At 41.6% G+C, this 112,160-nt stretch overlaps 1 protein-coding gene across 1 annotated transcript; it reads left to right on the top strand.

Moving 5' to 3' along the window:
- The first annotated feature begins 19,432 nt into the window (after positions 1 to 19,432).
- GLDC (glycine decarboxylase) lies at positions 19,433 to 106,515 on the top strand. The gene is made up of 25 exons (XM_043891213.1): positions 19,433 to 19,917; positions 20,450 to 20,528; positions 40,089 to 40,224; positions 44,170 to 44,334; positions 48,123 to 48,200; positions 49,396 to 49,543; positions 49,875 to 50,071; positions 51,780 to 51,876; positions 54,872 to 54,977; positions 56,037 to 56,176; positions 57,224 to 57,304; positions 59,611 to 59,708; positions 60,475 to 60,559; positions 60,733 to 60,774; positions 61,738 to 61,880; positions 81,346 to 81,421; positions 86,374 to 86,499; positions 87,925 to 88,074; positions 90,115 to 90,227; positions 91,512 to 91,653; positions 94,050 to 94,161; positions 100,351 to 100,446; positions 103,702 to 103,874; positions 105,256 to 105,336; positions 105,841 to 106,515. Exons 1-25 carry the CDS (start codon positions 19,663 to 19,665, stop codon positions 105,982 to 105,984), a joined length of 3,063 nt encoding a protein of 1,020 aa, XP_043747148.1. The 5' UTR covers positions 19,433 to 19,662; the 3' UTR covers positions 105,985 to 106,515.
- The last annotated feature ends 5,645 nt before the right edge of the window (positions 106,516 to 112,160 follow it).

The raw sequence follows: 112,160 nt of genomic DNA on the forward strand, positions 1-112,160 counted from the left end.
TAAAAGGAACCAACATCCAGACTGGGTAATCATTTCCTTCCTTTGCTTTAAACCATTAACACTTAAACATGCATTCATACAAACTCTAATTCAGAACAGCCCAGCTTTCAGTTTTCCTTCAATTTTATGTAAAATAGAATCATAGTACATACTTTTTGTGTCCAGCTGCTTCCACTAAACATGTTTGTGAGATTCATCCATGTTGTTCCATACAGCCTTATTTGTTCATGCTCATTGTCATGTCAAACACTGGGCTTTTAGCTCACTGAACTTCTACCTTCCCCTAACCTGTCTTGTTAGCTCTTGAAAGCCTTAAAGCACATTCCAAAAATATTTTTCTCCAGTTTTTTTTTGTCCTCAGCAGGTTTTGTCCTAAATATGTAGTCCTACTGAAGGTTCTGAGTTGAGGAGTGGCATAATCTGACATATTTCAATACATCTGCTAATTGTATTAAACACTACCAAACAGGGGACATCCCTGGTGGTCTAGTGGTTAAGACTCTGCTCTTCTACTGCAGGGGGTGCAGTTTCAATCCCTGGTTGAGGAAGTAAGATCCCACATGCCGTGTGTTATGGCCAAAAAAATAAATAAATAAAACAGTGCCAAACAGGACTTTAATAAAGCACTTAAAAATGTTTAATATAAATATCAGGGCTTCCCAGGTGGCTCAGTGGTAAAGAACCCACCTGCAAATGCAGGAAACTCAGGTTCAATCCCTGAGTCAGGAATTTCCCCTGGAGAAGGATATGGCAACCCACTCCAGTATTCTTGCTTGGGAAGTTCCATGGACAGAGAAGCCTGGTGGGCTACAGTCCATGGGGTCATAAAAGAGCCAGACACAACTTAGTGACTAAACAACAAATATAAGTATGCTATTAGTGTATTTCCTAAATACCAGTAATACATATGTATTATTTTCTTATAATTTATATTTCTCTTGAGTTCTATGAGCTACTCTAGCAAACTAATTGAACTTGAGGAGGGGGTCATGGGAACCTTCACCGTATAGCTGGTCAGTCAGAAACACAGGAGATAGATAACCTGGCCTTGCAATTGGCATCTGAAGTGGAGGCAGTCTTGTGGGGCTGAGCCCTTAACTTGTGGGATATGATGCTATCTTCAGGTAGATACTACCAGAATTAAATTGTAGGACATTCAGTTGGTATCCCTGAGGATTGGAGAATTGCTTGATGGTATTGGAAAACACTGTAGGAGTCAATGGTCATAGCTGAACTGGTCACAGAACTTTGGCAATGATTGACCTGGTTCTGGCCCCAAGTCCCTCTCACTTCATCCCCTGCTGTAGGCCTTGACCTAGCCCAGATTCTGGAGTAATTCACTACTCTGGTCTTTAAACTGGGAAAATACTTAAGCAGGTTAGTTTTCTGCTCAGCCTAGGGTGGATATGGGTGGTGATTTACCTGGACCTTATTCTCTGGTTTTAGTAGCTGGGATTTTAACTGGAGTTTTAGTAACAGGCACTCTGTATCATTCGATGACCATGGCACCCAAACTACCTTAAGTTCTGAGTCGATTTTTTTGTTCCCCTAGTGCCTCTATGGCCTCGCTGATTCCTTGCATTATTGGAGTTTATCCTCAAATCTAAGTGATTGGGCCTTTCTTTGGAGTTACTGCTCGCTAGAACTTCTGCCTGCTAATAGCCGCTAAAAAAAAAAAAGTTAATTGAGGTCAAGCTCTGGCTGCTGGTGGTGAAAGATCCTCTCCCCACCCCACAGTGGCTATTGCTAAATGGCTGAACCTCTCAGATTCCAATCTCCTGAAGGCTCCACACTCCCATTCTTATGTCACCCCCTGAACTGTGAACTGACCCCTGACCCTTCCCATCCCACAGGTTCTCCAAGTCCCCTGCTCGGGAAGCACCAGCACCGCTGCCAGTCAGTCCCAGGCTCCAGTACCCATCCCACTTTTTTTTTTCTGAGGACTGTATTTGTATGGGCTCTAACTTCTTCAGACCTATGGATGAGCTGTTAATCTCCCAGTATAGTATCTTTATATCCATTGCACTTGCTTTTCAAAATGGATAGAGGAGATTCTATGTACTATCTCTGGTCATTTTCTCTGGAGATACTGAGATTTGAGGGGAAAAAAGAAAATGACCCATGATTTATTTGCTCTTTTCACAAGCTAAGCTGACCACCAAGTGGACTTTGGAATTGACTCTGTGATACCTGTTGGTGTAAAACTCTGAACAGAGAGTGCTAGATTGCACCACTGAGGTCAGCAGTGGCCAGGGAAACCCATGTGGATGTGTCATCCGGTGCCAGAAGGGTCAAAGTCAGCCTGCTTTTAAAACTTTCTCTGTCACTGTTCCCTCAAGCCACCGTGGGATTTTCCTCCCCTTTATCATCAAACATCTCAAGCAGATGATTGGAATCTGTGGCATACCTTCCCACGTACCTCCCAACTTCAGCCCTGCATAGACAGACTCTTGAGATGGGGTAACTGCCTCTCAGTGGTCACAGGGGTCTCCTCTGTGCCAGCTCCAGTGGATCTTTCCCTGGTTCCCTTTCCCCTGACCTCCCTGGAGCATCTGAGCTCACAGTACCCCCGATGGGTCTAATGTTTTTTCCTCTCTGGTCTCCAAGACTAGGCCAACCTGTGTCTCCTCCCCCTCTCTCAAGACATTTCCTTGCTTCCTTCAGAGTCTTTGCTTTCTTTCCTCAAATATGACCCTCAAGATTTGTTCTGATCAGTTTGGTCAAACTTCTCTCCAGAGAGCTTACTTGGACATGATATTTTAATATATCCCCCCACACCTGAAGTAGGTGGTTCTTAGGTCCAGATCCCTAAATGAGACCTCTGATCCTACATTATCACTGACCTTCTGTGTCCTTTTCTTGAGCACGCCCCCCACCCCTCAAACTCAAAGGCAAAGTCAGCTTCCTAGCGCCTGAACTCGCTTTTCCCCTGAACAGCCCTTTTCCCATTACGTCTGCCAACATCCTCCCATTTTCTAGACCCAAAACTTGGGAGCAACCTTTTATTCTTTTTCTCTTGTCCCTTACCTGCAAATTGTAAGGGTCTTCCTTATATCTTACCGATATCAAATACTATTTTTGTTTTAGAAAAAGGTTTAAATATTTTCAGAAGTGTGGTTTTCCACCATAATCCCCCTACACTAATATTAGGTTTAATTATATGTACTTATTACAGGGTCAATGTCTTCTTTTTAAATGATTGGATTATTAGCATTAAAATATAACCTTATGTACTCTTTATTTTGACTCTAAGGATGTCTCAAATCTCTTTGCTTCTTTTCTACAAACACAGAGGCTGGAAAAGCAGTACTTTCCCAGTATTCAGAAGTGCCATGAGACTGAGTCTGACCAATAAGGTTTAAGAGGAAGTCTGCTGACTCATCTATTAGGTAAAGCTTTAAATATATGATGACTCAATTTCTTAATCCAATTTTCATATTTTCTTTTTTTAAAAATTGAGGTATAATGACATACATTATATTAATTTTAATTGTACAACATAATGACTTGGTATATGTATATACTGTGAAGCAATCACCAAAATAAATTTAATTAAGATCTATCACCACACATAATTATACTTTTTTTTCTTATGATGAGAACTTTTAAGATCTACTTTCTTAGAAATTTTTAAATATACAATACTGTTAACTATCATCACCATGCTTTACATTATATCCCCAAGACTTACTTGTCTTATAACTGGAAGTTTGTGTCTTTTGACCACCTTTACCCATTTCTCCCACTTCCCTACCCCCACTTCTGGCAACCACCAATCTGTTCTCTGTATCTATGAGTCCAGTTTTTTGAAGATTCCCCTTATTAGTGAGATTATATGGCATTTGTCTTTCTCTGACTTATTTAACTTAACATAATGTCCTCAAGCAGGGGAGGTGGGAAGGAGAAGTAGCTGCTACAAGGGTATGGATTCTCCTCCTGAAGTGATAACCATGTTTTGGATCTACATGGTGGTAGCCTTTGTAAACATTGTGAGTGTACTAAATGCCACTGAATTGTTCACTTTAAAATGGTTAATTTTATGTTATGTGAACTTTATCTCAATCCAAAAAAAAAAGAAAAAGAGTCCCTGGACTTTCCTGGTGACGCAGTGGATAAGAATCTGCCTACCAATGCAGGGGACACAGGTTTGATCCCTGGTCCAGGAAGATTCCACATGCTGCAGAGCAGCTAAGCTCATATGCCACAACTACTGAGCCAGAGTTCTAGTTCCCTCGAGTCACAACTACCCAAGACCCCATGCTGCAACTACTCAAGCCCACGCACCTAGAACCTGTTCTGCAAAGCTACAAAGACCCAGCACAGCCAAACAAATAAGTAAATTTTTTTAAACCTGAGTCCCACTAGAAGAAACATCATCCTGCCCTACTTGTTCTCCCCAGGAAGAGGAGGAATGGGGAATGGTGCAGCAGTGGCATGTAACTACATGTGTCACAAACTGATGAAAACCAGGAATTCTCCACCTTTCTGTTGTTCCTCTCTCATGTTTTACTTAGGGGTCCAGAAGATACCCTGGAGAAGGAAATGGCAACCCACTCCAGTATTCTTGCCTAGGAAATCCCAGGGACAGAGGAGCCTGGCAGGCTATAGTCCATGAGGTCATAGAGGGTCAGTCACCACTGACCGTGAAATGGACTGGCCTCACATCAGACCCTAGAGGAAAGGAAAGCAGTTCGTTGTAACTTAGGGAAAGCCTGTCATAGAAAGATTTCCATTATTATGAAGGCAGACATAAAATACATGTGAATAAAGTTAGTTATTTGATACAAACATAAAAGTTCATTGTTATATAGCTGCTTTTAATCATTAAAAATAAAGTTCCCACTGTTCTGGCTTGTGTAGTAATGATAAAGAGGAATTTCAGCAGTTTGTCCAGAAAAATCACTTCTGGACACTTGCAGGACCACAGCTGAGGGCTGAGTGGATTTTCTGTTAAAAGGAATTCACACTGAGTTGTTAATGAGGCTTGGCATGGCAGTAATTGCTTTTAGAGGAGAAACTCCTTTACGCAGATGTATCTCTAATTGGTGTATGGTGGGAAGGGTTATTTTTGGACAGGGGCCACCAGTATCCCTCTGTCCTCTGTTCCTCCACCCCACCTTTGGTCAGCCAAGAAAGAAAATTCAGGTGCTAACCTTGCATCTAACTCCATTGTCTTTTCTGCTTCTCTTAGACAACAAAGCATCATGTGGTGGGGGCGGGGGCTGGGGTGGGGGCGGCACACAAAGCAAGCATCTCCTGGGATACAGTGAGCGAGGCCTGCTTGGCTCTCTTACTGGGAATCTATCAGTAGAATATATATGTCTTAATCCTATCTTAAGTAAAAGAGCCTGTGATTTCACAGCACAGCATTAAACCCAATACCACAATGTCAGCATTCACAGTGCCGTTATCTAGACCTTGTTTAGATAAGAAGAAATATGCCACAGGTTTCCTGTCACTTATGACCTAATCTGTCTCCCTGGTGGCTCAGAGGCTAAAGCGTCTGCCTGCAATGCGGGAGACCCAGGTTCGATCCCTGGGTCAGGAAGATCCCCTGGAGAAGTAAATGGCAACCCACTCCAGGATTCTTGCCTGGAGAATCCCATGGACGGAGGAACCTGGTAGGCTACAGTCCACAGGGTCCCAAAGAGTCGGACACGAGACTGAGAGACTTCACTTTCATTTTTCTGTTCATGACCTAACCTAATCCTGAATAATAAGATCCCTCTATATTGCAAAAGGTGGGGATTTTTGGGGGTAGTTAATCCTTAAAGTAATGCAACTAGTCCCTGCCAGTTTCCTTTGAAACAAGATATTAGTTGCTAAACCTGGATATCATTTAGTTCTGGTTGAAGAGCAAATCCAACACATGATCCAAACATATGATATTTGTAGTTTAAGCATCCTTAGGGCTTGAAGGATGTTTACTGAATGTTACTCATGTAGCAGGCTCTAGGTTAGGCATGTTTAAGATGCTGCTCTGCATTTATTCTGCTTTGTGATTTCTGTGGATTTGAGAGAAAAGTATAATCCAGTGGATGAAAGGAGGAAAAGAAACATTTTAAAGCACTTCCCCAGATGCTTCTCTGTAAACTCTTCAAGCCCAAGCAGTGCACTCTTGTTGCATGCACTCTGAGATATCTTGGTGCATGCAACTTGTGGCAGTGCACTCTATTTCTACATGGATGCTCTCAGATGACCATGACGGTCCAGGTTCCCAAATTATGTCATTAGAACTGGATATTTCCTTTTATTTGTTCATTTCTGTGTGATTAAGCCACTTTGGAGGAGGTTGCTATATACATTGAATCTAATCCTATCGGATGTGCAGCTCCAACTCTCAGAGTCCTGGGCTGATTCACTTCATAAACTAACATGATAATGGAAACTAATGAATGTGGCTGGGGGTGGTTTACTGTTCTTCTTTGTAAGGCCCGTCTCCCATACCCACACCTGTGGCCTGGAGTGGGGTCAACCCATCCAAATACCTGGCCTGATAATGGGGGAAAACGCTTTCCCAAAGAAAACCATCATATTCTTACCAGAAGCAGAAGAGTGGTTCAGGTAGGAACTTCAGCTATTCACTGCAGTGATTAAAGGATCTTTTCTATTTACAAGACTTGATGGTGTTGTTTAGTTGCTTGGTTGTGTCAGATTCTTTGCAACCCCATGGACTGCAGCACCCCAGGCTTCCCTGTCCTTCACCATCTCCTGGAGCTTGCTCAAACTCATGTCCATTGAGCCAGTGATGCCATCCAACCATCTCATCCTCTGTTGTCCCCTTTTCCTCCTGCCTTCAGTCTTTCCCAGCATCACGGTCTTTTCTAATGAGTCAGGTGGCCAAAGTATTGGAGCTTCAGCATCAGTCCTTCCAGTGATTATTCGGGATCAATTTCTTTTTGGATCAACTGGTTTGATTTCGTTTGACAAGAATTGATATGCTAGTTTAATGACAAAGCCACCTCCTCCAATAGAGAGGACCTAGGAGTTAGGACCAGAAGACTTGTATTCTAGCCCTGTTTCTACTGAAACAAATTATCTAACAGTCCACTCTTTGCCCTCAGTAACTTCTGTGAACCAAAGGACTTAAATAAATCATTTGTTTATAAATCAACATTTAAAGTTCGCTGCCATTTTAAATGAGCTTCCCTGGTCTTGCTCCCGACCCTCACTATGCTCCAGGCATATCGGTCTTTTAGCTGCTTCTTTATGGCTGTTCTTTCAATTTTTGAGCCTCTGTCCATGCCATTCTCTCTCTGCCTGGAAAATGCCTTTCCCTCTACTTGTCATCTGATTTGATATTCAGATTTCAGTTCAGATTTCAGATTCAGTGATATTCATATCACTTCCTCAGCAAAGCTTTCCTTGCATTGTCTATCTAAATTAGGTTGCCCTTGTCATATCTCTCAGAACACTTTTTTTTCTCTTTAGATTGATTACCAGAATTTGTAGTCTATATAATATAACATGCACATACAAGGAGCCAGGCAGCATTCTAAGCACTAGCAATACAGCCGTGAAAAGGCAATTATTCCTGACCTCACTAGAGCCATAGGAACTTTACTGAAGTAGTGGATTCCTGAATTTCCATGAGGTTTATCTCCCACTTTCTGTTGTGTGTCTTCTGAGGCATCAAGCAAACTTGCTACCTGCTCCTCAAGTACCTTGAAGGACCTCCTGGGTCCTTCAAGTACCTTGTCCTGTGGAAGAGCAAGACAACCAAAGTCCTAGCAGATTAGAACATGATACAAAGTTGAGGAGCTGACATAGCCCTGTAGGAAGACAGGTAGATGTACTGCTTCTGCCGAAAGGTGAAGTAATGTGCTTCTGGTGGTCTTTACTAATTGGTATAGAGAAAAAATAGTCTGCCCAGATTAACAGCAGTTTGCCAGTTGCAAGGAGCTATGTTACTCTGCTCTAGTAATCAGTAAGAGCAGATCTAATTGTAATCCCTGCTTGAATAAATTTTCATAATCCATTATCAATCTCTAAAATTATGTTTTCTGCACAGATCAAGCAGAAGAGTTGAAAGAGAAATGTATCAGACTCATGCTTCTGGAAAAAAAAATGGATTTAGATGTCCTTTACCTATTTCTCCTTCTAATTATAACTAAAATCCTTGGCTGAAATACATAAAGCAGCTATCATAAGACTCTGAAAGTTGGGGAAAAGAAGGTGGCCTGACCACGCTCTTTGGGGCTTGAAAAATGGCCCAGCAGTGAGTTTCACGAGGTTTTATTTTGCCTCCTGTGTATCCAGGCCTCAGTGCAAGAGAATCCTACTCTCACTGGCCAAAGGGATGGGAGAAGCGGGACAAAATCCATCCTACTCCAGGTGAGCACCATGAAAAAAGACACACCCATCCCCATTGTCACTATTTCTGGCCAAGACTGTGGGTTGGAGCTCCTACAACACCCGCACTAACACCATCAGAGGCAGTTGTCCCCTAAGCTGGCTCTGCGCAGACCGTGAGGGTGTGCGTTGTTGACTGTTGCCGCACTGCACTAAGTAAAGAGCTGCAAGAGGGGCAGCATGCGGCTCCGGCACAACTAGTGACTGGGTGAGAAGGAGGAAGGAGAACTGGAAAGCAGGAGTCTTTAAATCTGTGTATGAAGTCCCGGGCAGAACTTTGAGCAAACCATCTATGAAGCTGACCATAATCAACACAGCACACTGAACTATGTGTGGACTACTGCCCAGGTTTCAGATTGGCTTCTGGGTTGCACCCAAGTGGGACAGACCAGAATAGCACTGCAAAGGCTTTGAAAATGAATTGAAATTTGAAACACAGCCCACAAAACTCAGCCAGGACATGCATTTGGAACCTAAACAGTTTGGCTGTCTTTTTTTTTTTTTTTTGGCTGTCTTCTAAAATGGAAGATCTAAATAGGAGCCAGAGTCTCATAATATTCAAAACGTACTGGATACAATGCAGAATGCCTTGTCATATCAAGAACAAGGAATATCCTCAACCTGAATGAGAGATATAAAGAACAGAGCCTCAGGGACAGGTGAGACTATAACAAAAGATCCAACATTCACATCACTGAAGTCCCAAAAGGGGAAGATAAAAAGAGGGAAGGGCTGCAGAAAGAAAATAGTGTCAGAAAATTTCCTAAATTTGGCAAAAAATAAGTGCTGCACACAATATGCCAGCAAATTTGGAAAACTCAGCAGTGGCCACACGACTGGAAAAGGTCAGTTTTCATTCCAATCCCAAAGAAAAGCAATGCCAAAGAATGCTCGAACTACCGCACGATTGCACTCATCTCACACGCTAGTAAAGTAATGCTCAAAATTCTCCAAGCCAGGCTTTAGCAATACATGAACCATGAACTTCCAGATGTTCAAGCTGGTTTTAGAAAAGGCGAGGAACCAGAGATTAAATTGCCAACATCCACTGGATCATCGAAAAAGCAAGGGAGTTCCAGAAAGACATCTATTTCTGCTTTATTGATTATGCCAAAGCCTTTGACTGTGTGGAGCACAATAAACTGTGGAAAATTCTGAAAGAGAAGGGAATACCAGACCACCTGACCTGCTTCTTGAGAAACCTGTATGCAGGTCAGGGAGCAACAGTTAGAACTGGACATGGAACAACACACTGGTTCCAAATAGGAAAAGGAGTACATCAAGGCTGTATATTGTCATCCTGCTTATCTAATTTATATGCAGAGTACATCATGAGAAACACTGGGCTGGAGGAAGCACAAGCTGGAATCAAGATTGCCGGGAGAAATATCAATGACCTCATATATGCAGATGACACCACCCTTATGGCAGAAAGTGAAGAGGAACTAAAAAGCCTCTTGATGAAAGTGAAAGAGGAGAGTAAAAAAGTTGGCTTAAAGCTCAACATTCAGAAAACTAAGATCATGGCATCTGGTCCCATCACTTCATGGGAAATAGATGGGGAAACAGTGGAAACAGTGTCAGACTTTATTTTGGGGGGCTCCAAAATCACTGCAGATGGTGACTGCAGCCATGAAATTAAAAGGCACTTACTCCTTGGAAGGAAAGTTATGACCAACCTAGACAGCGTATTAAAAAGCAGAGACATTACTTTGCCAACAAAGGTCCGTCTAGTCAAGGCTATGGTTTTTCCAGTGGTCATGTATGGATGTGCGAGTTGGACTGTGAAGAAAGCTGAGCGCCGAAAAATTGATGCTTTTGAACTGTGGTGTTGGAGAAGACTCTTGAGAGTCCCTTGGACTGCAAGGAGATCCAACCAGTCCATCCTAAAGGAGATCAGTCGTGGGTGTTCATTGGAAGGACTGATGCTGGAGCTGAAACTCCAATACCTTGGCCATCTCACGCGAAGAGTTGACTCATTGGAAAAGACCCTGATGCTGGGAGGGATTGGGGGCAGGAGGAGAAGAGAACGACAGAGGATGAGATGGCTGGATGGCATCACTGATTCGATGGGCATGAGTTTGAGTAAACTCCGGGAGTTGGTGATGGACAGGAAGGCACGGCGTGCTGCGGTTCATGGGGTCACAAAGAGTCGGACACCACTGAGCGACTGAACTGACTGACTGAAATGACTGACTGACCTACATATTTAAGAGCCTCTTGATGAAGGTGAAAGGGGAGAGTGAAAAAGCTTGAAACTCAACATTTAAAAAACTGAAATATTAGTGTTTTTATGGGCCTATGTCTCAGGCTTGAACTTCCAAGTGTTTCTCCAGTGATAAAACTTCCTCACTTACGCCCATGCCCCATACTTCTTTCCCGGGTTGTAGCGTTCAAGTCTATTTCCTTGAAGCAGTAAACCCTTTTAACTTTTTTTTTTTTGCTCTCATTTTGTAAGGCCAGAAGGCTGGAGGAGGCTGGAGTGGAAGGAATTCCCTTCCCCAGCTGGGATAAAAGCTCTGGTAAAGTCCTTTACTTTGGAGAGTAGGTATTTGTCATAAAGGTGGATCTGGGTATATTTCACACTGATTACTCTTTCTCTTGCCCTACCAGTTCTATGAGGAGATATTTCTTGGATTTCCACCCTACGTATGGTGGTGGGACTCCTGGAAGTAAAACCTATGAAAGTGTGAGAGACCCACTAAGACTGTAGTCCCCAAGAGTTTTAAATTAGTCCCTTTTGAGTCAGTCCACACTTAGCATCCAACAATTCATGATAATTGCCATTACATGTCCCTACCAGTTTAGGGTTCCAGTGGCTTCTGCTCCAGGTGATCAGATCTTGGCATTTCTCTGTATAAGTGTATGAGTTTCTGTATGAGTTTCTCTGTATGAGTCTGCTCATCAGATTTCACGGTTGGCATTTTTGCCCTGAAGCATCAGTTTTCAGATGTGTCCAAAAGTTAATTGATTTTTAGTTTGTTTACCTTTTTCTTGTTGTAAGAACAGGAGGGATGACTTCCATGTTGTTTACACAGTGGAACTGAAACCAGAAATCCCAAATCTCCATTTATAATCTAACTTTTATAACATCTCGCTGTGATGTGTGAACTAGAGTGATTTGGTTTGGATCTGTAAGGTTTGTTGTTGTTGTTTAGTCACTAAGTCATGTCTGACTTTTTGCAACCCCAGGCAAAAAGCAGCCCACCAGGCCCCTCTGTCCATGGGATTTCCCAGGCAAGAATACTGGAGTAGGTTGCCATTTCCTTCTCCACTGCAAGGTTTAGCATTATCTTAGAACAAAGTTCTTGTAATCCACCCAAAGTCTGGGTATTTTCCATTCTTTGACTTATCAGTCAGGGTTCTCTAGAGAAACAGAATCAACTTCATATTACACATTGTTGTTCTTCAGTCGCCCAGTTGTGTCCAATTCTTCACGACCCCATTGACTGCAGCATGCCAGGCCTTCCTGTCTCTCACCGTCTCCTGGAGTTTGCCCAAGTTCATGCCCATCTATCTATCTATCTATCTATCTATCTATCTATCTTCCTATCTATATATATATATATAGAGAGAGAATGAGAATATATATATAACCAGGAATTGGTTCATGATATTACAGAGGCTGGTGAGTCCAAAATCTGCACTAGCAGATTTTCAGGCTGCCAACTTAGGGAAGAGCCAATGCTCAAGTCCAAAGGCTATCAGGATAGAGCCAATGTTGCAGTTCAAGTCCAGAGGCTGTCTTCTGCATAATTCCCCCTTGCTCAGAGGAGATACGTCTTACATTCTATTCAGGGTTTCAACTGATTAGTTTAGGCCCACTCACTTTATGGCAGGCAATCTGCTTTATGCAGTCAATTGATTTAAATCATTTACTTATCCAAAAGGATTCTCATGGAAACATCTAGAATAATGTTTGACCACATATCTGAGCACTGTGGCCCAGGCAAAATTCGTATATAAGATTAACCATTACACTTGGAAAATGGCCACAGGTATCTTTGGGGGAGTTTAGGAGGAAGATTTACAGTATATACTTATAGCAGGGTCAGAAGATCTTTTCTCAAGGATTCTTTCTTAAGATCCTCATCATCTAAGGTGCTCTGGGTCTACAAAACCAACTAAAGTAAGAGAACTAGTTGAGAGTCTAGGTTGCTTTATTTGGGTGACATATCAAATTTTGGTTCACCAGATTAAGATTTTCATAGACTGCTCATTAATTAGTGAACACCAAAGATCCCTGTGGACCAAGTCTGATTAGCTCTCTAACTCTGCTGCACATCACAGTAACCTTGCTCACTGTTCTGTCTTCTAGTGTTGCCACTGGCCTCTACCATTTTGGAACTCCATCACTATCATTGAAGTCAGGGGGCCCATTTCAAAAGTGTCATCTTCCACGATCATCTCAGATATGTGGACACAGGAAGTACAGAACTTTTCAAGAATAAGGCTGCTCCTCTTGAACCAATGGATTTCTTTAGGTAAAGTTTTTGTCCCCTATGCCTTACTGAGGAATACACTGAAAGGGTTGAAGAGTACGTTGCATGTGATGAATCCAGCACTCTTATCTCACCAAGTATTTGTTTTTGTTTAAATTTTTATTGGAGTGTAATTGCTTTACAATGTTGTGTTATTTTATGCTGTACAGTGTAGTGAATCAGATATACATATACATATATCCCCTCTTTTTTGGATTTCCTTCCCATTTATGTCTCCACAGAGCACTGAGTTCCCTGTGCTATATGGCAGGTATTCATTAGTTGTCTGTTGGGAAGCCTGTTTTACACACAGTAGTGTATATATGTCAGTCCCAATCTTCCAATTCATCATCCCACCCTCCCTTTCCCCTCTCCATGTTAGGTCCATACGTTTGTTCTCGACATCTTTGTCTCTGCTTTGTAAATAGGTTCATCTGTACCATTTTTCCAGATTATACACGTATGCATTAATATATGAGATTTTTTTCTTTCTGACTTACTTCACTCTATATGACAGTCTCTAGGTACATCCATGTCTCTGCAAATGGCACAGTTTTGTTCCTTTTAATGACTGAGTAATTTTCCATTGTATACATGTACCAATCTTCTTTATCCATGCCTCTGTTGATGGACATTTAGGGTGCTTCCAAGTCTGGGCTATTATAGTAAATATTGCTGCAATAATCATTGGGGTGTTTGTATATTGGAATTATGGTTTTCTCCAGGTGTATGCCCAGGTGTGGGATTGCTCGGTCATATGGTAGTTCTAGTTTTAGTTTTTTAAGGAACCTACATTCTGTTCTCCATAGTGGCTGTATCAATTTACAGTCCAATCAACAGTGCAAGAGGGTTCCCAATTCTCCACACCCGCTCTAGCATTTATTGTTTGCAGAATTTTTTTTTTAATGATGGCTATTCTGACCTGTGTGGGGTGATACTTCATTGTAGTTTTGATTTGCATTTCTCTAAGAGATGGGAATATCAGACCACTTTACCTGTCTCCTGAGAAACTAGTGTGCAGGCCAAGAAGCAACAGTTAGAACCGGACATGGGACAATGGACTGGTTCCAAATTGGGAAAGGAGTATGTCAAGGTTGTATACTATCATCCTGTTTATTTAATTTATATGCAGAGTATACCATGTGAAATGCCAGGCTGGATGAATTACAATCTGGAAACAAGATTGCCAGGAGAAATACCAATAACTTCAGATGTGCAGATGACACCACCCTTATGGCTGAAAGCAAAGAAGAACTAAAGAGCCTCTTGATGAAGGTGAAAGAGGAGAGTGAAAAAGCTGGCTTAAAACTCAACATTCAAAAAACTAAGATCGTGGCACTCAGTACCATCACTTCATGGCAAATAGATGGGGAAACAGTGGAAACAGTGACAGATTTTATTTTCTTGGGCTCCAAAATCACTGCAGATGGTGACTGCAGCCATGAAATTAAAACACACCTGCTGTTTGGAAGAAAAGCTATGCCAAACCTAGATAGCATATTAAAAAGCAGAAATATTGCTTTGCCAACAAAGGTCCATCTAGTCAAAGCTATGGCTTATCCAGTAGTCATGTATGGATGTGAGAGTTGGACTCTAAAGAAAGTTGAGTGCTGAAGATGCTTTTGAACTGTGGTGTTGGAGAAGACTCTTGAGAGTCCCTTGGACTGCAAGGAGATCAGACTAGTCAATCCTAAAGGAAATCAACCCTGAGTATTCATTGGAAGGACTGATGCTGAAGCTGAAGTTCCAATACTTTGGCCACCTGATTGTGAAGAATTGAATCATTGGAAAAGACCCTGATGCTGGGAAAGATTGAGGGCAAGGGGAGAAGGGGATGACAGAGGATGAGATGGTTGGATGGCATCACCAACTCAATGGAGTTTGAGCAAACTCTGGGAGATAGTGAAGAACAGGAAGGTTGTTAGCATGCTGCAGTCCACAGGGTCACAGAGTCAGACATGACTTAGTGACTGAACAATAGTAATTAGTGATATTGAGCATCTTCTCAGGTGCCTCTTAGCCATCTGTATGTCTTCTTTGGAGAAATGGTCTTCCCTGGTGCCTCAGAGATTAAAGCATCTGCCTGCAATGCAGGAGACCTGGGTTCGATCCCTGAGTCGGGAAGATCCCCTGGAGAAGGAAATGGCAACCCACTCCAGTATTCTTGCCTGGAGAATCCCACGGAGGGAGGAGCCTGGTAGGCTACAGTCCATGGGGTCGCAAAGAGTCAGACACGACTGAGCGACTTCACTCACTTGGAGAAATGTGTAGTTAGGTCTTCTGCCCATTTTTTGATTGTGGTTTTTTTTTTTTTTTTTTTTTTGAGCTGCATGAGTTGTTTGTATATTTTGTAGATTAATCCCTTGTCTGCTGCTTCATTTGCAAATATTTTCTCACATTCTGAGGGTTGTCTTTTCATCTTGTTTATGGTTTCCTTTGCTGTGCAAAAGTTCTTACGTTTAATTAGGTCCCATTTGTTTATCTTTGTTTTTATTTTCATTACTATAGGAGGTGAGTCAAAAAAGATCTTGCTACAATTTATGTCAAAGAATATTCTGCCTATAGTTTCCTTTTAGAGTTTTATAGTGACCAGCCTCACATTTAGATTTTTAATTTGTTTGGGTTTATTTATTTTTGGGGGGGGGTATTTTTGTGTATGTGTTAGGGAGTATTCTAATTTCATTCTTTTACATGTAGTTATCCAGTTTTTCTTTTTTGTCCATGAAGCTTGTGGGATCTTAATTCCCCAACCAGGGAATGAACCTAGGTCCTTAGCAGTGAAAGCGTAGTATACTAACTATAGGACTGCCAGAGAATTCCCTCTTCTGATGTCTTTGGATCCTTTCTTTTCTATTAAGCCAAGAAAGTTCTAGTATCTTAATCTAATTGAATAAAGGCCATAATTGAGTTCCTTGGTGGCTCAATGGTAAAGAAAACCTGCCTACTAATGCAGAAGACTCGGGCTCGATCCTTGGGTCAGAAAGATCCCTTGGGGAAGAAAATGGCAACCTAGTCCAATATTCTTGCCTGGGAAATCCCATGGACAGAGGAACATTGAGTGCTACCATCTGCGGGGTTGCAAAAGAGTTGGACATGACTTATCAACTAGACAACAACAATAATAATTTGAGCCCGGTTTCAGTCAATGAACTGAGCAGACCCTTAGAGCCATTGCTAACCGACTGAATTAATACACTAAATCCAGAATCTCTAGTGCCGCAAACACATGAATGATTTCAATTTTATATTCCTTCTTCCTTGGTCTAGAACTCACCCCTACAGAGAAATCTTCCAACACTAATGTACTTTAGCAATGTCTTACAACTGTTTCCCTGTGTAAGTGTCTCCTCTGGTGTCAGACGTCTTACTCACCTTCCTAGAGTATGTTGCAATCTGACTCTCCCTGTGGATCTAGAGGTAAAGAAGCATTGGCATACCTCTGTAAGGTTGATTTTTTAGTGAAGCCATTACAGAATCTTCAAGCAAGGGGTGGCAAGGGAGGCAAGGAATCACCAGCATCTCAAAGAGGGGAGAAGGGAGTGTTTCAGGTGGCAAAGGGGACTCAGTGGGATTTGAGGGTTTAAGATAATAAAATTCAACCCAAATTACCAGGATGTCCCCATTCCAAGTCTTGGGGTTTTAGATTAATCCCACGCTTTCACAGATGAGCCCTAATAAAACTGTGGATTCAATTTTTATGATAATTTGGTGATCAGGAGGATGAAACAGTGAGTCTGATTTGTGGTGGCTCAGAGGGTAAAGCGTCTGCCTGCAACGCGGGAGACCCCGGTTCGATCCCTGGGTTGGGAAGATCCCCTGGAGAAGGAAATGGCAACCCACTCCAGTACTCTTGCCTGGAGAATCCCATGGCTGGAGGAGCCTGGTAGGCTACAGTCCACGGGGTCGCAAAGAATCAGACACAACTGAGCGACTTCACTTACTTTCTCCCTGAAGCCACAGAAATTATAGAGCTTGAAATTCTCTAGTTCCCTGAGAAGTCATTTCATTTTTTAAATTAAAAATAATTTTTGAAAGTCTTCATTGAATTTGTTACAATATTGCTTCTGTTTGGTTTTTTTGGGGGGGGGGGTATGATCCTAGCTCCCTATCTGGGGATTGAACCTGCACCCTGTGCGTTGGAAAGCGAAGTCTTAACCACTGGAACCGCCAGGGAAGTCCCTGAGCGGTCATTTTGCTGGATAGACTCTCCACGGCATTCAGAAGCAATCAGCCCTCTCTATCGTCCTTGTTTGGAGAAGGAAATGGCAACCCACTCCAGTGTTCTTGCCTGGAGAATCCCAGGGACAGGGGAGCCTGGTGGGCTGCCGTCTATGGGGTCACACAGGGTCGGACACGACTGAAGTGACTTAGCAGCAGTAGCAGCAGCAGCATAATCCTTGTTATATCATTCCCACCAGAAGGGTCTAACCTAGCAACTATTTGGTCTAGCAAAGACTTGTCTTCAATAGGAAATTTATTCCCCACTGATATATATTTTTTAAATTTATTTATTTTATTTTTGGCTATGCTGGGTCTTCGTTGCTGTGCAGGCTTTTCTCTAGTTTCAGCAGGCAGGGCCTACTCTCTAGCTGTGGCGTGCAGGCTTCTCATTGCGGTGGCTTCTCCTTGCAGTGGCTTCTCTAGTTGCAGAGCATGGGCTCTAGGGCACTCAAGCCCTAGAGCTTCAGCAGTTTTGGCTCAGGGGCTCTAGAGTGCTGACTCAATAGTTGTGGCACAAGGGCTTAGCTGCTTTGCGGCATGTGGGATCTTCCTGGATCAGGGATCAAACCCATGTCTCCTGCATTGGCAGGCGGATTCTTTTTTCACTGAACCACCAGGGAAGCCCCCCACTGATAATTTAAATAACTTTCAATTTCTGCCTAAGACTATCATGATCTCATCATCCACTAGTGATAACATTATCATTGACTTCAAACATAATTGGGCCAGATAGCTAATCCCTCTAAGCTTTAAGATTACTATTTTAAAGCTACTTTTGGGCTCAGTTACAGTCTTTGTTAAAGTTTATTTAGGAAAACAAACAAAACACTCAAAATATTTCAAGCAATACCTGGATTAAAGTACCAGGAATAGGTGCATGTAGAATCACTGGAAGGACTGGAAAAGCAAGAGACAGGGTAGATAGAACACCATTATCTTTAGTTTAGTTTAGCCACTGAAGTTCTAGTCCAGGACAGCGAGAAATTCCTGCTGCTTCCTAGGTTGGAAAATCACAGGATGTTTATCACAGCTGCCTTTCTGCACAAACGTGGATGGCTGGTAAGGAATCACTTCATGTCTGCTGCCATCCATATATATATCTGCTGCTGTCAGAAAAACAGGAAAATGGTTTTTACTTTTATTCCATTTTCCAATTCTCACACAAGTATATCTTGTTGACAGAAGACTAACAACATCTAGAAGCCTGGAGCTAAGCTGGGAATTATAGTTCTCTTGCTTCCAGCCCCTATGATCCATAGAGAATAGTCAGGAATGGGGAATAAAGGCACACTGCTTCTGTCTTATCCCATGGCAACTAGCACCAAGGATATCTCCCAACTTTTATTAAGGCTGTAATTTCAATTCCAAACTAGTGAAAATCTTCAAAGATATTCAGCCAGGCCTTCCTAGTTCACCACTCACCCCCTATCCCGCCTGCCACACACACACACATTTTGCCTACAGTTGTCTGTTTTCTACTTTCCTGCCTCTCTGCCTACTCTCTGTGCCTGTGAGTTACAGAACCCAGGGTGTGCAGAATAAGACTGAAGACAAAGCTTAGAGGAGAAAGAGGACAGGTTCTGTTTTTCCCTAATCTTAGTACACCTAATGTTCTGTTGTTTACTCTTCCTCATATTAGGAGAGTTGGAATTCTGAAAGCTCATTCTGGTAAAAATCTCAAGAGTTAGCTAGAGAGATTGGATTTCCAAAATATCCAGGTATAAATAATTTTTCAACTAAGGTGACAGTGCAAAATGTATACGTTTGTATCTTTTGCATTTTTTATATCACACACACAAACACACACACACACACACACACACACCCTCCCGCGGCGGGAGGGAGCAGGGCGGGAAAGGGGATAAGAGAAGAGTTCAAGGCTAGTGTTATGGTTGTAGTTTCAATGTATGATCTCTTTTTAAATACGATCCAGCTCTGTTAGATGCGGAAACCGAAGCTCAGAGGTTGGATAACTTGTTCAAGATCCCACAACTATATAAAAACTCTCATCTGCGCATATTGGTTTCCAGGAGGTATGACAGGGAGTTACCCTGAAGTTAATAGAGACTAACCAGCTGTGAGTTTGGCCTCCCTGTCGGAATCACCTTCCATTTCAGCTGAATCCCCCAGGCACTTCGCCTGTTGCCTCTGGCACCGAGCGCAGGGAGGGTCCCGGTCCCTGCATCCACTAGAGATGGAGCGGGAGTAATTGAGGATGGAAGGCTCTGCGCGAAGAGCAGGAGGAGCCCGCGGAGGGCCTGAGGAGGGGGTAGGGAAAGGGGGCGGGGCAGGGCAGACCCTGCCCCGCCCTTCCGTTCACTCCCATTGGCCGTGCGTTCACTGGGCCTATCCCACTGCCCACCCCCAGAACGACGCTTAAAGTGTGCGAAGCAGGTGCTTCGAGAGGAGTAACAAGTTTGCGCGCGTGTCCGGGATCGGCGCGGCACCCATTCATTGCCTCTGAACATCCATCTGTCCCTTCGGTCATCCTTCGGGAAGGGGCTCCAGCCACCTGGGGGCAGCCGCCACCCAGGGGACTACGACCAGAAAAGGAGCAGAAAGCCCGGCTGAGCCTCGCGGGCCCAGGCTGGGGACGGTGACGACCACCATGCAGACGTGCGCCAAGGCCTGGGGGCTGCGTCTGGGTTGCGGAGTCGGGGGCGGCCGCCGCCTGGCTGGAGGAGCGGGTCCCCGGTGGGCGCCGCGGGGCCGTGACAGAAGTAGCGGCGGCGGGGATAGCGGCGGGGCCGGGGCCTCGCGCCTCCTCGAGCGCCTCCTCCCCAGACACGACGACTTCGCTAGGAGACATATCGGCCCCGGGGACAAAGACCAGAAGGAGATGCTACAGGCCCTGGGGCTGACGGTAAGGACCCCAACCCGGCTCTCCCGGGCCTCACCCCCGCCCCGCCTTCTGCCCGTACGGCCTCCCGGCCCCCACCAGGAGCCCTGCTTCGCTTCGCTTGGGACCTGCATCCTGGTCCGGGGCTCTGGTGTGGAAGCCAGCGCGCGTGCTCGGTCCGCGTGCCCAAGACTTCTCCCACCAGCTTACTTTCTCCTTCACCAGCTCTTCGCGCCTCAAAATCGTGTATTTTACAACCTAGTTCGGCCCTGCTGATGAGCTCTAACTTTGCAAGAGAAGGACCTCCCGATTTATCCAATTATCTCCGATTGCCCACCGAAATCCAAGCCAGAGTGGTCGAATTACTACCCTAATTCCCCCCCTCCCTCCGAGTGATTTTTGGTTTGTTAAAGTTGTCCTTTTTAAAAAGAAACTAAATTAGACCATTTAAGTGAAGTCCCCACAGCCTTTGTATATGCAAAATACAGAGGTGACTTTTAACTCAGAAGCACTTTCCTCTGCCTTCAGAGTTCACGAGCTTGCATTTTAATTTTAGAGCGTTGATGAACTGATCGAGAAGACCATCCCTGCCAGCATCCGCCTGAAAAGACCCTTGAAAATGGATGACCCTGTCTGTAAGTAACCGGGAGACTCCTTTGCTCTGGCCTGTTTGTCTTCTGTGGTCTCTGAAAGTCCATCTGTGGGTCAGGATTGCTCAGGAGGGAGAATGTTTATTAAGATAAAACAGCGCTGGGTACTGCACCGGGCGGGAGAGGGTGCAATATCTTCGGCTCCCTGGAATAGTTCTCTGTCTCAGCGCCCCACAAGGAGCCAGCAAACTTCCTGGGGAGGAGGGTGGGGGAGGCAGTGCTCAAGCAAGTGCAGAGGATTCCCAACTCTCCAGGCACCTGTCCAGGTATGATTCTCCCATCCTTTGGCTTGGGAGATGTCCTCAATTCTCTGCAGATCGGCATACTCAGAAGGGAAAAAAGAACTGCCTACAGTCTTGCAAATAGGGGAGTGACAACAATGGGAGACCCAGACATCTGGCCTCCTACCCTGAGGTTATTTATATCACAGTAGTTTCCAATTGTTCCATCTCAGATCCAAATTTTATTATTTATACCCACTGAATGGCACCAGAACTTTTAAAGTCTGAATGATTTTTAAGAAATCTTAATTTACCCATAGACTCTCTTAGAATTTTAATTTATATTTTAAAATATTTTAATGGTCTCAGGATTATTTGACATTCACGACTGAGCAAGAATTCACACAACAAACGCAAAATTCAAGTGGAGAGGCAGAGCTGAATTGTTTTTTTTAAATAAACAGGAAAGTATTCTCCTGGTTTTGAATCATAAAAACGCTATGTCTTCTGAGGTCAAGGGAAGAGAAGATAATTGGTTTGCTTTAGGTCTGAGGACAGAAAAGCTATGTGGAAGGTAGGCTTTATTTTGTTTTCAAGTATACAACTTGAGATATGAAGCAGGTCCAGCCCCCAGCTGACTGATGCTATAATTCACGCTGTGCTGAGGGCTGCTTCCTTTATTGGTTTCAAATCTGAACCATTTCCCTTGATGGAAGGAACCTTGTTCATAGAAGAAAATATGAACTTTTTGTCTGCTTGAACTGTTTGAGACCTGGGGATAACCATCCTTATCTATTTCAATTTTAGAAGCCTTATCTATTTCAATTTTAGGAAATCAGAATCCTGATTCATTGGATGTTTAGCATAGTTATATGTTTTTGAAGCAAGTCATCAGTGAATATTTGAACAAGTAAATTTCTTCCTGAGTCTTTCAAAGTCACAAAATGTTTAGGTCAGCCCTTTTACTATATACTCTAAAATGTTTTTTAAGAGCATCAGAGTCTAGGAACCATGTCCAAGATATCTAGCCTCGTGTAGTGTCGCTGCTTGTTTCCAGCTGAATAATTTGAACCTTGGGAGATTGCATTTCTCCCCCTTCCTTTGGAAGCAGACTTCTGATAAGTAATTTATAATTTATGTGTAAACTTTAAACCCAGCTTCTGTGAAGTTTGGGGCTGCTTCCATCTGGTTAGACCGAGGTGACTCAGAAAATGTTGCACTGGCAGGAGTCTCCCTTGCCCTGAAGTGGATCGGCTCCCCAGCAAAGCTTGCTTCTTAGAAGTGAGCTGGGAGTGGGGATAGGGAGGATGGGGTGCAGAATGCATCAAAAAGGTATTAGTGTTTCACTTTGCAATGGTTATTGAATGTGTTCCACATGGGGAGAGCAAATTGGTACAGGTAACCTCTAGTAGAAGCGTTTTCCTTTACTAGTGGAGCTGCATGATCCAAACTTGGTTTCACACGAAAGCTGAGTGCCCGTGTTCTACCATAATCAAAGGAATTCTAGACCAAATATTTGTTCACTGAGTAGAGAGAAAACTAAGAGCTAGTATGTGTCTTAAATCCCTCATTGCTGAGTAAAAGAAGATTGTGAGAGCTGTAAGCAGTATGGAGATACTTGGGTTCTTATTCATAACTTTATCATCTCAAACCAATATGTAGTACTTAGCATGTCCTGGGCTCTTTTTAAAATGTTTTTCATATATTAATTTAATCCTTATTACAACCCTATGAGGTAACTATCATCAACTCTGACTTAAAATGAACAAACCAGTCCTTCCCCAGTGGTCCAATGGTTAAGACTCTGTGCTTCCAATGCAGGGATCCCTGGTCAGGGAACTAGGATCCCACGTGTGTGTGGCGTGGCCCAAAATAAATACAAAAAGCATGGCATACAGAGGGTAAAAATCATGCCCAAGGTCACTACTGGTAAGCAGTGGAGGCAGAATTCAACCCATACAGTGCGGGCCCTGTTCACACTCCAGTCCTCTTCATTGTCCCCTAAAGTAGAAAATCCTTGTCCTGACGCTTCCTCAGTATCCAGTTTACAGGTGTGCACAAGCCCAACACACTGGGATCACTCCACCAGCTGCCCTAGTGGAAATGCTGCAGTGGGCTGAGAGCCCAGGTCTGAGAACACTCAGGCCCACTGCCGGGGCGAGGGAAGGAGTGACAGAGGTGCAGGGTCAGAGCTGGGTGAAGGATGAGTAGTAAGTAATGCTCTGTTGGACGGCGCCGGGGAGACTGCTGTAGCCAGAGGGAATAGATTGTACAGGACAGAGTGGGCTGACAGAGTCAGGGAAGCATGGATTGTTTGGCTGTCACGCAGGAGGCTCCCTCTCCCCTTGGACAGGTAAGGAAGTGCCTTGAAAGAATGCCTTGATCTCAGTCAGCTTCACAGTAAGCCACACTTTAGAGAAACAAACAAAGTTACTTGTTCATCCCATTCAAGTGAACCCCCACCCTCCACTGGCATACACAAAGGAAAAAAACTAGGATTTATGTCAATGGAAACATTTGTTTCTCTGGATGGTGCCGTTATGAATGATTTTAGATTTCTTTTTATTCCTCTGTTTTTTTCTAGATTTTCTACAATAACTGTGTATTTCTTTTGTAATTAATATAAAACTTAAATACTTTATGAATCACACCACTCACTTTCAGCTATGATATATTTCTCTGTGTAGTATTTTCAGTGAAGTCATCTCCAGTGAATCAGACTGAAGTAGCCCATAACTTCACAGAAGCAGCCAGGCTTCAAGTTTACAGAAAATTGCACATTGTTTATTTTGAGCATGCTTATTAGGAAGAGAGAGGAGACACTAAACCCTTAAATGTTCAAGTTATTTGACCTGAACTGGGCAGCTGAGCTGTCAGAATGAGACTTTTGATGGACTTGTGACAACCTAATGCTCCAAGCAATATTGTTTATAGAGTGATTTTAACAAATGGTTCGTGGAGGGCAGTGGGTGGAGGGTGCAGGGTTGTGCAATGCAGCTGCAGGTGCAGGTGACCCACTCTCTGAACTGACCCCAAGGACACTGACAGGGCATCTGTTCTCCTGACTGTGGACATCAGTTGTCTTTCAGCTGGGTTAAGTCTGTTGTCAGGTGCAGATAAGTCTGTGACAGATCCCTCCTTTGGCCATCTCTGGCTTCTTGGGATCCCAGCATGTATGAATTATTATTTCATCTTTAGGATAATTCCGATGGATTCTTCTTATACAACTGTGGAAATAAACAAAGACCAGCCAAATGAGAAAAGCAAAGGCTGTTTATTCTGAACTTGCTATAGGAGTCAGCCTTTTGTTGTACAGGGGAGTAGGAAGGCCTTCAGGGGCATCCTGTTGGCCTAAGCAAGATGTAGGTAGGCCAACAAAAGCAAATCTTCCAACTAAGGCAGGGTTTTCCTTGTGATTGCTTAAGGCTGTTTGTTCAGGTTTGTCTGGTTGGTTCTAGATTGGAAGCAGGGACCAAGATTAGCGAAGCTGTCAGTTATTAATCAAGTCCTGGCTCTTTTGGGCCAATTGCTATAGAAGTTATTGTTTATTTTCTGCCATTGTCACTGGAGATAGCAAAAGACAGCTTTCTGCAAGTCTAGTCTGTAGCGAGCTGGCTCAGGGGTGGTTTATTGTGGATTAGGGGGTTGGTTTCCTGAGCAGGTTGCTGCAAATGGTAGGTGAAAATTTTATAGTTATATATGGTCTGGCCAATGTCTGTTTGTATGTTTAGACTCTCATAGTAGTCTGTTGTCCTTATATTTTTGTCATTAATTCTTATGGGGCAGACCCCTGCTGACCTGACTGAAAGCTTGTGCAGTCAACCTATTGTCTAAATTGTAGTGTTTATGACTATTTACTACTGGATATCCATTGCAAGGTTAAATGTATGAATAAACATAATCACTATCCTCAGTGGGCTTACATTTTAATGTGACTTGAGTTCAAAAGTTAAAATGTCCAATATGTCATAAAACTATGAATAAAATGCTGTAAATGTACAGAAATGATGTGAAATTGAATAGAAAAACTGGTATTTCTGAAAGCACTATAAAAAGTTGAAATATATCCTCTATAGTTATCTCCTGTATCTATAGAAACAAAGACAATATCTTTACATTGACTATGTACGTTTTTTGTGTGTTTGTGTAAATATATTATTATAAGAAGGAGAAAACTCAAAAAGGCAGCACCTTCAGTGAGAAAAATAAGATGGCAAAATTCAATGTGCTAGGCATTCCATCTTTGATGGCATCTTAACAGAATAGTTTCACTGATGATTTAGGGGATTCTTGGATGTTTTTCAGCACCATGAAGCAGTATTTCAATTCTCAGGGGACATCCTACAATTTAAATCACTTCTGACACTATCTACCTGCATATAGCATCAGACTTCACATATTAACCCTCCAAGACTGCCCCCACTTGAGATGTCAATCACAAGTCAGGATTGTCACCTGCGCTCTGACCTGTTGTGCTCAGTCACTCAGTTATGTCCACCTCTTTGCAACCCCATCAACTGTAGCTCACCAGGCTCCTCTGTTCATGGAATTTTCCAGGAAAGAATATTGGAGCAGGTTGCCATTTCCTCCTCCAGGGGATCTTCCTGACCCAGGGATCGAGTGAGTCTCTTGTGTCTCCTGCATTGACAGGCAGATTCTTTACCACTTCAGCACTGACTGATGAGCTATAAGTTGGATCCCTTCCTCTGGTTTGATTAATTTGCTAGAGTGGCTCACGAAATACACAGAAATGTTTCCTTATGGTTACCAGTTTATTAAAAGGATGTTATAAGGGATACAGGTGAACACCTAAATGAAGAGATACATAGGATAGGCAAAAGAAGGGGGTGGCAGAGGATGAGATGGTTAGATAACATCACCAATTCAATGAACATGAATTTGAGCAAACTCCAGGAGATAGTGAAGGACAGGGAAGCCTGGCATGCTGCAGTCGTGGGGTTGGACATGACTTAGAGACTAAACAACTACAACAACATAGGGTGGGATCTGAAAGGGTCCCAAGCACAGGAGCTTTTGTCCCCATGGGACTGGGGTACATCCCAGCACAGGAATGTAGTAGCCATTCTAGAAGCTCATCAAATCTGTTTTTATATAGCTTACTCTTCAGCTCCTCTGCCCTTCCTACTTCTAGAGGTCAATGGGTGGCCCTGAGAGTTCCAGCTTTCTAATCACTTGGTCCTTCTGCTGACCAGCCCCATCCAAGGCTATTTAGGGACCCCACCATCATCTATGACACCATCCTTATAGCAGAAAGTGAAGAACTAAAGAGCCTCTTCATGAAAGTAAAAGAGGAGAGTGAAAAGTTGGCTTAAAACTCAACATTCAGAAAACTAAGATCTTGGCATCCAGTCCTATCACTTCATGGCAAATAGATGGGGAAACAGTGGAAACAGTGAGAGACTTTACTTTTTGGACACCAAAGTCACTACAGATGGTGACTGCAGTCATGAAATCAAAAGACGCTTACTCCTTGGGAGGAAAGCTGTGACCAACCTAGATAGTGTATTAAAAAGCAGAGATATTTCTTTGCCAACCAAGGTCCATCTAGTCAAAGCTTTGGTTTTTCCAGGAGTCATGTATGGATGTGAGAGTTGGACCATAAAGGAAGCTGAGCGCTGAAGAATTGATGCTTTTGAACTGTGGTGCTGGAGAAGACTCTTGAGAGTCCCTTGGACTGCAAGGAGATCCAACCAGTCCATCCTAAACGAAATCAGTTCTGGGTGTTCATTGGAAAGACTGATACTGAAGCTGAAACTCCAATATTTTGGCCACCTGATGTGAAGAACTGACTCATTTGAAAAGACTGATGCTGGGAAAGATCGAAGGTGGGAGGAGAAAGGGATGACAGAGGATGTGATGGTTGGATGGCATCATCAACTTGATGGACATGAGTTTGAACAAGCTCTGGGTGTTGGTGATGGGCAGGGAAGCCTGGCATGCTACAGTCCATGGGGTCGCAAAGAGTCTGACACAACTGAGTCACTGAACTGAACTGAACCTCATCTATTTGCAGATACCTAGGTGTGCTCAGAAGTGCTTGTTATGAATAACACAAGATACTCCTATCACTCAGGATATACACAAACACAAAGACTAGTGATACTTTTTATTATATCAGATAATGTCAGACAAATATGCATGTGGTAGTGTATCCCAATAGAAGTGGAAAAGTGAAAATAGTTAAGAGATGAATTCTAAAATAAATTATAAACAGTTTTTTCCCCTTTCTTTTGAAATTAGAACACCAAGTGAGAAATGTCACTCTTTGTAAAGTATCATTTTAAGCATTAACATGTTTTGGACTATCAACCTAAGTAAAGAGGTAAACTGAATAAAGAACCTACATAAAGAGGTAAGCCAGCTCAAATTACCAGAAATTTGAGTTTATTTGGGAGTAGTAGAGGAATTACAATTTGGGAGACACATGCTATAGAAGCTGCAAAGTTAGTTGAAAGTCTAGGGCAGGCTCTGTTTGTGGGTAGGGAGCACAAAGAGAGGGCCATCCAGCTGGAACCCAGACAGTAAGTTTGTTGACTTGAGTATGGAGAGATTTTTGGTGGATCTTCATTGGTCTCAGATGAGTCCCAGCCTTCTAGAAATCAGGTATTTACAGGAAATCAGTCTCTCAGTTCTCAAGTTCCATTCTTCCGAGGGAGCAGGTGTGAGATTCTCCATTTTCATATCCTTAGATTCCATTTTGGATTGGAATCCTTTCACAGGACTTTCTTATTTTTTGACATACAAAGATACAAACATGCTGACGTAAGGGGATGAGGTGCCAAATAGGTCGTGTGATTGAGACAAAGGACTTAAAATATAAAACAACTTTTCCCCCTTCATCTTGGTAAAGGATCATGGGATTCATCCAGCATTATCAAAGATTTTATATACATGAAATTCTTTAACAATATTTTAAAGTATTGGCTCTTCTTTGGAAAAGTTGCTCTATTCCTTATCTCTTGCTTTATAAGAAATTACTATAAAACTCTGGCTTAAAACAACAACGAACATTTATTATCCTCATAGTTTCTGAGGTTGGGGATCCAGAAGCAACTGAACTAGGGGGATCTGGCGCTGAGTCACTCATGAGGTTATGAGATCTCACTCCCACGCTGGTGGATGTTCAACCAGAGCTAGAGGAACCAGTTCCAGGATGGTTCGTTCACATGGCTGGCAAGTTGGTGCTGGCTGTTAGGGGGAGGCCCTGGTGCCTCCTCACACAGGTCAGTCCCCGTTCTACTTGAGTGAGTGTCTTCACAGCATGGCAGCTGGATTCCTGCAGAGCCAGTGATTCAAGAGAAGGAAAGCCAGGCAGAAGCTATCCTTTTTATAACCTCATCTTGAAAGTCCTATAGTATCATTTATTTCATGTTCTGTTCATTAAAGTGAGTCATTAAGATTGGTCCAAATTCAAGGGAAGGGGAATTAGTTTCTACCTTTTGAAGGGAGGAGTGTAAACAAGATTACGGACATAATTTTTTAAAATAGACATTCCTTTTCAGAGCAGTTTTAGGTTCACAGCAACACAGAGCAGAAAGTACAGAGAGGTTCCGTATAAGCCCTTGCCTCCACATATGCAAAGACTCCTTCACTGTCAACATCCTTCACCAGAATGGTACGTTTGTTATAACCAGTGAACCTACAGAGACATATCATCATCACCCAGAGTCTATAGTTCATGTTAGGGTTCCCTCCTGGTGTTGTACATTCTGTGAAATTGAGCAAATGTATACTGACATGTAGCCACCATTATAGTAGCATAAAGGGTGTTTTCACTGCCCTGAAGTTCTTCTGCAAACATATTTTTTAAACTACCACATTCATCTAAATTAGCATATACTTAGTATTATAAATGATAATAAATTTTACCTAACTTAAAAAAATATTCAGTGCTATAAAAATGAAATCAATTATACCATGTTTTAAATATGGCATTACTCTTGAGGACTGTTAAGGTGCATAGGGCCATTTGCTCATACCCTAAATCTCCCAGCCTAGTCCCCTTCGTTGCCATCGGGTTATAAGCTACTGTCCCCAGATCTACATCTATGACCCTTTCCATCTACTTTCATTCCTCTTTTATTGAGAAACTTCAATAGAAAATAAGATACTGCTTAGGCACTGAGAATGCAAGAGTCAGGAGGTAAAGGGTGATAAAGATATGATCCCTGACTGTAGGTTCAGATACTGAATAGCTCCTCAGGTCTACAAAAAGGGTGAATGCTTGGGCTGAGGTTATGGCATGAACAGAAGGGTGGAATTGTGGACATGCATGGTTATTTGAGGATGGTGAGTAAACAATGTATAGAATATTGAGCTGCAGAGATGTATAGAAAGCAAGGTATGGAGGGCCCAAAGCTGTGATAAAGGATTTGTTTTCCTGTACGTAATGGGGAGACATTGACAGTTATTACAGAAGGAAGAAATATATTCAAATTGTGTTTGGCTGAGTGCCTCTGAGATACAGGCAAGGAGACCAACTGGGAGCTTATTAGAGAGGTTAGAGGTGAAATTTTTAATGTGCGTTAGTTCAGGTCTACCAGGAAGCAGTCGCTACAAGGATATTAGATATGCAAAAGTGGGAGCAGGGGAAGACTGGGGAGCTTTTAGATTGTGATGCAGGTCTGACTCTGGTGGAGAAGATGGATGAAAGGAGAATTGGGTGAGAAGAATCAGAGACTGCAGCACAGATCTAAAAATTATTGGTCAGTCTGAGTGGAGTCCTTGAGCCAAAGTCATCCACCGGAGGGGTCCCACAGCTTTACAGAAGTGGGCCTGCATTAGTTCTACTGGGCTTAGTAATTGGCTGGGAGTAGCCTGCGAAGTATGCTTTGGTACAAACATGGTGGTTGGCCCAGAGGGGCAGCAGGTTGGACTGTAGGTCAGTTTCTAGGCTGAGTGTTTTGGGGGTGATGGTGATATTAAAAGCATGAACAGGGAGAAGAGGAGGTCCTGGAGGAAGACGAGACCGTGAGCCTTGTTTGAGCAGAAATGAATTTGAGGTGTTGGTGGAATATACATTTGAAGAAGCTAAAGCAGTAGTTGAAAATACAAGTCTAGAGCTCAAGAGAGAGACTAGAAATGGAGTTACAGATTTAGTGACTCTTCTGAATGAATTAATGAGAATGAGCAAGATTTCCTAGTGATGGAGTATTGGGAAGAAAGTAGAAGCCAGGACATGGGGAAATAGAGCATGGAAAAGAATGGATTGCAGAGTAGCCTGAGATGAAGTAATCCAAGAGGCCAAAGGATAAATCTTAAGTCAGGGCTTGTGGGTCTAGTGTCAAATTCTGAACTTTTCTTAGGTATCAGGGAGAAGAAAGGCTACCTGATGATGTTAGGACACTGCAGTGGGAGGAGTTTAGGGCTGCCTGTCTGCTGATCTGAGTGAGAGACAGAAAGGGTGAGACTGAGTGTTAGAAAAGTGAGAAAGTGACCATCTGGGTCGTGAGGAACCTAGATCACCTTGCATGGAACACCTGCTGAGATTTTTTATGAGTTTTTCTTTCTTTTTCTTTTTTTTACTGTGTTGGGTCTTAGTTGCTGTGCATGGAATTTCTCTAATTGCAGAGAGCGGGGTCTACTCTAGTGGTGGTGCATGGGCTTCTCATCGTGAGGGCTTCTCTTGTTGTGGAACACAGGCTCTAGGCACATGGGCTTCAGTAGTGGCATACAGCATGCAGGCTCAGTATTTTGTGGCTTTCTGGCTCTAGGGCACGTGGGCTTTGGTAGTTGCAGTCCTTGGGCTCATTAGCTGTGGCTCGAGGGCCCTGGAGCATGCAGGCTTCAGTAGTTGTGGCACACTGGCTTGGTTCCTCTGCAGCATGTAGGGTCATCCCTTACCAGGGATGAAACCCGTCCCCTGCATTAGCAGGTGGCTTCTTATCCATTGTGCCACCAAGGAAGTTCCCTGCTGAGATTTGATACCTTGAATCTATCCAGTTTGCGAGGGTCCCCTCACCCAACATCATTTAGTGACAGGGGAGCAGAAATAGAGAAATGGGATGTCTGAGTTTAGCTGAGGTGGAGGATTGGTGAAGTCAAGTGGCCAAGGACTTCAAGGCCCGCACAGGCTGGGAGATGTGAGGCACGTTGGGGTGGAAGCTCAGTGAGCATCTTATGGGAATGAAAGTGGGGCCCTGACCTGCTAACCTGAGTCAGCTCAGAGCCCTAAGGGGGCTGGTCAACAGTGAGGTTGTGAGCTGCTTGTCGGAGGGTAGGTGCTCTGGCTTTTCTATTCCTTATGTCCTCTTTTCCCCCCGCCAAATGACACTGTGCTTTGCTTTTAGAAATCTTAGATCTGGTTTTGACTGCTGAGGTTTGTTTTACTTGTTAAACGTGCAGTATTTTAATAAAAATGCAAACTGGGGGTTTACTTTGTAAGGATTCTCAATGTCTGTATCATCAACGTACTAACTGATTAAACAATAAAGAAAGAAAATTTTGGAAAATATGAAATTATTGCAGTCACTGCATTTTTTCACAGAACTTGCTTCATAGCTGCAAGTTTCTATTTAGAAATGTTTTTCTGAAGCTCGTGCCTTTAGGGATGTGAGAACAATTTGCACATTGATTTGTCTTAGTGCATTCTGTAATGCGTGACTTATTGTGAATATTGAGCTAACTATATTTGGGGGTTTAGGTGAATTTTCATTCCCTTGCATTTTCTGAGCACCTACTATGTGCCTAGCAAACCATTATGCCCCTGCCCACAAAGAGGTTATAATTTAGTTGGTGGGATTCTGGGGTGGATTACAAATTTCTCCATATGCCTGTACTCTTTGTGTATCTCCTGGGTGAGAAGGTAGAACTGTAGGGGCAAAGAGCCGTCAGAAACATGGATTGGACACGCGTTGGCTCCTCTAAGCTGGAAGTACTTGACAGAGGGTTCTAATTCCTGAGGGTCATGAGGGGCTAGGTGAGGTTGGGTGTTAATTGGCTGAGCAAGAAGGTAGGAAAGAACCTGGCAGGATTGGGGGTGGGGCATCAGGCCTGTGTGGTGCTGCCCAGACCACGTCCTGACACATGGGATGGGCTCCCCCCTGCCAGTCTTGCAGAGTTTTCAGTTTAAAGAGTTTCCAGGTCCTTCTGCAGCCCACTCCAGTATTCTTGCCTGGGAAATCCCATTGACAGAGGAACCTGGCAGGCTATAGTCCATGGAGTTGCAAAAGAATCGGACACGACTTAGCGACTGAACGACAGCAAAATTCTTCATTATGCAGAACTTATGGGCTGGTTTACCTTCCTGAACTGAACAGACTGTGGTTGGGCAATTTCTTCACCAGGGAAAGAAACTTGACAGATAAGAGGGAGTAGGGTTTATGGGCTGAGTAAGTAAGCCTGGCTTAACCCCACTTATTTATGGAGGAGGGAGAAAGGTGACGTTAGAGAAAGGCTGCACACGGGGATGGAGTTTGAGGGCAAATTCTGGCTTCCACTCAGGAAATCAGAAAATCCTGATATATGCTATCATCCACGGTTTGTTTATGTTGAATTGAGAGCCCCTGACCCCACCCCATGGTTCCTGAGCAGCTTTGAATCCAGGGATCTACAAGTTGGCAAGAAAATTGCTAAGTCAGTCTCTGTCCTCACATTCTAGCCCCAGCTTTTTTCCCTGCACCCTCTGGCAGAAAAAGGCCTTTCTGGGCAAATTCAAATATGAGTTTGTTGGTTTTCAGTCCTGCTGATTTCCTTGGAGTCCTTTTCTGAGCATCTTGCCAAGCACATGAAGGGCAGGGCGTGGGAGGATGGCTCTTGCTGGTTGAGTGGCTGCTCCACGCTGGGTGCTGCTGGGCTGCGTGGAAAAGGTTCTGAGGACAGCCAGCCACTGCAGGGACTGTAGGTATCTTCACCAATGTATTTCACAAGGAGGATTTTGTTCTGTGCATAACATTTTGATTTAAAATTTTTGAATAAATAACACAGGCATATTGTCTCGAATTCAAAAGCGTGAAAAGATACACAGGGAAAATCAAGAAGCCTTCTCATTTATCAGTTTCTTAAGAATCATCCCAGAGCTATTCTGTTAACATATAATATGCATAAACATTAATTTTTTTAATATAAATGGTAGAATTATATATACTCTGTAATAACTTAGGCATATTATTTTTAGATTGTCTAAAAAGCAAAAGCAAATCATTTTCCCATGACTGTGGCAAAAGCAATCATCATACTGAGTGTTTGGGGAATGGGTTAAGAGTGGGGAACAGTGTGTATGTATTTGCATTTGTGTGTGTGTGTTTGTGTGTGTGTGTTGGAGTGTAACAGGTATCTTGACCCATACAGCCTACCTGCTTATTCTAATGACATTTTCCCAGTTTTTGTCAAAGTTCACATATGTGGGAAATTAAAACCTAGACCTAGCAATTTAACACCTAAATCAGCTTATTTTCTATCAGAAAGTATATTTGGAGTGGTGGTTGGTACAAAGTTCTCCTTGATATTTTAGGTGCAAGTGACAAAGGAAAGGCTCTTCTGTGGGATTATGGAAGGAGGAAGCATTCGTTCTGAATTCTGAGAAGCAGGAACAGTGAGAGACCCACCTGCAGATTCTTGGGGAGTGGTACCCGGGTCACTGAACTCTGTTCCTGGTACAGTAGGACCAGGGCATTATGCAATGTGCTGAGGTAGAGGAGTAAACAAGGTCAGAAGCAGACATTTATTCCGCAGGAAAAGAACTTGCTGTTCAGATCGCTGAAGGGTTGAGGACTTTCATGGCTGGGAAGGCACAGGACTGGCTGCTCTATGGGGCCCTCGGCAGGCATCAGGGTGTCTCTAAGTGGTTTTGTGTTTTCTATTGGAGTGTAGTTGGCTTACAAAGTGCTGTTCGTTTCTGGTGTACAGCGAAGTAACTCAGATACATTTGTATGTGTATATGTATGAATTATATTGTTTTTCATGTTCTTTTCCATTATGGTTTATTATAGGCTATTGAATATAGTTCCCTATGTTAAACAGTAGGACCTTGTTTATCCCTTGAGGTGTTTTTTAATGGACATTCCCTATCTCATTTCCTCCCTGGTTTGTTTCATTGTCCTTCACATTCAGGAATATGCTTGCTGGAACTGGGCCTGTTGACAGGAGGAAGCTGCTTTTGTCAAGTTGGAAGGACAAGAGTGAGGAATGTGCGCTGCTTTGGGGTTCACTCTGGGGAGAAGTTGATCTTGTTTCCTCTCCTCTTTGTCCACACAGCTTTCCTTGGGCTGTGCTGTCCAGCATTTGTATGACACAACTGCCTTTTTATTTTTTTTTTCTTATTGTTTATTTTATACATAGTAGTTTGTAGTAGATACAAACTGTTGTTTGTCGTTTAGTCGCTCAGTTCTGTCTGACTCTGCGACCCCATGGAATGTAGCCCGCCAGGCTCCTCTGTCCATGGGATTCTTCAGGCAAGAATACTGGAGTGGGTTGCCATTTCCTTCTCCACACAACTGCCTTTTTAAAATGCTTGTCTTACTATATGGGGGGAGAAAGCTGCCACTTTGGAATGAAGCATCCCACGCTATTTTCTCTAGAAAGGAATTCATTTCCAAGGAAGAAAGGAGTGTAGATCTGTTGTGAAGTACAATGGGGTGCTTTGCATGGTTAGGATTGGGGCTTTTATTTAGACCCATCATGACCCCAGACTTGCCCTTAGAGACTGTTTCTGCTGTGTTCCATTTCAGATAGGTTCAGCAGTAGACCGCTGATAGTGGACTTTCCCTTTTTCTCCCCTTTTCTCCAGGCCTGTTGAATCTTGGCATCACTTAACATATTAACTCAAACTCTGGGCTCCTAAATGCACTCACTGAGTTGGCTGTTGTGCTGATTGGACCAAAGTAAGATTTCATTAGTAGGTATGAGAAATGGTGACCAGTGAACAAACATTAGAAATAATTCAGACACTGACTAAGTTGTGTGTTTGGGAAGTGTTTTTTATTAAATGTGACTGGTAAAGTCTGAGGTCTAGATTTTTTACATAAAATTGATTTTTATTGAGATACAATTGATTTACAATGTATACAGTAAAGTGATTCAGTTATATATCAATACATATTACTGAGTTCTTTTCCATTATAGATTATTAGAAGACACTGACTATAGTTCCCTGTGCTATACAGTAGGTCCCTGTTGTTCATCTATTTTATATATAGGAGGGTATATCTGTTAATCCCCAATTCCCAATTTATCCCCCCTTCTTTTCTTTTTGGTAACTGAAAGTTTGTTTTCTGTGTCTATGAGTCTATTTCTCTTCTGTAAATAAGTTCATTTGTATCATTTTTTAAACCACACATATAAGTGATGTCATATAGTATTTGTCTTTCTCTTTCTGATTTAGTATGTTAATCTGTAGGTGAGTTCTTGATTTTATCACAGTAAGAAGCAGCTTAACTCTGTTCTTCAAGTCACAGACTGTCTTGGCTTCTATCTGGTCATGATGAGCAATGGATGAGTGAATGGTAAAGTTTTCTCAGACCATATAACTTTCAGAAGCATGACCAAGTACTTGCCCTACTCTTGGTGGTTCACCAGTGTCCATTAGCTCGATGTACAAAGACTACTCATTCTATCAACTCACTGTGTTCCCAGTAGAGTGTAAAATTGATCGTCAAGACCAGGCTATGATGAGGACCAATCAAGGAATACAGTTGTCCCTCAGTATCCAGGAGGGATTGGTTTCTGCCCCTCTCCCCCACCCTACCCCCATGCCTCCCACCCCTCACAGATACCAAAACTCAAGTTTTGGTATGCTTTAGATGCTCAAGTCCCTTATATAAAATGGTGCAGTATTTGCATATAACCTACACACAACCTCCCCATATACTTTAAATCATCCCTAGATTACTTACAATACCTAATACAATGTCAATAGCAAGGAGAGAAGAATGGGAAAGACTAGAGATTTCTCCAAGAAGATTAGAGATACCAAGGGAACATTTCATGCAAAGACGGGCACAATAAAGGACAGAAATGGTATGGACCTAACAGAAGCAGAAGATATTAAGAACAGGTGGAAAGAATGCACAGAAGAACTACACAAAAAAGATCTTCATGACCCAGATAACCACAATGGTGTGATCACTCACGTAGAGCCAGACATCCTGGAGTGTGAAGCAAGTGGGCCTTAGGAAGCATTACTACAAACAAAGATAGTTGGAGGTGATGGAATTCCAGCTGAGCTGTTTCAAATCCTAAAAGATGATGCTGTTAAAGTGCTGCTCTCAATATGCCAGTAAATTTGGAAAACTCTGCAGTGGCCACAGGACTGGGAAAAATCAGTTTTCATTCCAATCCCAAAGAAAGGCAATGCCAAAGAATGTTCAAACGACCACACAATTGCACTCATCTCACATGCTAGCAAAGTAATGCTCAAAATTCTCCAAGCCAGGCTTTAATAGTATGTGAACTGCAAACTTTCAGATGTTCAAGCTGGATTTAGAAAAGACAGAGGAACCAAAGATCAAATTGCCAATATCTGTTGGATCATTGAAAAAGCAAGAGAGTTCAAAAAAATATCTACTTCGGCTTTATTGACTACACCAAAGCCTTTGACTGTGTAGATCACAAGAAACTGGGAAAATAGAGATGGAAATCCCAGACCACCTGACCTGCCTCCTGAGAAATTTGTATGCAGGTCAAGAAGCAACAGTTAGAACCGGACATGGGACAATGGACTGGTTCAAAATTGGGAAGAGTATATCAAGGCTGTATACTGTCTCCCTGCTTGTTTAACTTAAATGCAGAGTACATTAAACGAAATGCTGGGCTGGATGAAGCTCAAGCTAGAATTAAGATTTCTGGGAGAAATATCAATAACCTCCAATATGCAGATGACACCACCCTTATGGCAGAAAGTGAAGAAGAACTAAAGAGCCTCTTGATGAAAGTGAAAGAGGAGAATGAAAAAGCTGGGCTTAAAACTCAACATTCAAAAAACTAAATCATGGCACTCGGTCCCTTCATGGCAAATAGATGGGGAGACAGTGGCAACAGTGAGAGACTTTATTTTCTTGGGCTCCAAATTCACTGCAGATGGTGACTGCAGCCATGAAATCAAAAGACACTTGCCCTTTGGAAGAAAAGCTATGACAAACCTAGACTGCATATTAAAAAACAGAGACACTACTTTGCCAACAAAGGTCCATCTAGTCAAAGCTATGGTTTTTCCGGTAGTCATGTATGGATGTGAGAGTTGGACTCTAAAGAAAGCTGAGTGCCAAAGAGTTGATGCTTTTGAACTGTGGTGTTGGAGAAGACTCTTGAGAGTCCCTTAGACTGCAAGGAGATCAAACCAGTCAATCCTGAAGGAAATCAGTCCTGGATGTTCATTGGGAGGACTGATGCTGAAGCTCCAATATTTGGGTCACCTGATGCAAAGAACTGATTCACTGGAAAAGCCCCTAATGCTGGAAAAGGTTGAAGACAGAAGGAGAAGGGGATGACAGAGGATGAAATGGTTGGATGGCATCACTGACTCGATGGACATGAGTTTGAGCAAGCTCTGGGTGTTGGTTTTGGACAGGAAAGCCTAGTGTGCTGCAGTCCATGCAGTCACAGAGTTGGATGCGACTGAGACTGAACTGAACTGAACTACATACAACCGCCCCATATACTTTAAATCATCCCTAGATTATTTATAATACCCAATACAATGTAAATGGTATATAAATAGCTGTAATTGCAATGTGAATGCTATCTAAATAGTTGTAAATATGATGTAAATGATATGTAAATAGGTGCCAACACATGACAAAATCAAATTTTGCTCTTTAGAACTTTCTGAAAAGTTTTTTTTCTGAAAGTTTTTGGTTCTTGGTTGAACTCCACAAATTTGGAAGCTGTGGATCCTGGAGGGCCTGCTATGTTCACATTGGCCCCAAGCTAGGTGGGGACAGAACCCACAGGAGCTTGGAAAGTTTGATCCTGTAGCGATTAGAGTATGTCTGTTACAGGATTAAAAACTTGTATGTCTCAAGTTTGAACATATTTATGCTTCTAACTCTTATCTATAATTATTTTGCTCTTCTTTTATGCTAATTGGCCTCTAAATTTTTTTCAAGTGTTTTATCCAGGTGTGTAAGATGTTGGCAACTGTGAGGGGTGCTGATATGTATCTGGAGGCCCTGAACTGATGTAGGATGTGGCGGTGGGTCCCTGGCTAGTATAGGGGGTGGTGAAGGCATACATGCAGGACAGGACAAGGGAAATAGGAGGCTATAAGAGGCAGGAGGCTGCAGAACCAATGGACAAGAAAGGCACCATGCTGTCACTGAGGTTCTTTCACTGGACACATGAACTTGCACTAACATCTTCAGCCCTGCTGAGAGGTAGGGGAGAATGTGTTTTTTTGCAAAAAGAAAAGTCAGTTTCCTCCACCATTCTAGTTGAGAGTTTAGGGTCTCCAGATAAACATCAGCATCTCTCATAGCAGCCCCTGATGTTTTACGTACTTGTCTAGGTTCTAGGGATTAGGACTTCAGCATATCTTTTTAGAGGGTACAGTTTAACTCACAACACTCCCTGGCCCATCTCCCTCCTGGACTATTGTGCTGGCCTCTTACTATCTCTCCCTATTTTCAGAGTCTCCCCTCTGACCCATCCACACTACCAGCAGAATAATCTTCTATTATGTGGGGAAAAATTATATTATTCAATACTCTTTGTCTCTCAAAGGTTAACTCTTGATTTGACAAAGTCCTTCAAAGACTATTCTCATTTGAGAGCTGGACCTTTTGTCCTCCTGGCATAATATGAAACAGGGACCTGTCCTCCTTGCACAGGATCTTAATTGAAGCTGGCCTTGCTGAGTTGGGTGTCTGCCAGGCACTACTAATTCATCTCCCTTCCTACTGGGCTTCTCAATCACTGTACCCTAAGAAGACTTTGGAAAGTGATTGCATTTCTTGCATGATTATTCCTAAGGATACTGTACTTAGGTATCTCCTCAGATACTGTTTTATTGTATGTTCACTTTTATGTTCTAAACTTTCAGTGGAAGAAGGCAAGATTGTCCATCATAAGGCAGTTGGGTTATATTTACTCATGAAATTGATACTTACAAACGGATACTTCTCTCTTTTATTAGCCTAGTCTGACAAAATGACACATCTCTCCTGAATTTATTTACTGTGAAAACAAATGGGATGGGAGGGCACGGCCAAGGGTGAAAATGTTTTCATTGAGGATAAAGGAGGATTAATGAGAATAATAGTCACATCAGTAGAGTTCAGTAGAATTAAAATATTGGGAAGCATTTTCCTAGCCAGTTTGCCATCTTAGATGGCTGTGCCTAGATTTGTAACAATAAAATCAATAAATTCCAAGATTTAGTGACTGAGTCCCTAAGATCTTAAAGAGGGCAGACATTTGCCTAAGTAGCTAAATCTCAGTTAAACTTTAGTAGCTATATGCGTATGGTCTAACTATATGCAGAGGGGCAGGGAAAGAAGCATGTAGGTCATCTGTATCTAGAAAGTAGCTTTCAGTGTAAGTGCTATAAATGTAGGAGATCACAGTCTGGCCCATCGGGGAAAGTACTGAAGTTGGAGTTCAACTCGGTAGTTAATTTAAAGCTGCGTAGCCTTAGGTGAGTGATCCTCTTCAAGCCTCAGTTTCAGAGCTACGTGGAAGGCATTTGGTACAATTCCTGGCAAAGAGTACGTGCTTAAAATGTCAGATGCCAGTTATTATTTTGTTATTATATGAATGACCCAAAATAGGGTCTTGCCTGCATCTGAGAACTTTTATAATTACTCCTTAATTACCTTAGTGCCTTAAGGAAAATGCTGATTAAAATTGCACTTGGTTCTTTTATTATAATTGATATTTTCTTGGTTGAGTGAAGGGTCTTTTATAAGTTATAGCTATAAGTGATCAGCTACTTATAAAAGACCGTTCATGAAGATCTACCAACTATTGACATAAGGCAACTTAAAAGGGTAAATACTATTCACTAAGAGCAGAAATTTTATTTAGTGTAAATAAAACATGTGAAGGGAGCAGAAAAAACCTGGAATGAGGCAAGTGTTAAAAATTGAGAAATTCTGACAAACAACACCAAAAAAAGAAGAGCCACAAAAAACTCTGAAGAGTAACTGAGGGCTGTATGGCAATTTTTTTTTTTTCCAGATTTCTGCATCTAGTTCTTAGTGTTGCTAAGAGGATGATTCTTTTTTTTTTTTTTAAGAGGATGATTCTTATATTTTCCATATAGCTGTTCTCCTCATGTCAATATTGAAAAAAATTAGGGCTTTAAGCTATACCTAGAGCTCTCTTTTGAGATGTTTTCTCTCTGTAACATTTCTTTCTTTCCCACAATCAGGTGAAAATGAAATCCTTGCAACTCTGCATGCCATTTCCAACAAGAATCAGATCTGGAGATCGTATATTGGCATGGGCTATTATAACTGCTGTGTACCACAGACAATTTTGCGGAACTTACTGGAGAACCCAGGATGGTAATGTATTTCTCGATGAGAAACACGAGTGCTGTAATTTGATTTGTATGACTCGTCTGTGCCCCAGCTTCTCCCATTCCCCGTCAAAGTCTCAGAACTGGCCATTGTGTGTTGCTCAGGGCACAGGCTAGACTGGGTGGAAAGCACAGCATCTTTGTGTCTTTTGTCTGCTTTTGCATAAGCACACAGGTCGTGTTGGTTGGTGCGGACGTTTGTCCTAGATACAGGATTCACGTCCCGTCTTTAGAGGAGCCAGATCTGGCCTAATCACTCCTGCATTGCTGTTAGTTTCAGTATGGTTCATTTCTTTATTAATAGAAGAACAGGAATAAACTGTCCAAGAACTAGTGTTTTTGCTAAGTGTGTGTGTGCACGCATGCACACGCAGGAGTATTTGTATTGCTGAGGGCTTCGTTTCCACTGGGATATTGGTAAAAGTTTGGGTGGTAAACTCTGAGTTTGATTTCAAAAGCAAATGGCCTGTCTCCTCCTCCTTACAAAACAAGCCTCAAGAGTACATGAATGGACTGCACATTCCAGCCGTCTGAATGGTGGCCAGCAGTCTCGGTCGGCTCTTGGTGGCCGAACAGAACATTGGCCATATTGCTTCCTGGCTGTGAGCGGGTGTGTTCATTTACTTTAGAGCCCCAGAGTTTTGAGAGGCGGACAGTGCTGTTTGCTTTTCAGTCCTGGTTTTGGGGTGATTTTAAGTATCGTTCCTTTGTATTCTCCGAAAGCTGATCTGAACCAGAGGGTGATACTGGCCCTCGCCAGCCAGGACAGGGCGGGCTGTGCACATGAGGGTGGGTAGACTTCACATTATCACCCTTCTGAATGGTTGTCATAGAGATGGAACCAACAAATTCCGCTGACGTGAGGTGAAAATAAATGAGTAACATAGCCTCCAGAGAATACAAACATTTGGACACTTACAAGAAAATTTACATTAGGCCTAGATTATACTTTATGGGATCTACTTTTGAAATTTTCAGTTGTTGATAATATCAGTTAACTAATATCAAAACATGTACATTTTCCATGTGACTGTTTCTGTTTTGTATAATGTTGGCACTGGAAATGAATGAAAGAATCTCATGAATGTATGTCCTGCAATTCCCTCCCCACACCTCCAGTTTTTTGGTCACAATCATAAAGAATGCTGATTATTTTGGAATAAATGTTAATGCCATGTTGAATGTATCCTTTTTGAACAGGACAGAATGCCTTCTTGGATATGCAGATACTTTTTGTTTTTTAATATTCAGATACATCTAGGAAGAGAAATCAATTGAGTTAAAATCAGTTGGAACATAGAAATTGTAGATCACAGATGTTTTCTTGATCACTGGTTGCCTGAGGCAACTAAACCCTTTTATGTAGGATGGCAGGCCCTGTGCTAGCATTTTTCTCCTGAAATGAGGGTTTATTTAGTGTCTCCAGGCTTGAGACTCACCCATCTGAGTTCATTAATAAATAATTTTTAAGACTATTTATGCCTGTTTAGTGTTAAAAGTGTGGACAATAAAAGAAGTTTACAAGTAAAAGTAGTAGGATCATATAATTATCATCTTTGCAAGAAAATAATTTTAAAGCTTTCAGCTTTTAGCAGTGCTAATTAGCATCAGCCTAAGCTTAGACTTAGAGCAAGGAGAAAAAAGGCTGAGCAAGGCAGGGGAAACATCACATCCCAAAGTCTGTTAGCCAAGGATTAGTACCATCTTAGGTATGAAGGACTGTGCTTGGGAGGTTTGGGGCTTTTTCCTACAGGTGATTGGGAACCCATCCCCATTCGAGCAGCAAAGTTAAACACATATTTGCACCAGAAATATTTGATAATTTCCTGTTTTAAGCACTGTGCTAGGCTAGTAAGACAACAAAGAAATGGGTGGATATAGGATGACACAAAGAGCATGCATAACATAATCATCAAAAAAAAGATAGTGAACATGTTCTCGACACACAGAAGATAGTTAATAAATAGTAGCCAATGTCTTTAATATTTAGAACATAACAAATAAAAAGAAAGTAAAGATTACATTAATCTTTCCACCCAGAGAAAACTACTGTTTACATTTTGGTTCACACATTTCTATAAATTTACAAAACCAGGATTGTGGTATCTTATATTTTACTTTTTAAATTAATGTATCATGAACATCTTCTAGTCAGGAAATCTTTTATACATCATTTTCACAACCCATAGTGTTCTATGCATGTTCTCTGATTTATTTAATCATTGTCCTTTTAGTAGACAGTCTGTTGCTCATTTTTCAATATTATATTCAGTGCTGTGATGAATTCTTTGGATACATGTATATGCTTGGTTTTGTGTGTGTATGTTTGTGTGTGTGTGTCTAATTGTGTCTGTCTGCATGTCAAATAATGATAGTGAGTAAAATGAAAATTTCGTGTTAGCAGGCAATTTAAGCATATGTCTTTGTGTTGCAGACACATGTGTGAAGATCTGTGTATGAAGATCTTATCTGATCTGAGATCACAATTGCCCCTTGTTGATGCCTTTTGTGTGACCCCATTTCTGCTCAGATTCCCTTTCTACTTTGTCTACATGATGTATTGTGTGCCTCATTTATTCCAGTTCACCAGCCACTTAGAATCTGGCAAACTGATTTACAGTTGCTAAGCTAGGCTGTTCAAGGAATTAATTGAAGCAAAAATGTACTGTGCTGTAAAAACAGTGCGTACAGAACACACATGAACACACACACTACTATACCAATGAACATCTCAGGGAAATTATTTCAATGTCTTAATGTTGTACTGCTTGGTAAGATGAGCTCCCCCACTCTCTCCTCCCTCAGAGGTAAGAAGACATTGATTTCAAAGCCTTACCAAGAAAAAAAAAAAAACAAAACAAAACAGATGGGAATACCCTGAGTGTGATTACCATCAGAAAAGAAAGGAAAACACTCTTCAGGCTTGGAGGAATGAAAATGAGAGACAGGAAACAATGCTAATCACGTGTGGGAACATGGACTCCAGTCTGACACACTTTGGTAGTACAGTGAATGGATTCTTGATGAAAAGATCCCTCTGTCCCAGGTCTTCAGCCATCCTCTCCTCTCTCATTTTATTTCAAATGTTTATCACTCTGAAATGATTTCATGTATTTTATCTCTCCCCACTATAATACTTTCCTTGAGATCAGAGGCTGTTACCCATCTTGCTTTTGATGTGTCACCTGAACTTATCATAGTTTTTGGCACTTAGTGGGCATGTAGCAAATATTTGTGGGGTGAGTAAATAAATGAAGGAATGATAAAAAGGGATGAAGGCACTAAGTGGGTTAACTCACATACCTGAAGACATATTTTTGGCTAATAGCTGGAGGGTATAAGATTAAAATTCATGTCTATACAGCCTTCTAACTATTTGCATTCTTGAATTTTGATAGCTATGGCATTAACTCCCATAGACTTCTAATAACTGGAGAGTGACAGTTCTTAAATTGACCTCTATTAATTTTTTAGGTGCACATAGGACTTCTGGTTAGTATGAACAAAACTGCTCTCCTCCAAAGCCAAAAGTCTTGAGTATTAGATATTAGATTCTTGAACCATGATTGAGGTGAGCTTTTTTCTAAAATTCTGTTTCTAATACCATAGATAGGCCCAAGTGGATTTTAAGAGCCAGTTTGCAATAAAACACATACTTATGATAAGATCCTTGAAATGTAAATATAAGATGACATAACTTAGAGGGATAGAAAAGTATGTACTGATTATCCCCAACCAAAGGATAAGTATTATCACCATGATTTAATTCCAAGCTTCCTTACAGAAGACAAAAAGTAAGCTTATCTATGTATTACATCATTCTCAAGAGGGGAAAACTTAGTTTTCAGATACCTAATTCTAAAATGAATGCATTTTGTGAATCTGAATAGTGGATTCACAGTTTGGACATAGCCTTTTGTGTCCCTTACAGGATCACCCAGTATACTCCGTACCAGCCAGAGGTGTCTCAGGGGAGACTGGAGAGTTTACTCAACTACCAGACCATGGTGTGTGACATCACAGGCTTGGACATGGCTAATGCATCCCTGCTGGATGAGGCCACCGCGGCTGCAGAGGCAATGCAGCTCTGCCACAGGTGAGAGGTCCAGGGTGAGGGACATCGGCCAGTCTCACCACCGCTGTGTGGGTGCGGCTTCCCCTGCCCCCCCCCACCCCAACACACACGTGTATGAGATACCTTACATCAGTATCATTATACAAGTTAGTTGAGATAATAAAAAGATAGAAAATATAGTGCCTTTAAAAAGCCACTGCTGTTCATTGTTTAACATTATATTCTTAAGAAAGACGTTTTGCTCATCGCATACATAGTGTTGTTCAGGGATGTTACAGCAGCTCTGAGGTAGCATCACGGACTGATGCCCTCCTCTCTGCCTCATCTTCAGTGTGAGGCTTTCATCCTGTAGATGGAAGAAAAGGATACAACCTGAAACTTGCAAGTTAAGTTTTATCCAGGGATCTTACTGAGGACAATAGTCCCAGAGACAGTCTTTCATACAGCTCTGAGGAACTGCTGCCGAGAGGTCAGGGAGGAGCCAGAATATGTAGGAACTTTTTGCTGGGGGAAGAAAATCCCATGTAGTCGAACATCAAAAGATTACTGCAAATCACAAAGAACAGACGTCTCAGGTTAATGATGTTAATGCTTTTCAGTGTATGGGAAGATGCAAGAATCTGGGCTCATTGGTTATTCCTTAGAAGTGCTTCTTAACTATCTTAGGTCAGTCTCCAAAGCATATAATACTTCCTGTTTTTCTCCATCCTGAACTCCTCGGTGCACCATCAATGGGCAGCTACAGTGCCTAGTGGCTTCATCCTTGCAGAACTGGAATGACAGGCAACATTCTTTGTTTACTGCAATGGTAGGCAATGGCCCCTGTCTACAGTCCTCCTGATCACAAGATGACTTGCTGGAGCTCTAGCCATGATATCTGCATTCAGGAAGAAGTAAAGGGCACTTCTAGCGAATTAAGCCAATAGTATTTTTGGAAGCCCCTACTTAACAATTTACTTATGTTTCATTGACCACCCCTACCTGCAAGTCACCTGGGGAAATGAAGTTTTTTCAGATGGGCACATTGTCACCCTCTACATACAGGGTTTCTGTTATCATGGTTAACAGGGAGAATGCCTAGCAATCTGTAATGTAACATGTAATTAAGTATCACTCTCTCTTTTTTTTTAATTTTATTTTTTCACTTATTTTTATTAGTTGAAGGCTAATTACTTTACAATATTGTAGTGGTTTTTGCCATACATTGACATGAATCAGCCATGGATTTACATGTGTTCCTCATCCCGATCCCCCCTCCCACCTCCCTCCCCACCCCATCCCTCTGGGTCTTCCCAGTGCACCAGCCCTGAGCACTTGTCTCATGCATCCAACCTGGCCTGGTGATCTGTTTCACCTTTGATAGTATACTTGTTTCAATGCTATTCTCTCAGAACATCCCACCCTCACCTTCTCCCACAGAGTCCCAAAGTCTGTTCTGTATTATCTGTGTCTCTTTTTCTGTTTTGCATATAGGGTTATCGTTACCATCTTTCTAAATTCCATATATATATATTAGTATACTGTATTGGTCTTTATCTTTCTGGCTTACTTTACTCTGTATAATGGGCTCCAGTTTCATTCATCTCATTAGAACTGATTCAAATGAATTCTTTTTAATGGCTGAGTAATATTCCATGGTGTATTCAGATCTGGTTTCCTTGGTGTGTATGCCCAGAAGTGGGATTGCTGGGTCATATGGCAGTTCTATTTCCAGTTTTTTAAGGAATCTCCACACTGTTCTCCATAGTGGCCGTACTAGCTTGCATTCCCACCAACAGTGTAAGAGGGTTCCCTTTTCTCCACACCCTCTCCAGCATTTATTGCTTGTAGACTTTTGGATAGCAGCCATCCTGACTGGCGTGTAATGGTACCTCATTGTGGTTTTGATTTGCATTTCTCTGATAATGAGTGATGTTGAGCATCTTTTCATGTGTTTGTTAGCCATCTGTATGTCTTCTTTGGAGAAATGTCTGTTTAGTTCTTTGGCCCATTTTTTGATTGGGTCATTTATTTTTCTGGAATTGAGCTGCAGCAGTTGCTTGTATATTTTTATCACTCTTTTATGATGAATTTCTTCTCAGGTTATATTTAATGTTTTATAGCTTGTTTTCTTTTTCTATTTCACAATATTTTGGGGAACATTTCCCATTTCTTTAGTGAGTTTTCTAAACTATGGCTTTTATTGTGCGAGTTTTATGTAACCTCACCTCTATTTTTACACACTGTTTGTCCCCATTTTTCACTGTTATTAGATATTTTTATGCATCTTTAGGATAAATCTTTGTCAGAAATTCTGATTATTTTCTGAGGACACATTTTCAGAAGTACAGTTGCTGGGTCATGGTTAACTTTGGTTAACATTTTGTTAACAGCCATTCTCCAGCTCCTCACCTTCTTTCATTCTTTGCCTTGTGAATACTTTTGAGTTTAACTTCCTTCTGGGTAGATTCTCATGTGGATTGTCATCTGGTAGGGAAATGTGCCCACATTGATGGTGTGTCTGTCTGAGGTTTTGGGGTGCTGGCCCTAGTCCACTGGGTGACTTCAGTGGCTGATAGCTTGATCCTAGTAGAACTGGGGGGCAAGGTTCTTTGTTTACACTCTGAATACCCATGTAAGTCTCCTTCTTGGCTTCCAGAGGCTTGAGGAGTGGTTAAATTGGTTCTGGTACCAATTCCAGTCAGGGAGGGGGTTTCTTCTCACACCAGCAAACAAACACCCACTGGTGTCTGAGAATTCAATTCTCACAGCACCTACCTGGAGATAGCATCAGATTCCACAGGTTCATGGATCAGATTTATAAGACTGCACCCCACCCCTCTGCCCCTGCCCAAATTCAGATGCAAGTCACAAGCCCAGGTTATTCTTTGTGCTCTGACCAGCTGGTTGTAGATGAGGGTTCCAACAGCCCCTTCTGACTCAGGATGCCAATCTCAAGTCCAGGTTGTATTCAACCCACAGGGTTTTCATGATCCCCTCCTAAGGTTCCATTAAATTTACTAGAGTGGCTCACTGAACTCAGAGAAACATTTTACTTACTAGAAGCAGTGTATTAGCAAATGACATAACTCAGGAACAGCCAGACAGGAGGTCTGCATAGGCCTGGGTATGTTGAAAGGGTTCAGAGCTTCCATGCTGCCTCAGGGTCACCCATTCTTCCCAGATCTCCGCATGTTCACTGATTCAGAAGTTTCCTGAATCCCATCCTTTTCCTTTGAATGAGGACACTTGGTTTAGATAATCTATAAATATGCCTTTGGGACTTCCCTGATGGCTCAGTGGTAAAGAATCTGCCTGCCAATGTGGGAGATGTGGTTTTGACTCCTGGGTTGGGAAGATCCCCTGGAGAAGGAAATTACAACCCACTCCAGATTCTTGCCTGGGAAATTCCATGGACAGAGGAGCCTGTCAGGCTATAGGCCATGTGGTCACAAAAAATCCGACACAACAGAGCAACTAAACAGCAACAAATGCTCTTTTGGCAATAAAATTCACAAATGTTTTTATTTAGAAGACTTAGTTTCTTGTTTCTACTTGTACCTAATTACTACCCTTTTGTTTCTTTTTCCTCATAGTATATTTTTAAAAATTTAAATCAGTTCAAGATTGATTTTGCTAAATGGGGTTAGAATTTGAATTGGATTTCAGTGAAATTCTGATTAGGAAACATTACCATTAGTTATTCGTGACTGACAACTTTTTATTCTATGCTCAGACTTTCCTTTAGTACCATATCTTTTTTTGCATTCTTAGAAGATACTCTGATCTCTTTAATGTTCATGTTTGAATGCGGTTTTTCTTTTTAACAGGCAGAACAAGAGGAGGAAGTTTTTTGTTGACCCCCGTTGCCACCCACAAACAATTGCTGTTGTCCAAACTCGAGCCAAGTAATTAATTTTATTTGTATTTTGAACTCGGGGATATTATGCTTATCTCTGTTGTTTCTTGCTCTTATTTCCAAAGTGATTGGAGGTGAACCTGGTTTAAGCTGGGGTTGTTGAGTTTTATTTTCCCTCCCACTTTCTTCCCATGATCTTATTGGTAAGTAAACCGTGTCAGAATTTAGGGGAAAATACACAGTGGATTTGATTGCCTTTGCTTTTTATTAAGTTATCACATTTTTTTGTCTTTTTGTAAAAAGAAGATTAAGAATATCAAAGTAATTTCAACAGTGTTTTGAAAAGTTTGAAAAGCACAGAGTAAAAATGGAACTCTCACATATTGTCGTAATTTTGTATATACTCCTACAAACATGACTCCTGTCTGAAATTCCTACAAACATGGCTCCTAGGAATCTACATAATACCTAGGGTTAGTACAATGTAGATGAAAGCACATTTATTTAATTGCTGTAATCAAATAAAACAAACACAGCACAGCTGCCACACGTGGGTGTGTTTATTTGCTTTCTCCTTGTGAAAGCCTTTCCCCTGAACCCATACCACCATTCCTTCAGAAGTGGTTTTCTAACATGATAGAAATTAGATAGTTACAAGAACTAAGGAAGGTTTTCTTCCTTGTCTTACTGAGATTTCCATTCACCTAAGGCCCATTTGGCTCGGCTGGTAAAGAATCTGCCTGCAATGCGGTAGACCTGGGTTTGATCCCTGGGTTGGGAAGATCCCCTGGAGAAGGGCAAGGCTACCCACTCCAGTATTCTGGCCTGGAGAATTTCGTGGACTTTACAGTCCATGGGGTCATGAAGAGTTGGACACGACTAAGACACTTTCACTAAGGCCCATCTAAGGTCAAGGTAGCGATGGCTCTTCCATTACTGGTATTGGTTCTATAGCCATAAGAAGTCATGTTCCTGCTCTTGTCCTAGGAGCATGTTCTGATAGGAAAGGGGGAGAAGAGCAGAAGGATAGAAGAGAGAAACAAGCTGAGCTGTTGGGTGCATATGAGCCAGTGAGAAGCACTGTTAGTACTGAAGGGCCAGGTGTGGAATGGGGGTGTATGTGTGCATGTTGGGATGGGGTAGGGAGTGGGGCACTGAGGAAGGGCACCGAATATGAATCTCTAACTGTAGGTAATTTGATTTTCCCTGTAAACCAAAAACATGGTGGTTCTTTGTCTTTCCAGGTATTCTGGAGTCCTCATTGAGCTGAAGTTACCCCGTGAAATGGACTTCAGCCGCAAAGATGTCAGTGGAGTGCTGTTCCAGTACCCAGACACTGAGGGGAAGGTGGAGGACTTCACGGAGCTAGTAGAGAGAGCCCACGAGGCTGGGGTAGGAGAACCTTTCCTTGTGGGGGTCCATGGAGGAGTGTCTAAACTTTGAATGATTATTGTTATTCTTTCGGTGTGTTTTAATTTCCACACCTTAATCACCTAGTATGGTAAAGCTGCCTCCTTCCTACCTCCTTTCTTCAAGTTTGCTTTCTTCGCTGGCTCCTGGCACATACACTCAGTAAATATTTTAAATGAATGAATGAGTAAACACATTTCTCGGGGTACAAACCAACTCTGCCAGTCTGCCTGTAATGGAGATAATTTGATACCCTCCCACTATTCTCAGGGAAGGCCACGACCTTTTCCATTTTCTCTTATTTCCTTTCTAGAGCTTGGCCTGCTGTGCTACTGACCTTTTAGCCCTGTGCATCCTGAGGCCTCCTGGAGAATTTGGGGTAGACATCGCCCTGGGCAGCTCACAGAGATTTGGGGTGCCTCTGGGCTATGGTGGACCACATGCAGCCTTTTTTGCTGTCAGAGAAAACTTGGTGAGGATGATGCCTGGAAGAATGGTGGGGGTAACGAGGTAAAGCAGCTCATGCTTTTTCCCTTTTACTGTGGTTGTGGTTTTCCCTGCTCCTTCTCTTGCTCACAAAAGTCGTTGATTTCTCTTGGAATTTAACAGGGTAATTTTGGGTCAATTAAGGAAATATATAGAACATAGAGTCAGAAGAGAGGACATATTTAGGATACTAATGTTTGGGGTATAAGTGCCCTGTCTACCCCCTAACCCATCCCAACACGCACACACCATTCTCCTATATTTAGCTCTCAAATGCCATGTACCTTTTCTCAAATGCCATGCATTTGTGCATATTTGGAAAAGTATGCATGCAATGTATAACATATTTGTACTGAAGTTATAGAAATGAATTTATTTAGGTCGATGAAAACCTTGAAAGACTGAATATTTTAGGTGTGTTCTATATCTAACTAGTCTCTTTCTTGAAAGGATTAGCTTGCCATGTGGCTGTGTAAAGACAAGTGCAGTAAGAGACTATTATGCACACATTGAGTGTGACCCACATTCTTTCCTAGGGGCCTGCCCCTTGGCTATTTGAGTAATTTCCAAATGTACTTCCTTTTAAAGTATTTTTCAAAGATATCTATTTATGTATTTGGTTGCATCGAGTCTTAGCTGCAGCACTGAGATCTTCAGTTGTGTCGTGTGGGATCTTGTTGCAGCGCATGGGGTCAATAGTTGTGGTGCATGGGTTTAGTTGCTCCATGGCACGTGGGGTCTTAGTTCCCCAACCAGGGATTGAGCCCAAGTCCTCTGCATTGCAAGGCAAATTCTTAACCACTGGACCACCAGGGAAGTCCCTCCGAATATACTTTCTCACAGTGCTTCTCACAGCTAAAGATCATCAGGTTAAGAACTTAGATGAGTTCCATGATTATTACTGTGGAGATTTAGCATATTATTTTTGACCTTTCATAAAAATTAGACTATTAATGTAAGTGAATAGTCTGCATTAGTGCTTGATGTGATGGTGATGAGAAGTTCTGAAATACTTTCATTTTGTCACATAATAGCAAAAGGCACTTTGCTTTTTAATGTAAAAACGAAATTTTCTTTAGGTATTTTTACATTAGCTTTTTTCAGTGATGTCGCTTCACCAGATGAGATGAGGCAGAGGTTTTCTGATTTTAAAAGAATTTCATATATCAATTACTATCTTCTGGTTTTGGTATTGAACTTCCGACCTTTTTGGAAAGTGGACCAAAGAGTTGATGAAATAGAAGATAAGACTGCTGAATCTCTGTGTTTATCTAGATTTTTAAGTGCATTAAGAAAGAAGAGATTTTATTAGAGACAAGTGGTAAGATTATTAACTTTATTTATAGCCACATAGTTGCTCAGATTTCTGGTATAAAAATTCTGTTTTCCTTGTCCAGTATTTCCCTGTTCTCCAAGAAGTCTTCCAAGAAGCTCAGAGTGAAGTTTAATCCTCAATTATCATCATTATTTTAGGCTGGAAGATTACTGGGAAATTTTCTTTTAAGGTTTCCAACTTATTGTATATGTCTCAGTGCCTCAAATCCTCAGGGTACAAACTGAAAATTAGTAGTCCCATTTGGAAGAAGAATTTGGAAATTGTTTTTTATGGACTAGCACCTAAGTAACGTTGCTGAATTCACTTCAAGGTGGGAAGGAAAGAAGCAGTTCTGTTTATGGCAACTCTCAGTACTGTGATGATCTGTGCTGACTGAATGTTTTATTCTTGGTCCAGAGATGTCAGTGGAAAAGAAGTGTATCGTCTGGCTCTTCAAACCAGGGAGCAACACATCCGGAGAGACAAGGCTACCAGCAACATCTGTACAGCTCAGGTAGATCCCAAACCTGACCTGCTCACTGAATACTTTACAGTCTACAGAAATGATCTACTTATTCATTTTACTGAGTTGTTGTTTCATTCGTTCATCATCTACCGAGCAGCTGGCACACCAGAAATGACAAGATCTTGTTGGTAGACAAGCCTTGTGGTCTTGTCAGAATGCCAGTCTTGTATTTTATTGGGGTTCCATGTATGTACATACTTTACCCGTTACGGTTTCTGGCATTCTTGGCTGCAGGGCAGATCTATTATGTGTGGTAATTCTCTTACGGCTGAGATGGAGGTGCTCCATGTTAGCGTGAGGAAGGCGAGTAAAGATACTTGAGGTGACTGTATTGAGGGGATGGTTTAATTGGCCACTCAGTGGTGGTCATGGGGTATTCTTACTGAGAACTCATGAGAGGTATTCCCGAAATGGATGGGATGAAAGAGGAGGAGTTACTTGAACATTGCCCAAGAGCTCAGGTTAGAGGGAGCAGTATTCATTGACACTCAGCCAATTCCTGGGATCAGGTGGAGGACTACACCTGAGCATATGATCCATTTTTGGTTCATCTCTTCCATTCAGGGCCAGAGAAAAAGATCTTGTAGATAACTCAGCAGGCAGTACAGTGTTCTACCCCCTCAGGGCATTGGCTCACAGTACCACCACCAGGTTTTAGAAAGCCTCTCCAGGGATGCAGTTGATGATAAGGTCTTTTTACAGCTTGTTCTGAGTCTTTCCCTGCTGGCTCAGCAGTAAAGAATCTGCCTTCCAATTCAGGAAATGCGGATTCAATCTCTGGGTCAGGAAGATTTCCTGGAGAAGGAAATGGCTCCCCATTCCAGTATTCTTGCCTAAGGAATCCCATGGACAGAGGATCCTGGCAGGGATCCATTGGGTTTCAAAGAGTCAGACACAACTTAATGACTAAACAGCACCAACAGTAATAGCTTGTTCTATGGTCATAGTCATTGAAACAGTATCCTCTGTTGGTTTTCTTGCATTATATTTTTTGCCTCAGGGAAATGGCTGCTTTTCAGGGAGGAGCTCCTTTAGTATTGCAGGTAGGAGCCAGTTGTCACAAGCTTGTCCTCTGTTGACAGCAAATGGATCTTTATACTCTGCCTTTACTTTCTATAGTTTACCCTTCATTTTTTTGCTGAATTCTCTGCTAACATATCTTCTCTTCCTCTGCTGCTTTCTGATCATATTCTTCCAGAAGGTGTCTCTCTGATCATTAAGTACACTAAGGGTTTTTTGCTTCGAGGCTTGAATTATTTTTCCAGGTTAACTTGAGCTGTCTACAATGAACAGAAATTATGTTCCTACTTCTTTTTTTCCTCCTAGTTCATGATCTCTAGTTTAAAAAGGAACATGAATCAACCTCCACAAGACTTTCTGTGATGGGAGATTTCCAGAGTTTTCTGTGAACTCTAGCCTGAGTTTCCATTTCCAGGCAGCATAGCCACGAGACATGATACTCTATTCTGTGGATGTTTTACTTCAGAAATGCACTCTCCATAGCTGTGAGGTGTTGTGGTTCCTCTGTACTTATTTCTAACTGTTAACTGGAGTCCACAAGAGTGTCTGTACTCTCTCTGGGATTTGGTCCAAGAAAGCCTACTTCTGTGTTCTCTGATATCTTCTTTTCCTCATTTTCTTTACTGACTCTGATTTCACTTTCTGGCATTTTTCAAGAACTCTTTCTTGTTTAGCAGTTGCCACAGAGATATTCCTTCTAGCAGCCTCACAGAGGAAAAGTGTACCTAACACAATAGATCTGATACTGAACATCATCCAACTTCAAAGCACTGTGTTTCTCAGCTGAGATGTGCTTCTACTTCGTGAAGGGCCCCTTCCCACCTTGGGGTGATTGGCCATAAAGGTGGATCTTGAACTGCTGACCTAGTACGTTAGGACAAAGGTCGCGTTAGTGGGACTGGAAACTTCAGAGAGACTGTGATGCTGGACCAATGAGATGTTAGGGGCTGTGGGAGAATCAAATGGACTAAAGCAGGTGAGGAGTCAGAGACTTGAGTTTGGACTAGGTTCCATGGATGATATTGTGTGGTTAGAAGATAAACAGGTGAGAGAGAGAGCCAGAAGGAGAAACAGGAGGTGGGCCTCCATTATTTTCCCCCAAGTTGGCACTCATTTTGGTATCTGACCCACGCCACCCTCATTTTATCCTTCTCCATGATCCAAGGTGCCATCACAGTGGTCCCTTCCTTGCTCCCTATGTTGGACTCCTTCCCTGAATCGCTGAGAGATTCAATGCCATTCTTTCCCATTTTGTATCACACTGAGATACATACTTCCCTGTAAATACTTCTGTGAAACCTCAATCAACAGTCAAAAGAGATAACTTACCTGAGAAGGTGACCTTACTGTCAGCAGGAAATAAGCCGTAGGTTCTGATTTTCCCTTTCTAATAGATCTCCTGCCATCTCATTTTGGTTTTATTCTCCATGTCCTGCATTTTTATCTTTGGTGGTCCTTTGCTGTAAATTTACCATTCACCTCTTGGTTGGGCTGCAATTCAGTTTTTAGTGCTTTATTTGAGACGTCAAGAGAATTATGCTCCATGAGTTCTTGTGTGTTTGAAAATTTTTGTTGCTTTTATCCTTGAAGAACCATTTTATTGAGCCTAAAATTCTTAGATCTCACTTTTTTCCCCTGAGGTCTTTGTTCCACTGTCTTCCAATGTTAAATATCACATATCTGATGACAGTCTGATTGCCCCTTTACGAGTGGCAAAGTTATGTTGCATGAATGGAATCTCTTATTAATGGTCACAGTCAAAGGTTTAGTGTAGTGACTCTAAGGTGCCTTAGATGCTGTTTTGTTTTTTTTTTTCCCTCAGATGGCCAAGCAGGTTTTAAATGGTTCCCAACTGCATGGAGGAAGCAAGAAGTCTGATCGTTTTGCTTAGTCCCTGTTGTCAGTTTCAGTACCTGTCTCTGTCACATTGCTGAACATCATCCTTTAATTGCTCTTTGTCTAGGCTCTCCTGGCGAATATGGCTGTGATGTTTGCAATCTACCATGGGTCCCATGGGCTGGAACATATTGCTAGGAGGGTGCATAATGCCACTTTGATTTTGTCTGAAGGTGAGTCAGTTGTCTATTTTAAAAATTTTGGTTGTAATAAGACTGATAATTGTGAATAAGTAAAATTAAAAACTCACTGCATGTCCAATGTCACATGAAAAATTAAAAGTTGGATAAAAACTGGGGAAGAATATTTTCAGCATCTATGATTGACTGAGCGTTAATATATTTAGTATACTGAGCTTTTGCTCAGTCCCCCTGATCCCATGTACAAGAAGGATGAACACCCTGAGAAAAAGCTGAGCAAAGAACATTAAATGTAATTTTAAAAGAAAGCATACAAATGAACATATATAATTTCAACCCACTATTAATCAAATAAATGTAAATTGAAAGAATAAAATAGTGTTTCTCCCAATACATTGGCAAAGATTAAAAAAGAATACTAATATTGGTATGACTTTTATAAGGGCACTTAAACAATTTGTATCAAAAACTTAAAAAGTGCCTACAATTTGATCCAGAAATTCTAGGAATGTCTCTAAAGGAAATAATCAGATAAGGATGCAAAGGGTGTCCACTGAAACATTATTTGCAATATTACAATCTTGGAAATAGCCTAAATGTCCAGTAATAAGTAATTAGTTAAAATTATGGTACATAATTTAAGGTTGAATATTATATAGCCATTAAAAATAATGATAGGGAGTTTTGATCTATTGAAAAGCCAAGTGTTCATGATATGTTAAATATTTTTTTCAGGATAAAGAAGTATATATATGTGATATATTACAAATAGACACACATACATATACACTCTTCTGGGAGGAATCTGTGCAGAGGAATCTGGGAGGAATCTGGTACAGAGGAATCTGTACCAGAAAGTAGCCATTAGTTATTAGTGGCTGGTAATTATGGTGATTTTCCCTCCATTTTTATATGTATTTCACAACTTTCTACAGTATAATAATTTTTTGAAGTTTGAAAGCAGCAACCAAAACAATGGGTAGCACCAGGAACAGACTGTAGTAGGATTTACCTCTTCACTTCTCTGTGAAGTCTCTAGGGCAGAGGGTCAGGTTTCTCTGTAGAGACTGGTGGCTCTCCTGTTTTGTCTAGGTCTCAAGCGAGCAGGGCACCAACTGCAGCACAGCTTGTTCTTTGACACTTTGAAGATTCATTGTGGCTGCTCAGTGAAGGAGGTCTTGGGCCGGGCCGCTCAGCGACAAATAAATATGCGGCTCTTTGAGGATGGCACAGTAAGTCAGACTTTCAGTTTCGTTTTACAAATTCTATAAATTTTCATAACTTTTCTCATTAAAATATCTTTTTATTTAAAAAAGATCTCAGTATTGGACCTTTGGGCACAATCTATTTCTTTGTAAACAATTTTCATTTCCAGTTTGGAACGTTGTGACTTTTTAAATGGTAATTCATTGTCAGCTTTCCTTAAGGTGTTGTGTTTTCATACATACATGGGACTCTTAGGCACATATTTTGCTCATACTACTCCTTTATTCACAATATGACTGTTCAAGGTAAAGGCTATGATAAGCGAAAGGATGAGGCAAGTTAAGGGAAGAAAATGATGAGCTTATCTAGTACCAAAAGAAGTGCCCTGCAGCCCTCAGACTGTTAGAGTTCAGATGTGGCTGTAAAACTCTGAATCTTGTGGAGTTTGGGACTGGATAGCCTGCTTTGCCCAGGAGCCAACCTGGACATAATGATATTCTGTTTTTTTAGAACAATGGAGAGTTTTGTCTAGCACTTTCTCCCCTTGGACTTCTCTTAAGAGTTTCAGGCCTGAATGTGTGTGTGTGTGTTCAATTCTTTTTTTAAAACTTATTTTTAAGTGGAGGATAATTGATTTACAGTGTCGTGTTGGCTTCTGCTGTACAACATGAATCAGCCATAAATGTATATATATCCCCTCCCTCCCACCTCACCCCGCCATCCCTCCCCTCCGGATCCTTACAGAGCACTGAGCTCCCTGTGCTATAAGCATCAGAGCTCCTCTCTCAATTCATCCCACCCTCTCCTTCCCGCTCTGTGTCCACAAGTTCATTCTCTAGTCTGCATCTGTATTCCTACCCTGAAAAGAGGTTTATCACAACCATTTTTCTAAATTCCATGTATATGCCTTAATATAAGATACTTATTTTTCTCTTTGACTTACTTCATTCTGTAAGACAGTCTCTTAAAGTTCATCCACCTCACTACAACTTCCTCAAATTCATTCCTTTTTATGTTAGCCCTGATCTTGGCATTTACAGCTGATGTTTTCCCTTTCATTTTCATTTCTATAGCTTGGTATTTCTCTTGATGAAACAGTCAATGAAAAAGATCTGGATGACTTGTTGTGGATCTTTGGCTGTGAGTCGTCTGCAGTAAGTAAATTAAAATACACCCTCCTCATAAGGACTATTTGGGGAGGTGTCAGAGATGGCCTTGCCTCTTGTGGGCCTGAGTTGTGAGGGAGAGGGGGCCCAGGAATGACCTTGGTGGCCTGCTGTTAAAATTAAACTACTGATTTTCCCTTGCTCCTGTGACTGCTGATAGTTAGAGGTCACTGCTCTGGGCCCCAGCCAGGACTGATTAGCCAGGTTAGTTCGAAAGAGTTAATTGTACTTAATTGAAGCTATTCCTAATACAAAGCTTCATAACATTTACATCTTGGGTATGTTGATTATGGGAAAACTAACCTAACATGTGCCAGGTCATTAATATGTGTTATGTCCCCAAAGTGAAAGTGAAGTCGCTCAGTCGTGTCCGACTCTTTGCGACCCCATGGACTGCAGCTTACCAGGCTCCTCTGTCCATGGGGTTTGAGGCAAGAGTACTGGAGTGGGTTGCCATTTCCTTCTTCAGGGGCTCTTCTTGACCCAGAGATCGAACACAGGTCTGCCGCATTGTAGGCAGACGCTTTACCATCTGAGCTACCAGGGAAGTCGTTAAGTCCCCAGGATAGTGCTAAATCAGACATATTTCCTGCCCTTATGGAGCTTCTAGTCTAGTGAGGATCTGAACAAGCACAAGAATGCAGTCTAGGTATTATGATGGGCACTGTCTGTGATGAGCACAGAGGAGGGGCTTCTCATCAAGACTCGGAAGAAATTCACTTAAGTGGAGACCTGAAAGATGAGTAGGAGATATCCAGACACAACTGCAGAGAAGGAGGATGGAGCTACAGGCATTCCAGATGCTGGGAAAAGCAGCCACAAAGGCTAGGAGGAGAGAGATAACATGAGAACTAGAAGCAGTGTGGTGTGACTGAGTAGGTTTCTAAAATCATGAAAATAGCAGGGACCTGTGAGGATGAGATTCTATGAGATGGAAGAGAGGCATCAGTAGCTACCTACACCTGTAGCAAGGTGTTAATCACAACACTCTGCAAAGCTTATAGCAAAAGAGCCACTCAATAAATATTGGCTAAATTGAAAGGAAGCAGAAATAGGTTCCAGAGTGTTTATCAGTGCTGTCCTGGTTGTCTAAGTCCTCTTTGAGACCTGACTTCAAATCAGAAAACAAATGTAAATTATCAAAGAAGTATTACACTGTTCTCTTTTAAACTAATTAATAAACAAAACTGAATAAGTATCCTCCCTCTAGAATTCTGCATTTAATTTAAATTTAATCACAGTATTTCTTCCATGCATTTGAGGAATTTAGGGAACACCACTGAGGGCTCCAGAAAACCATTCTATCAGCCTGGAGAAGAATGAGGAGCAAGCCATGTATTATATGTTTTGGATATTTTATCAGACATATGGTTTGCAAATATTTCCCCTGTTCTGTGGGTTGTCTGTTAATTCTCTTGATAGTGTCATTTAATGCACAAAAGGGCACTTTTATCTGTTTTTTCTTTTGTTGCTCAAGCTTTTGGTGTCATAAAGACATCATTGCCAAATCCAAGGACATGCAGATTTGCCTCTATACTTTCGTCTAAGAGTTTTATAATTTTATTTATTTTTTAATATTTAATTTATTTATTTTGGCACACTGGTTCTCAGTTGCAGCATGTGGAATCTTTAGCTGCAGTATGTGGGATTCAGTTCCCAGACCAGGAATTAAACCTGGGCCCCCTACATTGGAAGCATCGAGTCTTAGCCACTGGGCCACCAGGGAAGTCCCAGATATCATAGTTTTAGCTTGTAGATTTAGATCCTTAATCCATTTTGAATTAGTTTTTGTGTATGCTGCAAGATAAGGGTCCAATTTCATTCTTTTGCATGTGTATATCCAGTTTTCTCAGCATCATTTGTTGAAGAGACTGTTCCTTTTCCTACTGAATGGTCTTGACATTTGTATTTTATTAGAATTGTTCTCAAAGACAAAAGAGCAGTGTCAGATAAGAATCCTCACTTGAGCTTTGTCATGGTAAATTTTAGATAGCCCTTTAAAATAATTTACTGTAACTTGCTTCATTATTCATGGAACATGCAGGAGATGTCAACTTTTGTTTTTGCAGTAAAAATTGTACAGCTTTTATTTACTGTCACTAAGTTCAACAGAACTTAAACGTGGTATTTTGAAGAATTGCCACACTGCATGACCCTGACCTCTGTCTTTGCACCATGCCACATGTCCCAGAAGGGGGTGAGAGGTTGGGTTGTAGGGAATTTCTGGAAGCCTGCTTCACATGTGGTTCCAGGCATGATTTCCGCCCTTCAGTGTCTGTGATCTCTCCGTGCAGGAGCTGGTTGCTGAAAGCATGGGTGAGGAGCGGAGAGGTATTCTAGGGACTGCCTTCAAGAGGACTAGCCCGTTCCTCACACATCAAGTGTTCAACAGGTTTGTGTGGCTTGTGTGACTTCTGCATTGGGAGCACAGTGGAGAGTGGCTTCAACTACGATACGGTTATTGTGGTTCAGCCTGCTGCTGCTTCTAAGTCACTTCAGTCGTCCGACTCTGTGCGACCCCCTAGAGGGCAGCCCACCAGGCTCCCCCATCCCTGGGATTCTCCAGGCAAGAACACTGGAGTGGGTTGCCATTTCCTTCTCCAATGCGTGAAAGTGAAAAGTGAAAGTGAAGTCGCTCAGTTGTTTCCGACTCTTAGCAACCCCATGGACTGCAGCCCACCAGGCTCCTCCGTCCGTGGGATTTTGCAGGCAGGAGTACTGGGGTGGGGTGCCATTGCCTTCTCTGGTGGTTCAGCCTGAGTAACTGCTAAATCCCAATTCTAACCTGGACACAGAGCACATCATATTTCCTGATGGTTCTGCTTCCTGGGCACCGTAACCCGTAATTCTACTCCTGAAAAAGATGGGAGTTTGGGTGCTTGGTTGCCAGGCTGAAGATGGTACCCAGGGACTCAGCATCGTCCTCTTTCCAGCCCTTTCTCTCACGCCCATGGGCAGCTTCTTGTCCTAGGGAATCCTCTGTGGTTTGTGGGGGGCGGTCCATGCCCTTGTCTCTGATACTTTGTTGGCATGTTGCTCATGGCCTAATTTGATCTGTATGTTGAAGGTAGATTTCAGTGTATCTTAACCTTTTAGAAAGATGTGTGTGAGCTCTTATTTAATTATATTGGTCTAAACCCCATATTTTTTGTTCACAGCTATCACTCAGAAACAAATATTGTCCGATACATGAAGAGACTGGAAAACAAAGACATTTCCCTTGTTCATAGCATGATTCCACTGGTAATTATTGCCTTTGTTTCCATTCCCCACCCCACCCTGATTCCACCTCTTTGGGTCACACCTAATATGCTGCAAGAGAGATGAATGGTTGGCCTTTCAGAGAGATGGGAGGACTGATCAGATGGAACATAGGAAGTCACTAACCTAATACACTTTGGCTGTGCTTCTTAAAGGGGTCGTGTACGATGAAGCTCAACAGTTCATCTGAACTCACGGTAAGTAGGTCACGTCTATTAAGAGGGGACTTAGCAGAGACAGTGTCTTGGCTTGTGCATAGTAGTTAATGAGAGAAGCTGCCACTGGGACTGTGATTAATAACTACTTTAGAAATTCTTTACCTCACTCTTAAACAATCTTGGCAGAAACCCTAACTTTATCACAACCTGATCATTTATGTTTATGACCAAAATTATTTTTAAATATTAAAATAAGTAAAGATATAGATAGCATTTATGTCTTTCTACCTCTCCCCACCAGACTCCCTTTTAAATCTACCATGTTAAAAGCTTTTTATCAATTTGTAGTTGTTAAGCTCAGGTGGAATTAAGCTTTCTGTAAATCATTTCTCAGTGCCAAATGGTTGAGACTGAGGTTTTAATTTATTCCTTATATCAAGAGAAGGTTTTTGTATCCTGCTGTGGTGTTTGGTAAGTATCTGTACTAGGCCAGCATGTTTCTTTTTTTCTGTAGGATTATTCTGATATGACAAATCACATCAGGAAAATAAAATCATCTTATATTGTAATAGGATTTTCCCCTTTTACTTTTATGTTGGTGTTTTGTTCTACTTAATGAAAAAAAAGAATAATATATGTGCTATGCAAGAGTTTGAATAAACCATACCTGAAACAACTCATTGAGTTTCATGGATCTAAATCAATTTGGGGGCTTTTTTGTTCCTGAAAAAAATAGGAAAATGTTATATTGTTGTGTAAGTGCCATTTCCGGGGCCACTGTGCCTCACTTGTACAATGAAGACAGTAATAGTACTTACTTTATAAGATTGTGGTAAGAGTTAAATGAATGAATTTATTTAAAGTGCTTAGATTAGTGCCTGAAACATAGTAAGCACTTTTGTGTTAGCTATTGCTATCATCATCACATCATTATTAAAGTTAGTATTGTTATTACTATTACAATGTATACATATGCATATCCTTTCTCCTCTTGCTCTTCAGCCTATCACATGGAAAGAATTTGCAAACATCCACCCCTTTGTGCCTCTGGACCAAGCTCAAGGGTACCAGCAGCTTTTCCGAGAACTTGAGAAGGATTTGTGTGAACTCACTGGCTATGATCGAATCTCTTTCCAGCCTAACAGGTAAAAGGATTTATTCTTCTGTCTTTTCAGTTATATTTTGTAGTATAATACCTCCTAGGATGGATGACTAAAAGTGACCTCATTCTCAGAGCTGGGCAGGTAGTGATGGCTGTTGGTTTGGAGTCCAGTTGAGTATGTGGACCTCTCCAGTGGGTGCTAAAGTCCCCTCACAGAATTGGGTCTAGGTTCAAAGTGGGGTGTTCCAAGGTGGAAGGATGTGGAAGCTGCAAGCATTTTCAGGTTCAGCCTCTGGAGTTACACAGCATCCCTTCCAGAGCATTCTATCTGTCATAGCATTTTAGAGCAGGCCAAATTAAATGTGGGAGGGGGCCAACATGTGGTTGTGAATGTGGAAAATCCTGGTCCACTGTGGGCCATCTTTGAAAGGTAGTTACTACATCCACCTTACAGTTTAAGAATCAGACTTGAGCTCCTCGTAAGCAACAATGCCTCAATCTAGTAGGACCAGGAGAGTCTGGATCCTAGTTCTGACAATAACCTTGAAAGATCCTTTCCCCTTTTCTGACCTCAGTCTCTGTAAAATTTTGAGCAAAAGTGATTTTCAAAAACAGGCAAGCTCACGGAAATGTAGTGGCCAGTCAAGTGTGACTTTGACACTCCTCCCAATGTGTACTGGGGTCTATATTCCCTCTTATATCTGAGTGAAAGTTTGTGACTGCTCCAACAGAATGCAGTGAAAGTAACTAACTATGTATGGCTTTGGAGACTAGGACTTAATGGAAACTTTCAGACTCTTGACTCCATCCCAGAATAGCAAATCTCTTGTCCTGTGCCTTCCTCCCTGCCATGGACTCTCTGAATGGCTTCTATAGGCATCTGTTGATACAAGTTGACAATGGCCCTCTGTGAGCTTGATGGCAACAGAAGAGACAGTAGACATTAGCTCTTCTCCCAGCACAAACCCCTTGACTAGTCAGCAAGTCTCTCCTATGTAAGATGCTTGGCAGAACATGGTATAAGATGGCTCACTGTAGAGGATGAGTGGATCCTGCAAGGTTGCAGGATCCAAACTTGTTTGGAGGATCCAAATCAAGTTTCCAAACTTGATTTGGAAAAGAAACAACAAGCATATAAGATACCTTATTATGTTTTGCATGGAAAGGAATGAAATACATTTGCCTTTGAACATGAAAACAACAACAACAACAAAAAAAAAAAAACAGAAGGATATCATAACATCTCCTGGGTACTAGTTAAAAAATATAAATTCCTGGGCCCTCTTCCAGACCTACTGGTATTCAGGGGGTTGAGACTAAAAATCTTTGCTTTTAAGAAGCAACCAAATGATTCTGATGTGTATCCAGCTTGGATCCACTGGATCTGTGGTCTTTCTGTCTTCATGGGAATAGATAGGCAGGCAGACATGTCATCAACATGTAAGTTAACATCTGAGGATATCTTCAGAAGAGGAATCTTGTGTCTGCCCCCAGCTTCTCTGCCTTCCACTACTCAAGGTGGTTTCTCCACCATCAGTCACAGCATTGGCATCACCTAGAAGCTTGTTAGAAATGCAGAATTTCTATTTCAAGATAAAAAAATCAAATGATTTAAAAACTGACATTTATTGGCTCACTTTCTGAGACAGAAAGTAATCAGATCTTAGTCAGATACTATCACACCTTCCCTCCTGTTTTGGTTACATAGGTAACAGCAAAGCCGTACACTTTATGAAAACAACATAGCCCATACAATACAAACGCTTTAGGAAGAGGGCATGTGACAAATAAAAGGACACAAAGCCTATTTAATATTAGACTCTCAAACACTCATTTCATAAATAGGACGGAACTGACAGTCATGAAAGTCAGGCTGTAGTATACCTTCATTAAAACATCATCATGTAGCTTTTTTTTTAATGAGAAGAACCTGAGTGAATTCACGTGAGGCAATAATACCTTAGTTAAGTATTGACAATGAAGAAACTGCCCTCTAGTGATGGAATATGATCACATCTTCTGTATCTTACTGGAGAGCAGTTTTGCAAGACCACTTTAACATTTTTTAAATCATTAGCTCTCGCAGAAAATTGAGGTCCTGGGCAGAGTCTCCAGAAGACTGACTGAAGGATGAGGAGGTTCTCCTTTTGTAAAGCAGTGGTTCCCAGGCCTGGGCTGGAAACTAGACTCATATGATGAGTCTATAAAAAATCCTGGTGTTCAGCTCACAGTCCCAGATAGAATCAACATCTTGATGGGGAAAGAGTACGGTGAGGGAAGGTATGCACGCATGGGTTTTCCTTTAAAGCCCCCCAGGTGATTCCAGCTTGCAGCCAAGGTTGAGAACCATCATCTTGTAGGTTTCTCTCTTCTCCTCAGTTGACCTGATGCTCTTTCTCTGTCTTACTCTCCTCATTTGTATGATTGCCAGTGGACCCCATTTTCCATGGAGGAGGAAAAGAAATCATTATTCTTTTGTAGTTCTGGGTAGTGATGCCTTCTTCAGTTCAGAACTTCCCAGACACACCACCCATTTTCCAAGAGCTGACTTCAGAGTTACAGAGGCTTTGTTGAAGCTTAGTAGATATTTCTGGTCCTAAGCAGAGGCTGCTGTGACAGATGGGGAAATGCCTCCTTCTTTTTTGGGAAAATACAGGGGCTATGTTTCCAGTGAGCTAGGAAATTTGATGCCTCATTTGGGAAAGACAAAGGCATCTACCACATATTGTATGTGAATGATTTTATTTGTAGCTTTCTACAGCCTCCATCTTGATTTATTTGTGGTAGTGTTTTTTTTTTTTTTTCCCCACAAGATTATAAATTCCAGGTCTTAGAATTCTGTGTTCCAGGTCTCAGAATCAGTCTACCATAGGGCTAACTACTTACAGCTTATTCATCATGATTTACTGCTGGCTAGTGAAATCTCAGGGACCAATGTAAGCTTTATAGTTACTATAAGAAGAAACACAAGTTTCTTGACCACTCTACACAGAAAAAGAATTTAGTGTACCATGTTAGCCACTGAAGTTATACTTGTAAAACAGAGGGTTTAGTAATTTCCTGGTGTTTTTATTATGCCTGACTAGTTGGAATTGGTGAATGTGTCTATAGAGTTCTAGAGTTCAGTCACCAGAAGTTAGGAATCTTAAATATGTTTCCCTTCCTTTTTTGTTACTGCATGATATTTAAAAGATAAGTATGGATGGCATAATTTTTAGGAAGTAGCATTAGCTGCTACATCCTAAGATATTTTCTACTTAGTTTTTCATTGTGGTAAAATATCCAGAGCATAATTTACTATTTTACCTGTTTTTAACTGTCAAGTTCAATGGCATTCCTTACCTTCACATCATTGTAAAACCATCAACTCCATCCAGTTCCAGAACTTCTTTATCTTGCCAAATCGAAATTCTGTACCCATTAAACAATATTTCCTCACTTACCCCTTACCCCAGCCCCTAGCAACGATGAGTCTACCTTCTGTCATTATTAACTTGACTACTCTAGGTGCATCATATAAATGGAATCATACAATATTTGTCCTTTTATCTGGCTTATTTTATTTAGCATAACATCTTCAAATTTCGACAATGTTGTGGCATGTCAGAATTTCTCTCATTTTTAAAGGCTGAATAATACTCCATTGTATGCACATTTTGTTTATCCATTAACCCATCAGTGAACATTTGGGTTGTTTTGACCTCTTGGTTATAGGGAATAATGCTGCTGTGAACACTGGTGTACAAATACCTATTTGAGCTCTAGCAGTTCTTTTGGGTGTATACCCAGACATGAAATTATTGGATATATGGTAATTCTGTGTTTAATTTTTTGAGGGACTGCCATACTGTTTTACAGATCTATGCAGAGGCATAGATGAAAAGAGGATCAAAGGATGGACACCCAAATAATTATCCCAAGGTGATAGAATTTCAAGTGATTTTTATTTTTTGTCCTTATGATATTTTAGGTTACTAAAATTTTTTTTTAAATCATGATGTATATTTTAATACAATTCAAAAATGTTATTTTTATTGTGGGGGACATGCATATGGCAAAACACTTAAATTCTTGATAAGATGCTTACAGATTCATTTTCACTCTGGCACTCCTGATCTCAGGGGGGTTTTTGCCATCAGTTGATGGCATAATGAAGTTGGCTTTGAATCTGCCCTGGGGTTGAGGCAGACCACCTGTCTTCCTTTGCAGCAATGCAGTACTCAAACAAAATGAGGCAGGCTTGCAAAAAAGGGCAAAAGAGCCAAGCTCTGTAGGATAGAGGAATATTTAACACCAAGTGGACTCGAAATGCAACTCTACGGTTCTAAAATGCCTAAGCAGGAGAACTGCAATTTTCAGGCATAAACCTGAGTGTTTCTGCGTGTTTTCCTGGTGACTCTGCCTGGACTCTGCTCCTGGGCCCTCATAATGTCTTCCAGTCCGGCGCAATCCTGTGTTATGCTCACAAAGGCATTTATTCTCTCTTTCTCTAGTAGTTCCTGCCTGCATGGAGGCTGCCATATGGCCCTTCTCTTCAGTGTATTTTTTTATTTCTGAGGGGAAACCAGCAGCTCAAAGGAAAGGTTAGCACCTGGAATATGTCAGGTCTCCGGAGCTCTGTTCCGTGGCTTCTTCCCTCGTACTGGGTGTAGTTTTCCCTCCTGCACAGCAAGCAAGGAACACTGCCTTCTTGATTTGATTGAGATTTCATTGAGGGATGGCTGATAAATGTGGATGATGAAGGATTTTATAACCATAAACTGTGGCATGAAATCTTTGGTTTGAGTAGCCAAGCCTTCACCTGGTCTGTTTCCTGTGACAGTGAGATCCCAAAGTTGTTTAAAGAACTTAAAACGTAAATGTCAAGAAACTTGTCCCCATTTCTCATATTTATTTGCTCAGTCTATAAACCCAGAGAGCATTTCCAGCTTTGTGGAGAACATAGCCAAATAATATTTAATTACCTTTCCATTTCCTACTGTGCCCAGGACAGCTTGCTTCAGCTTGCTCCCCATACCATGGTGACACTCTGAAAATCATTCAGCAGCACACAAATACTCTGGGAACTGGTAGGTTAGAATTATCATGTACCGTTTAAAGCAGACAGAAACAGTAATTAACACCTTCCATGGATACCTAAAATGAAAGACAGGCTGGAATTATTATTAGCTTACTTGGCTTATAATAGTGAGGAAGTTATTTTTGTCTTTAAAAACTGCAAACTGTGATCTTGAGTGTAGATGGAACTAGCAGTTACTTTCCTGGAATCTCCTCCTGGTAAGGTTCTTAAACGAGGTGTGAACAGGACACAGTCAATGACTCTCCAACTTGGTTACACATGAGGATCACCTGTAGGGCTTGTGAAATTGCTCAGCCCCACCACCACAGTTTCTGATTTAATAAGTCTGGATTGAGGCCTGAGAACTCGTATTTCTAATATAATCCTGGGTGGTATGATGTGCTGGTTTGGCTACCACACCGTGAAAACCACAGGGCCGCAGGGTTTTCGGTCCTGGCTTCCTGTTAGAATTACGAGGGGAGCCTTTGAAGTATGCCATGTCCTCCCCACCCCATACACTAGCTACATTGGAATCTCCTCCAGGGGCAGTACTCGGGCTCACCGAGTGTTTAAAAAGTCCTTAGGTGATTCTAATGTTGTCTAATTACTGGGTTGGAAAGTGTGTTGCCCTGGCGGAACCCCAAAGAGGGAGGTTTAGTTAGATGACTAATATCTTCTAGTGTAGTGAACTTTAAAACTGGCCTTTGAAGGCCAAGTCATGACTGTGGTGTGCAGATCACTGTGTGCTGTGCTTAGTCACTCAGCTGTGTCCGACTATTTGTGACCCCCCGCCACCACCCCCCCACCCCCTCGGACTGTACTTGTCAGGCTTCTCTGTCCATGGGGATTCTACAGGCAAGAATACTGGGGTGGGTTGCCATTTCCTCCTCCAGGGGATCTTCCCAACCAGAGGTCTCCCCCACCATGGGCAACAAAGGGCGTCAAACACTTGATATTGGCCATCTCCTTCCCCTTCTTTCCTAAGTTCATGGTCAGTGTCATTGAGCAGACATGTCATTGATCATTTCTGACTTGCTTTCCTAGAGGGCCTAGGACTTCCCTTGTGGTTCAGATAGTAAAGAGTTCACCTGCAATGTAGAAGACCTGGGTTTGATCCCTGGGTTGGGAAGATCCCCTGGAGAAGGGAAAGGTTATCCACTCCAGTATTCTGGTCTGAGAATTCCATGGACTGTATAGTCCATGGGGTTGTGAAGAGTTGGACATGACTGAGCGACTTTCACTTTCACTTTGCTAGTGGGCCTAGTGCAGCTTCAGAACCCTCCCCTACAGAGACCTCTGGAAGGCCAGATATCAGAGACCCACTCTGATGAGTGACTGATTTCCAGGGAGATACTCAGACTGCTAGAAAGAGAAAGAAGCATGAAGGATGAAAAGAGCCATCTTTTGGGAAATATAAAGCAATGAGAAGGATCTCCTCTCCCCAACTTCTTGACTCTCAAGAGTATATTTGGATTTTTTGCAGTTTGTAAGGTTTTGGAGGGGTTGTTGTAGTTCTTCAGTCATTCAGTTGTGTCTGACTCTTTGTGACTCCACAGGCTGCAGCACCCCAGGCTTCCCTGTCCTTCACTATCTCTCAGAGTTTGCTCAAACCCATGTCTATTGAGTCAATGATGCCATCCAACCATCTCATCCTCTTATGCCCCCTTCTTTTCCTGCCCTCAGTATTTCCCAGCATCAACATCCTTTCCAGTGAATCGGCTCTTCACATCAGGTAGCCAAAATATTGGAGCTTCAGCTTCAGCACCAGTACTTCCAAAGAATATTCAGGATTGATTTCCTTTAGGATTGGCTGATTTGATCTCACTGCAGTCCAAGGGACTCTCAAGAGTCTTCTCTAGCACCACAGTTTAAAAGCATCAATTCTTTGATGCTCAGCCTTCTTTAGGGTCCAACTCTCACATCCATACATGACTATTGGAAAAACCATAACTTTGGCTATACAGACATTTGTTGGCAAAGTGATGTCTCTACTTCTTAATATGCTGTCTAGGTTTGTCATAGCTTTTCTTCCAGGGAGAAAGTGTCTTTTAATTTCGTGGCTGCAGTCACCATCCAGTGATTTTGGAGCCCAAGAATATAGTCTGTCACTGTTTCCATTTTTTCTCATTTTTCCATTATTTGCCCTGAAGTGATGGGACCAGATACCAAGATCTTAGTTTTTTGAATGTTGAGTTTTAACTTTTTCACTCTCCTCTTTCACTTTTATCAAGAGGCTCTTTAGTTGCGTTTCACTTTCTGCCATAAGGATGGTGTCATCTGCGTTATCTGAGGTTATTGATATTTCTCCTGGCAATCTTGATTCCAGTTTGTGCTTCATCCAGCCCAGCATTTCACATGATGTACCCTGCATAGAAGTTAAATAAGCAAGGTAATCTTGCTTATTCTCGCATTTGGATGAAGGTGGTTCTCGCATTTGGCCGAACCCCTAGATTTCTGATTCAGTACACTTGGGGTATGAGCCAAGACTTTATATTTCTCCCTAGTCCCCCAGGGATATTTGGGGATGTTGAGTTTTAAAACCACTGCTTTAAGCCCTCAGATTGGGAGAAAATAATAGCAAATGAAGAAACGGACAAAGGATTAATCTCAAAAATATACAAGCAACTCCTGCAGCTCAATTCCAGAAAAATAAATGACCCAATCAAAAAATGGGCCAAAGAACTAAACAGACATTTCTCCAAAGAAGACATACAGATGGCTAACAAACACATGAAAAGATGCTCAACATCACTCATTATTAGAGAAATGCAAATCAAAACCACAATGAGGTACCATTACACGCCAGTCAGGATGGCTGCTATCCAAAAGTCTACAAGCAATAAATGCTGGAGAGGGTGTGGAGAAAAGGGAACCCTCTTACACTGTTGGTGGGAATGCAAACTAGTACAGCCACTATGGAGAACAGTGTGGAGATTCCTTAAAAAACTGGAAATAGAACTGCCATATGACCCAGCAATCCCACTTCTGGGCATACACACTGAGGAAACCAGATCTGAAAGAGACACGTGCAGCCCAATGTTCATCGCAGCACTGTTTATAATAGCCAGGACATGGAAGCAACCTAGATGCCCATCAGCAGATGAATGGATAAGGAAGCTGTGGTACATATACACCATGGAATATTACTCAGCCATTAAAAAGAATTCATTTGAACCAGTCCTAATGAGATGGATGAAACTGGAGCCCATTATACAGAGTGAAGTAAGCCAGAAAGATAAAGAACATTACAGCATACTAACACATATATATGGAATTTAGAAAGGTGATAATGATAACCCTATATGCAAAACAGAAAAAGAGACACAGAAATACAGAACAGACTTTTGAACTTTGTGGGAGAATGTGAGGGTGGGATATTTCAAAAGAACAGCATGTATACTATCTATGGTGAAACAGATCACCAGCCCAGGTGGGATGCATGAGACAAGTGCTCCGGCCTGGTGCACTGGGAAGACCCAGAGGAATCGGGTGGAGAGGGAGGTGGGAGGGGGGATCGGGATTGGGAATACATGTAAATCCATGGCTGATTCATATCAATGTATGACAAAACCCACTGGAAAAAAAAATAATAATAAAAAAAATAAATAAAAATAAATAAATAAATAAATAAATAAAACCACTGCTTTAAGATGCTCTTGAGATATCAGAAAGATTAGGTTGGCTAGATCCATCTAGATGTTTTTTGCCCAGAATTCAAAGGTTAGGTTATGTCAAATTAGATAGAGATTGGTAAGAACATGTTGAGGGGGTTTTATTTAAAGCTATTAGAAGCAAAGACCTAGATACTGTTTGGAATATTTGAGTTATGCAACAGAGGGTTTGATTAAAATTGAATTCCTTCTGAGGTATGGAAGCATATCCTCTTTATCCTGCCTGTTTAGCATGTTTTCTCACTTTATCATGTTTTCTTGAGAGTGGTCCTCTGAGGTTGCCATGTACTGGTTCAGATCATTTTGACACAGTAGCTGTTTTGTTGATCATTTTACTGTGATTAGTTTTATCATAATGTCAGTTTCTTAGCTAACATTTCACTTGGATCATTTTTTATTCCTAACTATTTGATGATGGTATTTTTAAAGTAAAGAAGGGTTTAGATGAGGACAGTGTGGCATTAAAATGTTGAACATCAAAACATTATTTGTCACAAGACATTTCACGTAGCCTTCAGACTCTGGCTCCCAAGCTCAGTGTGGTTCTGCAAGCCTCTTACAGAGTCATGGTCCTGTGAAATGTCCGGTTCCTCCGAGAAGGCTACTCCTGTGGACCTCAGATGCAGGCAGGACAGGGTTCTGGTCCTTCTCAATGTCCTCCTGAAGAGGACCTTGCAAAACCTCGGGTTCTTTTCATTCATCAACTTATTGAGACCACAACAACTAACTGCAGGCAGTAGAGATCAAGCCCTGAGCCTTTGGAGTGGGAGCACTGACTCCAAGACCCCAGACTACCAGAGAACTGACCCTAGGGAGTACCAAATGGTGAGAACTCACACAAAAGAAACCACTTGAATACAAGACCCAGCATCACCCAACCACCAGTAGCACCCTGTGCATGATGCCTCATCTAAACAACAAACAAAACGAAAATACAAACCCAGTCATCAGCAGACAGGATTACCACCTCACTCAGGCTTCCCCATCAGAGGAAAGACAAACAAACACAAACAAAAACTCAGCACAAGTCTCACCTTATACCAAGCTTACACAAACCACTGGACCAACCGTAGGAAGGCAGAAACCAAAAGGAAGAGAGAATTCAACCTTCTTCAAGGAAAGAGTTCAACTTTCCTTGAAGCCTGGGAAAAGGAGACCCCAAACACAGTAAGTTAAAAAAAGAATAATGAAAAGGCAGAGAAATACTACACAAATGAAGGAGCAAACTAGAAACACAGAATTCCAAATAAATGAAGAGAAAACAGGCAAACTACCTGAAAAAGAATTCAGAATAATGATAGTAAAAATGATCAAAAACCTGGAAAATGGAGAAAATGCAAGAATCAATTAACAAAGACCTAGAAGAATTAAAGAATAAGCATACAGAGACAAACAATACAGTTGCTGAAATTAAAAGTACTCTAGAAGGAATCAAGAGCAGAATATCTGAAGCAGAAGAATGAATCAGTGAGCTGGAAGATAAAATGGTGGAAATAACTTCTAAAGAACAGAATAAAGTAAAAAGAATGAAAAGAGCTGAGGACAGTCTCAGAGACCTTTAGGACAATATCAAACGCACCAACATTTAAATTATAGGGGTCCCAGAAGAAGAGAAAAAGATAGGGTATGAGAAAATTTTTGAAGACATTATAGTTGAGAATTTCCCCAACATGGAAAAGGAAATCATCAAGTCCAAGAGGGGCAAAGAGTCCCATACAGGATAAACCCAAGTAGAAACATGCCAAGACATATACTAATCAAACTAACAAAGACTAAACACAAAGAAAGGATAATAAAAACAGCAAGGGAGAAGCAACAAGTAACATACAAGGGAAACCCCATATATTTAACAGCTGATCTTTCAGCAGAAATTCTGCAGGCCAGAAGGGAATGGCAGGATATATTTAAAGTACTGAAAGGGAAAAATCTACAACTAAGATTACTGTACCTGTCAAGGATCTCATTCAAAATTGATAGAGGAATCAAAAGCTTTTCAGACAAGCAAAAGTTAAGGAGAATTCAGTACCGCCAAACCAGCTTTACACAAATGTTAAAGGGACTTATATAGTGAAGAAATACAAGAGAAGAAAAAAGATCTACAAAATCAAACCCAAACAATTAAGAAAATGGCAATAGGAACATATATATCAATAATTACTTTAAATGTAAATGGATTAAATGCTCCAACCAAAAGACACAGACTGGCTGAGTGGATAAAAAAATAAGACCTATATATATGCTGTCTACAAGAAACCCACTTCAGACATAAAGACACATATAGACTGGAAGTCAGAGGATGGTAAAATAGATTCCATGCAAATTGGAAGCAAAAGAAAGCTGGAGTAGCAATCCTTACATCAGACAAAATAAACCTTAAAATAAAGAAGATTACAAGAGATAAGGACACTACATAATGATCAAAGGATCAATCCATGAGGAAGACGTAACAATTGTAAATATCTATGCACCCAAATAGGAGCACCTCAGTACATAAGACAAACACTAAAAGACATAAAAGGAGAAATTGACAGTAACACAATAATAGTAGGAGACGTTAACACCCCACTCACACCAATGGACAGATCATCAAAACAGAAAATTAATAAGGAAATGCAAATCTTATGTGATACATTAGATGAGATGGATGTCATTGATACCTTCAGGCCATTCTATCCAAATGCAGAAGAATACACCTTCTTCTCACGTGGATATGGAACATTTCTCCAGGATAGACCACATCTTGGGTCACAAATCAAACCTCAGTAAATTTAAGAAAATTGAAATCATATCAAGCATCTTCTCTGACCACAACGCTACGAGATTAGATATCAATTACAAGAAAAAAAACTGTAAGAAACACAAACACATGGAGATTAAACAACACGTTTGTGTTTCTAAATAACCAACAGGTTGTTGAAGGAATCAAAAAGGAAATCAAATAATTTCTAGAAACAAATGACAATGAAAACAGGACAACTCAAAACCTATAGGATGCAGTAAAAGCAGTTCTAAGAGGGAAGTTTATAACGATACAGTCCTACCTCCAGAAATAAGAAAAACATTGAGTAGACAACCTAACTTTACACCTGAAACAATTGGAAAAGGAAGCAAAAATTACCCAAAATTAGTAGAAGGAAAGAAATCATAAATATCCGAGCAGAAATAAATGAAAAAGAAATGAAAGAAACAATGGTAAAGATTTATAAAACTAAAGCTGGTTCTTTGAAATAAACAAAATTGACAAACCTTTAGCCAGACTCATCAAGAGAAAGAGAGTAGAATCAAATCAACAAAAGTAGAAATGAAAAAGGAGAGGTTACAACAGACAGTGCAGAAATACAAAGGATTATGAGAGAAGATTATGAACACCTATATGGCAATAAAATAGATAACCCAGAAGAAATAGACAGATTCTTAGAAAAGTTCAACCTTCCAATACTGAACCAGGAAGAAATAGAAATTATGAACAACCCAGTCACAAGCACTGAAATTGAAGCTGTGATCAAAAATCTCCCAAAAAACAAATGCCCAGGACCAGATGGCTTCACAGGAGAATTCTGTCAAACATTTAGAGAAGAGCTAATGCCTATACTTTTAAAACTCTTTCAAAAATATTGCAAAGGAAGGGATACCTCCAAACTCATTCTACGAGGCCACAATCACCCTGATACCAAAACCAGACAAAGACAACACACAAAAAAAGAAAACTACAGGCCAATATTATTGATGAACATAGATGCAAAAATTTTCAACAAAATTTTAGCAAACAGAATTGAGCAACACATCAAAAAGCTCATATACCATGATCAAGTTGGGTTTATTCCAGGAATTCAAGGATTCTTCAATACATGCAATCAATGTGATACACCATATTAAGAAACTGAAAGATGAAAACCACATGACAATCTCAATAGATGCAGAAAAAGCCTTTGACAAAATTCAGCACCCATTTATGATTAAAACTCTTCAAAAATTGTGCATAGGAGGAACCTACCTCAACATAGAAAAGGCCATATATGATAAGCCTACAGAAAACATTATTCTCAATGGTGAAAAACTGAAAGCATTCCCCCTAAGATCAGGAACAAGACAAGGGTGTCCACTTTCACCATTATTATCAAATATAGTTTTGGAAGTCCTAGTTCAGCAATCAGAGAAGAAAAAGAAATAAAAGGAATCCAGATCAGAAAAGAAGAAGTAAAGCTCTCACTGTTTGCAGATGACATGATATTGTACATAGAAAATCCTAAAGATAGTATCAGAAAATTACTAGAGCTAAAACAGTGAATGTAGTAAAGTTTCAGGATACAAAATCAATACCCAGAAATCACTTGCATTTCTGTAACTAACAATGAAGAATCAGAAAGAGAAATTATGGAATCAATCCCATTCACCATTGCAACAAAAAGAGTTAAACATCTAGGAATAAACTTACCTAAGGAGTCAAAAGAACTGTATACAGAAAATTATAAGACACTGATGAAAGAAATCAAAGATGACATAAACAAATGGAAAGATATTCTATGTTCCTGGGTAGGAAGAATCAATATTGTGAAAATAACTATACTACCAAATGCAGTCTACAGATTCAATGTGATCCCTATCAAATTACCAATGAAATTTTTCACAGAACTAGAACAAAAAATTTCACAATTCATATGGAAACACAGTAGACCCTGAATAGCCAAAGAAGTCTTGAGAAAGAAGGATGGAGCTGGAGGAATCAACCTTCCTGACTTCAGATTATGCTACAAAGCTATAGTCATTGAGACAGTATGGTACTGGCACTAAAACAGAAATATAGGCCAGTGGAACAAGATAGAAAGCCCAGAAATAAACCCATGCACCTATGAGTATCTTATTTTTGATAAAGGAGGCAAGAATATACAATGGGGCAAAGACAGCCTCTTCAATAAATGGTACTGGGGAAACTGGACAGCTACATGTAAAAGAATGAAATTAGAACACTTCCTAACACCACACACAAAGATAAACTCAAAATGGATTAAAGACCTAAATGTGAAACCAGAAACTATAAAACTCTTAGAGGAAAACATAGGCAGAACACTCGAATCAAAGCAAGATCCTCTATGAACCACCTCTTAGAGTAATGGAAATAAAAACAAAAGTAAACAAATGGGACCTGATTAAACTTAAAAACTTTTGTACAGCAAAGGAAACTATAAGCAAGGTGAAAAGACAACCCTCAGAATGGAAGAAAATAATAGCAAATGAAGCAACTGACAAAGATTAATTTCCAAAATATATAAGAGCTCATACAACTCAGTACCAGAAAAACAAACAACCCAATCAAAGAGCAGGAAAAAGACCTAAACAGACATTTCTCCAAAGAAGACATAGAGATGGCTAACAAACACATGTAAAGATGCTCAGCATTGCTCATTATTAGAGAAATGCAAATCAAAACTACAATGAGATATTACCTCACACCGATCAGAATGGCCATCATCAAAAAATCTACAAACAATGCTGGAGAGAGTATGGAGGAAAGGGAACTCTCTTGCACTGTTGGTGGGAATGTAAATTGATACAGCCACTATGAAAGATGGTGTGGAGATTCCTTAAAAAGCTAGGAATAAAACCACCATATGATATGACCCAGCAATCCCACTCCTAGGCATATACCTTGAGGGTTGAAAAAGACACATGTATTCCATTGTTCATTGCAGCACTATTTACAATAGCTATAACATGGAAACAATCTAGATGCCTATCAACAGATGAATGGATAAAGAAGTTGTGGTGCATATACACAATGGAATGTTTCTCAGTCATAAAAAGGAATGCATAAGTCAGTTCTGATGAGATGGATGAACCTAGAACCTACTATACAGAGTGAAGTGAGTCAGAAAGAGAAAGATAAATATCATGTTCTAACACACATATACAGAATCTAGAAAAATTGGTACTGAAGAATTTATTTACAGAGCAGCAATAGAGAAACAGACATAGAGAATAGACTTATGGACATGAGGAGAGGGGAGAAGAGGGTGAGATGTATGGAAGGGGTAACATGGAGACTTACATTACCATATGTAAAATAGATAGCCAATGGGAATTTGCTGTATGGCTCAGGAGACTCTGAATCAACCTAGATGGGTGGAATGGGGAGGGAGATGGGAGGGAGGTCCAAAAGGGAGGGGGTATATGTATGCCTATGGCTGATTCATGTTGAGGTTTCACAGAAAACAAAGTTCTGTAATGCAATTATCCTTCAGTAAAAAATAAATTAAACAAACAAACAAAAAAACATTATGTATCACAAGAAATTAGTATTAGTGCTTCTTTTGAGGGGGTAAAACTGGTAAGAATTAGGGGTGGTTTTTTTTTTTTTTTTACCTTAAGCTTCATCCCTTTTTTCATTGATGAAGTTTTTTAAAAAATCAGAAGAATGTATTACTTTTATAATACTAATTTTAAATTCATCTATAAATTGGGTGGCATTATCGCCATGTGACAGATGGAGACTAAGATCCAGAGGAGCTTGTTGTCTAACTACTTGAAAAGGGACATCAGGTCAAGGAGAGCTTTGCCATTAGAGGCAGGACTGATTCCTCTTTTTTCTTTTCAGAATGCTATTTCAGTTGCTTTGACTTTACATATAAATTTTAAAATAATCCTATATCTACAAAAACCTTGGTTTCATTGGATAGTGATGCATATTTTAGCTTCCAAATATTTCAGTTTTTGCAATGGGCTAGGTGTTAGACATTATAGATATTATAGATAGTTGAAGGGAAGGAATTCACTTCATATTTAAATTTACAGTTTATCACTCAAAAAATCTTTTTCACAAAAATGTCTTTTTAAATGTAATATTTTTTAGGGACATCATATAGAAAACTTAAGAATTTCAAATGTTGTTACAAATAAAATAGGCCCACTGACTAGTAGACAGCTTAAAAGAAAACTATTCTGAAACTGCACATTAAATGTGGCCATTGGTATGTGAACTACAATGGTGTGTTAACCTATTTAATGATTTTCAGAAGAATACCTAGAGAAAATTAAAACAAGAATAATTCAAAAAATGTATAAACCTGAAATTATCAGTGCCTAAATTTTCAGTTATGATCCATATATAACATGATCATTTTCTCTAGGGCACATTTTTAATACCTTTTCACTTGTATCAATACAACATCCCACTTTGACTACTATAAATAAAACATGCTACTGTTTTCTCAGTTCCATTATAGTATAATTCAGCATGAATTTTGCAACTTGTAGGATTCACCCTAAGTCATGAATTGTAGCATATCCTGCAGTCATGAAAAATGGGTTCTATGTTGTTAACTTTTTCATAAGTTTAAAAACCATGCAGAAATTTAATTTTTATTTTATTTTATTTATTTTTTTTTATTTTATTTTATTTTATTTTTTAATTTTTTTATTTTTTTTAATTTTTTTATTAGTTGGAGGCTAATTACTTCACAACATTTCAGTGGGTTTTGTCATACATTGATATGAATCAGCCATAGATTTACACTTATTCCCCATCCCGATCCCCCCTCCCACCTCCCTCTTCACCCGATTCCTCTGGGTCTTCCCAGTGCACCAGGCCCGAGCACTTGTCTCATGCATCCCACCTGGGCTGGTGATCTGTTTCACCATAGATAGTATACATGCTGTTCTTTTGAAACATCCCACCCTCACATTCTCCCACAGAGTTCAAAAGTCTGTTCTGTATTTCTGTGTCTCTTTTTCTGTTTTGCATATAGGGTTATCATTACCATCTTTCTAAATTCCATATATATGTGTTAGTATGCTGTAATGTTCTTTATCTTTCTGGCTTACTTCACTCTGTATAATGGGCTCCAGTTTCATCCATCTCATTAGAACTGATTCAAATGAATTCTTTTTGACAGCTGAGTAATATTCCATGGTGTATATGTACCACAGCTTCCTTATCCATTCATCTGCTGATGGGCATCTAGGTTGCTTCCATGTCCTGGCTATTATAAACAGTGCTGCAATGAACATTGGGGTGCACGTGTCTCTTTCAGATCTGGTTTCCTCAGTGTGTATGCCCAAAAGTGGGATTGCTGGGTCATATGGCAGTTCTATTTCCAGTTTTTTAAGGAATCTCCACACTGTTTTCCATAGTGGCTGTACTAGTTTGCATTCCCACCAACAGTGTAAGAGGGTTCCCTTTTCTCCACACCCTCTCCAGCATTTATTGCTTGTAGTCTTTTGGATAGCAGCCATCCTGACTGGCGTGTAATGGTACCTCATTGTGGTTTTGATTTGCATTTCTCTAATAATGAGTGATGTTGAGCACCTTTTCATGTGTTTGTTAGCCATCTGTATGTCTTCTTTGGAGAAATGTCTGTTTAGTTCTTTGGCCCATTTTTTGATTGGGTCATTTATTTTTCTGGAATTGAGCTTCAGGAGTTGCTTGTATATTTTTGAGATTAATCCTTTGTCTGTTTAATTTTTATTTTATAGTGGATTTACAGTGTTGTTAGTTTCAGGTTTATAGCAAAGTGGGTCAGTTACACATACACATATATCTACTCTTAAGATTCTGTTCCTATATAGGCCCTTACAGAGTGTTGAATTGAGTTCCCTGTGCTATGCAGTATAATCACTTTGTTTTGAATAGATGTCAGAACACCACGATCCTAGCTGCCCTTCCACATATAGTACTTTTCTGATGAGTTCTCAATCTGGGTTATGCAGTTAAGCAGATACTGTTCATAATGCTTTTTCACCAACAGGTGGCACTAATAATTCCCTTTATTTTCACAGTACCCCAGGAATAATCCTTATGTAGGATTTAGAATATATCTTTTGCACTTTTTTGGAAAATGACTGATTTAAATTTAAGAGTATCTAAGCCAGAAAACACCCGGCATTTCTGATCAACTCTTTTGGCATACTGCCTTTCTCTTGGGTTACTGGCTCCTAGCTCAAGTCTCTTCTTTCCTTCTTTGACTGATCTTCCAACACAAGATGAGTAGAAGTCATGAGAAAAACACAGAAGGGAATACAAAATCCATTTTAAAATTAATTTTTATTGGAGTATAGTTCATTTACAATGTGTTAGTTTCTACTATACATCAAAGTGAATCAGTTATACATATAAATATATCCACTTTTTAAAAAAATTCTTTTTCCAAATAGATCATTACGGAGTATTGAGTAGAGACTAAGTCCATTTGTTGAAGTCCTTTTCCATGGGCGAAATGATGACATTAATGTTGTCTGGACTGAAGAAGAACTCAATTTTGAACAAATTGACTAAACATTTATTGCAGAGCTGCTCCATGCATAATACTAGTCTATACATTCCCTGAGGTCCAAAAAAGAAAAAAAAATTATAAAATGCTTGGTGGTGACAGCAATAGTGGTTCTCATTTACCTGTGTTTTGTCTATGCACCACAGTGCCTGGCAAATAGGAAGTGCTTAATTACTGGAGCAGCTTACACTTACCATTATTCCTTAGCTCATCTAGGCTCTTCTGTTGCTCTGTGGCACCCACACTGTGGAAATCACCACTTTCCTTTATTCCTCCAGCCAAACTCCAAGCCTTGCACCCCCAGATGTTTTCCTCTGCTCTGTCCTCTTCTCATGCTGAGCCCTAAATCGTCGGTTCTGCCATCTCCTGACACCAAACCATCAATGTCCCTATACTAGTTTGCAGATATTTCAAATTCAACTGGTTCCATCCCACCATTTTCTCAAAAAATGTTTTCTAGTGCTCAAGTTTAGCTTTTCTTTTAGAAATTAAAGAATTTTATCTAGTTTATTCTTAAGCCTTGTTCTTTTTTAGAGTATGATCTCATTATTACGGGGTGATCAGGAGGGATGAATGCCAAAACCACTGGGCCTTCCACAGAGTCAAAAGATGGTGTAATTTTGTGAAATGGAGGAAATATGCATTTTGGATGGGATTAAAAAACGTATTACTCACTTCCTTTCCTTCCTGCAGAGAGTACTGAGAACATTAAGTAACAGTTTATGATTGACTCAGCACCCCTCCCTGGAATGTTAGTCATTAACTGTGCTCTAAAAGTGGTGCCTTCAAGGACTGCTGAGATGGGTATGGCCAGCCTCTAGCAGCCGTGAGTATGTGGGGCTTAGGAAAGCTGACCCCGAGTCTGTCTGGAATGGACCACACTCAATTACACTCAGTTAATTGTACTCAATGTACAATTCCTTTGCAGTATAATCAGATCATTGGCTAAATATTTAGTGATATTAAGAAATTATTGTTCATCATTTTAGGTATGATAATTGCAATTATATTTTAAAGAATAATTCTTATCTTTGAAAGATACATATTGAAGTTTGAATCAATGAAGTGATATGATGCTTGAGTTTTGCTTCACAATAATCTAGTTCAGAGTGAGAGGGTTAGTGAGGGATGTAGGTAGAAACAAGATTGACCATAATCTTTTAATGTTTAAAGCTGGGCAATAGGCACAATGTGGTGGTCCCTTACATTCTTCTCTCAACTTTTGCACAGTTTTGGAATTTTCCATATTGAAAATGATTTTTTTTAGATGCATGGTCCTGAGCGAGGGTTGAAATCCCATCTCTGAGTAGGAAAGGGTGAGCTATAGTGCACAGACCAGGTGTTGTTCTGGTTGTTCAAGGCTTTAGGCTCATGCAGGGGTCCTAGGTGAGCTTACTGTTTTCTAGGAGGGACTTTGTGTCACATGTTGGTCAACATACAGCCTGTACCTGAGGAGTACTGAATGAGTACACGAAGGCAGAGAGGCATCTGACCCTTTTCTTCCTGTCTTTGTAGCGGAGCCCAGGGGGAATACGCCGGGCTGGCCTCTATCCGAGCCTACTTAGATGCGAAAGGAGAGACACACAGAACGGTGAGTATCAACCATTTGTTTACCCCTGGAGTGGGGGCAGGAGAGGGCAGTGGGTTCAACTTTAGGGTCCCTTTTGTCCTGTGGGACACTCCCTCCAAGTCTTCTTGGAAGAAGTTGGGGAAACATATAATCAAGAAACAAATGTCTATGAAGTGGCTGTTACAATCCTTGCCTCTAAGACGTTTCACTGGACCATTTTGAGGAAAAACATTTTGAGATAAAAGGCTTCTCAAACCCAGTCTGTAAAAGTTAGCCAGTTGGCTGCAGAACTGCTGCCCCCGGGGAGCAAAGGGAGGAAGGGGCAGGAATGTTGCCATTCCAAGTCTCCCTCCTTGGCTCGGCCCTGGACCCAGGCCTGGACAGAGGGCAGAGACGGAGCTTTCGTTCTTCTGTAACTCCTACTGTGCCTGAGCACAGTTCTTGCCCTATGTATGCACAAAAAATATTCATTGAATAAATAAATTCCTTATTAGTGATTCTCAGCTCTCAACAACAAAAGAAGACATGAAGCAGAGTTCACGGTTCTGTTTCTTCGTTTGCTTTGAGTGAGAGTTTAGTCTCCAGGGTCCAAACTGCTTTTGGAGGCCCTTGTGGGACCAGCAGGTGCTAATAGGCTCCACAGACCTCTACTAATCCTGAGGCAGTGCCTTTAGCAGATGAACTAACAATACAGGCTTCAGATTGCGGCCGAAGGAGGCCTGTGTTCCTGGTGGTGGCCGCACTGACCTTGAACTTCATGAGCTGTGGAGGTGGCATTAGTGAGTAGGAGTCAGGAGCAAGTCACAAGTATCTGCCCAGCCCAGGAGGTTTAGAGAAAAAGGGGCCAGAGTCCTTCTGGCTACCCACAGAAGTAGGGCGCGGTTAGTGGTAGCCCAGTCTTAGTCCATTCGTAGTTTTATTAAAGCTGGAAGATTATTTATGGCTAGTTACCTGGATTTGCAGGGAAGAATTTAAATACTATTTTACTTCCCTTTCACAAAATGGGAGGAAAAACTTTTTTTTCCCACCTTCCTGATATCGCAACTTTTTAATTTTTTTTTCGCTTGGGTTTGAATTCTTCGATTTTTCTAAGGAAGGGTTAGTTTGGAGTTAAAGTTGTTCTTTGGACCTCAAAATCTCAGCACTTTCATAGAGTCAGAAAGGAAACACTGGGATTCTGATTTTCCAATGAGAGGCTGCCAGATGACTGACATTTAGAGTTGCCTTTTCTATTTTACCTCCGTAGCTTCCTTGTACTGAGTAGGCCCTGGAACTCTTTGTTGTTCATGCTCTTTAACCATGAAGTTTCTGGGACTCCGAGAGAGGGAGTCATTCATCCTGTGTTACCATCTCCATGTTGTTCCTGCTTTATGGGGAAGCCGCTGGGATCCACACTATGGTGCTTGTGGAAGGCCTGTGACCAGCTAGCGAGAAAAGACCAGCTAAAATCCAGGTTCTGTCTACTCTGTGACGCTTCCCATCCCACACTGGTTCCTAGTTCTCCAGGTTGACCCCAGGAACTGTTTGTTAATGTCCAGGAGTTGAGGGCCAAACCAGAAAGGTCACAGAAAAAAAGGATGAGAGACTGGGCCTGGGCAGAGTTCTTCTAGGTTTCCCTGGTGGCTCAGAGGTAAAGAATCCACCTGCCAATGCAGGAGACCTAGGTTCGATCCCTGGGTCGGTTGGTACCCTTGGAGAAAGAAATGGCAACCCAATCCAGTATTCTTGCCTGGAAAATCCGATGGACAGGGGAGCCTGGTGGGCTACAGTCCATGGATCACAAAAGAGTTGGACACGACTGAGCGACTAAACAACAGCAACAATAGAGTTCTTCTATGACCCATGGAGTCTTTTCAGCTCTTTGTCCCTCTTTTTTCCAGTCCTCCCTTCTATCTCAGTCCCCTTTGTTTGTGATGCTTCTCCTGGCTCCACTGTTCACATTGCTATCACTGAAGTGTTAGGAGAGGTTATTCCACTGAAGGACAGGGAGGAGTGGGACGCTGCGTTTTGAGGGTGTGTGAGGGAGGCAGGGACGACTACCCAGTCATTGAGCTTGCAGAAACAGAACCCTTCAGTTTGGAAATGTGGGCATCCTAAAGATTTTAATTAGACTTTTAGTTAGAGAAGAAGAAAATGATTTATTATTCAAATAATCATGGAGGATTTTTCTGTATCAGAGATGTCTAAGACAGCTGCTCCCATATCATAGACTATAATAGAAACTAGTAAAATATATCCTTTTTTGCAAAAAAAAAAAGTGTGGGGAAGTCATATGTTATAGAACCTTCTGTATTCCTGATGATTTTCTTATTTCAAACTGTTTTGGAAGTTATTTTCACATTTGCTCTTAGGTTAAATTTCAGAGGTTCCTAAAATGCAATGGCCAAATTCTTCATTTACCAGTTTAATTTGGGAGACTACAAATTATTTAACAAACACTTATGTAGAAATTGCATGTGCCAGGCACTGTCCTAAGCACTTTATAATTATTAACTAATTTGTTAGTCAAATACTAATTCGGGTTTGCTGATCAGTGATTGAATTTCCTATACAGAGGGAAGACATTGACCCAAACAAACTAAAAAAACACCACCAAAACCTGTATGTATTTTTCTTTTCTCTGTTGCCTGAGGCAAAGTAGTGGCCTTTGGGTTTTGGATTTGACCAGTGGTAAGAAATTGATTTCCCTTGCAAAGGACTTCTCCTTAATCCTTCACTCATTCGGCAAGTCTTTTGAAGATGAGCTATGTTGGGTCTATGCCAGGCACACTAAGGAGTTAGAAAAACACAGCATCCACCTAAATTGGCATAATGAACCAAAGAGAGTTAGTGTTGGCTAAAATATCAAATCTAGGTTCTGTCCTAGAACCAAGGACATTATCCTAAAGGACATTGTCCTAGAACTTAGGTATTGGAAGTCCCTTACAATACCACAAATTTTAAAGTGAGGATCCACATAGAAAATCAGAAATGTCTAACATCAACAAATCATTGAAAAAATGACTGAGACATTTTGTTCCTGCTAATTATTATATCCCTAGACAGCGTATTAAAAAGCAGAGACAACACTTTGCTAACAAAGGTCTGTATAGTCAAAGCTATGGTTTTTCCACTAGTCATGTGCAGATGTGAGAATTGTACCATAAAAAAGACTAAGTGCTGAAGAATTGATGCTTTCAAACTGTCGTGCTGGAGAAGACTCTTGAGAGTTCCCTGGACAGCAAGGAGATCAAACCAGTTAATCCTAAAGGAAATCAACCCTGAATATTCATTGGAAGGAGTGATATTGAAGCTGAAACTCTAATGCTTTGGCCACCTGATGTGAAGAAGCTGACTTCTTAGAAAAGACCCTGATGCTGGGAAAGATTGAGGGCAGGAGGAGAAGGGGGCAAGAGAGGATGAGATGGTTGGATGGCATCACTGACTCAATGGACATGAGTTTGAGCAAACTCTGGGATAGTGAAAGACATGGAAGCCTGGTGTGCTGCAGTTCATGGGGCAGTTCACCATTCAAAGAAGTGCTAACTGTCCACAGAAGAAGAACAAAGTAATTTCATCTTTGCCTCTGTTTATAGTTCTCTTTGGGTCACATGCATTTTGCTTAAATAGATGGCTTTGCTGTTTTTGAGGAAACAGCTGTTAAGTTAAATTTCCCCTTCACAAGCCCATTTTTATAATGCTCATCTGTTTTTCTTCACAGGGTGACAATATTGGTTCTAGAATTAAAAACAAAAACAAAAAAACAAAAACAGAATTGTTTTCAGGGTCAACATTGCTTCTCCTTACTGCTTTCTGTTGGAGGGAACTTCAGGGTGCCCTTTCCTGTAGTGGGGCATCATCAGATCACACAGAGCATGTGTCTTCACCTTTAGTCACATGATTTGGGGGCAGGAAATGAAAATGATTTAAACCTGGGAATTTTAGTATTATGCCCACCAACCATTTTCCATAAGAATTCAACACATCTTTAAGCTCTTAAAATACTCTCTCTTGATCTCTTCAACTTGAGGTGGCACCCCCTCATTCTGAGTTCCTTTGGCATCTGTGGGCACTAGACTTTTTTTTTTTTTTAGGATTTTCATTTCCCTAATTATACTGGCAACACCAAGATCACTTTAGAAAGAGAGGAGTAGTCTCCTGACAAAACAAGAAATGTTTCCTCCCAGCCAAGGAGTCTTATTTGAGGTGATGTAGTCCCTGTCTAAAGGGTCCTTTTATTTATTTTTATTTATTTATTTTATTTTTTGATCTGGTTGTGCTGCATAGCATGTTGGATCTTAGTTCCCCTCTCAGGGATCCGACCCACATCCCCTGCACTGGAATTAATGGAATCTTAACCACTGGACCACCAGAGAAGTCCCTGTAGACATTTATTTATACAGATGCCAACCTTCTTAGTGAATGCCTTGTGTGAGCACAGGGCAGAAACTGATGGGCATTTGTGCTTGGCTATTCTCATGTAAGCAGAGAATCTATTGCACAGAGTAAGTATCCAGTAATGACGACATCACTGGTGTGTTGTCACTGGGAGGCCTTGGGGTATGTCTACCATTGTCTCTCCTGGGTCCCAGCAGAGCCAAGCACTGGGGCTGTGATGTGTGCGTTTGAGTCCTAGAGTTTAATTTCTAATCTCATGTTCTTCTAAGGTGCTTTCTACACATTATTGTTGAGGCAAGGTTAGAACAAGCCCAGGCTTGTTTTGGTGTTACTGGGATAAGGGTGGAGAGTGTTAATATTCTGAAAGTCTTTAGGGAACAGTATTTGGGGATCCAGGTGTCAGCTCCTCTGTTGGACACTGTTTTGCAATATGGTAATGATGAAGTTGTAGCAGATGTTAAGGCACCACCGGTCAGTTTAAACAGAGTACATAGCACCTATTGTATTTATGCTCCAAGCATTCCGTAGGACTCTTCTGCCATTACGAACAGCCTGGTGATTTTTCTCTCTTTCCTTCCTTTCGTTCCATTCATAAGGTCTGCCTCATTCCAAAATCTGCACATGGGACCAATCCTGCAAGTGCCCACATGGCGGGCATGAAGATTCAGCCTGTGGAGGTGGATAAATATGGGAACATCGATGCAGCTCACCTCAAGGCTATGGTATTCATCTTCCACTTACCAGATGGGGGAGGTCTGGGTTGGAAAGAAGTGGCGGGGATCAGGGATGGTTTAGGTCAATGTTATCTTCTTTTGCATTCTCATTGAAAGACTGCAGTTCCTTCTCTGAATGGGTCTAGGCAAAATGGCATAAAATCAGAAAACCTAGCCATGTCTATTCAGAAAAATAAAAGCAAGAGTCACATTTTTGGTCCAGAGTAAAAGTGATCATAGTCTCTTTCATCTCTTCCTTCTTTAACAAGGAGAAGGTCCTTTAAACTGAAATTCCATCCTCTAATATGTGCATGTGTAAGAAACTGAATTATTCATGGTGGTCGTAAGACTAGTCCTTGCAGAATCTGCCTGCTTCCTCCTGCCCAATCTTCCTTTCCTTCTCCCATGAACAAACTGGAAGTCACAGGTATTCTCAATGTTTGTATTGGGGATTAAAACAGAAATGTAGAATTTTGCAGATGTTTGTGATGGTCCCAGCCATTACTTGCTGAATTTCATGCAACATTCCATCCTCCTTCCTGCAACACCAACCCCCACCCCCAACCTCCCAACCTTCAGGAAGATGTTGCCTAGCAACCGTATCTGCTTTCCACTGGTGGACTGGAGGCTGCATCTTAAGAGGGAAGGAAATCACTTGAATGGCAATGCGATTTTGTTGGGGTTATTAGGCATGGAGACTGAGAACTTCATGTAACTACTTTCAAAAGGAAGATAAAAACAAACAATACTATTCCTCTCTCACATCCACCTCCCCACTTCCCATTGCCCCATAAAGTTTTTACCAATAAATATTCTGGGTCAAAATGTGTAATTATTAAGTCTCTCCAATATAGGATATGATTTTAAATTTTTGTTTGTTTGTTCTGTTTTCACATGAGCCTCTTCTCTGACTTGCTGGTCAAAAAAACATATATGCTTGCCTTCTGTCAAAAGGAAAAATGATGTTTATTTGTTTGTTTTAAATCAGAGCAGAACATTCCTAGTGGGAGTTCTAATTTCAAAAGAATGGGAGGGAAAGGGGATAGGATGGATTTGGCAAGATGAGTGTAATGAGATGAACTATGAGAATTGACTTGTCTGGAACCAGAAAAAATCTGAAATAATTATTGAGATGATTTGAACCAAAGGAGGACCACTATAGAGAATTGAGCCCAAAATATCCAGAAATCTTCTGAACAGTTTTTTGGTCTTTACCATGGAGACTTGGTCTAAAGGAATCTTGTTATTTCTTTAGAATGATTTATGAAGGGAGAAATGGCTATGGACTTCTATTAGTGTCATCCTACATTGAGACAGTTTGAGAAATGAAAAGACCAAGACTTCATCTTTCTTAATCCTTTAAAAAATGAGGAATTGGTTAAGAAAGAAACATTTCCTCTCGTTATCTCCCTCCGCCCCTTTTCTGTCTCACAGGTGGATAAACACAAGGAGAACTTGGCAGCCATCATGATTACATACCCATCCACCAATGGAGTGTTTGAAGAAAACATTGGAGACGTGTGTGACCTGATCCACCAACACGGAGGGCAGGTCTACTTGGATGGAGCAAACATGAACGCTCAGGTGGGCAATGTGAGAAAATGGTTATGAAAAAAAAAATTGTTTTGTCTTCTTGACAGTTGTCTTAAAACATGACACTGGATTCAGAACAGAGACTGACTTTCTATATTGCCAAATCAAAGTATGTACTGCCATTTCACTGAGATTACAGACCCTGGTGCAGTGGTAAAGAATATCTACCTGCCACTGCAAGAGACACAAGAGACATGGGTTTGATCCCTGAGTTGGGAAGATCCCTTGGAGTAGGAAATGGCAACCCACTCCAGTATTTTTGCCTGGAAAATTTAATGGACAGAGGTGCCTGGCAGACTACAGTCCATGGGGTTGCAAATAGTTGGACATGAGTGAGTGACCGTGCTCATACACAGGCACGCACGTGTGCGCGCGCGCGCACACACACACACACACACACACACACACACACACACACACACATATCCCAAGAAGGTCATGAAGTCACAGGGGGTACTGGGGAGGAAGTAAAAAGGTTGATGAGAAGCAGGGAATGAGCTGAATTTTCTTAGCTTGTTGCAGGGAGGGGCGGGGGGTAATCCCTAAAGGCAAGAAGGTCACCTGCCTCCCTTCCTGAGGGAATTAACACCCACGGTTTAGCCCCTGGTGGATACTGAGCTCCCATGACCTTGGACTAGCTTCAGTTTCATTAGTGTAAAACAGCTGCACATCTCTGGCTCTGAGGACTGATCCTGACTACTTGCTGGGCTGTGTGTACATAGGGGGTGGTCTGTGTGATGTTTTGTTGTTGTTCAGTCGAGCAAGTTGTTTTGGACTCTTCTGCTACCACGGACGGCAGCATGCCAGGCCTCTCTGTCACTCAGTATCTCCTGAAGTTTTCTCAAGTTCGTGTCTATTGCATCGGTGATACCATCCAGCCATCTCCTCCTGTGATGCCCTCTCTCCTACTGCCCTCAATCTTTTCCGGCATCAGTAACTTTTCCAATGAGTCGGCTGTTAGCATCAGATGACCAAGATACTGCTTCAGCCTTGGTTTCAGCTTCAGCCTTGGTCCTTCCAACAAGTATTCAGTGTTGATTTCCCTTAAGATTGATTGGTTTGATCTCCTTGCCGTCTGAGGGACTCTCAGGAGTCTTCTCCAGCACCACAGTTCGAAGGCATCAGTTCTTCAACACTGCGCCTTCTTTACAGTCTGTGTGACACGTGCCTTTGAGGAGATGCTTTAGGGAGACTTTGGAGGGCAGGGACACATCATCTTTTAAAGAGTCTTCTCAACTTCCTCTCCTTTTTTTTTTAAACCATTTCAGACTCTTTCATTTAAAATTTTTAAAAATTTTTTATTTGGCCCCAGTGAGTGGCATGTGTAGTTTTAGTTCCCCAACCAGGGATTGAACCAGTGCACCTTGCAATGGAATTATGGAGTCTTAACCACTGGACTGCTAGGGAAGTCCCAATTTCAGACTCTTTCTGTTTTTCTTTGCTTCTGTCTGATCTCTTTTGAGCAGTCCAGGGATTGTCTATTGATTCAATAGCATAAATGAGTCTTGTAGTTTTTATCCCATCTACAATTAGCTCAAATGCCAAAGTGGCAGGAACACCTGTTGAATGTTGTGGCTGGTACCAGGATGGTCTCAGGAAAACTGTGAGGCCCCCTTCCTCTCTCTCAGCTCAGTATTCTCTCAGATAGCCTTCCAGCCCTCTATATCCACGTGTCCTAAGGGGCCCTTCAGTAAAGTGCATGATACCCAAAGCTAGGGTGCTAGACATGCTGGGGTGAAATTGCCTGTTTCAATAGCAGGGAAAGCCTATATTTCCCCTCCCCTTTCTTGTGGGTGGATAATTAGGAGTTGATGGTATATTCAAATCATACTTTACATCTAAATGGTCAATTGCTGTTTCCATAGAAACTGCAGGGCATGCTGCCCGTGGGATGTCAGGTTTGAGCTGCCATCTAAGGCCGTTTCTGTGCACATCTCCTGCCTCTCCTCTCAGGGGAGCAGGATGGCTGTCTCTCCAGAGCACCCTTTCGAGCTCTTGACTTTTGCTTTTGGTTCTTTCCCTTTGTGACAGGTGGGAATCTGTCGTCCAGGAGACTTTGGGTCTGATGTCTCACATCTTAATCTTCACAAGACCTTCTGCATTCCCCATGGAGGTGGCGGCCCTGGCATGGGGCCCATTGGAGTGTGAGTTCTGGGCCCTGGTTTCAGGATGGCTTTGAAGACTGAGAATCAGAGAGTGGCCCCACACTCTGTTCTTCTCATCGAGGACTTCAGGTGTTAGGATACCTTCACATGTAGTGTGCCTTTAGGGGCTGGGTGATGAGCAGTGAATGGGGTGCTTTCAAGGAGCTGAAGCAAACATAGATTTTTATTAATCACAGTGTGAATGGCCACACTCAGCTCCCAGTCATGTATAGACAGAGAAGGTTTATTAACAGAGAAATGAATAGTAAGCTTTACTGGATGGAGCATTATGGGTAAGAACTGGTATAATAGCACCTAGAAGGGTCTCTTGGACTTTAATTTAGACTTCCAAGCAGCTTTATTTTTAAAATCAGCTTATGGTTACATCTGAGGGTCTATCATATAACATGGTGGCTAAAATTGATAACACTACTGTATAATTAAAATTTGCTAAAGGAGTAGAACTCAAATGTCCCCCTGCCAAAAAAGGAAATTGGGTGTAATATTTTGGACATTTTACAGCCTGAATTCTTATTACATCTGAAATAAGTAAGAAGGAAACAAACCTTGTTACCAGAAATAATTGGATGAAGTCAGAATAAGACTAAAGCAATATCTCGGAGCAGTTGGTAACATTTTAAACTGAAATCAAATCATCTCATGGAAATGATGCTGAGCAACCATTTCCGGAGCGTCTTCCTTTTTCCCAAAATGTGCGGAAGGGGCCAGTCTTCAGAGATATGGGGAGCCTGGCCCCCTTGGTTTTTTCTTCTTTCCTTTTTGATTCCTGGTTTCTGTAGTAAGCAGCAGGGTTGCAGTGCCCCAGCTGTGGGGGGGGGTTGGGGCAACTGATGTTCACATGCTGGCCTGTGATTGTTACCCTATGGGGCATCTCAGCAGCATCCTTCTATATCCCTTAGATGCCTTTGGAAAGAGTGTGGCGCCAGGGCAGGGAGGGAGACGGTGTGAGGGGCTGGGGTGTCCCCACATCCTCATGAGCCCACAGCTCTGCATGCTGTTCCAGGCTGCCTGCCTCTCCCCAACTCTCCACTATGGTTCTCATTTGAGCTGCTAGGAGGCTGATGGCTGGTGAGCCATGCCTCCAGCAGAGGAGGAAGGAAGGGAGACTTCCTGAACATATGCCCCTTAGCATGTGCTGGGTCCCTTCCATGTCAGAGTTCCTTTGCTAGGAATACAGCTTCCTGAGAGGGCCCAGCACCTGCCTGTTTGATTAGACCAGATCTTTTTAACATCTTCTAAATTTGTATTTAAAAAAATATACAGGAAGAAGCATCTTGTTCCTTTTCTGCCTAATCATCCCATCATTTCGGTAAAACCAAGTGAAGACGCCCAGGCTTTGGGCACCGTCAGCGCAGCCCCATGGGGCTCCAGTTGCATCTTGCCCATTTCATGGGCTTATATTAAGGTGAGGCCTGTTATTGCATGTTAGACAGTTTGGGGGGAGTGATGTGTGGATGGGGACTTGAGACTGCAGATTCCTTCTTGACTTAAAAATGAAGAAATCCATGATCGAGATGCGGTTCAGTGAAAGTTGCTGACAACTTGAGTGGAAGAAACCTTCCTAAAGAGATCAGCTAAAATTCATTTTATCTTTTCTTCATCAGGCTGTTTTCCTTTGGGTTCTCTCAGTGGGTTTAACACCAGAGAAACTGACATGCCAGATATATTTTTCCAGACAGAGCTAAGTACCATGAGTCATATGGATGTTCTGGCCACGTCATTTGGTTTCCTGTAGGATTTGTACAGCCCCTCACAAGCGAAAAACAGTGCATATACTAATTATTACACTTGGTTGAGATCCTGGGATAAATTTTAGGAATACATCTCATTTTGCTTTATATTTCTTGGGAGCCTGGAGGGTATGATGAAAATAGCAGAAATTCACTTATGTAGAGGTTTTCCCAAAGATCTTTGCCCTTTAGGGCCTGTGGAACTATACTCTCGAAGGTAATTAGACTTTGTCATAGAACGGGCTTCCTTCTTTTGTGTTTTTAAAAAAACAACAACAAAAACAATTTAAAAAAACCCAAAACACATTAGGGTTAGAGTTTATTTTATACAGTTCTTATTTAAACTAGCCTGCCCACCTCCTGAGCTGACAAGATCACACACTGGATAGGAGCACTTCTTCTGCCGGTAATTAGAGCAGTCTTCCCCAACTGGTTCCCCTCCTGAGAGAAAGCGAGAATCTGGTGAAATAAACCCCAAACTCAGCTATGCACATCTTGCCGGATGACTCTCTGGGCTGGTTGTTATTCTTGAACAGTGTGGCATTTATGATTCTTAATGAAAACTTTCTGGGAAGCTGGGACAACAATTCTGTACCCCAGAGACTAAAACCTGCGTTTTCAAATCATCCTCAAGTTGTTTTGCAAATAGCAACAAGAATAATCATCATAAAGGTCTGCTTCTTTGCAAACAGAATCTTAATTCCCAGCTTCCTTTTGGTCTCTGTGAACCTTAGTCATTTGTTATGGAATGTTATTTGGGTTAGAGATGATTTTCCACATATAGAAAATAAATGCCCTAGGGCTGGTTTGGCTGTGTGCCAGATACACCAGACAGACTCAGTTTAAGAATGAAATAAATATGGTAGGGTTTCAGCCACCCCTCCTACCTTGGGCCCTTTCTTTATTTCAGGCTGTTGTTACTTATTACTAGGACTCTAGAATTATCTTCTTCTCTCCTTTATACAGTTCTTCTCATATACTCCCTGCAGAACTGCTAGATTTCCGCCAAGACTCTCCATCCTCTCCTGGCTTCCCTTGGCCTCTACCGCTGGATGTCCCAGCCCACACAAAATCCTTAGGAGATTCTCCCAAAAATGCACTTTCCCAGGCCCCATTCCAGAGAGAATCAATTCAGTATATGCAGGGTAGAACTGGGGCCATAAAGTTGTTCAGACTCTGATGCACAGGTCCAGAGGCAGAGGCCAAGTTCAGGTCTTTCCCAGCAAGGATTTGAGGCTTGTGAGAGGTGGTCACAGCCCACCTGACTGTACAGCAACGCCCCGGCTGCAGCCACGTGCCTTCCTTCCATACCTTTGTTTCTGCTTTTATTCTCACCTAGAGTGTCTTCCCCTTTCTCTTTGTCTGTCCAAATTCTACCCATTTTCAAGTTTCTACTCAAGTTCTAGCTCTTACTCTAGAAACCCTTCTTTGACCAACCTAGCAAAACGTGTCCTCTCCTTATTTTGGACTTTGGTGTCCCTGCTCTGTTATTTCATTTGTTTTACATCATTTGTGTAGGCAGTACAAATTGGTACAGTCTTGGTTTTAAACTCTTTGCTGGTGATGATATCCCCATAAAATCATAGGGACTTATGAACTACCAGAAAAGGATAAGATTGAGAACCTGACAGTTGTTAAACATAAAAACCTGAACTATGGACAATTGAAAGACAAACCATACAAAATGGATTCAGAGGGGATTTTGGCCAAGATCCCTCAAGATTCCTGGCAATTATCAAGGCATCTCAAATTCACAATGAACTACCAAACAGAAACTCCTCAAAAACAGTTCTTTTTCTTGAGTAAATAAGGCGATAGTCAGCAGTCAGTTTTGCCCTGTTCAAAGCTTTCTAACTACAATAAAAAACATAAAATTACTGTTCAAAGAGGGAAGCCGAAAGTTATTTTAGGCTTAGAGAAGACTACGAGATATCTTAGTTAGGATATTTCACTCCCCTGCAATCCAGAGCGTGCTGGGGAGCTGACTTCCTTTCATCTGGGAATGTCTTTGGTTAGTGTCCATTGGGTCTCCCTGTTCCATGGTTGATGACTAATTTTTCCTCTATTGCAGATGATGGGAGGCAAGGGCCTTAAACAGGCCACAGAAATTGCTATTTTGAATGCAAACTACATGGCCAAGAGATTAGAAAAGCACTACAGAGTCCTTTTCCGGGGTGCAAGAGGCAAGTATGAACTTCAGTCTATATTCACTTTGGCTTTTTTCTTAGCCAAACCAAGTTTGACCTAGTGGATGTGACTTGCAGAAGTGGGTGGGAAACTTCTGTTTCTCAACCAGAGTAAAGCCTAGAGGTACTGGAAATAACTTCCATTTAGTAAACAGCTTAGGGATATTAGTGGGGCTCTGCCGTGCACAACTCACAACAAGGACCACACCATAGAGAGACATGAGCTTCTGACCTCCCCCACAGCCATGAGAATGAGTGGAATAATTCTAGTTGGGAGAGCCTTCTGGGAGGAGCCTTTTGAGATAAGCCTGAAAGGAAGCGCAGCAGAACCCCAGCGGGAGCAAGCTAGAGAGAAAGGAGTTGTCTGAGTGTTGGGTGGGCTGAAGGATGGGATAGGAGGAGAGGGAGCATGGGCTCTGAGGGTCTTGGAAGGCTCTGGATTCCACCCTTGGGCCAGAAAGGTTTCTGGGCAAGGGGATGACCGGATTAAGAGGATGTTAATATCATTAAGACAGTGGCAGAGGATGAGCATGCTGTTAGAAGTAGAATCAGAGGACTTATTTACTAATTAGTTGAGAGTAAAAACCTTTTAGGGAAGCCTCTATAGCTTATAATGGAGGGAGGGAGACAGAGATGGAGGGACTAGGTCTCCCTGGAAGTGACGGGAGGGGCTGGCACAGGTGGACTTGCAGAGGTGTGGCCCTGGGCACAGAGTCTGAGAGCAGACTCTTGGAAGTGGTGAGACCCAAGGAAACCATATTGAGAAACCAGAGCGAAACCTCTCGAGTGGATGGCTGCATGGAACGGGTGCAGGAAAAGCAGCGCCTGGTGAGAGGGCACCTGCACTGAGGCAGCGTCGGGCTCCCCACTTCCCACCCGCTGGCGTTTCCCTGGCACCCATCAATCCTGCCTCCGCTCTGGCCACACCTCCTCCCTGAGGCTGTCCTTTCCTTTCCTGGTGGTGAGAACTAGTCCTCTTGGCTCCTTCCGCCACAAGGCGTCTCCCACTCACTCATTGTCGGCCCGCTCCTGCAGACCTTGAGCTCCTGCAGCGGGGAGGCTGTGGCCGCCTCAGTCCCTGGCATCGTGTCAGCACATCACACACAGTCAGTACCCGTGGGCGGGCCCGCGTGCCATGGAGGCGCAGCTGAAGAGCAGGTGGCTGCCCTCTGAAGTCTTAGAAAGGACCCATGCCTTTCACAGCTAGGACGCCTCCTGTCACCTTTGAAAGCAGTTAGGGCCAACAGCAAGGCCAGGGCCAGGTGGAAATGGGCTGAGACGTGGACTGAGGCCCGGAGAAGGCAGACACTTTCATGGTCTGGGGGCTTTAGTGTGAAGGGGGCAGGAGCTGCTGCAATAGGATCAGCTTCATTCATTTTTAAATAAGAGAATAAGGTGATTTTAAGCTGCCAGGGGAAGGCTGTGAAGAGGTGAGAGGGAAGCTGCTGTAGAAGGAATAATAGGAGAGGCATCAAGTCACCCTGGAGGTGGTGGGAGGGGCTGCCCTGAGAGTCAGGTGGGCAGGACCTGGCTGTGGCCGCAGATCGGAGAGCACGGACCGCCGGGTGTTGGGCCTGGGGCGGAGAGAGCAGAGAGCAGTCAGTACCCAGAGTCCAGCCCCAGGGCCACAGCAGCAAGGCCCTGCTTCGTCTCCTGGCCTGTGTGCATCTCCATCTGTGATCTTGCTTTGTGAATATGTATCCACAAGGGTGGTTCTGGCGTTTGAAAATAGAAAAGAACTAAATAATCAGGAGCTCTGGTTAGCAATGCTCCCCAGAGAGGAGAAAAGAACGTTGTGGGCAATATGTCTCTAAGCAACACAATGAAATGCTTCTGAAGTGGGTATTAAAGAAGCTGCAAGAGCTACTAATTAATTCAAATATAGCTCCTGTGCTGTGAGATGCATCCTGCTTCTGTATTGGCCTTCAGGATAGCATCAGTCTTGGCTATATAAGTCATGTGCATGTGCTCAACATGGAAAATTTGGACAAAGAAGTTTGAGGAAGAAAATGTAAATGACCCATGGTTTCATCAAGCAGACATAACGACTTAATATTTTGTTGTATTTCCTCCCACTGTACTTTCAGACAATTTAGATGATATTACAAACAGCTTGTATCTTGTTTTTTTAACTTTATTTTATATCCTGATCATTTCCCTTGTCATTAAATGTCCTTTGAAAGTGGCTATATCCATTCTATGGTATGTCTCATGTGTCAAATTCTATGGGGTTCCCTCACCACCACCACCACATTATTTGTATTTGTAACAATGCTGCAATGAATATCTTTTACTTAGTTTTTTTTTTTTTTAAACACCCCTGATTATCTACATAAGTTAGAGTTGTAGAAGACAAATTATCTCAGGATATGAATGCATTTACGCACTTGAAATGTTTGACCTTGTCTCCCCACAGATCCTTAATTCAAACTTACGTCACACTAACAGCCTATGAGTGACCATTGTACCAGGCCCAGTGAGCACCAACTGCCAGGCTGGGAACACAAACCAAACCCAAAATGTTTTTGCCAATGTGATGCATGGAAATAATCTTTTTGCTTTAATTTACACGTTATAGGGTACTTTTTTCCAAATTGTTAAATAATTTTTTATTTAATACTTCCTTAGGATTAAGTTTGACAACTTCATTGAGATAGGATTCACGTACCATGCACATCACCCGCTGAATTTTCAGTGGTTTTAGTGTGTTCACAGAGTTGTGAGATGCAAACCTGAGTTCCTTAGAGTGAGAATGAATGTGGTGTGAACCACATGGGGGTAGACGGTACTCGAGGAGGGGAAAGAGAACAAGTACCGATCAGGTGCCTGCTGTGTGCTTGGCAGCAAGTGACTGCTTTAGGCAGAGGCTGTCCCAGGAGGTTTGTAACACAAAACGATGGATGAAATTTCCATTTGTTTTGACATTTTATCCCAGAATTAAATAAAGAATTGTATTTCTCGTCCCGAGCAGAAATAGATTGGTGATTACAGACTTTATTACCCAATCCCAAAGTTCATGAAACAAAACTTGTCTCGTGCTTGGTCTGGTAAACACATTCATTACACAATCAGAGGTTTGGTATTTTAGGGCCTAAAAAAGAATGATCACTGTACCTCCTGATGGCCCAAAATAGAAATGTTCTTAATAAACACTTTGTATCCCAGAATGTCTAATGGTGATATCAGAAGACCGTTGCTCATCTTAGTCATATTTACCAGCTCTAAATAAGACTGGAATTATGGGCGACTGTGAGGCAATAATTTTAATGAACTACAGGCATTCCTCACCCACCCCCGCCACCTTTTTTTTTTTTTGCAGAGCGGTAAGACTTGGGGAATCTTCGCTCGCTCTCCAACCAGGGGTAGAACTCCTGCCCCTGCAGTGGTAGCATGGCGTCTTAACCATGGGACCCCCAGGGGAGTGCCCAGGCTTCCCTTTATGAGCCATTTCTTTGAGAGATTTGAAAATATCAGCTAAACTTGTTGAGGCTTAGGGTTTTGTGAAGCAAGGAATTGATAGGCAAGAATTGGGATGGGGAGAGCAGTAGTATTTATTCTGCAAGGATGAGGAAAGGAATTGCCTCTGGTAAACAGAGGCATTTTGAAAGGGGGAATTAAAAATGTTCACAAGTGTCTGCTTTTGTGGGAGGCTAGGCTCACTGCCTGATCTAAGCAGAGTTCTTGTCAGTGGAACAGACCATTTTGTTAGTGTCCCAGTGTTTTCTTTATGTTTCAACTTCTTAAATGCTTGTCTGTTTCTGACCTTAGACAAATCTTAACTCTGCCTGGAAATTCTTGTCCTTGAGGAGTTTTCCTCATGGCCTTTATAGGCTGGTGGACATGGGCTTCAGAGGCTGCACCCTTGCAACCCTGGCTGGGACGTGACCTCCTGAGGCTAGGGGCCCCACCCATCTGCCCTCATTCCCAGGAAAACTGGCCTCTTGATGCTGTTTGTTGTGGTCCCTGGATTGCAACTAAAAAGCATGACTGAGTGTCGATTGCCCACCCAAGCTTTCTAATTAGCGAGTGAGTTCCATTTATTTCTAGGCACTCACTCTGAGGATGCAGGAAAAGTAAGTTCTGGTTTGGGGAAGTCTTATATTTCTGTAGCACTTTCCCAGGTCATCCTCAGCCTTGTAAGATAATTCATGAGGGGTTGGGAGAGGGATGTTCCAAGCGTAGAGCCAAGGCACTTCTATTTTGCTTTTCTATCATCTCCTACCCCCGTCCCTGGCTTCTTTCCTTGCTCCTTTGACTTGTTATCGTTTCAGACTCTCGGTTATAGTCATGGTTAGGCCCTGAGGAAACACCTACTCACTGAAAATTAAAACTTGCACTAATCAGTTTATACAATTTCTACTTCAGATTCCTCTGACTCACCATATGCCATAGAAGATTTGTATATCTTTTCTCCCTAAAAACTGCAAACAAAGATGATCATCTAGGGGTCTGGCCTCCAACAACCACGAAGTTTAAATGTCACCCCTTTTCAGGATCAAGTAGAAAGAGACACTGAAATCCCACTAACAGTTTCCATTTGAACATATTAGAATATGGATTTAGAAAATAACATCTGAACCTCATTTTGGAAATGGAACTCTTCCCAAACCACTTGGCCGTGGAAGGGGCCTCTGCAGATGAAGTCTTGCTTTAGCAGCGCTGGGCTGGGCTGGGCTGGGCTTGATGGGCCTTTCAGTAACTGAACCTTTGCTTGAAAGACTGTGCTGTCTGCCGGCCAGCAAGAGAGACTCCTCCCCATCATGAGCCTGTCTCCTCCTCCCCTCCTGCCAGCTGAGTGTTCCGCAGAGCAGAGCAGAGCAGTGAGGTCCATTAGCCTTTTTCTTTGAGTTGTTGTTACAATGCCAGGGTGGTTGCCAGAACCTCAGAAAAGAAGGGTTGAAGCTCAAGGCTTGGCTCCCCAATTGTGGTAGCATAGTGGGGCATTTAGGATTCCTGAAATTAATAGTTGATGAGGAGTTAAATAATTTCAGTTTTCCCCATGAATATTCCAGCCGGTCTTTTCTTTAAGGCACTTTTTCCCCCCCTCTAAATTTATCTACCTCTGAATACATTTTTCTCCTTTTGAACCATACTTCTTACTACTGAATCCTCATCATTGTTAGAAAGCTTGTTTTAAAGATATGTGTTGACAGTATATTCAAAGTCTTAGGTTCTCATACTTTTATTTACAAACAAAGCCAACCCCTTCAAATGTATTCATCACACAAGAAGCAGAGCAGTTCACAGATTTTGTCTTCAGGGGCTGTTAATGACTAGAGCTATTCTCAGGATTAAGTTATGACTGCTCCAAGTATCTTTAAGTAGATTCATTGTTTGCTGAGAATCAGGATAGTGGGTTAAGAAGGGGTGCATTATTTTTTACTGAGTAGATACTTTCCTTGAAGATAATTCATCAGTTATGTAGGCCATGGCATTTGGGAAACTCCCAGGAATGTTGTTCTATTTAAGAAAATGCTGACTTAGTGGTTTATTCTTGATGTTGGATGGATGGTCAACAGCTCATACTGGGGAGATGGTGGCCTGAGCCTAGAGAAGCAAAGTGAACTGACTGCCACAAGACTTCAGCCTCTTCAGCTCCTTGCTACTTGTGGTATGCTGTTCAACAGCCTTATTTCTAATTCTCAGTCTGAAGCCTGAAACTGAAACCTCAGAAGCCCCTGTGAAGAATCATATAAAATTCTGTGTCTTATATATATACGTTTTAGTATATATTTACCTGCCCACAGAAGAAACCATTAATTGGATATTGGGAGCAAACTTGTTGAAAAACGTATCAAGGAGTTTTAACACTAGAAATATTTTATATAAAAGGACCAGGCATGATGACATTTTAAACTGTTGCAAGTAGATTTTCGGTCTTTTGAGTAAAAATTGTCTCATCCCCAGGGACCTTAGTAAACCTTCCAGCTCCTGTTCTGCCTGCCACAGCTTCCTGGTTCATGGGTGTGTAGAACACTGAGGATGGAACAAATTGGCATGACATGTTAACAGTTTTTATATGTAATAAGAGCAGATGAAGGCTTTATTGTCAACTATAACTTACCAAGTACCCATTGTTCCTTGGTCCTCAATGATATGCATTAAAAAGCTGATTTATTTGCTCATTTTCTTGGGTAAAACAACAAGCTGATGTTAATCGTGAATGGAAATAATTTTTCTCAACAGGATATGTGGCTCATGAATTTATTTTGGATACAAGACCCTTCAGAAAGTCTGCAAACATTGAGGCCGTGGATGTGGCCAAGAGGCTTCAAGATTATGGTGAGTGGTCTCACAGGAGAGATCCCCTTAAGGAGAACTTGGATTTCTGACATTTATGCAGCTGCCCATCCTGGTTATGGACCACAGACTGAATGTGTTTGCACCACAGTAAACTGATCCACAGGCTAAATGGCGAGCCGTAGACTGTGGGTAAAGAAAAAACTTTCCCTATGGCCCCACAGATTCTGTCCTTTGAAAGATATTAAATCACATATCTTGAATCCATCAACAGCTAGGAAAGGAGTCTTTATTGTTAACAAAATTTAAAATCCCAAAGAAAATGATTGCCGTCTTCTGTCCATGTTTCTGGTAAATTATTTCACCTATCCCACTCCTAGTAGACAGAGAGGGCCATGAAGAGGTAAGTTGGTGTGATGGTAGAGGAAGTGGAGAGCCTACAATTGTAGGAATGTTGGATGAATGGCATTTGAGTTTTATGGCATTTGAGCCACCTCAGCCATGGCATAACTGTTTCAGCTGCTGCTAGAGATGAAGGAATAGGTGCACCTTGTTTTCACAGAGATGATGCAGTTTTCTTTGAAGCTTTTTTTTTTTTTTAATCTGTGTATTGTTAGTGGATGTTCACTCAGCACAGGCTTTATTAAAACACATTTTCTTAGTGACAATAACATCAAAGACTCTTCAATTCTCAGGAAGGCTAAGTTGGGGAGAACTTTGCCTTTTGATGAATGTGGAGTCTTATCTGAATTTTAAGATGATTTGAATGACTTCTTTTAATAAGGAATGTGAAAACTTTAATAATTTTATAGTTTTACTACCATAACAGGAGTCCCACATAGTGACTCATTTCCTCCCATGAATGAATGATCTTATTATGCAGAGTTACTCTGATAATAAATGGGAAAACCAGAGATGGTTTTCATTAATGAAATTAGCAGTTGCTTCAGAATCTCCTCTTGACCACTCTTGTGACCTGACTTAACCTCCCAGGCAGTGACTGACTCAGGATGAGTCTTCATTTCTGGGGTGTGTGGTCTGTTTCCCACATCTGACTGCAGCAGCATTTGCAGGGAGGGAGGCGGGGGATGGGGGGTAGAGGAGAAGTGGTATTTGGAGTTACTGCCCAGTATTCTCAAATTCTGTTCTATCTACAACCTTGATATTTCGATGTTTAATAGAGTGATGGCTACACTTGCCATAAGCCCAGGATGGTCTAGGTGTCTGGCACATAGGAAGCACTCAACAATTGTGTTTAACAAGTGACAGAATAAGTGAATGGCTCTAAAAACAAACAAACAATGAAGATGACAACACAGATTCTGGGTCTTAATCACACCTACTGAATCAGAATTCCAGGGATGAGGCACAGTGATCTGTATTTACAAGTACTTCATGGATGAATCTTATCAGGTGTGTGAGGGGCACCCTGCCAGAGGGCAGAGATTTCCAAACTTAACTTTGTTAACTTTTTACTTTATATTGGAGTATAGTTGATCAACAGTATCGTGATTAACCTGATTCTGAGTTTTTAAAGGCTCATACCTTGAATTTCCTGAATCAGAGTCAAAATCCAGGAATCTCTGTTTCCATGACAACTCAGATGGTTCCAGATATGGGAACCACTATTGAAGAAAATATTGGGCTGAATTTGCTCACTCATGGAATTGAGGTTGGACTTAATGGCTAATGAGGTCAGCTTGTTGTTTAAAAAGAAAACTCTTTCTGATTTGGGTGACACAGTTGTATGCATTTGTCAAACTTAATTAAATGGTACTTAAAATTTGTGCATTTCACAATAAGTAAGCTATCACAAAAATATGGAAACAGATATTGAATTCAGATATGGAACTCTAGTTAATGATATGCATACTGAAATGTTTAAGGGGGAAGTGTGCAAATGACTGTAACATGCTTGAAAATGCATCAAAACTAAGGCAAATGCCTTAGATATGTGATAGGAGTAGATGACTGTGCTTAGTCGACTATTCAATCATGTCTGACACTTTGTGATCCCATGGACTGTAGCCCATCAGGTTCCTCTGTCCATGGGGGTTCTCCAGGCAAGAATACTGGAGTGGGTTGCCATGCCCTCCTCCAGGGGATATTCCCAACCAAGGGATCAAACCCATGTCTTCCACATTGCAGGTGGATTCTTAACCAACTGATATGTGATAGGAATAGATGACTAGATACACGATAAAGCAAACAGCATCATTGTAGAAGCCATGTAGGTGTATGGGTGTTCACTCTATAGTCCTTTCAACTTACCAGTATATCTGAAAAATTTTATAATCAAATGTTGAGAAGACAGTCCTCTAAACAATGCAGGCAGGACTCTAAAGCACCCCATGTAATGGCGCACACCAGAATTTGGGAACCATTGAAACCTCCAGGGCAAACTTAATTGACAGGGATATCAACCTAGGAGCTGTTCTCCATCTTTTAAAGTTTCATAGGAAAAATTTGTAATTGGGAAAGTTGTTTTTGGCTTTTGTCCAGGAAATCTCTCTCTTAATCATATTTTGTCGATTCATCTTAATATGTGAAAACTTTTGGAAATATAGAAATACCTTCAGCCTGTATTCAGTGTAAATACAAAGACTTTATACATCCTGGCCAAAATAAAGTTTCCTCATCTGTAAAATAAGGACAGTAACACTCACATCAGGGTCCTTAATGCTTGTTAGCTCATTATTTAGCTTTTGGTAAGCTATTTTAATTTCTCTTAATTGCAAGTAATACATGAACATTATAAAAAGATTCTAAAACACAAGGTAAAATAAAAACCCTAGTCTCATTTTCTGGCAGTAATCCTGTTAATATTGTAATATTTATTCTTCTTCAAAACAGCTTCCCTCATAAAATATACACACACATATATAAAGTATGTATATATACACAAACATATATAAATGTATGTATGTGTATATATATGCATATATATTATTGTCATGTTAAAAACAAGACAATATCATTATGTAGCCTGCCCTTTTCACTTAAATCGGGTAAATGTTCAGAGCTATTAACAAACACAAATTTTAAATGCATGGAATGATTGCATATTTATTGTATAGATACCCAGGAAAATTTGCCTACCTGATCCCCTACTGTTGGATGTCACGTTATTTCCTAAGCTTTTCTTCCATAAACAGTGCTGAAGTGAATCCCTAGACATACCCAATAGCAGACTTTCCAGATTGTTTTCCTTGGAATAAATTTTAAGAAGTGGAGGGTCTCTCCTTGCAAACTGGGGAGGTCACAGCTAGTGACAAAGTCCCCCCGTCTCCTTGGCAGGATTTCATGCTCCCACCATGTCCTGGCCGGTGGCAGGCACTCTCATGATTGAGCCCACCGAGTCCGAAGACAAGGCGGAGCTGGACAGATTCTGCGATGCCATGATCAGCATCCGACAGGAAATTGCCGACATTGAGGAGGGCCGCATCGACCCCAGGGTCAACCCACTGAAGGTACAGAGGCACTGGTACTTTATCTAAAATATCCTAGAGAGCAGAAAACAGTGTCTGGGTAGGGTGCTGGCAACCTCTGAACTCTTACTGGAAGATGGTATCCTTGCCTAGAATAAGACTTCTTCCGAGAGGATAAATTCATTACCTGAAAGTTTAAATCTTGAATCAACACACCAGTGGTTACTCAAGTATAATGTGGTTATTTCTGATATGTTCTAATTTTAAATATCTGTTTAGTGGTCACTTGTTGGTTTTACATATTTGTTTGGTGCTGTTCACCCCACAAGGACCCAGTTGGCTGTCAAAGGAGGGAGCAGAGACTGATGGACTCTATAGTTAGAGAAGTCTTACCATTCTGTATCTCTGTTTGATGCTCTCTACTGAGATTATTTACCTTTTATGCTCTGGATAAAGATATTCTCATATTGGAATAGTTACCTCTTAGAACAACCAGACTGGTACTTGGCCTGAATGTTTTACCATGTTTGTGGCCTACATTGGAGAAAAATTTGTTAAACATTGCTTCGCCTCTTCAAAACTATGTTCCTTTTATATCTGGTCAGAGCCCAGTTCTGTATTAGGTCCAGCTATTGTTAAGCTGAGGGATCATGAACTGAAAATACCGCAAATGCTGTGGTTGTGTCGTTATGGCTCCAAGCCAGAGAAGCAGTCTGAGATGTGCAGAGGAGCTCAGACACATTCTGGAGCTGCCCCGCTGAAGGTGGAGCACTGGGACCAATGGCTGGCGGGAAAAGGCTGGTCCTGTGCGAGTCTCAGGATAGTGGAGGAATATAATATGATTTGCTCTCATCGGTTTTTCTCTGGATACTGATGATTCTTTCAGGATTTAGACAACTTTTTAAAAAATGGCAATAGATGTCTAAAACATATAATACTGAGGTACAAAAGCAAGTGGAGAATAAAACACACAGAAGATACTATAAGGTTTAAAAGAGTACCAAACTAGGCTTTATGCAGTTTATTAACATATACAGTAATAGTATAAAAACATGAGAATCATGACAACCAAATTCAAGATAGTGGCTGGTCCTGGGGAAGAGGGCCAGCAATAAGATAGAGAGGGGATAGGCTGGCATGGTCAACCATATCTGTAATCCTTCTTATTTTAAAAGCTTAAGCAAACATGACAAAATGTTGATTTATGTTGGCTGGTAAATGTGCTTATTATGTTATTGTAACTTTCTGATATTTGAAATATTTCACAATAAACATTTTCCTACCAAAATTTCCTTCCCCACAAACTGAAACAAAACAACCACCCTCCATCCATGGGCTTTCATCAGCTCACTGGCAAGCATGATGAGAAGTGGAAGGCAGGCTTCTGCTCTGACCCCTCTCCTATCCATTGTCTTTGTCTCAGATGTCTCCACACTCCTTGACCTGTGTCACATCCTCCCACTGGGATCGGCCGTATTCCAGAGAGGTGGCAGCATTCCCACTTGTAAGTTCTCTTCTGAAGCTGGACACACCAGCTGGTCCAGGTTCACGTGCGTATGAGGGGCCATCACCCAATCCAAGGGCTCCACTCTTTTCGTCCCCTCACTATAGCGACCATATGTAGGCTACCTTCGCAGAACAACACAACACAGGAATTGGCTTTCCAAGTTCTGAGGTCAGAGTGCCAACCACAGGCCTGGAAATCCTCAGGGCGTGCAGTGCAGGAAGACCAAATAAGAGTCTAGTGGGTCAGTGTTTTCTACAATCATCCTTTTAATTATGTGAAGGTGCTCTGCAGTCTGGTAGAGCAGGGATGGGAGATTTGGAGGGATGGTAATGAAGCAGGCTAGATTTTAGCTTCTTATACTTTTTGAGTACTTACTGGGCCAATGCTATCTCAGGTTGTGGGAGTAGCATCACAGTCTTCTCCCCACCCCACCCCACCCCCCACCCCTCCAAGAAACTTCTCAGAATACCCCAGGTCATTTCTGTCTTTTGTCCCCTGCAGCCCTTTGTGAAACCAGAGAACAAATTCTGGCCAACCATCTCCCGGATTGATGACATCTATGGAGACCAGCACCTGGTCTGTACCTGTCCCCCCATGGGTGTTTACGCGTCCCCGTTTTCTGAGCAGAAGAGGGCCTCTTCTTAGTGTTCTCTCCCGCAGTTCAAGTGACTGACTTGATGCGCTTCGGAGCATCTCATGAAATATTTCATTTTCCACCACAGACTCAAATAGGAGCTTTGTATACTGTGTATATTCTCTCAAGGTAAATGTAAATACAGTTAGCACAGTTGGTGGAAGCTCATCGTTGGAAGATTGATTTGCTTTGGTGCCTCTGCTTCCACACATAGCAGTTGCCTTGATTGGGACCCTTTAGTTTTTTGCATAGAAGATTTGGAGTGTGCTAGTAACTTTAACGTCAATGTAGCAAGTTTGAAGATGTTATAGAGGCTACGCTGGAGATCCAATAGACATTTTTATTCCAAATAAGTCCTTGTGGACTGTGCCATCTGTGGGAAACCCCAGGGCAAATGTTTACATTTTGTATACACTGAAGAGATCTTTTTCCTCCTCCTAATTTACTCAATCTGTAGTAGCATTTCTGAGTGTTTTCATTTTTCCATATGTGTAGTTTTTAAGTCTGCAATTAATATTCTAATAAAAGCATTGCAATTTGAAGAATGCCTTTTTGATCCAATTTTCAGCATTAACTCCCTCATACCCTAGGTTCAGAGGGGTTTACAGGGTAATGAGAATATCCAGCCCAGTAGAACTGTTACATTATCAGTTGTGTCTTTGGCTAAAGAACCCATTTGTATGTCTTAGCAGTGATTGCCACTTTAGCCCTGTTAAAATTGCGTTTGGCTGCATATACCTAAAAAACAACCACAGCAGTTTAATCAAATAATTTATTTTTTTTCTCATTTAACAGTAAGTCCAGAGGTAGTAAGTCAAGAGCTAGTCTTCAGCCTTACTATTCTGCCTCCTTTGCATATAGTCTTCATCTTCATGTTCCTAGAATGGCTGCTGCATACCTGGGCATCAGATACCCATTCTAGGTAGGGAAAAGGAAGAGAAACAAAAGACAGAGTCTATCCAAGTTGGCTTCTTTTGGAATATTTTTCCAGAGGTTCCACCCAATAACTTCTGCACTTTTACTGGCCAGGCTTGGTTCCAATTGCCACTCTGGGCTTCAAGGGGCTATGAGGTCTTTCACCTGGGCATGTTACTACCCCCAAGAAAATCAGAAGTTTGTTAACTGAAGAAAAGGAGAAGGAGTTTCAGGTAGGCAACTAGCATGCCTGTCACAAATAACTTTCCCATGGAAATAGCAAATGCTTCTGATGTTCTTCTCCAATTGTTACTGAGTATCTGCTTTAATCCTGACTACTTGGTTCCTTATTACTCAGACAACTGTTATTTGACCGGTTATGACAGTGATCTGGACAAAAGGTCTGAGCATTCTACTGAATGCTCTGCAAGTGGTCTACTTAATCTCACACTTAAAAAGTCTGTAGAACTCTTCATTTTGGCCAAAGCAGTAGAGAATTGATGGGATCCACTGTTCCTTTCTTACATCATAATTAAATGATAAAGATCTGAGTCCTTCTCAGTCCATACTCCCTGGAATATGTTTGGGGCAAAAGCAGGTGATTCAGAGTTGAAGTAAACTGTCTTCACTGCTCATGTGTTCTCCTGGGTCTCTGCTTGTGTGGCATCCTCCCCCTGGAACACTTGTCCCACCACCTTGCTTTGCTGGCGCCTGTTCTTCATGTTTCAGCAACTCTTCAGGTCTTCCACACGTCTCTCTGAAATGGACTCTGTTATTTTCTAGTTTGACACTGTTATCCTACACTCTCCACACAGTTAATAATTATTCTGTTTACTTGGTTTTTATCTGCCTCACTAAATTCTCTGAGAGCGGGGATCATATCTTATTCATTACTGGATTCCCAGCGCCAAGCTAGGGCTTTCCACATAGTATGTGTTCAAAAAACAGCTGTAGTTTTAGATCGTCAGCTGGAAGGACTTGCTTCTCCATTTCTTACCCCAATGCTTTACCAATCTAAGCCTGGGACACCCCACTGGAGAAAAGCTTGAGTCTGTAGAGCAGATACACTCATCCACAATCGCTGCCCCATGCTGATCCCAGGTAAAGGGAGGAGATAAAAAGTGGGGTTTTCCCAGTGCTGGTGGAGTGTCATCATCCATCACCTCTTCTATGGAGAGCAGTAAGAGGTAGGCTGGGGGCAGGAGTGTGATGTCAGTGAGGTCATTCTGCAGAATGTCCAGAGACAAGAATCCAGGAAGCAGGAGTTGGTGTCCAACATGGAGCACACGCTTTTCGTAAACATAGCACAGAACAGCAACCAGAGTACCTGCTCTGTAGTCAGACCGCCTGGGGTCATTCAGATCCCGGCTCCCCTACATCCTACCTATATGGCCTCAGAAAGGATAATCTCCATCTCTGAACTTCAGACTCCTAATCTGTAAAATGCTATTACCTACCACTCATAGGTGGGGGAGAATATATTGTTTGGAAATGTCTGGCACAAAGTAAGTGCTCTTAAATGTTAGCTCTTGTATCCTCATTCTAAACTTAGGGTCTGAAAAAAATAAATAAATAAACAAACTTAGGGTCTGGCGTCCTATACTCTACACCCTATACTCCTTGACCCAGCCCAGGAGCCCGACTCCAATTTAACCTACCTTGCATTCAGATCCACCTTCCTTTCCTTCCCTAACAGCCCCTTTCGTCTGGACCATCAGAAAAGTAGAAGGAACATGAGTTGTGACTTCATACAGATTGAATTAAATTCTCAGATAAACCAACTGTTTTGAGAAAACAAGCAAATTCACTTATCTTTTCTGCATTTCAGTTATTTAAGGTATAAAATAGCAATAATAAAAGTACTTACCTCAGTCAGCCTTGTTGGAAAGATTAAACAAGACAAAGTCAGTACTTGACATAGTGTCTGGCCCTCAGAAATCACCAACTCATTCAGCAAACTGACTCATTATGTACCAGGTAACATTCTAAATGGATTTCCTGGTGGCTGCTTTAGCAGTCAAGAATCCACCTGCAATGCAGGAGACACGGGTTCGATCCCTGGATCTGGAAGATCCCCTGGAGAAGGCAATGGCAACCCATTCCAGTATTCTTGCTGGGAAATCCAGACAGAGGAACCTGGTAGGCTCTACAGCCCATAGGGTCACAAAGAGTTGGACACAACTGAGCACACACACCATTTCAATGACAGATGAACAGATGAATACAAGATGAGTAAGAAAGTTAAGGCCTCTTTCATGGGGCATCAACTCTAGATGGACAAACACAAAGATTTCACAGGGTTAAATATTCGTTAGAAAACAAAAACCAGTATGGTATGTGGCTAGGGGTTTGGGACTCCTTTATATTGGATGGCCAGGGAAGGAAGGATTCTCTTACAAGGTGACTTTCAGCCTAAAATCTGAACAAAATGAAACCAGCCATGACTAGATGTGGGAAAGAGGGATCGGGGGTGTCCAGGAAGAGGGAGAAGTATGTTTGAAGATGTTAGTATATGTATTTTCCTTCTTTAAGCATTTGACTATTTTCAGTCTCATATGTAAAGGGTTTAAAGAATCCCTGGGAAATAGGGTAGGAAGAAAGAAGATGAGGAATAAAGCCTGGGGTTGAAGAAAGGTGTTGGAGTATTTCTGAAATCAAAAATGGGAAGGAGGGATTTGAGCCTACAGTCAAGATCATAGGGGATGAAAATGGGGTCCAGAGAGGAAAAAAAGGGGCCCTGGCTCAGGATGGAGGGCTTTGAGGGAAAAGGAGAAAAGGTATGGGGGTGAGGGGTGGGGTTTGGTCCTTAGGTCAGGAAGGGAGGGAAGGATTTGTAACTGGGTAAGTGGGGAGAGAGAAATGAAAATGGGAGAAAAATGCAGGTTAGAAATAGGAAGGAAATGGGGGAGGAGGTGGTAAGGGCCTATGGTGGGGACGGGAAGGATTCAGATGCGGAAGAGGAAAGATCATCATTAGCTCAGTGCAAGACAGGTAAAAGATAAATTGACAGGAAAGAAAAGTCAGATGACAGGGTAGGGGAGGTGGGTAAAAGTGCTCCAGGGTGAGAAGGGAGTCAAGAGCATGAGCACTAGGCCCAAGTAAGCAGGTGGGAAGGACTCCCCCCAATTAGGGAGAGGAGAGGAAATCAAGAGAATGGGAAGGGGGATGGTTAAAAAGCTGACTTGAGATCAGTCTCATAAAAGGAAGGGGTGGAGGCAGGAAGAGACCCAAACTTGGGAGGGAGGCAGGCTGACAGAAAGCAGAGGAAGATGAGAGGAACAGTCATGAGGGGCAGGCGGCACATGGAACGGGCAGAAGAGACCTAAGGTCCAAGTTCCCTGGATGAGAAAGAGGCTGGGAGGAGGGCCCAGATGTAGTAGGGTGGGGAGGCCCTTCGATAAAAAGGGTGGAGGGAGGACCCCATGATTAGGAGGGAAATGTGTGTGGGAGGGAGGGCCCTGAGAGAAGAGGAAGGACAGGAAGTCTTTCTTAGAAGCCAACTAGGCAGCAAGATGTCTGAATTGAGGAAAGCAAGTAAGAGTGAAACCTCAGGCCAGAGGTAAGGAGGTAGGCAACAGAGGAGTGACTATCTTAGGGTTAGAATATCTGTGAAACTGAAAACTGAGAGTGCAGAGAGTGGCCAAGCCCTGAGGACAGGGCTAGTGGGAACTTCCCAGGAAGGGAGTCCGAGGGGCTGGTCGTGGCCACAGAAGTAGACAGGGCCGCTGTTACACCTGTGTGGGCGAGTGATGTTCTCCTACTGCCGCCTCTTCTTACCACTTGCTTCATTGACTACTTGATCTCCTAGTCCTTCCCATTCAGAAGGGCCTCCCAGCTGTGGCTTTACCTGGCCAACTAACTTCAGAGCCTTTGCACACACTGTTCTTCTGGACGTTTTCCCAGGTCTCTTCCCCACCTCTCATATGTATAACTCCCTGGGAATGGGGAATAAGTCCCTGATATTAAAGCTACAATACCTGTTCTCAAATGACCCATCTCAAAGTTTTGGAAGACATCGTCAATCTGGGGGAGGGGGCAGTCTCTGGTGCCTGGAACTGGGAAGGGTTACTAGATGCCTTTTCTGTAAAAGCAGTGCTACTTAACTGTGGTTTAAGAGGCCTTTGAAGGCTAGCCTGGAAATCTACCTCTTTCCTCTGTTATCATTGTTCCTACAGGAAATATTTATAAAATTCATGAAGAGATTTCATTTTCTACTTACATTAAGTTACAGGTTATGGCCATCATTCTTTTACAAATTAAGTTCTAAAATGCAGGTTGGAGAGTGCCTGCAACTTCTGAATTCAAGGGAATCAATGAATAATGGAAGGCTGAAAAAAAAATCAACTACAAATTATTTTTTTAATGGACCTCAATGACTCTCTGTGGGTCTGGATCTCTTATAGAGGTCTAGGATTTTCAGAACCAATGCAAGAGAATTTTAGTGTGCTTCTGATCCATTTATTGCATTGTACTTTAACCTCACTAGTAAAAGCTTTTATATAGTTGGGAGTATGACATCTGCAATTTCCTACAAAAGCACGTCTTGAGGAGCATTTGAAAAAACAAAACAAAATCTTGGTGAGATTCAGAAGATTTAAGTGTTTTAAGTCAGAGCCAAAGTCATAAATTCCCAGAAAACAGGGTGGAATCCAACAGTACCAGGAGTGATGTCAGTCATTCCCCAAAAATGCAGAATTTCCCCCAACAGTGCTGCCACTGGGAACTTGATCCAAAATTGCTACTCACTGCAGTAGGAAGCAGCCAAAGCAGAATTAGATACAAACAGATTCTTTCTTAAAACTCTGGCATAAAGAGTGGAAAAAGATAACTTGCTTGCATTCAAGACATTTTATCCAACGTGAACTACATAAGAATATTAAAGTTCCCTAAAATAGAAGAACTAGATGTTTTTATTGGTTAAGAGAAGTGGCTTCAAATACATTCCAAAAGACAATGAAAAAAATACTTTCCATGGAAGGAGACAGTTGGGTAGGCTATTAAATAAACTTGCAAATAGCAAAGGAGTGAGTATAGTGTGTGGTGCTAGCCATGTTGTGGGGGGGAGCAGGAGAGAGTCAGCACTATTTCTGTATTTTGTCAGAAAGACTGCCTTTAGCCTGGGACAGTGCCTGCCATTCACAGAAGTGCTGTCAGTGTGGGGTCCAATTCTCCTGAGGAGCAACAGGCAGTTTGGAGTCAAGAGGCTGAAAGAAGCCAGTTAAGCAACCTCAGTACCATCCTTATACAACTTTGTTATTTCCCAGAAACTAGC

This window comes from Cervus elaphus, chromosome 29, assembly GCF_910594005.1.
Source record: "Cervus elaphus chromosome 29, mCerEla1.1, whole genome shotgun sequence".
In the NCBI taxonomy this organism is placed as follows: domain Eukaryota; kingdom Metazoa; phylum Chordata; class Mammalia; order Artiodactyla; family Cervidae; genus Cervus; species Cervus elaphus.

Coding starts and splice junctions, on each gene's coding strand:
- GLDC (XM_043891213.1), top strand. CDS start 19,663: ATGCAGACGTGCGCCAAGGCCTGGGGGCTGCGTCTGGGTTGCGGAGTC. Junction 48,201..49,395: donor GTTGTCCAAACTCGAGCCAA/GTAATTAATTTT, acceptor TTGTCTTTCCAG/GTATTCTGGAGTCCTCATTG. Junction 105,337..105,840: donor AGGTGGCAGCATTCCCACTT/GTAAGTTCTCTT, acceptor TGTCCCCTGCAG/CCCTTTGTGAAACCAGAGAA.